Below are 144179 nucleotides of genomic sequence, written 5' to 3' on the forward strand. Positions count from 1 at the left end.
TAGATCACTGAAATAGTGGTCACTGAATAAAAACAGGTTTTGCCTCTTGCTCGCATATGCAAATATAACACCTTTGATGTGTAGCATCATATACAACTCAGAGAGACCAATAGTATTTCACAAAGAACATGAAAAAATGGATTTAAGCAAAATGAGACCTTAAATACTGAAAGCTAAACTAAACAGTTTTCAGTTTAGACTTAAAGATTCCCAAACATTTTCAGAAGGTTATTCCAGAGTTGAGTGCTTTATAAGAGAAAGTTTAGCCTCGTGCTGAATTACTAGGAAACCAGCACTCATTGATAATCCCTGAATAATCGTGATGTTCATAAAAGAAGATAAGGTCTTGCAAGTACTCAGGGGTAGGGATGAAACGATTACGAGTAATTCGAGTTACTGGATTAAAAAAATGATCGATTGATTTTCTGTTCCTCGAGTAATGGTTTAATTAATTTTAAAACGCAGAGCATGGAATTCAGAGACTTTTAATGTGCAATAGCGCACTTAGCGTTACGTCACCCGCGCACAGGAAGCAGGTGGAGGTTTTTAGATCGGTGAGCAGTTTTTTTTTTATTTTAAATAAATCAATGAGATTAACATTAATGTACCTTAATAACATAATGACAGCGCTGTGGAGTCCGATTTATTAGGAATCCTGTCTAATGTGTCTGTGGTTAGTTTATTACAACGGAGACACGTTCTAGACTTAAGACAGGCTTTATGTAATCAGTAAACTCAGCGCTGTGGAGTTTATAAACATATACATGTTTAGCTGAGCTAAAGTTACTCTGGCCGGAATACACGGCCATGAACTTACTGTATCATTTAGCTAAGATGCACAACATAAAACCAATGTTTATGCCTTTATTATTAATTAATTTCCTATATTAAATACTTACAAGAAATCCTAAATTGAAGTAATTTAACTTAATTTATTTAATTATTAAATTATTAATTGTGATATTTATGTCTATTTTATTTATTTCTGTTTGTGTTTGCAATGTCGAAATGTTGTGAATTTAAAAAGTAAACCAATTGGTAATTCATTATTAAGTAAAATATTTTATTTAATCTTTTATCTGAGTACTCGATTACTAAAATAATCAATAGCTGCAGCCCTACTCAGGAGCGACCTTTTTAAGGCAATATACATTCACAGAAGAAAGTTATAGTCAATATAACGTTTAACTGGGAGGCAGTGCACTGCTGTTAGGACTGGGTTCAAGTGGACAAATTTTCTAGCTTTAGTAAGGACCCAAAACCCCAAAGAAAACAATAGTAATAAAGTGATGTAAGTCAAATGTTTGTCCTCCACAAACAGGCCAGAATAGCATTTCATTATTTCATTATTAGCATTAAGTTGTTATAATCTTCTCCATTTACCACTGTACTGCTTTTCACCTCCTCTTCCTTTTCTTCATTTTTAATGCATCCCTTATAACCGAAGTGAGTGGAGTCAGGTAAGGCCCCCTTAGGGAGGTTAGGTCTCTCCTACTGTCTTTGCAGATGTGCACACTGTCACTGGCCTGAGGCCCCAAGCAGTTGCCTGCCTTACCTGATGGCAGGCGGTACCTCTGACCACCACTAACAGAGGAAAATTCATGGCTTCCAGTAGCAGATACACATTGCGCACAGAAGATATAAATTACAGAGCAATAAAAAAGTTATATATAAAATAAAATAAGTAGAGAACTTTTTAAATGTCTGTGTTCAAATGGAAAAAGACGACTGATACGTAGTAACGTAGTTATATAAATGCAAAAATTTAGTGGACAATAAATGAAAAAACAGCAGTGCAAATAAAAATGGGGCATTTCAGAAGGGTGATGTCTGCAGAGATGGGGATATGTCTATTCAAGTGTGTCGCAGTGGCAGATTCATTTTACTGTACTGGGAATAGTTGAACAGTATATCATCTGAACATCATACTTAGCAAACACTATTAACAGCACAAAAGAAGATAGTGTGACCTAAAATGATATATGATAATACCTAGATTATGGCCACATATTTAAAGTGTAAATACTCTGGTCAGTGAAGTGCAGTTCACTGTTTCTTTCCATTTTTTGATTTTCTGATCTGTGACAGAATGTTGACTTTGATTTAAAAATATATATATATATATATATATATATATATATATATATATATATATATATTACAAAATGTATTTGTATACAATATAATTTATATTACAGTTCCAATGCTTGAATATAGGTAATTTTCAAAAAGAATGATATACTTTATGGGGTATAATTGTATTATTATACTGTAATATTGTCATTACATCTGTGACATGGAAATTAATTGAAAAGCCATTAATATTGTTCATCTCAATCATTTCTACATTAGCCAAAAAGAAATGTAAGAAGGCCTCTCTCTTTTCTCTTTGTGCCTCTGTGAACGCTGTAAGGTCTGGTCTCTCTGTGGACACTGGATGGCAGTCAGTGTTGAACCTGTTTTTATTCTGAACTTCAGAAATACTGAGCACAGTGCCTCATTTCCTGTTGCTTCAGGCCATAAAGACCGGATAGAGGAAGAGGAAGTAACCCCCAGAAACACATAATAGAACACATGCTTAGCTGTTCCTTATTCACAGTGTTTATAATTACCTGACTGTGTAAAATAATACCTTACAAGCAGCTTTACACAGTAAAACACTGCTTAAATATTAAAACAAAATGAGCAAAAATGGTGGTAAACCAAACTGGAAGCATTTCTCTCTCCCAGGAAAAATGATAGTTCCAAATGTTGATCATAGTGTATTCTCTAATTAAAGCCCATATCATTTAAATATTTATAAGACCTTAGAAAAAGCCCAACAATTTTGTTTATATTTAAGCTCCTACAACTGCAAATCAACCAAGATATGTTTTTCCCCTTAAACTGGCCCAGACAAGGAGAGCACTAATTAAAGTAGCAGCCAAGAAGCCCATGGTCACTATGGAGGAGTTGTTGAGATCCACAGTTTAGGTGGGAGAATAATCTGTTCACAAGACAAATATTAACTATCTGGAGTTTATGGAAGAGTGGCAAGAAAAAAAAATTGGGGGTGCAGTTAAATTGATTTAACACAGTTTTTAATAACCCATAGTGTTAAAAGACAGTTAAATATTCTGTAACTAAAAATTTTGATGATAATCCGAATTCTTTCTAGATTTAGTGGGGAAAATGGCACTACCAGTGTCAGCCACTGGGTGGAGCTCCTGTCTAACTTGGCTTAGCAAAACTGTAGTTTAGCAAAAGTAGGAATAAACTCTGAAAAGGCAAAACATTACTATTTTATGTTTGGGTCTTTAGGGTTTTAAAAGTGCCTTTTTCTGCTCTGTCCTTCTCTACATACAATCACACCATCCCACCTCCTCAGCACATAATTTCTCCACATTTTCTCTATGCCCCATGGCTCATCTCCTCAATAGCCTATTATTTCACCCTATCTGCTTGATGTCCCATTGCTCCCTCACATCTCCTCACTGATCCATTACTCCACTCCATCCCTCTTAACAACTCCATCTCCTTAACCTACTGTCTACTGTATTACTCTAGATCTCCTCAACACAGACTTGCTCCACCCTATCTCCTCAATCAATCAATCAATCAATCAATCAACCTTTATTTTAACTCGGATGTACATTGAGGGCAGCCCTCATTTTCAATGTAGCCGAGCATTTACAGAAACAGGGATTGACATAACAGAGAAAATAATAGGTCAATTTAATTATTGTAAAATATCAGTACATAAAATATAAAAATAGATTAAAAAAATAAATAATAATAATAATAAAAATATATAAAAAATAAAATTAATGATTATAATTAAGTATGGTTTAATTGACCAAAATTAAAATCTAATGAAAGGAAGACTAATACAACAAAAATGGGTTAAAATGAGCTAAAACTAACTTGTAAATAAATGAACGAACAAAAATAAAAGCAATAATAATAAAAATAGTAATAACAATAAAAGAAAATCAAAATAAGATAAAAAGCAAAAATACAAAACTATTAAAATCATAAAAATAATAATAAATAAAAATAAAAAAAGGAAATAAAACTACCTACTATCTGCCCATCTCCTCAACACAGCATTACTCCACCCATCTTCTCATTGTTTCATTAATTCACCCATCTCCCCAACACAGCCTTACTCCACCCTATCTCCTCAATGTTTCATTAATCTACCCATCTCCTCAACACAGCATTCCTTCACCCTATCTCCTCAATGTTTCATTAATCAGCCCATCTTCCCAACACAGCATTACTCCACCCATCTCCTCAATGTTTCATTAACTTACCCATCTCCTCAACACAGCATTCCTTCACCCTATCTCCTCAATGTTTCATTAATCAGCCCATCTTCCCAACACAGCATTACTCCACCCATCTCCTCAATGTTTCATTAATCCACCCATCTCCTCAACACAGCATTGCTCCAACCATCTCCTCAATGTTTCATTAATCTACCCATCTCCTCAACACAGCATTACTCCACCCATCTCCTCAATGTTTCATTAATCCACCCATCTCCTCAACACAGCATTACTCCACCCATCTCCTCAATGTTTCATTAATCCACCCATCTCCTCAACACAGCATTACTCCACCCTATCTCCTCAATGTTTCATTAATCCACCCATCTCCTCAACACAGCATTACTCCACCCCATCTCCTCAATGTTTCATTAACTTACCCATCTCCTTAACACAGCATTACTCCACCCATCTCCTTAATGTTTCATTAATCTACCCGTCTCCTCAACACAGCATTACTCCACCCCATTTTCTCAATGTTTCATTAATTTACCCATCTCCTCAACATAGCATTACTCCACCCATCTCAATGTTTCATTTATCCACCCATCTCCTCAACACAGCATTACTCCACCCCATCTCCTCAACATAGCATTACTAAACCCCATCTCCTCAACATTTCATTAATCCACCCATCTCCTCAACACAGCATTACTCCACCCCATCTCCTCAATGTTTCATTAACTTACCCATCTCCTCAACACAGCATTACTCCACCCATCTCAATGTTTCATTTATCCACCCATCTCCTCAACACAGCATTACTCCACCCCATCTCCTCATTGTTTCATTAATCTACCCATCTCCTTAATGTTTTATTAACCTACTCATCTACTCAACACAGCATTACTCCACCCAACCTCCTCAATGTTTCATTAACCTACTCATCTACTTAACACAGCATTACTCCACCCCATTTTTCAATGTTTCGTTAACCTACTCATCTACTTAACACAGCATTACTCCACCCAACCTTCTCAATTTTTCATTAACCTACTCATCTACTTAACACAGCATTACTCCACCCCATTTTCTCAATGTTTCATTAATCTACCCATCTCCTCAACACAGCATTACTAAACCCCATCTCCTCAACATTTAATTAATCTACCCATCTCCTTAATGTTTCATTAACCTACTCATCTACTCAACACAGCATTACTCCACCCATCACCTCAATGTTTCATTAATCTACCCGTCTCCTCAATGTTTCATTACTCCACCCTATCTCCTTAAAATCTCTTTACTCTACCCATCTCCTTAATGTTTTATTACTCCACCCCGTATTCTTAACACAAAATTACCCACCCCATTTTCTTAATGTCTCATTACCCTACCCCATCTCTTCAAAAGTTTATCATTCCACCCCACATCAACACAACATTATTCTACCTCATCTCCTCAATGGCTCTTATGCCATCATCTCCTTAATGGCTCTACTTTATCTCCTCAACATTTCATTGTTTCATGTGTCAACCAGATTTATGAAATTGGGGCTATTCAAATCATAAATAGTGGTCATTAGTGATTGTGATCACTGTCGTTTCGTGATCGTTTTCTTAATTAACCTCACTTTTTAAATATTATCATGAAACTGCTTGTTCTTTTTTTGTTATTGTTGAGTCAGTATTGAGCATCACTTTACCAAAGTCCTAACCCTCTTTGAGATAAACCTAAAGGAATTCTCTGAAATTTTCTGGAAACCTGAAACACCACCACCCCCACCACACCCCCATGTGTGTCCATTTTTGTGATATCCTGTTCCATACTACATTCTAGTCTGATCTACTCTGGCCTGCTTCTCTTCTGTATGGTAAAGTTGGTAGAGAAATTCCTCCAGTCTGGGTAAGTGCTCATATTTGGGCTGGTGGAGAAGAGCTGGTTGATGAATGGCATTTCTAGCTTTCTATTAATAAAAGCACAGATGGGGGATATTGTTAGATAAGCATCCTTTAAAGGAGAAGTACAGACCAGTGACAAAAGATCCCTTATTGATCACCTTCGTGTTGCTTTAGAATCTAAATCTTTTGACTGCAAAATCTGAGTAAAAAGGGTTTGATTTTTAACAATAGTGGAAGGTTTCTTTGTGCATTATTCCAATTTAATGTGCTCAACAAAAAAAAAAGACTTGGGTACCACATTTCCCAAAATGTATTGTATTGACTTTTTGCTCAATCAAATTGTGATGAAAACTTTGATTTTACAGTGTTTTCTAATGTAAAAGTCTGTGTAAAAGCTTTTAAGCAACCTAATGGTTGTTTGAGTTGTTAGGGTTAAATATTTTAGTACAACAAGTCTTAAAAAGATTGCAGGTATAAATGTAAACATTTATGTTACTGGGAATTGCAGGACAAAATGATTGGAAGGCTTCAAGTGATCAAATTCTGTCCCATGATTGTTGATATTCTCCTACTGCTTTAGTCCAGAAATAACCGCACAAACCTTCTGGCGCAGTAAATCTTATGTAATAAAAATATGTGATCAAAACGTTAAAGTGAAATACAGAAGCAACAGTGTGTGTGTATGTATGTATGTAAGTGGTGTGTATGGGCTTGGCTGCTGCCTGGCTGAGTGTGGCTGAATCACTAATGCAATTTTACAGTGAGGTGTGTGTGTTAGCGGCTGTTGGGTAAGTCGGTATGTGTGTGCATGTGTTAAGTCACACATTGGGATAGCACACACCCTGCAGTGGGCCCAGTATAGGGAGGGATCCTAGAAACACTCTGTGAGTAATATTGCACCATCTGTCCTACTACACACCCACACACACACACTCAGTAACTTTATTTGCATGCAGTACAATAATTCCTAACCCCTCAAACATCAGCTTATTACTCTATTAGGTCTTATTTATAAGATTTTATTCTATGTCTACTATAAATAATATGTAATTTAGTATCCACTATTAATTTTTCACCATAAACTATAAATTATTTAGTAACTAATAGCAATTATTGAATTCTGAATTACAAATCAACTACTATGAATTATCCAGTAACTGCAGTTAGAGCACCGGGCCATTGATGACAAGGTTGTGAGTTTAATACCCAAATTTGGCAAGCTGCCACTCGAGTCCTTGAGCAAAGCCTTTAACCTTCACTGGGAGCCACAGTGATGGCTTCTCACCACTCTCAACCAACATCATGGTTTAGGGGAAGAATACAAAAAGATATCTCAGAGATTTCAGCTGTCAGTTTCCACTGTGAAGAACATAGTGAGTAAATGGAAAAGAAAAGGCACAGTTTTAGTTAAGACCCGAAGTGGCAAGAAAAATCTCAGATAAGTAGAGGAGAAAGATGGTGAGAACAGACGTAGTGAACCCACAGACCAGCTCCAAAAACCTACATCATCTTGCTGCAGATGGTGTCACTGTGCATGGTTCAGCACACTTCGCACAAAAAATTGGTCATGGTTACATTATGCTGTGGGGCTGTGTGGCCAGTGCAGGTACTGGGAATCGTGTTAAAGTTGAGAGTTGCATGGATTCCAGTCAATATCAGCAGATTCTTGAGAACAATGTTTAAGAATCAGTGACAAAGTTGAACCAGGGCTGGATACTTTAACAAGACAATGACCGTAAACACTGCTCAAAATCTACTAAAAGTATTCATGCAGAGGAACAAGTACAATGTTCTAGAATGATCATCTCCAGTCCACAGACCTGAATATTATTGAAAATCTTTGGTGTGATTTAAAGTGGGCTGTTCATGCTCAGAAACTATCAAACCTGACTGAACTGCAGTTTTGTAAAGAAGAATGGTCCAAAATACCAGAGGTCTTTATTAAAAGCTATAGGAAGCATTTAGAGGCTGTTGTTTATGTTAAAGGAGGACCTACTAAATATTGATGTTATTTTTCTGTTGGGCTGCCCAAATTTATGCACCTGCCTAATTTTGTTTTTAAGAATTATTTTGTACTATATTTACTTTCTGTAAATCCTATCAACTTAATTTCACTTCTCAAATATCACTGTGTTCATCTGCTATATGATATATTTAACTGAAAATGCAGATCCTAACCACAGAGGATTTATAAAGGAAAATAATGACAATTATCACGGTGCCCAAACTTTTTATACCACTGTATATAGTATGGTCATGTCTTTCTAATATAATTAATTATACTGTATCCACTATTAATTTACAGTATCTACGATGAATTTCACAGTATGTTGCATAGTGGAGTAAGTGTTTCTTATTGGTCCCACCACGTCCATCAGTCACTGCATTCTTTCCCTTCAGCTGCTTCTGTCTGTCCATCCCTCCATCCCTTTGCTCTAAAATAACCTGGAAACCCCCCCCCCCACCCCCACCCCTAGACCTTGGTCCTAAAATACACCCAGCAGTCTGAGTCTGAGAGAATCAGATCACCAGTGCAGAGGAACATTCAGAGGACTGATATCTGATCTAATTCAGTGTTTAATGTTAAACAAACATGTTCCACAGAAACAACTCAATAATAACAGCTCCCAGAAACCCTGCATTAATTACTGTTTAACAATAAACATCAAAGAGATAAAACATTATGGCATAGAAAACATTTGTTTGCATACTGACCTGTGTTAAATTATAAAGCATTTCCACTAAGCTTTTAAACAAGCACCTAATACTTTCAACTAATACATATTAAACTAAATATGTAAAACGTATATGTAAAACAAGTGATATATTTATCTGTAAAACTGGTGTAGTTATAGAGTAAAATGCCCATCTTTTAACAGATAGTCACACTTGTGCCAGTGAGGTTAGACATAACAACAAGTAATTGTAATAAATATATTTTCTGATCAAACTTTTTAGGCCACTTCTGTAGCTGTGGAATAAAATATTGTTGGTTTAGAGTTACATTTGAGCAAATAAAATCAATTACAATTAATCACAACTAACTGTAAAACTTTGCTTAACGTCAAATCTGAACATATCAGAAAAATCTGGCAAAGTTCAGTCTTATGTTATTTGGGTTAATTTAGGTAAAATCAGGCTTACATGTTGTGCACATGCTCTGCTTCCTCCCAATACTTGTTCTTACTTTACATTTAATTACCAATAAATGCATTGTGCTGGTTATGTATTGGAAAAGAGTGCAGACTACACACACACACACACACACACACACACACACACACACACACACACACACACACACACACACACACACACACACACACACTCCTCCCTGATGGCTACGAAATGCTCTTTCACCTTTATTTTCAGAAGGTGATCCTCCTTCTTTACTGCACAGCTTTGCTGTGGGGATTTCCTCTTTCTGCATTAGCGATTAGCTCTAGTTCTTCAGCAGCTGGATGGAGGAGAGCAGAAGCATGCTGGCCGGGGATCAGCTTTATTACAGACGGGAAAGAGACTGTAGACCGCAGCCCTGAACATCCATCCATTCGCTTCATCTCTACCCATTCCTCCATCCCTCCCCATGCCCCGTTAGCGGATTAGCAGCACCTCTTCTCTCCCAGCATGACTTCGGTGTGGAAGAGACTGCAGCGGGTGGGCAAAAAAGCCACCAAATTTCAGTTCGTGGCTTCATATCAGGAGCTTGTTCTGGAATGTACGAAGAAATGGTGAGTTGGTTTGTATTGTTTTGAGTTCGGGCTGTTTTGGGGAGGTTTCCTGTAGTCGTTTCGCCAGGAAGGGCGTTTTAACTGCCTGAAACTTGGTCTTTAGGTTCGAACTGTCCGTTCCACCTTAAATGGTGAGGCAATAACTGCCTTACCAATAAGGAAAAACGGAAAATAACATACCCCGTGTTTTAGTATCTAGCGTTCCTTTTTATAATTATGAAGTAAATTAAGTAAATGAAGACATGTTAAGGAAGTTAAACATATTTTTAAAATACACAAAGAAACAAACGACGCTTCCGTGTCAATATCAATGACACCAACTCACAATCAGACATGATATTAACGTGAACATCGACTGTATGTGTGTGTTACTGAAAGTCTGAGAATTATAAAAAGAATGCTAAACATTTACTTAAGGTTTACTTGTGAATACTTTCGCCTGACATTAATTGACTGTAAAACAAGGATGCCATATAGTTATTTTGGCTTTTGTTCAATAGCAGTTATTCCAAAATTGTCTGTCATGGTCACATTTGTGGCCAGAGCAACTTAGGAACTAGTAAATATACAGTGAAGAGATTAATAAAAAGCATTAGTCTGTAAATTCCACAGGATACTGTAGCAGACTCTGTGTTTCGGTGGTGTGTGTGTGGAAGGAGGGGGGAGTGCAGATAGTGTGACCAGTGTTTAGGTTAGTAGTATAATCTGTTGCATCACTGCAGGTCTGAGAAGAGCTAAGAACAGAGTGTGTGAGGAAAGTGTTTATCAGTGCCTTTATCTCTCTAATTAAGGATCAAAGTCTGTGTGGATAGGCTCTGTGTGAAGCTGATACAGTCAATTTTTATCTACACTTGGAGTAAATGGCTGCTGTAGTTGCGAGTTAGCTGGTCAAGGTATACACATTCTAAATCTGGACGATTTGTAGTTGTAATTCTGACCAGGAGGACATACTTAGCCATATAACACTATAGCCCTATACCGACAATGTGCTTTATTGTGATTTTATATACAGCTCTGGAAAAAAAATAAGAGTCCACTTGAAATGGACTAATCATATGTTATAATAATCATTTTGTTATGTTACAGCCTTATTCCAAATTGTATTAAATTAATCTCTTTCCTAAAATTCTACACAAAATACCCCATTATGACCATGTGAAAAAAGTTTTCTTGAGAGTTCTGAAAATTTATTAAAATTAAAAAACAAAGAAATCATATTTACATAAGTATTCACAGCCTTTGCTTAATACTTTGTAGAACGACCCCTGGGCAGCAACTACAGCCTCAAGTCTTTTTGAATATGATGCCACAAGCTTGGCACACCCCTCTTTAGGCAGTTTTGCCCATTCTTCTTTGCAGTACCTCTGAAGCTCCATCAGGTTGGATGGGAGACGTCTGTGCACAGCCATTTTCAGATCTCTCCAGAGATGTTCAATCGGACAAAGTCTGGGCTCTGGCTGGGCCACTCCAGGACATTCACAGAGTGGTCCTGAAGCCACTCCTTTGAGATCTTGGCTGTGTGCTTCGGATCGTTGTCCTGCTGAAAAATGAACCCCAGTCTGAGGTCAAGAGCGCTCTGGAGCAGGTTTTCATCCAGGATGTCTCTGTACATTGCTGCATTCATCTGTTCCTCTATCCTGACTAGTCTGCCAGTTCCTGCTGCTGAAAAACATTCCCATAGCATGATGCTGCCACTTCCATGCTTGACTGTAGGGATAGTATTGGCCTCGTGATGAGCAGTGCCTGGTTTTCTCCAAACAAGATGCCTGGCATTCACACCAAAGAGTTCAATCTTTGTCTCATCAGAGCAGAGAATTTTGTTTCTTATGGTCTGAGAGTCCTTCAGGTGCCTTTTGACAAATTCCAGACGGGCTGCCTTGTGCGTTTTACTAAGGAGTGGCTTTCACCTGGCCACTCTGCCATACAGGCCTGATTAGTGGATTGCTGCAAATATGGTTGTCCTTCTGCAAGGTTCTCCTCTCTTCACGGAGGAACGCTGAAGCTCAGACAGAGTGACCATCGGGTTCTTGATCACCTCCCTGACCAAGGCCCTTCTCCCCCGATCGCTCAATTTAGACGACCGGCCAGCTCTAGGAAGAGTCCTGGTGGTTCCAAACTTCTTCCATTTACGAGTGATGGAGGCCACTGTGCTCAATGGGACCTTCAAAGCAGCAGAAAATTTTCTGTATCCTTCCCCAGATTTGTGCCTCGAGACAATTTTACTGTGGGTAGCAAGTGTTTATCTTAGAATGCTGCGTTCTTTTTCCGCCATACATACCGCCCACACAGCACCTTCTTCCAAGATATAGCTCGCTTGTTCAAATGTGCTTTAGCATAGCAGATATTTACTGTAAAGAACAGTAATAATCTGACTCGCTCTAGTGATTTGATCAGCTGCCAGTTTCGGAGAGTTTTGAGTGAACTGGAAAAATCAGCTTTTATCTACAGTGGAGCAGCGAGCTGGAATTCCCTACAGGTATCACTAAAACTCAACTCACTGGTGTTACTAAATAATTTTAAACATTTATTATCTAACCACTTTCAGACAGCCTGTACCTGTTTTACTTTATCTTATTTATTCTTAACTTTTAATTTTTATTTTAGGTCTTCTCTTAGTTCTTTATTTCCTTTTTATTTATTTTATTATATTTTTTAATAGTTTTATATTTTAGTTTATTTTGATTAGTTTCTTCTTCTTCTTCTTCTTCTTCTTCTTCTTCTTCTTATTATTATTATTATTATTAATTTTTATTATTTTTTTATTCTTTTATTTATTTGTATTTTTATTGTATCATGCAAAAAATTAGTTTTAGCTTAATTGTACATTATTAATCTAAACATCTTTTGATCTTAATTTCTTAATTAAACCAAGTTTTAGTATTATTTTTATTATAATTAATGTTTTATTATTATTATATTTTTATCTATTTTTTATATTTTATTTAGTGTTATTTTTTAATTATTAAATGTTATTATTATTTTTCTTGTCATGTCAATCCCTGTATTTGTAAATGCTTGGCTACATTAAAAATGAGGGTTGCCCTCAATTTAATTCCGATTTAAAATAAAGGTTGATTGATTAATTGATACTTTAAGCGACTCTGTTTGTGGCATGTGAGCAGAAAAGGCTTCTTCTGCATTACTCTCCCATACAGTCTCTCCTTGTGAAAATAAATAGTTGAACAATGCACAGTGACTCCATCTGCAGCATGGTGATGATGTAGGTGTTTGGAGCTGATCTGTGAATGGTGAGACTGTTCTCACCATTCTTCTCCTCTGCTTATCTTAGATTTTTCTTGGTCTTTTCTTCAGTCTTAACTAGAACTGTGTCTGTGGTTCTTTCATTTCCTCACTGTGTTCCTCACAGTGAAAACTGGCTGCTGAAATCTCTGAGGTAGCTTATTATATCCTTCACCTAAACTATGGTGTTAAAAAAATCCTTGTTTTCAGGTTATTTGAGAGTTTGGTTTAAGGCTCCCATGTTGCCACTATTCAGAGAAGATGCAAAGAGGAGCAAATAAATTGTTGCAATTGGTCACCTTAACCCTTTTTCATTTTAATTTACCTCAGTGTGTATGTCAAAGGTCAATAAACTTACCAATCTAATTATGCACACCGTTATTACACACTTTCTGTAAATCCTATAAACTTAATTTCACTTCTCAAATATCACTGTGTTCATCTGCTATATGATGTATTTAACTGAAATTTCTGATCCAAACAACCAATGATTTATCAAGGAAAATATTGAAAATATCAGGGTTACCCAAACTTTTTTATACTATATGTATCAGATGCAATAATCATGTTAACGATAATATTTCAGATAATCTGTTTTTTAGGACAGCATTGATAAATACTGGGTCACACCATGCTGGCAGTTATTTTTAATTCTCTCTCCTTTAAAGTCGTCAGCTTTGCTAAGTTTAGCTATTTAGTGTTACTCAATGTAACCTGAGTTTGTGCTTACTGATAGGAGCAGCATCACACATTTTACTAACACACGTTCACTCATATGTACCCTAATCAGAAATGTGTCTCTGAAACAGCTGCATGTTTCTGTACACCAAGCCTCGCGTTAAAAACAAACCTGGTCACAAGACCAGGCCCAGTTTCCTCCAATTCTTACTCTATACACCAGTTTCACAACCACAGCCGGCAGCACATTTACTCACACACAATCACACACGCTAAAAACAAGGAGCATTAAAATCCAACAGAACCCTGGAACAACTCCTATTTGTTTTAATAGGAAAAAAGCTGATATTTGTCTGTGATCTGCAGCTCCTTCCTGTGTATGAGAAGAGTATCTGTGAGTAAAGCACAATGTTAAGAAGACATTTTTTCCATTGTCTGTGGCTTTTTTTTTTTTTTATAATTTTATTTCTAATTTTAACAATTTTTCCCCCAATGTACACGGCCAATTACCCAACCCACTCATTAGGACTCCCCCTATTACTAATGATGCCATTACACACCAGGAGGGTGAAGACTAGCACATGCTTCCTCTGATACATGTGAAGTCAGCCACCGCTTCTTTTCGAGCTGCTGCTGATGCAGCTTGGTTGCAAAGCTGCATGAGCGGGGGTTCAAACATTGTCTGTGGCTTGACGTATTATTAAATAACATTATTTTTGAGTTATGTTTTTATTAAGGATGTCATAAGAATTTATGGTAAAAAATTAGAAGTGATGAAAGTCAGAAAAATAAAACTGGTGGGAAATTAACAGTGATTACAGTTTTTTACAGTCGCTAACATGTTTTGTCCAATCTGAAGTCACATTTTCAAAACTAAATACGCTTAAAACAACATCTGTCTGTTGTGGACCATACTGTTCATACAATTCATGCTGCTATCACACAATATACATTCAATTAACATGTTTTAAACATGCTTCCAATTTATTAACAAACAAGATTCCCCACTTACACAATTCTGGAGCTTTCTTATCTAATTTACAATTGTTTGAATACAGCATGCCAAAATTAACTACCTCATGTTCCAAACCTTAAATACAGTATATAACTACTGCTTCTGCAACAATAGCAGGTGTAAAGCTATTATAACTAATACAATTTAGAATTTACGGATTATTATTAATAAATAAGAAACTGTTAAGAAAACCACAGCTGGTTCTGGATCTTAGCATTAGACTTAACCAGGTGCTCTCAGTGACATAAAAAAGAGATCTGTTTGGACAGAGTGTTGCCAGTGTAGCACCTAGAGAGAGAGGAAAAAAATATATATGTCTGGTTGGGGGTAAAGTAATAGTTAGTCCAGGAAAAGGTTTAGTTAAACAAGGACAAGAGAAAGGAAGAGTTGGGTCAGGATAAAGAAGAGGAACAAAAGTGTGAAAAGTATCTCTATTTGTTACTCTGTAGGTAGAAGTTTAGATACTAGGGTTTTAAATAGTATTAACTGAAGTATCAACTTTTACTCAAGCAAAATTTTAAAACTACTGGTTTTAAAACTACAAAGTATAAAAGTAAAAGTAATAGAAAGGAAAAGCTTAGGCTGCACTACACGGTCCTATAGTGCATAGGTAACCAACATTTCTACTTCTAAGTAACATATTTGTTTTTTGTTATTTGACACCTCTGAAAAGAAAGGTTTTTCCATGATAAGAGAGAGGGAGAGGAGTCAGAATGTTTGATATTTAAATAAAAGTAAGGATTATTTTTGTATTTGTGCACATATGGAACTAAGGCTAATGACATTTAAAATAACATTTTTGTAGAGTTTGGCAACAATTTCATGAGTGACTTCCACAGACTATTTTTGTGTACACTATAGTGCGATATGATAAATATTACTTGTAGACAAAATGTTGCACATATTTGAAACTCACATACATTTTTTTTAAAGAAAAATGTATAAAAAAAAATGTGATGCTGTTTCTGTAATGTCAATGTTTCTGTAATGGAGCTTTTATTATTTTGACAGTGGTTGCACAGTGATTGATTATATGTAGCTCTGGAACTGAGAACATGCGTTAGTGTTTTGAAAGAATTAGTTGATGTGGATCCAGGTTTTTGTGTTGTGAAAACAAAATGTGCTTTCACGCAGGAAATCAACTATTCAGTTTATTGTATGAGGTGAGTGTGCTGCTGTGTTTAGAGTTAGAAAAAGTGTCTGAAGTATTGGTAAACACTTCTTAGCAGTTGTAAAAAATTGGAATATCAACAACAGATTGAAACAACAACAAAGATAAATTAATATGTCCGAGTAACATTACAATAGTTTCTTTAGAGCAATTGGTTTGTATATAGACTAAATTTGAATAATGATACGTTTTCTAATGTTTTACAGGCAGCCAGACAAACTGAGGGTTGTGTGGACAAGAAGAAACAGACGCATCTGTTCAAAGGTAAAGTGTAACCCATTGCAATGGTTCTGACTAATTTTAATGATCTTAATGGTCTTAATTTCAGATCCACTGTTTTATTTATTTACATTACATCTATAAAGACATGTAACCCAAATTCCAACATTTTTTTTAATACAGTGATGCTTGACATTTTGTGAACCCTTTAAATTGTTCAATATTTCTGAACAAATATGACCCAAAACAACATCAGATTTATTCACATTTTCAAAACTCTAAATACCAACATCTGTCTGTTGGGGACAATACTATTGATGCAGTTCATGTTGCTATTATGCAATATGCATTCGCTTAGCAAATGAAATGAATCTTCTATTATAATTGTAGTAAAAAATATTTTTGTAAAGTATAGTTAACCAATATTTCTACTTAAGGAAATAGTTTGTTCTTTGTTACTTCAGTTCTCTGGAAAAGACTAGTTGCGCCAGGATAAGAGAGAGAGAGGAGTAACAACTAGTGATGGTGTTTAAAGAAGAGGAAGGGTTGTTTTTGTATTTGTGTATTTTAATTTGTAGACAACATATTACACACATTTGACACTTAAGTACATTTTTTATAAAAAGTTTTAAAGAAAACAAGTGATGCCCTTTCTGTAAAGTCACTAGTTTTTAGTATTTGGAAAGTGGTTGCACTGTATGTAAAAAGTATCTAAAGTACTGGTAAATACATCTTAGCAGTTGAAAAAAGCATGATTCTGGTATGACCTTTTCAGTAATAACAGCAATTAAACATTTTTTTTGTACTTTTTTGTATAGCACTTTTTACAACTGGTGTTGGCACAAAGCAGCTTTACAGAAACGTGATCACAGGACAAAGAGTCAGGCAAAAGATTAAACAGAAAATACAGAAAACAGAACCCCCAGTGAGCGCGGAGGCAAGAAAAACTCCCTCAGAGCTGCAGGAGGAGGAAGAAACCTTGGGAGGACCAAGGCTCACATTTAAGGGGGGACCATCCTACCACTGGTCAAACGGCTTTTAAATTAATTTAAAAAAGTATTTATACATCCACATATATATTCAGGAGTATAGCAGCGCCACTACTGGAAGAAGTTAGAGTTCATGTAAGCTTGGATGTAATCAGTAGTGGAGAATAAGATGGACGATGAGCAGCTGATCTGTGGTGGGTGATGGAGAAGAGCTGACTTCAGAAACTTCCATTAGTCTGGCCGGACAGGAGCCACGAGAGCCTGAGGGTCCAACATCCATCAGTATCGGGTCAGACAGGTGGGCAGTCAGTAACTCAGAGGAAGGCAGAGAGATGGAATTAGTTTTAACTGGATTTATGTAAAACGGAGAATATAAAACATTATCAGAGTGTGGCTAATGACTCCAGAATAAAATCAGAATAAAACAGCCTAACTAATAGGGGGAGAGCCAGAAGGTAACATAGTCACAGAGGCTCCCTGAAACACAGGCATCCATCGACCATGATCAGTCCTGCAGCTTTAACTCTGGGATGTTGGTGGGTTTCCTCACATTAACTGCTTGCTTCAGGTCCTGCCACAACATTTTCACTGGATCAAGGACAGGACTTTCAAAAACATTAACTTTATTCTTCTTGAACCACTCTTTGGTAGAATGACTTGTGTGCTTAGGGTTGTTGTCTGCTATATAACTGACCTTATCAGATATTCTTTAGAATTTCTCTGATATAATTCAGAATTTATTGTTCCATAAATGAAGGCAAGCCGTCCTGGCCCAGATGCAGCAAACAGGCCCAAACCATGATACTACCACCACCATGCTCCACAAATGAAACAATGGTCTTATGCTAAAATGCAGCCTTTTCCTTTTTCCAAAACAGAAATGTTCTTTTTGAAGAGCAGTGTCTCCTTGCAACCCTGCCATGCACACCATTGTTGTTCACTGTTCTCCTAATGGGCTTATGAACATTAATACTAGCTTATGTGAGAAAGGCCATCAGTTGCTAAGAAGTTACCCTGGGTTCATTTGTGACCTCTGTGAAAGTGGTTAATTACTCAGCAAAGACTAAGGGAAACACAGCAGTATTTATACAAGGGAAACCAGTAAAGAATAATTACGTTTTATAATGTATTTATTTATGCCATTAAGTAATCTAAAATATCTGTAACAATCTGTATTTATTTACAGTAAATATGCTGTAATTGTTCTCCACAGCAATTCTTTTGCCTTTAATGCTTAACTATTGCATTTATTGAGGGAAAAAATATCCAAACCAATTTTGCTGGCTCATTTCAGCCAACCTCAAGTGCATAAACAGCTATAGAGCATTTTCCCTGCTTAAGGTTAAGCAGTAACTCTTCGCTGGATAGACCATAGCGGGTATGAACAAAAAACCTCACGAAAAATATTTAAAAAATCAGGGAAGGTTTTACCGTAGAGTAAAAGCAGAGAGTAAAAAAAGCATTTTTTAAATAATTATTATTGCATTTATTGAGGGAAAAATAAATATGTGATGCAATGTTGATTTTCCCACCTATAAAGAATGGAGAGGTCTATAAATTTTATTGAACACACATGTTAACTGTAAGAGACACAATCTAAAAAAAAATAACATTGTAAAATTGTGTAATGCATTATATATAGGGCCATGAAAAACAATTGCCCCCCACATGTTTCTTTTTTTTAAGTTTTTAAGTGGCCTGTTTAATATCATGCCACATCATCTAAATCAAATGTTGACTTGGCCACTCCAAAAGCTTCAGATCATTTTTTTTTTACCTGTCTCTAGTCGATGACAACTTATTGCACAACTTAAGAGGTTCTGGCATGTAGAGTGGGACCTAATAAAGTATGATGTTGTGAGAAGGTAAATTCTTTAATGTGTAACTCTTATGGAGCGTGTTGCAGACTTGAAATGCAAAAAAGGTACACTACTACTGCCAACATTAAAGTTCATGCTTAATATTGAAACGTTAGAATATGTATTTTTACACAAATAACTCATTTTACCAAGTTGGCTGAACTACTCCTGTAATGCACTCTTTTTACAGAGCCTTGTTACATCTTTTCATTTTATTTAGCGATGTAAACACACAGCATCACTACTACAAGATACTATATCAAAAGTGAGATATTACAATAACATGAGTTTTGCCATTTGTTTGTGTTGTCTCCCTCCTAGAATTCTAAAGATGTCCTATGATTTGAACTTGTGATGTTTCATGATAAATCACATAATGCTTGTTGTGATTAATATTTTCAGTTGGGATGCCCTATGAATACTGCTGCCACCCGTAACTCACCAACAGTGTGGACTTTTGCAAAACAGATCTACTTTTCCTTTGGGTATTTAGTTATGTTTTATATAATGGTTGATGGCCTGGTCACAGTGTTGTAGGCTATAAGAGCAAGTTGCTATTTCCTTTATGTCACGCAGGCAGTGTTGGGAAGTAACGGATTACATGTAACGGCGTTACGTAATCAGATTACAAATTATAAGTAACTGTAATCCGTTACAGTTACTGCTGCAGTAAGTGGTAATCAGATTACAGTTACTCTGCTAAAATAAAAGGGTTACATTGCGGTACTTTCCTATTTTTGCTCTTCCAATCCAACACTGACAAAACGCAAATAACATTTTGCGGTGAATACGCTCTGATATGACAGGGAACTCTCTGTCCCTCCTCCCGTCTCGCTGCACACACACACAGGGAGGAGGGGCAGCGGCTCACAGCGGCTCCGCACACACAACGAGACGAAATTAACTGACATTTTGGTCAACGAATAAAAACGAGACGAAAATGTTTGGCAGGGACGAAATCCAATCAGAACTGATTTAGGTCTGTGAAAGGTAGGGACCAGTTAGGAAGAGATCCAATCACTGGTACTTTAGCGAAGGTGGAGTACCCGCCTCTCCTGCAGCAGCGCCGCGCGGAATTAAACTGTCGATACGGAGCTCGACTGGAAGTTAACTCGACAGAGTTCAGCAGGGAGAGAGAGAGAGGGGAGAGGCGATATATTTCTCTTTTGACGTCGCGAAAAACAAGATAACGTGTAAACCGCGTGGAGCGACTCCATTACCGGTAAAAACACCACTAATCTTTCAGCTTCTGCAGACCAGAGTCACACAGATCTCCATGCAGAGATCAGCGTTTTAATACTGATGTTATTTCATGAGCTGATGTGTTTAACTCAGCAGTGCACTAAAACACAGAACTGATACAGAACCCTAACTCATTAAGATCAGATCATCTGTTTAGTCTCACAGTGGGAAAGATATAGCTAGTGTTAAATCAGCAGCAGGTCAGAAAGGAACTCAATAATATAACGAAAATAAAACAATAAAATAAGTGAATCTATGAACCCAAAAGTCTGTGTAAAGTTCCTTACAGCACTTTCTCATAAGTTTCTCACTTTAACTCATGAAGTCTCTCAGTACATCCTGAGAGCATCTCTACAGCACAGTGTGTGAATGTGTGTTCATTTATAGACTGTAGCTCCAGTAGGTGTGCTGGGTTAGTGCTGGAGATAAAACTAGATCCTTTAAAAGTTTTTGCATCTACAGCTCTGTTCAAACTATAATTTAACTATTCAGATGTTTTATGACCTGATTTCTAGAGCAAAATTTTAAATGTAAAATATGTATAGTCACACACCTACAATAATAATAATATACATTAAATCATATATAAATATATTTCACTTTCAAACATTAACAATATTACTCAAGTGGTTATTAAACGTTTCATTTTGTATACATGTAGAGTTAATAATTCAAGGGAACTGATGAAAAAGCATTTACATTTACACCCTTTACATTTTAGTCAACTAAATTTACTGTAATTTTAGTCGACTATATTCTTATGACATTAAGTCGACTAAAACTAAAAACATTTCAGATGACTAAATTGTGACTAAAACTAAATACTATTTTCGTCACAAGACTATGACTAAGACTAAATCACAATTTGTTGTCAAAATTACACTGGAGGCAAACCTGCAAATAGATAGCTTACGGTTGTTGTTACATTGTTTGGTTTTAAATGGTTTTATCATCAATTTATAGAAGTGTGTGACAAATGCACAGTAAACATAACATCACATTATAAGTTATTTTTTTTATGTTTTAAATGTTTTTTTTTTATGTGGAAGTGCTGAGTTTACCTCTAATTCCTAATTTAGGTAGTATTTTACAGTACAATATAATATTCCTTATCCAGCGAACTTTCATCCTTATGACCTCACTCACGACGTCACGGGACTATTCGGCCAACCAGGTGCTGTAACCAGGAAAAACAAGGAACTTGGGACATGAATGGGGGGAGAGACGGGACGAGCCGGCATGGTTCGAGCGTTTGGGATTTAACCACTTAAGAAACGTTTTTTGGAGTTTTCTAGGCGTGCACGCTGTATTTTTAATCTTTTTGGTCAGTTTTTTGCCCCAAGGCGGTAGGATTTAATCTTCAGTGCTGCAGAACTTCTTTTGGGACTTTCTTCCCTGCGCGTTCAACTTTGCTTGCGGATCTGGTGAGCTAAGGGTAACAAGAGACCGCCGCGTCTCTCTCGCGCTGTAAACCCAGGACTTCTCTCTCGCTCTCTCTCTCTCTCTCGTCCGGAATAAGGGATTATGGACATTTGTGACTGTGGGACAATTTAGTAGCTTAGTCCAGTCACTCCCTCTACCTCTCTCTCTCTTGCCTCTCTCGTCCACGCGCACACACACACACTTTTTGTATGGATATATAATGTTTGATGCTGAGATCGCCGTATCTCGGGTTTATTTGGTGGAGTGGGTGGGGGGGGGTTGTGATTAGGCCTGTGCTATGGGGGGTTTTGGTTGTGTAAATAGGGTGTAGTCTTTTTGTGGATAACTCAGTCCAACATTTATTAAATCTTGCTGCACTGCACTCTGATTGTGGTTGGCTCAGTGTAATATTTATTAGACCTCCTCGACCTTAGAAGGTGAGATGTGGCGGTGGGTAGTGAGTTTCTTTTTATTTAAGGTTCATACCTAAAGAAATTCTATAATTAATATTAATATACCCATACTGTTCGTTACAAGTGTTTTATAAAATTGTTTGATGAAATGGTTTCATAAGTATTTTTATAGAGTGATTGAAAAGGCTGTTTTATTTGTTTATCTATTTGTTACATTCATTCAGGCTTAAAAAAATGACAATATTTAAAGTAATCCAAAGTAATCGGATTACGTTACTCACTTGAAGTAATGTAACTGATTACGTTACAAATTACATTTTGAGTGATGTAATCAGTAATCTGTAAGGGATTACATTTTAAAAGTAACCTTCCCAACACTGCACGCAGGCCAGACGAGAAGTAGACATACGCAGATACTTAACATGTTTATTTACAAAGTGGTTAAATTTTCAGGAGTTACGTAGGACAGGCTTGGTGAACACAATAAGGGCAGAAAGAATATAAAAACATACATGAGTGAACAGGCAAGGAGTTAAAAAACAGAATATCTAATAATAAGTTAGAAGGGCAAGGCAAAAGGAGAAGTCAAAAATACAAAATAAGGTTGGTAACAAAAAAAACACAAACAATACAGTGCTAGGCAAAAACAGTGGTTAAAATGCAAAACTGGTCTGTAACAAAGAAGCAAAATCACTAAATAAATGCAGGTTTAAAGAGCTAGGCATTTAGGTTCATTACTCATCAAAGACTAAGGGAAACACAGCAGTATTTATACAAGGTAAACCAGTAAAGAATAATTACGTATTATAATGTATTTATTTATGCCATTAAGTAATCTAAAATATCTGTACCAATCTGTATTTATTTACAGTAAATATGCTGTAATTGTTCTCCACAGTGAATTACTGTAATTTCACAATCATTGGGATATTTTCTGCATTTAACTCTTAACTATTGCATTTATTGAGGGGAAAAATATCCAAACCAATTTTGCTGGCTCATTTCAGCCACTGCTAGCTGCTATAGTGTGGACCTCAAGTGCATAAACAGCTACAGAGTATTTTCCCTGCCTAAGGTTAAGCAGTAACTCTTCGCTGGATAGACCATAGCAGGTATGATCAAAAACCTAATTTATTGAGGAAAAAAAGTTATCCAAACCAATTTAGCTTTTTGTAAAAAAAATGATTTTGGAGTGGCCTAGTCAAAATCAGTTTGAAATGCTATTGATCTTACAGGCCATTCATGCCTGAAAACTCTCCAATGTGTCTGAATTAAATCAATTTTGCAAAGAAGAGTGGACCAAAATTCCTTAATAGAGATGTGAAAGACTTATTGCCAGTTATCAGTAAAGCTTGATTGCAGTTGTTTCCACCAAGGGTGTCACAACCAAGTTATTATGTTTAGGGGGCAAACTCTTTTTCACACAGGGCTAGATTGGTTTAGATATTTTTTTTCTTTAATAAATAAACTTATTGTTTAAAGCAGATGAACACATTGATATTAGACAAGTGAAATTAAGTTTATAGGATTTACAGAAAGTATGCATTACCCGTTATCAACATTAAGCAGATGTGTAAATTTGGGCACCCTTGTAGTTTTATTAATTTGAATACTTTTAGCACTAATTATTGGAACACAAAATTTGTTTGGTGAGCTTACTGAGCCTTGACCTACACACTATGGTGAATCCAATTATGAGAATGTTTTAAAGTGGCCAATTGCAAGTTTTTTTTCCTTTTTGGTATCTCAGAGATTTCAGCTGTCAGTTCCCACTGTGAGGGAAATAGTAAGGCTGGATTTATCTCCCCTCAAACATACAAGTATATACTTAAATAAGTACTTTAATTGACATCACTAATATAAATATAATTGCATTTTACATTTATTACATTAATCCTTATTTGTATTAAAATAAAAAATCCTGAACTGAAGTCAACAACATGATGTTTTTGAGTGGAGAAGAGTGAGACTGCACCATCGGTTGAACGATATGCAAACTGGTCCAGGGAGGGGGGGGGGGAGACCTGATGTGGTGCATAACTAACCATGGAAGCACTTCTTGAGGACGGTTGTGTGCACAACTGGACGGTAGTCATTAAAAAAGGATTGCAACGCCTTTTTTGGGGCAGGGATTATGTCGTTGGCTTTGAAATATGTGGGAACCACAGCCTGACTCAGAGAGGTGTTATAAATATCTGTATAAACCTCTGCGAGTTCCCAGACACAGTCCTTCAGAATACGATCAAGAATCAGGAATGTTTAAAGGTGAATGTGCCAAATAATGCTGTGCAGAATGTAATAATATCATAATAAATATCATCATTAAAGTGTTGAATATCCAGTTAAAAGCTGTGTGTGTAAAGATTGTTTTGCTCTAGAACAGGGATTTTTGCACCAAACCCGCCTTGTTCACATATTAACCAGAATATTACCTGGAGGTATGTACTGGAGCAATATGTACTGTATTGGATTTTTTGAATGATGTGTGTGTGTTTGTGTGCCCTAGCTGCATGGTTGGCAGCCGGGGATTAAAAACCCATACAGAGGGATGGTTGTGTGGCCGGTGCCCGAAAATGTGGACATCACAGTTACAATCTTTAAGGTAGGGCAGCTTCACTGTGAACACATGCACAAGAGAAACAAACACAGCTCATCTATGCAATGTTTACATTTGCACATCATTTTGCTGCAGTGCTCAAGAAAGTATGATATGTTTATTATGAAATGTGAATATTTTTTGTTAGTTTTTCATAATTCTTCTGTTTATAATGTGTCTCATATACTGTCTGAAGTATAAGTCTTTCATTAAATTAAAGTAATTCAATTAATGTGATGTTTGTTTGTAAGGATCCTCATGCAGATGAATTTGAAGACAAGGACTGGACTTTTATTATTGAAAATGTGAGTAGAATTTTTTCAGTTGTATGTTTAGTTATAACACCTCTCAAAGCAACTACTAATTATGTTTAAATAAAGACCAAATGTCTATATGTGAAAAAGATACAGGTGTTGGATTGTCCAAATCTTTTCACTTAACTATTCATCAGCTGTTAAGCTGTAGATTAAACCGAACAAGCTTCATGTTTTGTGGTTGTGTGTCTGTAGGAGACAGCAAAGGGTCACCGGAAGGTTCTAGCATCAGTGGATGTGAACCTGAAGAAGTTTGTGAGTGCGACAGTGACACAGACAGACCTGAGCCTGAGGATGAAGCCTCTGTCGGTTAAAGTGGTAGAGGCCACGCTCAAACTCTCACTGTCCTGCGTCTTCCTCAAAGAGGGAAAAGCTACGTGAGTGTCTTACTACGACTACACCAGAACCAGCCAGAACATATGCCACACTAACTCTCTGAACAGCGTGGTCTAGGTCTAGGGGGCATTGTGCAGTCTGCAAAAACCTAAACCGCATTCTAGAACATACAAAACTCACAGTTCAACCAAAAACCCCCAGTACAACCTAAGTACAACCCCCCAACCCCCCACCCCCCAGTACAATCAGTATTTGTCCTAGTACAAACAAAAGCCCTCAGTCTTATCCCGAAGCCCCCCCAATAGGACCTAATAAAACCTCTCCTACTACAACCTAAACCATTCCCAGTACAGCCAAAACTTCTCCCAGTACAAAGGAGAGCTATTGGTCACAACCCAAAGGCTTGTCAATACAACCAAAACTTCTCCCAGTACAAACAAAAGCCCTCCCACTACATCCAAAACCACTCCCAATACAACCAAACCTTCTCCCAGTACAAACAAAAGCCCTCCCACTACATCCAAAACCACTCCCAATACAACCAAACCTTCTCCCAGTACAAACAAAAGCCCTCCCACTACATCCAAAACCACTCCCAATACAACCAAAACTTTTCCCAGTACAAGCAAAAGCCCTCCCACTACATCCAAAACCACTCCCAATACAACCAAAACTTCTCCCAGTACAAACAAAAGCCCTCCCACTACATCCAAAACCACTCCCAATACAACCAAAACTTCTCCCAGTACAAGCAAAAGCCCTCCCACTACATCCGAAACCACTCCCAATACAACCAAAACTTCTCCCAGTACAAACAAAAGCCCTCCCACTACATCCGAAACCACTCCCAATACAACCAAAACTTCTCCCAGTACAAACAAAAGCCCTCCCACTACATCCAAAACCACTCCCAATACAACCAAAACTTTTCCCAGTACAAACAAAAGCCCTCCCACTACATCCGAAACCACTCCCAATACAACCAGTACAAGCAAAAGCCTCTGTTTACGACCCGAATACTTCTCCCCCTACAACCTAAACCATTCCCAGTACAACCAAGATCTTTACCAGTACAACCTTACCCTCCCAGTACAATCAGAACTGTTGCTTGTATAATGGAACTCCTGTCTTTTCTGCATAATGGGAAGCTGATCTTCATATTTAAAAGACTTAGGACCCCAACAACCAAACATACTAGCAGTGTCTATAAACAGATGTTTGCATGTGGAAAAAAATAGCAACCATTTGGAAAAGTCAGGTAAAAATACACAGTGGAGCACAATTACAGTTCTCCTGGTTCAACACTGAACAATCAATACAATACAGACTACATAAAATGCATACCTGCAAACATTAATAGGCAAAATAAAAACTACAAAGAAACCGATAAATAGAATTGAAATTAGAGTAACCAGATAAGACAGTGCAATTCAACATAGCACCCATGAGCTGATGAGGATAAGGTGACGAGGTGTCTGGTATTCATCACATATTGATATATGCTGTCAAGAGTGTCTGTGTGTGAGTGCAGGATATGTGTGTATGACAGGTTTTAGTTCAGTCTTGGTGTGTCGTGCATGGGGTTGTCCACAATGCAGGTAGCAGCATGTGAACAGCACAGTACAATACTGACATATTACATTCAAAATGTTCAAGGTAAAAATAAGGTGCAGAGATGTGGAACATGCTATGTCAGCTTATAACATAAATGAACAAAGCAGTTACTGAGGTAGAGAAAATACAGTACTTTGGCTGAATACAGTGTTATAAAAGCAAATGGGTACACTGGACTGGAAGCTTCAATAGAGTAGAGTTGCACGGTGTACCGAAGGTTCGATTCTTTTTCGATACTACGTCATCACAAACGATTCGGTTCTTTAGCGTTCGATGCTTTCGATACTATATAGCCCAGTCACTAGCTTCAAATGAGTCAAAATAGTAGGCGCGATTTGATTCAGTTCATAAGAAAACTGATTCACACCGCAGCAGTCGGTGTGGCAGGATTCAGATAAACTTAGTGTTCTGAACAAATGAATCGATTCACGTGTGAATCGATTCATTTGACTCGCTTGAGCGACACACGCACGCGCAAGCCAGCAGAGCAGCAGCGAGAGAGAGCAGCTGCGAGTGTAGAATGGCGACGTCTAAAATAACAGATGTCTCTCGTCCGCGACTTGTGGACAAAACGGGCGCGAGGAGTGAAGTGTGGGCAAATTTTGCTTACATCGCTGATGAAGAAGGGAATCCGACCAACACCACAAACCCAGTTTATAAACGGTGTTATAAGTCTATCCAGTGCAGAGGAGGGAACACCAGCAACCTGGCTACGCATTTAGCAGACAAGCACCCTGATCTCTACAAAGAGCTGAGAAGTCGACAGGTTAGTGGAGTTAGTCAAGATACACTCTGTCTGTAGCGTTACTAAGATTTACTAGCCCTGGCCCGCCGGCGGGCCAGAAATTTATAATATTTAATATCTGGCTGTGTTTATGAATAGTTATAGGTTCAATATAGACACCCAATATGCCATTTTAAAGCTTAGAATCTCGGCTTTTTCAGCCCATTTAGCTGGATCTCCTTTCAGAAAATAAACATTTAGGGCGAAATATGCCTTGCTTCTGAAAATATGAAATCATAATTTTCATATTTCCGTTTCTCGTACGTCCATATTTGATCGAATGCGGACATGTTATACACCATTCGAACCGTCTGTCTCTCCGGATTCGCTCCGTTTTACTGTAGGGTGTACGGTTCCTGAATTAGAGCTGAAAGAGCGCGTCACAGCGCGTGTTCAGAGTTAAAAGCTGCTTGTTTTTCGCTGCAGGGTTACCTCAGGTCACTCCCTCCACCCCCTCAACCCCCACCAGCGGCTCCCCCACGCTCTTACCTTCAAAACCAGACTTAAGAGAATCCATCAATCCAGTCTCCTGCAATCCCCAATTATATACAAACAGCGCATGAAATAAACTGAGGCAGAAAAAAAAATAATATCCACTTTATCTCCTTATTAAAAGCGTAATTTTCGAGGCTGCATGTGATAACGCACGTGTGGTTAATCTGCAGTCCAAGGAGAACAAGGTTGACAGAAGACCATGTGGACACACTTGTTTTCCTGGCTAAGAACCTTAAACAGGCAAAGAAACTTCCCACAGTGTAGTTTCAGAAAAGAAGAGGTTTTAGTTTTTAGGAAGTGTTTAGATAATTATGTTATAGTTAAGGTCATAATAACGAAACTTGTTTTTTGTTCAAATGTTTCATTTTAGAATAAAAACGTTTGCACCGATTGTTCAGTGTTCAATACAGTCCAATCAAAAATAAACATTTTATGTTCAGATATTTTTATTGTTTTTTTTTCTTCCAAGTATCGTTTTGGTATCGAGAATCGTGATACTACAGTTGGTATCGGTATCGAAGTCAAAATTTTGGTATCGTGACAACCCTACAATAGAGTGAGTGTGACTGTGTCTGTGTGTGAGTGCATACACTCAGTTGCTGTGCTTCTGCTTCTGAATCATCACTTTTGATGTCGCCTAGCAACCATTTAGCAACAACATAGCAAACACAAGTATTTTATTATTGTGTGTTTGTGTTTCTGTAGTGATGAAGACATGCAGAGTGTGGCCAGTCTGATGAGCGTGAAGCCACTGGATATTGGAAACTTGGATGATTTTAATGAAAGTGATGAGGATGAGGATAAACAATCCAGTACAGCAGCCATCACAGGTGTACACACACGCACACACACACGCACAAATATATCAGTGTTTCTCAATCCGGGTCCTGCCATTTTTTTCTCTGCTAATCTTCTCACCTTTCATGCTGCTCTCTCAGTAAACTACATTACACTTATGTGTGACTGCATCTTATCACAGTGCTTTTCCATATTAACCTATAGACCATCTTGTTTATTTTATTCATTCATTCAACATTTATTTTATCCTTTTCTCTTGTGATCGTCCTGGTCAGCTTCCTCTGGTTCTGACCAGTCAGCATGTAGCATGGAGAAAAGGCCCTCAATAAAGAGTTCATCAGCTACAGGTACTCACATACATGGGCGTGGTAGTGGGGGGAAAAGTGGACCTGACTACCCAGGGCCCGAGTAAAAAGAGGGGCCCATGAAAATCCACGTTCATTGTGTACTGGCATGGACAGGGGCCCACTGACATTGAGAGTGTACAGGGCCCAGAATTTGCTGCTACGCCCCTGCTCACATATCTCTCACTCATACACTCTCTATGTCTCTCTCTCTTTCTCTCTCTCTCTCGCTAAGAGATGATCAGACTTCGTTTTTTTTTTTTTATTGTTCTCTGTTATTACAGTCATGTATCCAGTTAAACTGGACTTGGGTCAGATACAAACTGGCAGAAACCACCCACATGCTTTTGCTTTTATCAGTATCTGTCTTCTCTTTTTTCCTTTTCTTTTCTGTATTTTTGTCTCATCTATCATTTACTCTCTGACCCTCTGTCATTCTTCCTTTTTTTTTCACCAGGCAATGTTGTCTCTATGTTGGGTATTTCTAAAGGGTCCCTTCAGATCCGTCCTCCTTTACCCCCTGCACCCAGTACATCCCTCTGTCCAGCACCCTCCCCAACCACCCATGCCAAACCTCCTCGAGCCCCAACCCTGCAAGGGGTGACATTGCCCTCCAGCTGCACACCCCCCAACCCTCCGACTCCAAAGGGATTGCCTTCACCCTCATGCATCATTCTTACCAACCCTCCAACTGCACAGGAATTGCCCTCACCCTCCTGTAGAACACCTACCAACCTTCCTGCTCTGAAGCAGGTGCCTTTCTCACCCCCACCAGCCTTGCAGGGGTCATACTCAACCTTCTGCCGCACACCTCTTAATCTGACAACTCTAATGGGGGCAACCTCCTCATACCCTCCACCCCTAAAGGCGCCTTTGTCCTCTCCCTTACCCACTCCAGCACCACAAGGGGTACCATTAAGCCCCCAAATGCCCAGCCCACCCCCAGCACTGCCCAGAATATTCCAGCCCCCACCTGGCTCAGGTATTACAGCTCAGAGCTCACCTCACTGTTAAGTTCCTAGGTGATATTCTAGTTCCAGACCAGGTTGTTATCTGTGCAACACCATCTTAAGTCAAATTAAGTCAAATCAAGAGGCTTTTATTGTTATTGCATATAAAAGTGTTCCATATTGGAGCAATATGGAACACACAGTACAATACGGACAACATAGTGTGCAAATATTCAAACAAAAGAGTGCAACATAAAATTACAACAGTATAGTAGTTATGAATAATACAGCAGACATTAGACAATCAACAGATGGGACAGCGCAGCAACACTTTTGCAATTGAGTGGTGAGGATAAAGTGCAGAGTAATGTAACATACCATGGCAAATACAGTGCTGTGAAAAATGATTTGCCCACTTACAGATTTATCAAACAAATTTTAATATCTGAAAAAATAACCTGGGTAAATACTAGGGCTGGACCCGAATATTCGGGTATTCGGATATTCGTTCGTTGAGTAGGTATTCGGTTTTTAATTTTGGTATTCGGATATTCGTTTTTTTTCTCCTTTCCAGAGTTCCACCTCACTCTAACCACTTCTGTTCTCGCGGGTCCCGTCAGAATATCTTGCGCGCGGGACAGAACTGGGGTGCGTTTCCCAAAACGTTCTTAACGCTAAGTACTTCGTAACTTCGTACTTACGAACAATCTTAAAATTACGAGCGTTTCCCGAAAGCCTTCGTAACTAACGTAGTACTTAAACTCGTTCGTAACTTTACGAGTGGTCTGACCCACTCGTAAATAACTAAGTTCTTCTTAACGTGGAATCCACGTGCAGTTCTGACTCAAAAACAAAAGAGGCCGCTTTTGATCCTTAAAAAAATGCATTTAAAGATGCATTCAGCATACGTATTTATAAAAAAATAAACAATAAAAAAAAGACTAAATTCCAGACTATTTAAATTAATTTATTAACCTGCGCATATTTATTCATAGTATTTGGGTTTATTATATGGTTGAAATAATCGTATTCACGTGAAGAAAAAGTTACAATTACCTACAAATATAATTTTTATTCACACATATCACACACATATGGATTAAATTAACGGTTTTCCCCAGTCTGACAGTCGTAGTAGTAAACAAATAAGTAAATATATTTTATTTGGCTTTTTATATCATACAAAATTATACCTTTGTGGCTTAATAATGAAGAACTGTATATAAATCGGTGGTCTAGTTTTCATCTGGCTTTGCCTTAAACCTCACAGACACGGGGGCGGAGCCACCAAAGTGCTACTTAAAGGTCCTTCGTAAGTATGGAGACTTAAGAGTGGCTTCTGGAAACAGTCGGAAAAATGGCGTTCTTAAAGTTAAGTCGTTCTTAAAGTTGTTCTTAAATCCCTAAGAACAATCGCTATCGGGAAACGCACCCCTGAACTGTTATTGGCTGGAGCGGGAGTTTAATCCAGACGATGCGGGAGCAAATTAATAAATAGTTAAGAAAACTGTAATAATTGTAAAAAAAAAAAAAAACCTAAAGAAAACTCTCAACGCGCAGGATGGACCGACACACACACGCACACACCGATGGTGTTTGGACTGGGGTAAGGAACGGGACCACACTATTCAGCGCTGCTGTTTTAATAAATATATAAGTAAATTTGAAGCATTAAATGTAGTTTATTTAATTTATATTAGGAACGTGGGGCGGGAGCGGCAGAAATGTGTATGTGGCGGGCGGGCGCGGGATTAAAAGAAGCTATTTTTTTGCGGCGCGGTAACGAGACAGAAACGCGGGAGCGTGGAAGAGTGGGTTTAAAAATCAGTCTCGCGCAGACATGATAAAAAAAATGCAGGCTCTTCGAAACTGATTTATATAATAAAACGTAAGGGGTAATGTGGCAACAGTAGGGGCTAAATCGGTTACAAAAGCCTGGCCTACAAAAATGATGTCTGAACGAATTTCCTCTTATCTAATATAATTTAAAATGGTTTAAAAATACAAAATAATTTCTAAGCAAACGAAATATTTAATATTGAGCTTATAGCCCAAGTGCAAAAATACAAAATCAGTAATACGGCTATGCCCTGCACAATGCTTAAACCGAAATAGACCAAGTACAATAACGTCATTAACAATGACTTTCCTCTACTCTAATATAATTTAACATGGTTTAAAAATATAAAATAATTTCTAAACAAACGAAATATTTAATATTGAGCTTATAGCCCAAGTGCAAAAATACAAAATCAGTAATATGCCCTGCACGATCCTTTAACCGAAATAGACCAAGTACAGTTTACAATGACTGTCCTCTAATATAATCAACAATGTTTAAGAATATAAAATACTTCCTGAACAAACGTTTTTTTTGTTTGTTTTTTTAAGCAAATAACCTAAGTGTGAAAACACAAACAGCAATTTACTGGGCTGGCTTGCGCAGCGGAGAAACCGTGCAGCAGCAGCCTCCTAGCCTGCTTACGCAGCGGATAAGCCGCGGTGTAGGGCAGCAGAAATTCCGGGATGAAAACACAAAGAAATCTGGGCTAAAAACACAGAAAAAATATGAGGTGAAAACACAAAAATCCGGGATAAAAACACCAAAAATCCGGGGTGAATATGTCTCGTCGGTCAGAGCAAATTGAACATTTTTCAGTGGATTAAAGGGGCCGTGATTTGCTTTTTTTTTTTTTTTTTTACCTCTTTTAAAAAAAAACGAATATTCGAATATTCGCTTCGAATCAGTGCCGAATATCCGGAGCTCAAAAAACGCTATTCGGGCCAGCCCTAGTAAATACCTAAATTAGTTTTTTAAATGATGATTTAATTTGTTAAGAAAAAAACTATCCAAACAAACCTGCCACTATGGAAAAAAGTAAATGCTTTCCCTTTGAATTATTTATCTCAAAAAGCAACACATTATGCCCCAATCTGAATCACAACAGATGAGAAAAGTCACTGTCCGTCTGGAAAAGGTTACAAAGTCATTTCTAAAAACCGAACAATATCCACAAAAGGCCACACCCTCCTCAATTAAGGCCAGTGTTCTTGATTCAATAATGATAAAGAAACTGGTCAAAAATCTCCATGCATTGACGTAGGAACCGGGGGGGATGGGTGGGACGTGTCCTCCCAATATCAGAAATAGGTGGATTTGTGTCCCCAAAAAAACATATTGTTCGGCTCAGTTCAGCTGTTATATTAATGAGGAGACAGTGACCGCTGTGTGAATGGGAAATCTTTTAACGGCAATCATGGAGCCGGTTCAGGGAGAAAGTTCCGCCTTTCAGGAGAAACAGCCAATTAGCTTGCTGGTTTTACGGCGCGGAGGAGAGTCAGTGTGCTGGTGGGGGAAGCCCCTCCCTCGCTGTGAAATTTAGCAGCAGGGTCCAGCAGCATCTGATTTTAAAGTAAATCTGAATATCTGGTGATTTTTAGAAAAGGCCAGTAAGCTCTGTCTAAAGTGGAGCTGGTGTGTTGGAGATTAGTAGCAGCAGTATACAGTAATCTTAGCGTCTGTAGCATGAATGTAGCATTATTTAAAAAAAAAAAAAAACGGATCAGCTTTATGTACTTTTAAAACATTGTGAACACCTTTACACCATTTACACTTTTAGTTCATATCTACTATAAATAAACTGTCCTCTCTGAGATATTTATCTTTGCTCTCTTTAGCACCTGTCAGTTTCCAGAGGAGGCTCTCTGGTTCTGAAGCTCAGGATGCCTCTGAGCCTACTCCTTTCAAACCCCCTGCATCCCCTTCTCCACCCACACCCACCGACAGTCTCCAAGGTGCTTTTGGTTAGCAGTAGTTTAGGCAAAAGAATCCCATGTATAAATCAGATGTTATTAATCAGCTTGGACACTGGAGTGGCAAGGTTAAATGCGTCTAATGAAAATGGAACCATCAATTAACATGGTGCTGACTGTTTACATTTTGGTTGTGCTTTTTTCCATTTTTTTTTTGGAGTATGAGCTTCTATTACCAGTCTTAAAAAAATGTTTCAGCCCAATAACTTAATGAGGTAACAAGCAGTTGAGCTACATCTGACTAGTTTAGTTGCTTGTTACCACTAAAAATAATTTAGGTTTAAAAGGGAAAACCCCTTTTTATGCTGTAGCTACAGTAAATAAAAACACTAAACATTTTAGAAGAAATCTGATACATTAATGTTTTTGTTTAAACTTTAATTTTAAAGATTATTTGTGCATGTTTTGAAGCTAAATTTATCAGCTAGTAAGACCTTTCTCTCCAACCTACTATATACTTTCTATTGATTTCTAACTGTCTTTCTTTCTCTAATATTTCAGATCTCTTTGCCCCTGCTCCTTTTTATGTTTTTAAACCGAAGATCATTCAGGAATACATATCTCCCTCTCCTGTTCCTTTTTATGAGCCTTGCTCTCTGTCTCTTTCTGACACATCAAATCATCCATCTGACATGGTTTCAGGTACATAGCGGAATGAACAATCAGGAATTTAAAAATTAATTTTGCCCATTTAGCCTACAGCAGTTTTCAGGAAACAGCTGTAGGGTCATTTATTTCAGTGGCTCTGTTGCCCCTGCAATTCATTTAGTTTTCTCTGTATTATATGCACTGATTCTCTCCTTAAAAATGTGTACAAAACAGATGCACACCCCTTTCCAGGTTCTACTCAATCATGTGTCATTTCATAGTAATTGTTATGAAGTTTGATCATTTTTATAGAGTGCTGTTAAATAGGACATACAGTGAAAAACAGAACCAAGCTAATCAGCAGCCAATGCTTAACACTGACAGAGGAGGAAAGAAGTAATCTCTAGGGTGAATCACACTTATGGTGAGATTATAGATTTTTTTCTCTCTGCTGAAGCTCTGTAATTTACAGTGTAGGTTTTCCCTGTTTTGGTGTTTGTCTCTCAGATTTAAATTCGCCCGAGGCTCTGCCTAATGTTAAGAGCACTGAGGCCTGTCCACCTTTGACCCTGAGCCAGGCCGGGAATCACCAGCGCCTCCCTCGGACTGCCGGCAGCATCAGTATCGCAGAGTCTTCACCAAAGACTAGCAGAGAAGATTTTCCAGGAAAACATAGTGCTGTTAAAGACCCATGGTGAGTGCCAGCAGTGTGTTCTGCCAGTGCTGTGTGAAATAAAGGTGCAGGGGTTTCTGACTGGTGTGCGGTTCTGCATCCCTGTAAAGAGCCCAGCTTAGCTTCAGCTGTTGATTGAGGGGGAAAACTCACAGTTCTTTTCCAGATTCCATAATCAGAAGTAGCTTTACCTTTTTGTAAGGAGTTGGTTGGTCTAAAGAATATGTTTTACACCTGTGTTACACCGTGTGTGGTAATCTGCAAAAAGTTGTAAATGCATTAGAAGTGTTACAGAGAAACGTACTGATGTGGTGGTAGCTCACAAACTGGTTTTGCCGTGTTGCTGGTTCGATGTGCTTATTTATGATGGAACTTTACTAGTCTACTGGTGGCCCATCCGCATGTTTCCAGAAGAGCTGCTCTTTGAATGCTCTCTCTCACCACTTTCTCTGCCCTTCAGTCTGAAGCTGAACAGCAACCCAGGTGCTGTTTCTCCTGGATGGAATGTTACAGAGGTTTCTGGATCAAATACAGAGTCTCCAGCCCATCCTCCTCCTCCGTGGCCTCTCTCTGTCTCAGCTTCCAAGCAGAAACCCATGGCCTCCACTGCGGTGCTAATTGCGAAGCAACAGGTGGCCAAGAAGCTGCCACTGACTGATGAAGACACAGATTTTAAGGAGTGGATTTCCACAGTGACTCCGAAGCATGAACCTAAAGACCTCCAACCTATTCCAGAAAAACCTGTGACCTGTATATCTGCACTGAAGGCCATTGATGAAGAACTATCCCTAAACACTACTGTTGTTTCAGATATAGCTTCGTTGGCAGAGGTCATTGCTGCTCCTGTGCTGTTTAGAACTCAGACTAACCATCAGGAAAAAAAACAAGCAGAACTTACTCTCTCCAGCTGGGCTAAGGTTCCGCTCTTCATAGAGGAGAACCAAAATGATCAGACTCAGAAGCAAATATCAGAACCACCCACAATTCTGAGTGAGGAGGCACATGTTTGGAGCACAGAGTCAATCAGTGCTGCAGGTGTTAACAGGTTAGATGAGGGGAAAGCTCTGATTAGAAACATGCAGACAGAAAGCGGCCCCTTAGTATTGCCCACTGTAACGAGCCCAGGAACTGAAAACCGTCCGAGGACAGAGAAGAAAACACCTCCACAGGCTTCACAGACCTGTCCGGATGAGGGTCAGGGTGGGCAAGCTGATTGGTCTATAGTAGGTCATTTGGACAAGACTGCTGTACCTGAATCCAGGTAAGAAGCAGAGTGGACAGTAAATAAAATTGTATTACATCATCCGTTCCTGCAATACACAGTTCTCCTTTCTCAGCCTGACTGTGTGTTATTAGTGTGTGCTGAGCTAATTTGAATGCTGGGATGTTTGCTGAAGTCATTTGCATACATATAAAACATATCGAGACAGTTTATAAACACCAGGGAACTCAAGGCGATCTTCGTTTGAGTTTGAGTTTGAGTTTCAGAATTTAACTACACAATATTTAGTATTGCCATCAATTAAATACTGTCCAGAATAAAAAAATTGATCTGATTTAACCTATTAGTCTGAACTACCAAGTAAATGGTACATCCCAGCTACAGTGCCCATGTGGGGTCTGTATGGGTAACCTAATTGGCAACCAGAAAGTTTTGTTCCTGAGTTTTATGTTGGCCCCACATATGAATGTCAGAGATGGATCCAGGGGGCGCCTTATCTGGGTTGTACGCTACACGTGGGCCTAAATGGGAGCCACATGGGACTTTGGAGCCCAACTTAGTGGAGCCCAACTTAGTCTCAGTGAAAACACTCGTGCCCACTTAAAACTCACCTAGCCCATGTTCCTCCTATGTGAGCCCTACATGAGCATGAAGGCTGGTAGGTATGAATAGTATTCTTGGCTTTAAACCTCAGGATTAGAATAACTTATAGACATGCACTGTCATTAATTATCAGCAAGTCATCAGATATCAGTAAGTAATCCATTTCACTACAATTCCTAATATCAGCACTTTTCTGATATAAGAGAGATAACCTTGCATTAAATAATTCTATCTCAGGTCACTCTGTCTCAGACTAACTGCAATAGTGGAATTATTACTGTTACTGTTTTCTACAGTAGTAAATTTATTACTGTGTTTTTAGAGTAGTGAATTTATTATTGTTTTCTACAGTAGTGAAATTATTATGTCTTCTACAGTCGTGGAATTATTAATGTTTTTTACAGTAGTGAATTTTTACTGTGTTCTACAGTAGTGGAATTATTAATGTTTTTTACAGTAGTGATTTTTTACTGTGTTCTACAGTAGTGGAATTATTACAGTTTTCTTTATAATTTGATTCACAGAAGTACTGCTCTATATTGTCAGAGAAGATGCTACCATCACTCTGTACCATTGGCTTTCGTGCACATTTGTTGCAAGTTGCAAGAATTGGTGTGTTTACAAGTATTGGTGTATTTATTTTTGGAAATTATTCTCATGTCGATTAAAATATAAATTTTTAAATGAGGTGTACTCATATATGCTGAGTACATTATTAAATACATTATTAAATACATAAATAATGAATCAGTTTTTTTTATATTGTAAAGAACCTAATAAATAATACAAAAAAATATTGTGTATAATTAATACACATTCAAACAAAAAACTTAATTATTTTTGTTATTATATTTTCAGCTTAAATACTCAACATTTTATACATTTCTAATGATATATCGGAACTGTAAACTATTTTAAAGTCATTGCAAACATATTTTAAGTCAAAATATGGTCAAATCCGAAAAAAATATATAAATCATGTTACACAGACTGTCTGTTTATTGGAAGTTTTTTCATTTGCTCTCCACTCCTTTTCTTTCTTTATTTCTTTCTCAGTTCAAATGAAACTCATCTGGGTTTGGAGCCTCTGCCTAGACAAGCCAAGCCCAACACTGACCATCATACAGACACTTCCCTTGAGCAGTTTACCCCCACCTTTGTTCCCCAGCCCCTGGCATCCAGACCCCAAATCAACTCTTTAGCACAAGCTGTACAGAACTGCCCCCAGCCGTGCAGCGCTCTGGAGGACTCAGATCTTCCTGTAAAGAGAGAGGACCCATGGGTGACTGGAGAAATGATTAACGATGACAAAACCATGAAATGTGACAACAGTAAGGCTGAAGCTCTGATTGGACAAACGGTACCAGATGGAGGGTAAGTTTGTTGGGGTAGAGGCATTTTGGTGACTGATTGGCTAATAAGAATCAGACTCACTTTTTTGACAGATTTTTTTACTGGGGTTTTTTGCATGGGTTCATGTGCATTTCAGAATATAAAATGTACAAAAATATGAGAAACAAAGCTGTGTTTTAAGTCTATTTCAAGGACCAGTTTGTATAAGTTCATTACGTTTCACAATCTATGGGTTCATATCCTTAAAAAAATACTAAATGGCCATTCTAAATAATGTGATTGGTCCACAGTATCAGTAGATAGGTGTTTCCTCTATAAAGAAACATTGTTCACTCTGTTTCTTACCTCATAACAGAGGAAAAAACATTGACCAGGTAGAAGACATAAAGAAGAATGAACCACCTGATGAGAGAGCAGCCTTTGCTTTTGTAAAAGCACAACTGAAAAGCAACATTGCAGATCAGGAGCTGAAGGAGGAAGATGATAAAAGTGATTTTTCTTGTTGGGTACAATCTGTATCTCATGGTCCAGGTAGTCCATCTATCTCATTGCCCTTAGAGAACCTTTCATTTGCTTTAAGCACAACATTAAGCAACACATTTTTTAAAACAGATCCAAAAGTTCAGGTCACACCTGAACCCGACAGTCCAATATGGACTAGTTTAGAAAAAAATGTCAAGAAGAACGAAGACCAGGAGATGAGTTCAGGCAAACTGAAAGCTCCTCAGGCTAATCTGGATGAAGGGTAAGTCTGAGAAGTTCTCCTGGATGTGTGCTGTTTTTTTTTGTTTTGTTTTTTGCATGCATCCATGCATGAGTTTTCTACCCCATTAACTGTTCTGGTTTCCATTTAAGATGGTGGAACCATTTTTAAATGCACTCCAGTTGGGAAAGATCTTAGACACAACACATCTCTTCATTATCATTCATTCTCACTCGTGTTCACCATAGCTGCTCTGAAGAGGGATTAGGGGATGAAACCCAACCAAAGGCGCCTCAAGACTACCCTGTAAACCAGCAAAGTGAAGATATTAGCAATTGCTCTTTAAGATCCAGTGAGAAGACTACAAATGGAGTTGCTGTTCAAACATTCAAGATGGAAGGTCCTGCATTAAAAAACAGCTTTCCTGACTCTGGGGTCGGTCCGATTGAGAACACAGAACAGAACCAGAACCTTCCACATACTTCTCATAAAGATGAAAACAGTATTTCAGAAAGAGAGGAGCTTTTACTTGAGCCGGAATTGACCACTATGAAGCAGAACCTTCAGCCTGAAGAGGAGTTTTCTCCTGGTTTGGTGAGGGGGATATTTGGAGTTTTGTACAAAGGGTAAGTGCAGGAACTGGAGGCATAGAAAGTTTGACTCATCTCGGCTCATGCATGGCTCTGCCTGTTCTGGCTTGTAAGTCTTCTGTGCAGAACAGCTATCATTGCAATAACAGTTGCATGCATGTTTGAAATGAAACCTGGTTTGGATGGATTTTTGCGCACTAACCTGTTGTCATGGACTTAACTTTTATAGGAGGGGTGTTTTCACCTCTTTCAGTAGCTTTCTACTCTAACATTACATCAGAGAGTGTTGCTCTGGGTGCACTCCAGATAAAGGAATGGATTCAGTTTGGCCCTTGCCACACTCTAGTGTAAAAAGAAAGCTGCCCTGACCTAAATGTTGCATGGCTAGTCAGCCAAACTTGGGAGAATTGTAATTAGTTTTAACATCGTAATGAAACAAATAGCACGAAATTGTGCATAAACAAAAATAAGTGGCATTTGTATTGTGGCTGTTAACATAAAACAGTGTATGTTGAAAATCTTTACAGGCAAATCATGTGCCATTTCTGTTATATGATCATAATGAGATCTAAATTAAACACTAAATTAAAAAAGTTAACAAAAAAGAAGATACAAAGATTTTTGTGCTACAGTGACAATATATAGGTTGACTGGATAGGCCAATGAAGTACGGGTGGAATTAAAATGGTGGTGGGAGATAAGGAAATCACTACAACTGCACAAACACCTGTGCTAGATACTGACCCGTGGCTTACGTTTTCTGTATGCATCTGTATGTGGTGCTAGATCAAGACCAGATGTAGAATAAACAGTAGTTTTTGTTTGTATTACTAAATAATGCATCAGAAAGTGACATGAATGCTGACTCAATCAACATATAGGTCAGTCCCACCCAGGCAGTTCTGCAATATTACACATGATAACTGTCTCAAAGAATCTGTTTAAAAGGAGTTTGATCTAACATTCAAAAAGATGTGAGAAGCTTTATATTGAAGCTTTGGCATGCACTGAAGTGATGCAATTTGTTTTTTTTGTTCTGGAAGTTTTATAAGTAGTGTAGAGAGCCTTAGCGCATTGTATGCATCTTTCCACTTGCCATTTCAGGTTTACCCACTTAAGGCAATTTTTACTGATGTGCCTGTGGTGAATTCTGAATTTTGTTCTTGTTCAAACCTCCTTGTTCTCCAGTTATGAGACAGTGGCTTCCATACTGATGCAGCCATTCCCTGCCGAAACCAACAAACTCTATGATTCCGAAGCTGGGGAGGAGGAAAACATTGAAATTGAAATATGTCCACCTGAACCTTTCTGTGATGCTGCAATTACAAGCCCTGCAATGGACACTGCACAACCTGTTTATCATGTTGAAGGCAGTATGAAGCCTTCAGGGGGGAGCCTGGTGGAGTGTTTGAGGCTGGCAGCCTCAGAGGTTGAGAGAGAAGCAGGATTTTTTGAGACAGGACCTGAAACAAGCACTAATAAAATAGCAGTTTCTGAAGAAAAGGAGATTGAGTGTTCACCAACAATAAAAACCCAATCCAGGAAGGATAAATCACAGCCTGAAGAAACGTTAAGTGTTGAGATCACTAAGTGTTCTCTTGTTCCAGAAACTGATGAGAGAATGAGTAATAAGGATGTGTTTGGGCTTTCCTCAACTAAAGACTTCGCTCCATTGAAAGAGGTTGATTTTGATATGATTGCAAGTGAAGAATGCTTAGGTAAAGCTAATGAAGATGAACTTCATGAAAACAAAGATGAAGATTGGATGAAATCAGGCTTTCAGAGAAAAGAAGTTTTTCTAAGGCCATTAAGCATGCCTGAAGCTTTGGCAGACGAGTTAGAGTTTGAGACGGGTGAGGAGGATGCAGGCACAGTCTGGCTGGCTGAGCTCTATATGAGCAATGGGTAAGTTCATAAAATCAGCATGCGTGTGCTGTCCTAGGTTGTCATTGATACAACACTGCGTGACCTTTTTTCATGTGTGATTCAAAAACAGAATGAACTTCTTCTGCTGAAACGCTGGAAAACTGCTGGGGAGTGGCTTCCTGAGTCTAGTACTTTCTGCTTTCAGATGTACTGGTTTTGAAACTTAAGCTGTAAACTGGAAATGTGTTGCGCAATGCATCATGATAGTACAGTATGGCCAAAGCAGTCCAAGCAAGTGACTTACCACAGGACTTAGCTGAACTTAAAGAGAGGATTACAGGTTCTGAGAGGAACATGTGCAATGAAAATGTACCCGTGCCCAGAATGATGGAATGAAGTGTGGATAAATGATGTGTCAGCTCACAATACAAAAACATGATTTTTGGGCCCACATTGGACTTCTTACAGTTAGAGAAATTCAGAAAACATGCATTAATAGGTAGATGGGACTTTATCTTACGGCTACAAAGTGTGATATTACTGGCTACCTAGGTCAGTCACCTGATTTGATTCTCATGCAAAATATGCATATTCAAGTGAAAAAACCCTGAACCAAACTGGAAGTGAAAATAGTTGCATTAACAGACGCGATTCAGCATCAGTAGAGACAATGTGTGAGAGCCTGTGTCTGAAGGTGTATTTTATGTCACTAATTACAAATTATTTTTCTTATTGTGTATTTGACATTAGTTTGGTCCCCTGAAACTGAAAGGTTGTGGCTCCTCCTAATGTAGTAATGTAGTTGTTTTTTCAATTCTTCTAATTGGGTATCGAAATGTGTAGTACATAACGTTCTTGTCAACTTTGTTTGCAGCATTGGTATGTTTATTGCTGTTTGCAGTGTGCACTGTATTTTTCTCAGTAAATACTATTGCGGCTGTTCCTTACCAGTGTCCTGTTTCTCACAGCCCCAAGGAATCTCTGCCAGTTGACCCGAGTCCAGTCCAGCTAGCAGCAATGACTAGTAAACAGCTTGCAACAGATGTTGAGTCACTAGCAGAGATTCTACAAGCTACAGATGTTCCATTTTTTCAAAACGAGAAGAAAGAGACAACCCCGCCGGTGCCTTTACAGGAAGTTGGCCCTGATGCTGGCAACGAAAGCCACAAGCCTGTCTCTGCTGCCAAAGCTCCAGATTCTCTACAGGGCAACAAATTTTTTTTTTTTACTGCATCAGCTCCCAAGGAGGAGAGTGCTAGGCTGGGTAAAGAAGGCATGATAGAAACTGGTTTCTTCTTAGTAACTGAAACCACTCCTGAGGCCAGCAGGGGTGTTAATGTATCTGACATAGTAAATGACACAGATTTGGTCGAGGCCACATCTACAATATTTGAAGAACAGCCAGATGAAGTGAAAGTTGAGAAGGAGGGTGGCTCAAGAAAGGACATTTCTCCAAGAAGCTCAGTGGTGCCATGGCCTCTGCCACCCTCAAATTTGGAGAAACCTCCTGAGTCTTCAAAGAAAACTGCCAAAGAGGACCCCAATGTTTTAGAAGAGAAACTCCTGCTGGCCAAGATTTGTCAAATGGCAGAGGACATTGAAGATAATGAGGGAAGAAATGATCCACTCCTTGCTCCTGTTCCTCATCCCAGAAAACGTCTCACTCCTTCTAAGTCTGACTTTGAACTCCCCTCAACTCCTCCTCTCCCATGCAGGACAGATGACACCAAACTGTCTGATCTTTCGGAGGACCAAAATAATTTGACTTTGGCTCAGGCTACTGACCTTTCAGCATCAGTGACCTCTAGTGAAGCTGGCAAAGGTGTTGCAAAGCTAAACACTAACAAAAAGAAGCCATTTAAGACTTTTACAGCTACCACTGAGACAGCAGAAAAAAATAAATCATGGGTCATTGCATCAACGGGTGACCAAGGCATGTCCCTGGAATCAGCAGCTAATGACAAGACCAGTGACATTTCAAAACAGACAAAAGAAAATGTCCCCTTTACAACTCATTTAGTAGCACATGAACATACCCCAGCAGAGCTCTCTGTTCAAACAATCCAGACAGAGGAACCAGCCATCCGAGCTCAAACTGTGGAGCTTGATCTGAAGGTGACAAAAGAAGAGATTCAGACACAGAAGTTAAAACTGTCTGCAGCCCAGGGTGATTTGTAAGTTTAAGCACAATATCATCCTAACTTTACCCTGTAATTTAGAAATGTAGAAATAGTTTTTGTAATTTTTACATAAAAGAAGTGAATGAATTAATAAACATCACAATTAATTTGTTCCTGTTAGCTAATTTCAATTAAACCTAATATGTAGCAGAAAAACACAGTGATATTCGAAGTGAAATGAAGTTTATAGGATTTACAGAAAGTGTGCAATAATTCTTTAAACAAAATTAAGCAGGTGCAAATTGGGCACCCTTGACATTTTATTGATTTGAATACCTTTAGCTCTAGTAATTGGAGGTCAAAATTAGTTTGGTAAGCTCATCAACCCGTGACCTACATACACAGGTGATTCCAATTATGAGAAAGGGTTAAGGTGGCCAGTGGCGAGTTTTTCTCATCTTTGCATCTTCTCTGAAGAGCGGCAAAACACCTCTCAACTCTCAAAAACCTGAAAACAAGGATTGTTCGACATCATGGTTTAGAGCAGGCATGTCAAACTCAGTTTGGCTCTGGGGCCGGATCCAGACTTTCTGTTCTCAGGTGGGCCGGATCAGTAAAAGAATGTCAACTCCAAATATTTAGCTTTGTTTTTCAGTACTATGCTTTATTATTCAGCCTACATTTTTAGCCTACCCTACATATTATAATCATGGATGAAAAGGGATCTTTTCTAAGCACAACACATTTATTCATAAAACAATGGAAAAAAATGATTTTCATGTTTGGCGGTGAATGTGTTAACAACTGGTTTATTTTAACAGTTGAGTGAATGCAGTTTTACACCTGAACCAACTCACCACATCAACAAACTCAAGTGGGAGCTATGAAAAAAATATTTTCACCTCAATTGTCATACTGCTTTGAAATAAATAAAAAAAAGAAATACAAAAAAGTTATAGCAGTGCATGGGCAATAAGATTAGACTACATCAGATCAAACTACTAGGCTGGGCCTACTGAAGCTGAGAACATACTGCACAATATTAACTGTCTTTAATATGAAACCAGATGAATCTTATTTTTAATGACCTGTATTCATGAGTGCAAACAAATTTCGTGTCATCTCTCTCTCTCTCTCTCTCTCTCTCTCTCTCTCTCTCTCTCTCTCTCTCTCTCTCTCTCTCTCTTTCTCTCTCTCTCTCTCTCTCTCACTGCATTCCTGCAGTCTACTTGCTGCTGTGGTGAAGCAAGATTGCCGTGTCTGTGCTGCATGCGGGACATTTACTGCCCTCTAGCGACCGGAGAGAGCATTTAATTTGTATTCATTTAAAAAAAATCACAACTTTTGATAGAAATGAGCTAGAAACTCGCTTCTTTTTTTGACATACTCAGAAATTTATGTCGGGCCGGATTAAATCATCCAACGGGCCTGGTCCGGCCCGCGGGCCGTATGTTTGACATGCCTGGTTTAGAGGAAGGATACAAAAAAACTCTGTATCAGAGATTTCAGCTGTCAGTTTCCACTGTGAGGAACATAGTGAGGAAATGGAAGAACCACAGGCACAGTTCTAGTTAAGACCTGAAATGGCAGAACAAGAAAAATCTCAGATACGCAGAGGAGAAGGATGCTGAGAACAGTTATAGTCAATCCACAGACCAGCTCCAAACACCTACAACATCATCTTGCTGCAGATGGAGTCACTGTGCATTGTTCAACTATTTAGCGCACTTTACACAAGGAGAGGCTGTATGGGAGAGTAATGCAGAAGAAGCCTTTTCTGAGCACACGCCACAAACAGAGTCGCTTGAGGTATGCTAAAGCGCATTTGGACAAGCCAGCTTAATTTTAGAATAAGGTACTGATGAAACTGATAACTCCAAATTGAGCTATTTGGAGGGTGGTATGCATGGTAAAAAATAACACAGCATTCCAAGGCAAACACTTGCTACCCACAGTAAAATTTGGTGGTGGTTCCATCATGCTGTGGGGCTGTGTGATCAGTGCAGGTACTGGGAATCTTGTTAAAGTTGTCATGGTTGCATGGATTCCAGTCAATATCAGCAGATTCTTGAGAACAATGTTTAAGAATCAGTGAGAAAGTTGAAGTTGAAACAGGGCTGCATACTTCAACAAGACAACGACCCTAAACACTAAACACTGCTCGAAATCTACTAAAGCATTCATGCAGAGGAACAAGTACAATGTTCTGGAATGATCATCTCCAGTCCCCAGACCTGAATATTATTGAATCTGTGGTGTGATTTAAAGTGGGATGATCATGCTCAGAAACGATCAAATCTGACTGAACTGGAGATGTTTTGTAAAGAAGAATGGTCCAAATACCTTCAGCCAGAAGCCAGATTCTCATTGGAAGCTTTAGGAAGCCTTAACAGGCTGTTATTTCTGTAAAAAGGAGGATCTACTAAATATTGATGTAATTTTTCTGTTGGAGTGCAAACATTTATGCACCTGTCGAATTTAGTTCAAAGAATTATTGCACACTTTCTGTAAATCTTGTACACTTAATGTCACTTCTCAAATATCATTGTGTTTGTCTGCTATATGATATATTTTACTGAAATTGCTGATCCGAACAACCAATGATTTATGAAGGAAAATCATAAAAATTATAAGGAGTGCCACAAACACTGTATGTGGAACAGATTGTTGTTAATAAGCTTTTGCATTTGCTGTAAAAATGTTTCATCCAGTTTTCACTAAACGCTCCAGAAATGTTCTATCACTCCAGAAGGTTCCATTTCATTGGTCATATAGAGAGATTTGAATAAAGACATACCTAAATTCATCAATGCTTGGGCACAAATAAAGACCCAAATTTGTTTAAGTCTGAGCTATTAAGTGATCTGTTCTATACAGAGTGTGTCACCTCACTCTCAGTCTCTCTCTCTTGCTTTTTTTCCATCTCTGTCTCCGTCAGGTCCAGTTTGCTGTCAAAATCTTTTGGATCAACTGTCTCAGGAGCCTCTGAACATGGATCTGCACAACACCCCTGGAGTCAGTCTCCCACCGAGAATACCAACCAGGCTGCTGATGATCAAGAGTTATCTCCAGCTGTGGTCCCACCTAAACGCAGTAAAAAGATCATTCCACCACCAGTGAGCCTGCAGGATATAAAACCTGGTGAACCAGAGAGAGAATCACCAGCGTTGGATCAGGAGGTGAATCTTACATAAATCTCACCCTTACTGTATGAAATGAGACAAGTTACAAAGTCCTCATAAGAAATCTGAGAAATCTCTCTCTCTCTCTCTTCAGGTTTTGTTTGCTCTGCCTAGTCCTGGTCTGGTGACCTCAAGCCAGTCCCTGTTGGAGTGGTGCCAGGAGGTTACTAAAGATTATAAAGGAGTGAAGGTCACTAACTTTAGCACATCCTGGAGAAATGGCCTGGCATTCTGCGCCATCCTGCACCATTTTCACCCAGAGAAGATGTGAGTGATCTTACACTGAACACACTGACACCAAGTGGGGTGAAGGTAGTCACACAGGTTCGGTCCCCGGTGATGCTACAGCCATCGGACAAAGACAGGGATTTCTAAGGCAAACCTGTCTTCAGTCTCTGCGTGGATAAAATGGTCCTTCCTGTCCCCATGACTCACCATCACCATTAGCCAGCAAGGGCATCCGTTAACTGACATAGCAAAATTAGCAATTAGCTTATAGCTTTGGTGTGTACAGCTAAAGGGTTGTTAGCAAAGTGCAGTGAAGTATAGAAGATGTATTCATACAGTTCTTTGTATGAATAATTAGTTTGACTAAACTTTGGCCAACTCACTGTACCATATTTATGTGAAGGCTGATTTACTGATTCATTGATGGATTAATTGATTGATTGATTGATTGATTGATTGAATGGTGTCCATCATTACTATCCACTACTGCTTATATAACAGATTTTTTCTGTTATCTGATTATGTCTTCCAGTGATTTTGATGTGCTCCAACCTCATGACATAAAGTTCAATAACAAAAAAGTGAGTGATCTTTTAATGTTTATTGTACTAATTATTAATGTACCAATTATTATTGTGCCAATTATTAAAGTTCTCATCTGGTTAAAGGCTTGGAGTAACAGAGTTGTGTCTGTAGGCGTTTGATGAGTTCGCCGCTCTGGGTATCTCTCGCCTTTTGGAACCATCAGACATGGTCCTGCTGTCTGTTCCTGACCGGCTGATTGTGATGACCTATCTGAGCCAGATCCGCACCCACTTCACTGGACAGGAGCTTAGTGTCCTACAGATCGAGCACAACAGCAGCCAGTCCAGTTATGGTGTAGCAATGCCCCCCACCAGTCCAGACGTAGATGCTGCTGCCAGGTTCTGCGCTGTGAGACTCCAGGTTGGAGCTCTATCAGTGGAGACCAACAGAACCCACACACAAGGGGAAAAAGGGAAACCCAATGGTAGCCTTGTGGCCCCTCCCAGACTCAGAAGGGTGGGCAGAGTGGAAGAGAAGACACCGGAGGCAGGGCAGACGCCAGTGGCTCCGCCAAGGCAGAATGCATCCAGGTCGGCCCTTAGCCAAACACATCCAGACCACGCACAAGTAAAAGGAGACTCGATGAGGGAACCTGAATGTCAGGAGCAGCAAAGTGATGTAAGACACACATTCCACCTTAATCCTTTTTTTTTTTTTTATACACTTTTCAGGGGGTACATATAATTCTAATAGAATTAGAGTTTCATTAGATTCTGTTTGTGTTTTTGCTGCAGGAGGGTAAGTCCAGTGAGAGAGGCCCAGCTGACCAGTCAGGTGAACATAACACTGTCTGAATTAATGAGGAATTAATATTAAATGTATACTTGTTACAGTGATTAATAGATAAATTTACATAATCGAGTTGACTGATTTATTGTAGTTTGTATGAACCTGATCTGATTCGATTCATGAGTTTAATGTGAACTGTGTGTTCCAGAGCGCTGTGAAGTGGACAGTCAGTCCAGGCCGCTAGAAGATGTCAGTAAAACTTCTCTCTCTTTGAACCTCTGTACCTTTTTAATTTATTATCTTCTGGCTTCTAAAGGGAGATTGTGTTTCCTTCTTCCATATGTCCTGTTCGGTTATGTGTCTTCTTTATGTCTGTCTGCTTCGCTTTCTCATTGTCTCACTTTCAATCTCTCTTTCTCTCTCTCCTGCTCTTACAATCCACCCCCTCTCTCTGTCTCTCTCTTTCTACTTCTGGGTTGTGTGTATGTATTTCATATTTTGTGTGTCTGTATGTGTTTGTGTGTTTGTGGTTAGTTTCTGCAGGACACCAGTCAGTATGTGCTGAGCGAGCTGCAGGCCTTGGAATCAGAGCAAAAACACATTGACAGCAGAGCGGCTCTGGTGGAATGCAGACTGAGGCGAATAATGGAGTCAGGTAAGTGAGAGAGAGAAAGTGTCCTACTGATAAGCTCTTATCCCTCACAGTGAATGATGGGTGTACCCACTTTATGTTCCACATGATTTTGTGCTTTTGTAAACCTGTGGTGTAGTGGTAAATGTGTGTGCTGTGCTGTGTTCTGCAGGAAGTGATAAGGACGAGGAGGAGAAGCTGATTCAGGAGTGGTTTATGTTGGTCAATAAGAAGAATGCATTGATCCGGAGGCAGGACCACCTGGAGTCACTGTACGAGTGTGACGTGTAAACTGTCTGATTAGTGACTTCTACCCTCACTGTGTAGTATTCACTGTGTGTGTGTGTGTGTGTGTGTGTGTCCACAGGCAGGAGGAGCAGGACCTGGAGAGGAGGTTTGAGCTGCTGACGCGAGAGCTGAGGGCCATGATGGCTGTAGAAGGTATCATTCAGATGACACTGCCTACCAAAAGCTCACACCTTGAGCACCTAGAACCTTGAAAATGAGGTTTCTTCATTAGGGCAATCGGGCAATGCCCCATCGCATTCAACCAGTGTTAAACTAGCTGTCACTGTTCTGGACAGTGTATCCTGCCTCTTAAGTATCATAGACCAATCAGTGCTTAGAGGTGTTCCCCAAAGTGCCCCTTTTTTGTGTGCTTTCACCTGCCCCAGATTGCTCTCATTGACTCCAATGTGAACTGCCTTTTTCAAAATTTCAGGCCTCACAATTTAATAAGAGTGGGTTTTAAGAGGGCTAGTGGGTTTTTTCCACTGAGATCGGTTGCAGTGCAGCGGTGTCGCCATTTTTAAGCCCATATATGGAGTTCCATGTCTAAGCTGGATTCTGTATTGGTGGAATGAAAATATCACCTCTAAAAAATAAAAAATATGTTCAGAAACCTATGTTTTATTCTGTGTACATTTTTCAGCAGAACATCCCTTTATCCTAAATCCTCTGAATTATGATTATGCTTCCTGTAAGCTAATGCTACTGCACACTGAACTGACAGGCTAGCTGGTAAACTAGCTGTAGAGCTCTGGTCGGATCACGTTTTGGATTATTCTTCTTTTCTTCATAGAGTATTCAAAGTAAAGATGTGAAAACCTCATTCAGTCTGATTATGTTGAGCAGTGTAGCCTGTGTTACTGTTAGAGGTTGTGAAAAGCAGATAATAAGATAAAAGTGAGCTTTAGCTGCTTTGTGGTTCTCAGTGCTGAGTCTGGAGCAGCACTTTCCTGCAAGTTTATATTTAATTACGATCATTGGTTTATACCATTGGTCAGCAATAGGCGGCCCATGGGCCCGCGGCCCGCAACCGTGAAACATCTGGCCCACGAGGTTGTTTGAACTATAATGAACGATAATGAAAAAATAAATAAATAAAACCCTTCTCTAGCAAACTTCAGTTTACACTCCTCCCCTGTCTCTCTGTCGCGCTCATGCTTTAATTTCTGCCTGTTCTTGTTTTTCCTCTGGTTCTCGGGCTCCCTTTCTCATTATAAGGTGATTTTTTCCCATCTGTAGCTCAGTTCACTAGCCAGGGCAGTGGTAGTATATTGGACCGCCACCCTAACGACTCGGGTTCGATCCCCGCATGAGGAGCGGTGTGTTTATTTTGGTTTATACTAATCAACTAACTTATTGCCCTCGCTGAGGCGAGCCGGGTGTGTTACTGCAGGGAACACAAAAACAAGCTGCAAAGTGTTACCCCAGAACCAAGCTTGAAAACCACAAATCTTGCAACATTAAGAATGCATCAGAAAAGAGTCTAAAACACCTAATGTAAAAAAAGGCTTAACTTCTTCCCATTGAAACCTATTATAAGGAAAAGGCTCAACGTGGTGTAATGGACTAAAACTTAAACTACAAATGTCTCTCATGTATTGCACTTCATAAGAAACTTCATTTTGAGATAAAAGTTCCTTGCTGGAATTTTTTTTAGCTATTTTTGATACGTAAGGTGGTCCATGATGGTCAGAGTGGTTGGGAATCTGCAAATTCAGATATCTTGGTAAACGGAGTAGTTTAGCTCTTGGCACAGCATAACATATGACATAATTTGAGGTTAATGATGTAGCTGGTCTTTCACTATGTCCAGGGTGGTTGGACAGTATGATTAGTGCTAATACCGATATAATGTGTAGAACAGCCATGTTCTTTTTAATTAAACACGGTAACAGCACCCGTCTTAGCTACACTGGTAAAGCATGGTTCTGAAGTACAACTGTGCTGCTTGTTTTACTGTTTTCCTACTGTAATACTCCCAGCACATCTCAACAAAGGCTTTATTAAACAATAATAAAACCAATAAAGTTTAATATCACCCCCAATGACATCAGTTCAGTGCGCTGTAGAATTAGCTAAAAGCTAGCATTATTCTTATTACGACTATTAAGGGATCTTGTAATTCAGAGGATCCAGTGATGTTAACGAGAAAAATGTACAAAGAAATAACCATACAGAGTTCTGAACATATTTTTTTACCACATAATGTTGGTCATTTAAAGATGACGTAACGGTGAGGTATGTTTTGTGTTAAGCACCATGCAGGTATACTGCGGTCAGACTTTCTGCAGTCAAACGTATTTTTGTTCTCTTTCCTTCATAACTGTAGACCAATGTTGTGCATTTGTCAGATTTTCCATCTTCAAAAGTAGCTAATGCTAGCATCACATCTACACCTTGTTTTATTCAGTCTTGCACACAGATACCCAGGCAGAGCAGCAGCAACTGGTTAATCAGCTCTCATTAAAACAGCAGAACACCCTGTAGTCCACTTTCTGCTGTATATCAGGACTATATCAGATGTTTTATTATCATCACACTGATTATTCATTTATTCAATATATCTGTTTTATTGTGGAATAGTCTCTATAATCATTGTTTTTACAACCGAAATGTGTAATATATTTGTAAAATCTGGGTTTATTGTGTGTGTGTGCTCGTTGTGTGTTGTCAGAGTGGAAAAAGAGTCAGGCTCAGCAGCTCCGTGAGCAGCTACTCTTGCAGGAGTTGGTCAGTCTGGTTAACCAGAGGGATGAACTAGTCAGGGATATGGATGCTAAAGAGAGAGGGTGAGTCTTAAAATTATGTGCTACACACAAACACACACACACACACACACACACACACACACACGTACAGTGGTGTGAAAAAGGGCAAACACAAGATCATGATTTCTTATTTTTCTGCATGTTTGTCATTCTTACATGTTTCAGATCATCTAAAGACAACACAAGTAAACTCAAAATGGAGTTTTTAAATAAGGGTTTTAATTATTGGGGGAGACTGAAAATTCAAACCTTAGGGGCCCTGTATGAAAAAGTCTTTGTTTCTACTTATAATATAATATAATATTATAACTTATAATATGAATTCAAGCCCCACTAGGTAGGATTTCCTTGATTTTTTTTATCTTTTTAAAGAAGTAAAATTACAGCTTGAAACTCACTGCAGCGCTGCATTGAGGTGTAATAGGAGGAATAGCGGTGCTCTCGTGTCTGTGCCGGAGCTTCTCTGAGCTCAAACTAGACTCTAAGTAAGTTTTCCGAGGCGGCCGCGACCAACGCTCGCGAGAACTGCGACCTGCTTTCCGACCTTTAGTTCTAACAGTTGTACAAGGACTACTGGTTCATTCTTTACAAACTAACATACAGACACTCTGGCAGAAGCTGGAAAGAGACCGAATATGTCTGTGAAAGCCAGAAAACGAGAAAGAAAAACTAATCTGCCTAAAACATTTATTACACTCTGCAACTGTAGGGGGAGCCCACGAGCACGAAATCTCAATCCTACCTAGTGGAGCTTTTAACCATGTAGAAGTGAAAAACATGCAAAAAAATGTTTCACACCACTGTATATACTGTTTCTCTCATTCCTTTCACTTCACTCCCTGTGTCTATTTATACACACTCTCACTAATCTAATTGTGTGTGTGTGTGTGTGTGTGTGTGTGTGTGTGTGTGTGTGTGTGTGTGTGTTTCAGGGCATTGGAGGAGGACGCTCGACTGGAGCGTGGTTTGGAGCTCCGGCGTCGGAAGTACAGCAACAAAGAAAAGTGTGTGCTGCAATAATCAGCCGACCTACAGCAGTACATCTGAAATACATGCTGAAGGACCCGGTCACCAAGTTAATAGAGCACTGGACACCAAAGAGCCTTCTGACCTCTCTCAGAAACCAGAGAATAGCCTGATCATCTGGACAATCAACATTACACTCAGTTTTACAAGAGAACCCGCTTTAGATAGGAACGTATCCGTAAAATAACCTTTTCCGTTTTAATTTTATCTGCTGCCAAAAAGACCTTGCACGAGGAGAGCATCTCTGTTCTCTCTCTTCTACTCAATTGTTCTACTGTATTTAAGTGAGACTGTGTCATATGTGCTGTTTTACACTTATCCACATAGTACCTACTGTGTTGGGATGTCCAGATCCAGACACAGTTTTATTAAAAAAGGTGTTGCCTTTAATAAGTAGAATGTGGTGTGATGTTCCAAGCTTTTTTACCACTGTGTTCTATAACCTTCTGGTGCCATCTAGTGGCCATTGAGATACATTATTTCCAGCCTTAAGCAGTGTCCTTATTCTGTACACATTAAAGAATGATTAGAGATACAGCAAACATGCAAAAAGTGTTAATATGAATGAGTTCTAGCAAACCACTCTGAGACCCTCTAAAGATTAGATTAGATCAGTATGAGAAATAAGAAATTCACTTTGATCAGATTTGAATGAATCTGAATTAGGACATCTCTAGTGTGAACGCTGTCCGAGAGAGGGATTGCTTAGGTATTCCTCTGTCCTGCACTGATGTTCATCTTCTTATAGGAATGTTATTTTATGATGAAAAAAAAAAAATAAAACAAAAAAGCTGCTAAATGAAGAACATTAGAGAGGCTTTTTTAGACAGTCTGTTCAGATTAATGTATTTGTATTACTTGCTGCCGTGCCTTACACGTTTGATACAATTTTTTTGTTTTCTTCTTTTTCATTTATAAACTTATTTATAAGAATGTTTTATAGATATATTCAAAGTACCTTTGTTACCCTTTTCCCCGTTTATCTATATTCACTGATTTAAAGCTTGAGTTAAGAACTGCCAGAACCGTGGGTTTCATTGTTCTGGTGGGTTTTAATATTGCGGTACTATTTCTACTGTGCAAACTAAAATCATTTGCACCTTACAGAATGTTGTGTTCAATAAAACTGAATATTGTTTGATCAGCTGCCTGTTTGAGTCAGCCTTTTATACTTTAATCCGTTTGCAGGTACATAATTGCTTTTTCTAAAAGCATTAAATGGCCAAGAGTCTTTCAGAGTGGGTTTGGTGTAAAAGTCTTCACTCTAAATAGTCTAAATAGTTCACAATGGTGCTAAATGGAATCAGCAGTCTGAACCTTTTAAAACTCTGTCTCAAAAATAGAAAGAGATGGAGAAAGAACAAAACAAAGACCAAGGTGAGGGAGTGAAAGTACCTATGTATGTATCCTTTACACATACACTTGGTTTAATCAAACATACCATTTTTGCTAATTATATCTCTGCTGAAAATAACAGATCAGGCCCAGCTTGTCTCTTTATTATATTTGCCATCATTATATGATATGATTTAGTTTGAGTTTGATGGCTTGGCTGCTGTAAAAGTATAGCTTTACCATGCAGATAAACCAGCACAACCTAGATCAACAAGCAGATCAATAAGCAAGACCATTCAGGATCAAATGTAACACTATGCTGGTCAATAACTGGTTAACCAACTGGACAACCAGCATAACGTATTGTTGTGAAGATTGGATGAATAAATGTGTGAAGATTATAGGAACAGTGCCCCCTAGAGGCCAATAAGTGGACTACATGTGAGAGTCTGGAAATTTCCATTGCACATGCTCTGTTTAGAAGGTGCATAGCAGAACCATGAGGAGCCAGTTCAGCAGCTCCTGAGGTCATTGAGGGATATTTGTTATTTTGTGGATTTTGTGACTGTGTGCGTCTATAGAGCCGTAAGTAGAGGTGTTCTGTGTATATTACAGTGATGGTGGTTAAAAATGTTGCACACTTGAATGTTTATTGGTAAATGTTTATTACTTAGTTAAGGCCAATGCATTGGCTAGACATGGGGTGCACAGTGACAACTAAAAGTGTTGCCTAAGACATGCAGGGGTAAACATCTTGAGGACCCTTCATGAGGTTAATAACAGAACTGGTACCAAAGAGAAAGCTGAGGCTCCCACTGAAGTTCTGTACTTGGATCGGCGTGCTGGTTGCAATCGGGTCCTTCTCAAGATCAGCAAGGTGCTTCTACGAAATGGTGAAAACACCCTAGAGACTTATGCCATCCTTGAAGATGGCTGGGAGAGGACAGTCCTACTCCAGGATGCTGCCCAAAGGCTAAAGCTCCATAGCAATTCAGAGAAGCTGACATTGAGGACAGCACGACATGTTGTAAGAACACTGCAGGGTTCATCAGTGACATTCACTATTTCTCCTGTTGATCAACCAGCAAGAACATTCACAGTGGAAAGGGCATTCACTGCTGCACAGCTGGGACTGGCTGCACATACTTACCCAGTGGAACATCTGAATAGAAAGGTCAAGCACCTTAAGTCACTTCTTCTGGAGTGCTTTAACAATTTGAAACCACTCCTCCTCATAGGATCTGACTATTCATACCTGATAACCCCTGTCAGGCCAGTGCATCTTGGACCTCCTGGTGGTCCTGCAGCTGTGAAAACACAGCTCGGCTGGATGCTGCAAGGGCCAGTGAAGCACATGCAACAGCAGAACATGTCCCAGCAGTGCCTGTTCCTGTCTACTTGCTCTGCTGTTTCTGATCACTACAGTCAGGTAGAGAAACTTTGGCAGGTTGACAACCACCCTTTTCAGAGTGAGAAACTTGTGACTCGATCACAGAGGGACCAAGAGGCTATTAACCTGCTGTAAGACAAAACACAGCGAGTCGAAGTTGATGGGATACACCGTTATGCTACACCCTTGCTGCGAGTTAGAAACATGTGTAGCGCCCCCTAACTAGGGGTTACCAGACTACGCCACCCCTTAAATTACTTATTTTATTTAGAGTAAGGGGAACTCTCAATTAAGACACACAAGAACTTGACTGTAGTAGAAAATACAATGATTTATTTAAAACTGTATCAAAGTCACATCCACTGTCAGTTTTATTTATTAGGTGAGAGGAAAATATATATATATATATATATATAAATAAAAGAAATTAAGAAAATCACAAATTACCCAACTATGACCACTAGGTCCAGGGTATGGGGCAATATGAGGTCAATCCAATAGGACTAAAATAACACACGTGAATAAAGTTTAACTAATCACTGCACAGCAAACTTAAACAAAAAAAAAGCAAAGCACTAAAAATCACACTTCTAGTGAACAGGACTTGATATAGCCAAATATGGTTGACTCCAAACCCCCAGTCCCAGTAACAATTATAGCCACAGCTAAAATAAACTAATTGTACCACGTAGTTACAAATAGGCTAGAGTCTATACAGAGCAAATAATTAAAACCACATTACCTAAAATACCTGAGCAGTTAATACACTTAGTGCTACAAAATTTGTTATGGTAGAATAAACAAAATAAAAAAAAGAAATGCAACAAAAACAGAAAACAGCAACTGGCAACCACTGGAACTGTGGCTCTCTATGCAAATACACAAAAAACACATTAATACATTCATCACATGAAAACAGTGCAAATTGCATTCAAGTACAAGAGGAGACATACCACTTAATTCAAGGTGGAATGCTAACTTCGCCCATGGACAGGGTAGCAGCTTTAAACCTCTATTAAAAATAGATTACACACAAAATTAGTTAAAAACACGATATAAAGCCCATTTTGCATCCTGTTCAGAACATATTGAGACATATCTTACCTAAAGTCCCCAGGTGACCATTCTAAAACGGTACTAGTGTTAAATATAGTAGTAGCAGTTAAATAAAGTAGTAGCAACCAAAGCTAAAACACTTAAACTATTACAGACACAGCATATGGAGCTAAAGCAGCCCAAAAGCATAGAGTGTCTAATAGTGTACAATTAAAATGCAACAGGCATTTGCCTACTATTACAGAACTTTAAAAAGTGCAATAGTTTAAGCCTACCTGATCAAAATACCTTCAAAGTTAGTCAGGATAAGTAGAAATTAACAAGCAGCTTAGCCAAGAGCTAACAAACAAAGAGTGTAAATTACCTCAGCATATCATATAATTAGCCAGCCTACCTCTTATATCACTAGTGATGGGTCTGACGACCCTGAAACCTCAACACATGCGCCGAGCTGTCAAGGCGAAACCCCGTGTCGGTGCGTGTATCAAGTTGAGGAAAACCACGTGACCGATACACTTCCTGTGTCCTTTGGTAGCGATGGGTCTGACGACACTGAAACTTCAGCGCATGCACCGAGCAAACAAGGCGAACCCCTGTGTCGGGCCGCGTATCATTTTAAGGAAAACCACGTGACCGATGCATTTCCTCGCGCAGTTGCTTGCAATGACTTTCTTAGTCCAGCAGATGTCGCCATTAAGTGATACAGCAACACAGTTTCAACACAGTGTCGATACAGTTTGGGAAATGTGCCATACACACAATGAGGCTTCATCTGCCCATCACTATATATCACGTCGCCAGGCACAAACACAGACTGTTGCTATTTATAGCCACTCACAGCTGTTCTACCCCAACTGCGTGCAACAGAGAAGCGACTCCTCAATGATTCAGTGAAGGCAGAAGTCTATAAAGCAGAGCTAAAGAAGTCCTGGTTCACCCCCATCACTTAGTGACACACAATGCTTTCTGGCCCAAACCTGGGGCCTTCTCTTCTTAATGTCCTGCTGCGGTTGAGGGAACATTCTATTGCCATCAGCAGTGGCATAAAGGGCATGTTTTCTCAGGTTAGGCAGCTTCCTGAAGATTGTTCCCTTATTTGCTTCCTCTGATGTGATTTATGAAGAAACTCCCAACCCGATATCTTTGAGTGGCAAGTCCTTCCATTTGGGACAACATGCTCACCATGTTGCACCATTTATGCTCTTCAGCGGCATGTTTGTGACAACAGTTCTGATGGGGATGATGTCTGTCATTCAGTGCACAAGCACTTCTATGTTGACAATTGGCTCCAGAGTTTCCTTACAGTAGAAGATGCTCGGACTGTGGTGGACAACATGAGAAGGCTGTTGTGTGAAGAAGGCTTTGAATTGCGTCAGTGCTACAACACCTAGACAACATCAGCTTACTTTGTTGCTATGTGAGTGCCAAATTGGACCACATTCATAGCAAGCATGAGGTGCACATCGTCTGTGATGCATCAGAAGACACGCATGGGCAAGTAGAGGTGGACTTTCTAACAGCTTGTTTCAGAGTAGCCCCCAAACGGCAACTCTCCATACCTCGTTTGGAGTTGTGTGCAGCCCTTACTGGGGCACAATTAGCTAAGCTGCTGCAGAATGAGCTTACTTTGATCATCTTTAAAGTCATCATGTGTACTGATTCCACAACTGTTCTTTCATGGATTAGATCAGACTCCTGTTGTCACAAAGTGTTTGTGGGCACCCGCATTACAGAGATACAGTAGCTGACTGACACTCAATCCTGGCAGTATGGGACATCTGCTGAGAACCCAGCTGATGACCTTACACGGGGGAAGTCACTGGCAGATATAGTAGGAAAGAGTCAGTGAGCTAGTGGTCCCCTGTTTCTAGCTTTACTACCTGACCAATGGCCATCTAATGTCATCAAGCCCTAGCATTGAAGACTGTAGTGATCTATGTGGAGATGCAATCTGTCTGCTGACAACAATAACCTCTGCCCATGCCATCCCTGGTGCTCAGCAATTTGACAACTGATTGTCAAATACAGTGACTTAGTTGCTGAGACAGATCGATGTATTCATGGGGCGGCTGTAGAAGTAGAGGGAAATCCAAAAGAAGAGCCCTTCAAAGAAGCAGAACTCAGCCTTTTAAGATCTGCACAACTGGATAGTTTCCCTGAGGAGGTGCAGTGTCTTGCTGCAAGAAAACCACTACCCTACTCTGTTGACCTTGATGCCGGAGTTTGATCATGATCTGCGACTTATTCGTGTGGGGGGTCGGCTGATGCAACTTGAGACTGACATGTTTCATCCCGTTGTGCTGGATCCAAGGCACCCTGTAACCAAACTGATCATTCAAAAGACAGACAGAGACTTAAGGCATCCAGGTGCAGAGCATCTGTTTGCTAAGAGCACTCCGATCAGGGCACTAACTTCAAGGGAGGAGAAAGGGAGTTGCAAGAAGCATTCAAAGCCCTACACCCCTTCCTTTAATCTTCCCTGTGCTCCTCACTTTGGAGGAGCTTGGGAGCAGGAGATAAGGTCTATCAAGACTGCACTTAAAGCCAGCTTGGGTTCCCAGCTGGTTACCCCAGAAGTTCTGAGTACCACGCTGATAGAAATAGAAGGAATCTTGAAATATAAGCCATTGGGATACGTGTCCTCTGATGTCAGTGACCCTGATCCTGTAACTCCCAACCGTACTTACATCAGACACCTGTCAGTCGGCTCATCGGACTGAAGACGACCATCCATAGAGCACTTCAAATTTGGGGGTGGCTGTTGTGAAGATTGGATGAATAAATGTGTGAAGATTATGGGAACAGTGCCCCCTAGAGGCCAATTAGTGGACTGCACATGAGAGTCTGGAAAATTCCATTGCACATGCTCTGTTTAGAAGGTGCATAGCAGAACCATGAGGAGCCAGTTCAGCAGCTCCTGAGTTCATTAAGGAAATGTGTTATCAAGTGGATTTTGTGACTGTGTGCGTCTATAGAGCCGTAAGTAGAGGTGTTCTGTGTATATTACAGCGATGATTGTTAAAAATGTAGCACTCTTGAATGTTTATCGTTAAATGTTAAGGCTAATGCAGTAGCTAGCATTGGCTAGACTTGTAGGGGAGTATAGAGAGTGCTAGCTTATTTAGCTAAATATGGTGTTTCAGTTGTGTTTAGCAAGACATTGTTATAATTATGTTTCATATATTGTTAACTAGTTATGTTTTATATATTGCTAATTCATACATTTATTTCTGCCCACTCAGCAATCAGACATTTGATTAATTAGCTTACTAAATCATCCCACTTCCAATACATGTATATTTTTACCAGCAGCATTGCAAGAGTGTCAACCCTGACCCAGCAAACATGAGATGTCCGAAAGATGTCACATCATAATTCAAATCATGTCATGTGTGATGGACATACGAAACAAAATAATATCTGATTAATATCTTACCTTTTGGCCAGGATGGGATGGAAATGGGTTCACTATCTAAACATCTAACTTGTACCTCTGTTGGACGTATGTTTACATTTACAATGAGTTCACAATCTTCCCTGTGAACAAAGGACATTCACAGATGTTCAGACCTTAGCGCATATCAGACTGGTTCCTTACACAAAGCTAGCAGTGCTCCCAACACTAAGAGGTGCCTGCTCTAATACATGTGACGTCAGTATTAGTTGGTATGATGCAGTATTAGTTGTTATCCAGCATGCACAGAGGAAAGCACAACTACCCAGCTCCAATACATCAGCTAAAGGACACCTGTGCTGACCAAGACACACCAGAAGTGTTGGAATAGAAAAGTTTTTATTATTTTGCCCAAAAACTCATTAAAGATAATGCACTCAAATGTAAGGAAACTCTAGTCTAGGCACATATGTCCTAAATAAGGGTAGAGATGAAGGTCTGTAAACATAGGAAGATGTCATAGACACAACTGTCAAGAAGTCAGTTTGACATCCATAATGAATGTTTTTAATTTTAAAAATACGTCTGTGTCGAAGTTCAAAATATATAATTTCCATCTAGTACTTCACTAGTACTTCTCAATACACAAGTACACATGTCTGGACTCCCGTACTTGGCAAGTACAGACTTGGGAAGTTCGGATCGCGAGTGCGGACTCATGAGAACGGGAGGAAGCGGGACAGTTGTTCTGTAATTGGAACAGCTGTGAACTTGATGATGTCATCCTCTTAGAGGATCAGAAAGCGCTGTTCCGAAAACGTAGGAGCACATTTTCACCTAGCCGTGTTCTTGCTCCTCCCACTTTATCGAGGATGCATGGATGGTATGCATGGATGCATGGACCTCGCAGCAGTATCAGCTAGAGTTGCACGGTGTACCGAAGGTTCGATTCTTTTTCGATACTACGTCATCACAAACGATTCGGTTATTTAGCGTTCGATGCTTTCGATACTATATAGCCCAGTCACTAGCTTCAAATGAGTCAAATTAGTAGGCGCGATTTGATTCAGTTCATAAGAAAACTGATTCACACCGCAGCAGTCGGTGTGGCAGGATTCAGATAAACTTAGTGTTCTGAACAAATGAATCGATTCACGTGTGAATCGATTCATTTGACTCGCTTGAGCGACACACGCACGCGCAAGCCAGCAGAGCAGCAGCGAGAGAGAGCAGCGGCGAGTGTAGAATGGCGACGTCTAAAATAACAGATGTCTCTCGTCCGCGACTTGTGGACAAAACGGGCGCGAGGAGTGAAGTGTGGGCAAATTTTGCTTACATCGCTGATGAAGAAGGGAATCCGACCAACACCACAAACCCAGTTTATAAACGGTGTTATAAGTCTATCCAGTGCAGAGGAGGGAACACCAGCAACCTGGCTACGCATTTAGCAGACAAGCACCCTGATCTCTACAAAGAGCTGAGAAGTCGACAGGTTAGTGGAGTTAGTCAAGATACACTCTGTCTGTAGCGTTATTAAGATTTACTAGCCCTGGCCCGCCGGCGGGCCAGAAATTTATAATATTTAATATCTGGCTGTGTTTATGAATAGTTATAGGTTCAATATAGACACCCAATATGCCATTTTAAAGCTTAGAATCTCGGCTTTTCAGTTATCTAGCCCATACCTGTCAAGTTTTAGATTTAAAAATAAGGGATATTTTCCTCTGTACGCTTAATGCCGTCCCACCAGCCCAACGAAGGTTCAGTATCCCTTACATTTTAAGACAGGTTTACAAAAAATCTAAAATTACCACAAGTGAACCACTTACACACTACAATTAGATTATTAGAATCTGAAATGTTGTGGACATTCCTACATTTGTCATTCTTTTAATACAGCCAAATTAAAAACCCTTTTCTATATATTTTTAAAAAAATTAAGATTTCATGTCTTTTTTGTAATAAATGCACTCTTTTATATGATATATTTTTTATTTATTTAATGGATTTAAAATTGAACAAAGGGTGCACAAATTCTGCAAAATTACTGTTGGTGACCTAAAAATAGTATCATGAGCTTTTACTAAAAGGACATGGACCAGATATGTTTCATCAGTAAAAATTAGTCCTAAGTGGCCTACACAATAAATTTTAATTAATACTTCTTCCTTTTGATCACTCCACCCCTGATTAGTTCAGTTAATTTCGGTCCTCTCCACATTTCTGCTTAAACTGAGTCACAAGCTGTATTTTTTTATTTTAAAAGGTTTAATCTGTGTGTTTTATTTTGGAGAGGAGTATTTTTAAGCAGCTATCAGAAAAATATCATCACAGTTTACATGATTAGCCTACCGTTACCTTTCTTTTAGAAAAATCCCTGAATATCCAGATATGTTTTAACATCAGCAGCTCCGACTAGCTGCCTGAACTCACAGCGACGGGGGGGGGGGGGCTTCCCCACACTGACCCTCCTTTGCAAGCTGATTGGCTGTTTCTCCTGAAAGGCGGGACTTTCTCCTTGAATCGGCTACACGATTGGTTAAGAGACACAGAGCGGTCAGTGCCCTGTCTCCTCAATAATATATATTTTTTTATTTTAATATAATACGGGAAATTTACGGGAAAATACTAATACGGGAGGACGGCGGGAAAGAGGAGTAAAATACGGTAGTTTCCCGGCCAAAACGGGAGACTTGACAGGTATGATCTAGCCTATTTAGCTGGATCTCCTTTCAGAAAATAAACATTTAGGGCGAAATATGCCTTGCTTCTGAAAATATGAAATCATAATTTTCATATTTCCGTTTCTCGTACGTCCATATTTGATCGAATGCGGACATGTTATACACCATTCGAACCGTCTGTCTCTCCGGATTCGCTCCGTTTTACTGTAGGATGTACGGTTCCTGAATTAGAGCTGAAAGAGCGCGTCACAGCGCGTGTTCAGAGTTAAACGCTGCTTGTTTTTCGCTGCAGGGTTACCTCAGGTCACTCCCTCCACCCCCTCAACCCCCACCAGCGGCTCCCCCACGCTCTTACCTTCAAAACCAGACTTAAGAGAATCCATCAATCCAGTCTCCTGCAATCCCCAATTATATACAAACAGCGCATGAAATAAACTGAGGCAGAAAAAAAAATAATATCCACTTTATCTCCTTATTAAAAGCGTAATTTTCGAGGCTGCATGTGATAACGCACGTGTGGTTAATCTGCAGTCCAAGGAGAACAAGGTTGACAGAAGACCATGTGGACACACTTGTTTTCCTGGCTAAGAACCTTAAACAGGCAAAGAAACTTCCCACAGTGTAGTTTCAGAAAAGAAGAGGTTTTAGTTTTTAGGAAGTGTTTAGATAATTATGTTATAGTTAAGGTTATAATAACGAAACTTGTTTTTTGTTCAAATGTTTCATTTTAGAATAAAAACGTTTGCACCGATTGTTCAGTGTTCAATACAGTCCAATCAAAAATAAACATTTTATGTTCAGATATTTTTATTGTTTTTTTTTCTTCCAAGTATCGTTTTGGTATCGAGAATCGTGATACTACAGTTGGTATCGGTATCGAAGTCAAAATTTTGGTATCGTGACAACCCTAGTATCAGCGTAATGCAGGAGGAGAAGGTACATACCTATGAGCACCTGTACGTTTTCAAAACAGTACTGCTGTGTGCTTAAACAGTGTTTTAAGTTATTTTTAGGCGAGAATGTAGTGGTTTAGACTTCAGATATGTGGTTTATTTGTTAAGAAAGCGGCTAGGTGAAAATGTGCTCCTACGTTTTCGGAACAACGCTTTCTGCTCCTCTAAGAGGGTAACGTCATCAAGTACACAGCTGTTCCTATTACACAACAACCGTCCTGAGTCCTCCTGTCCTCGGGAGTACACACTTGTGCAGACTTGTGTACTTGTGTATTGAGATACGGCCTGAGGGAGGAGCAAGAACACATCCGGGTATTAGTTGTGTATTAAGCTAACTGTGATCTTCTGAATTGGAACAGTACTTGGGCTACTCCTCCTCTCCTACTCTTCCTTTTCTACTCCTTCTCTCCTACCCCGTAAGAAGGTGGAGGAATCGAGGAGAGGAGAGGAGGTGGAGAAATGGAGGGAAGGAGCTGTAATTGGGGAAATGGAACAGCTGATCCCTTTTAGATAGGATGCTGACTACCGATGAACTGATGAACATTACTACCACACACAGCTAAAAATTCAGATATTCCAATAAAATCCTGCTTACTCCCAGGCATTTTTGGTCAGTGAATCTGGTAGCCTTGTCTGATAAGTAAATAAATAAATTAATTAAAATTATATATATATATTATAAATAATATATGTATTATATGTTACACATAGGGTCATTAATATAGTTTTACTGAACATACAGTTTATCTAAACTATAAATTATAATAGTGCTTTACTGGCTGTTTAATTAAATAAGGAACCTAGTTAATTAATATGTTTATGACGTATATTTGTGCGTTGCCTTCCCCATTTTCGCGTGCTCTGTGGGCGTGGATGCAGTGATGTCATTGGAAAATCCTTAAAGTCTTCCATAGGATGCACTGATGTATCCTCCATTGGAAACCTCTTCGGGGAGGATTTTAAGCGGCTTCTTTCATCTCCTAGGCTGCATCTAGAAACTTTTGCTACTCCTCCTTTCCTACTCCTCTTTTCCTACTCCTCCTCTCCTCCACCACGGAAGAAGGGGGAGGAATCGAGGAGAGGAGAGGAGGAGGAGGAATGGAGGGAAGGAGCTGTAATTGGGGAAATGGGACAGCTGATCCCTTTTAGTTAGGATGTTGACTACCGTTGAACTGAGCCAATCACAACGCTCACTTTAAGCACGCTTCAGAACATTACTATCACACACAGCTAAAAATTCAGATATTCCAATAAAATCCTGTTTACTCCCAGCCGCATTTTAGGCCGCATCTCTGACTTTGGCAACCCTGTCTGACCTCAGCCTTATGAGGGATTCAGTTTCCTCATCAGACCCAAGTTAAAATAAATAAGTAAATAAATGAATATATATATATATTATAAATAATATATGTTTTTATATGTATAACATGATACACATAGGGTCATAAATATAGTTTTACTGAGCATACAGTTTATCTAAACTATAAATTATATTACTGCTTTACTGGCTGTTTAATTAGATAAGGAACCTAGTTAATTAATATGTTTATGATGTATATTTGGGTGTTGCCTTCCCCATTTTCACGTGCTCTGTGGGCGTGGATGCAGTGATGTCATTGGAAAATCCTTAAAAGTCTTCCGGAGTAGGATACACTGATGTAACCTACGTTGGAAGCCTACTACAGGTGGATTTTAAGCGGCTTCTTTCGTCTCCTACGGTATTCGGACAGGCGGCAAGATGGCGTCACGAAATCAGTTTCCGGGTCACGGAGGAGAGGAGGAGGATCGGTAGGAAAAAGGAGACACTTTTGGGGTTTCTGGACGCAGCCCAGGTGAGGCCAATCGTGTCACTTCCTGATCGGCTTCTCGTGGGGCGTTAACCGGGAAAGTGAGAGATTGCGCAGGCGCCAGCATGACGCAAATCTTTCGCGTGCCGTGCAAACAACTGTACTATGGCAAGCCAAAGTAGTCACATCCACGCGTTGTCCTCGCGCGTAGTATAAGCCAAGACCACGCGTGCTATTGTTTTGCGATGCGTTCGATAAGGATACTCGTCAAAAGCGGACCTTACAGCACGCGTCGTATTGTTTTACACGACGCGTTGTGTTAGTACAGCACGCGTCGTATTCTTTACACTACGTGTGATGTAACTGGGTCAAAAAACGCCCGTTGTTCGTATGGTAATGATCTCCTCCTACTGATTTTCCCAGTCAATGAATTTAAAGTGCTGTCAGCCAACCACTGGCCAGCACAAAAAGTCCAGAATAGGCCAGCACCTATCTCCCTCAGCACCGATCTGCTCCTCTGCGAGCAAAGCGCAACAGTAGCCTGCCGTGGGCTTATGAGATTCTGATATCTGTCAGCTTGAGCACGAATAAAAACTCGCTCACTCCCTGAACTTTCAGCACGCCAATCGTGTCACTCTTCTTCCAACGCCGCTTCCATTTCTCTCCAATCAGCTCACGGCACAGCGTCCATTTCTTACCAATGAAATCTACTCCTTGTTTATCCCGTCCATTTCTTACCAATCAAAACCCCTGGCATGTCTCCATTTCTTGCCAATCAAATCGCAGCACTTGCCCGACGCTCTTTCCATTTTTAACCAATTAAATGTTTCTCCACCGCGGGCCTTCCATTTCTGACCAATCAAATACCTCGCCACCTTAAAGCGTGGCTTAAAGAGATACACTCTAAAAAATTACACTCTTTGATTTTGAGTGTGAATTCAAACGAATTCCTTTGAAATTCAATTCATAATGTAAGTCTGGTTAGTAAAAAAAAATACATATTATAAAAACCACCTTCAAGTATGTTAAATATTGTGGCATCTGTTATACTATATAAAATATTGTGGTACACGTGTTATACTATGTAAAATAAATGCTGGTATACCTGTTATAATATATAAAATATTGAGATATACCTTTAATACTATATAAAATATAGTGGTACACCTGTTACACTATATAAAATATTATGGTTTCTGTTATACTATATAAAATATAGTGGTACACCTGTTACACTATATAAAATATTATGTTATCTGTTATACTATATAAAATATAGTGGTACACCTGTTACACTATATAAAATATTATGTTATCTGTTATACTATATAAAATATAGTGGTACACCTGTTACACTATATAAAATATTGTGGCGTCTGTTATACTATATAAAATATTGTGGTATACATGTTATACTATGTAAAATATTGTGGCATCTTTTTTACTATATAAATATTGTGGCATCTGTTATAGTATATAAAATATAGTGGTACACGTGTTATACTATGTAAAATATTGTGGTATAACTGTTTTACTATGTAAAATAAATGCTGGTATACCTGTCATACTATATAAAATATTGCGATATACCTTTAATACTATATAAAATTGTGTGGTATACTTTTAATACTATATAAAATATTGTGGCATCTGTTATACTATATAAAATATTGTGGCATCTGTTTTACTATATAAAATATAGTGGTACACGTGTTATACTATGTAAAATAAATGCTGGTATACCTGTTATAATATATAAAATATTGAGATATACCTTTAATACTATATAAAATATTGTGGCATCTGTTATACTATATAAAATATAGTGGTACACCTGTTACACTATATGAAATATAGTGGTAAACCTGTTATACTATATAAAATATAGTGGCCTCTGTTATACTGTATAAAATCTGGTGGTAAACCTGTTATAATATATAAAATATGGTGGTACACCTGTTACACTATATAAAATATTATGTTATCTGTTATACTATATAAAATATAGTGGCCTCTGTTATACTGTATAAAATATAGTGGTACACCTGTTATAATATATAAAATCTGGTGGTACACCTGTTATACTATATAAAATATTGTGGCGTCTGTTATACTATATAAAATATAGTGGTACACCTGTTACACTATATGAAATATAGTGGTAAACCTGTTATACTATATAAAATATTGTGGCCTCTGTTATACTGTATAAAATCTGGTGGTACACCTGTTACACTATATAAAATATTGTGGCGTCTGTTATACTATATAAAATCTGGTGGTACACCTGTTACACTATATAAAATATTGTGGCGTCTGTTATACTATATAAAATATAGTGGTACACCTGTTACACTATATGAAATATAGTGGTAAACCTGTTATACTATATAAAATATTGTGGCCTCTGTTATACTGTATAAAATCTGGTGGTACACCTGTTATAATATATAAAATATTGTGGTATACATGTTATACTATGTAAAATATTGTGGCATCTTTTTTACTATATAAATATTGTGGCATCTGTTATAGTATATAAAATATAGTGGTACACGTGTTATACTATGTAAAATATTGTGGTATAACTGTTTTACTATGTAAAATAAATGCTGGTATACCTGTCATACTATATAAAATATTGAGATATACCTTTAATACTATATAAAATTGTGTGGTATACCTTTAATACTATATAAAATATTGTGGCATCTGTTATACTATATAAAATATTGTGGTACACTTGTTATACTATGTAAAATAAATGCTGGTATACCTGTTATACCATATAAAATATTGTGATATAACTTTAATACTGTATAAAATATTGTGGTATACCTTTAATAGTATATAAAATAATCTGGTATCTACAATATTGTGGTATACATTTTATACTATGTAAAATATTGTGGTATACCGGTTATAATATATAGAACACTGTGTTATACATGTTATACTATGTAACAATTTGTGATAAGCCTTTTATAGTACATAAAATGTATTTTTTTTTCACATAATTTAGAGATTAACAGTAAATTAAGATTAGTGTATAGAAAAACGTGTTTAAATGCCTCTAAATTTCAGTAGATTCTAGTTACATTTAAAATCTAAGCTGCTGTTCTTTGATAGCACACCGGGATTTGAACTCGCGACCTTTGTATCTGCCCCGATCTTCCCTTTAGCTCAGAAAATGACAATAATAATATAAAAAGAAACATATTCAACGAAATAAACACTGCAGTTCTTTAAAAGAGGCAGAACCATTTCATTTTTCAGTTTTTGCTCGATGGTTAACTTTTCTTTTTCTCGCTTTCTTTCCTTTTCCCTTCTTCCCCCTTCTTCCCTCCATTTTTTCTTCTTCCCACGGTAAAGCAGACTATTGTTCCCCAGCTTATATGATGAACATCAGCTGTTCGGGCGGTTTTCTCAGTATTTTGGCGGATTTGAAACACATTTTATCCAGTGAATTGGTTTTATCTGAATCCCACTGTGACCTGTAATTTGGCAACCCTGATGGCTCGCCGTCCGCTCCGTTTGTTCGGCTGTCTGTTGCTTAGTAGCGAGTAGTGATGGGTCTGACGACCCTGAAACCTCAACACATGCGCCGAGCTGTCAAGGCGAAACCCCGTGTCGGTGCGTGTATCAAGTTAAGGAAAACCACGTGACCGATACACTTCCTGTGTCCTTTGGTAGCGATGGGTCTGACGACACTGAAACTTCAGCGCATGCACCGAGCAAACAAGGCGAACCCCTGTGTCGGGCCGCGTATCATTTTAAGGAAAACCACGTGACCGATGCATTTCCTCGCGCAGTTGCTTGCAATGACTTTCTTAGTCCAGCAGATGTCGCCATTAAGTGATACAGCAACACAGTTTCAACACAGTGTCGATACAGTTTGGGAAATGTGCCATACACACAATGAGGCTTCATCTGCCCATCACTAGTAGCGAGACCCGCAAGGCATTTTGTTTTTTTGTGATTAACTGTAATTCCGCATATGTTGTTGTATATCACTATAGTGATTTGATTCATTTTAGCAAATTTGTCCCGCCAATGTCAAACAAACTCCTACACCTTTGGCTGGATCAATCTGTTAACTGGTTTAGTGTGGTCTGTGAAGGGAAATCACATGTTTGTTTGTTTTTCATCTCTGTGGAACAAGAGATGTATTGTTTTCAATTGGTTGTAGTTACAATTTTCTCCTGCTCAGTGGTTTGCAGAGTAATTAGAGACAAAAAAAAAAAAAAAAACATCGAAAAATGTAAATGCAGTAAACAAATGCATTGCTTTTCCACACTAACATGCAGAATACGGGCCATTTTGCGTATTAACGAGTAAATTAACATTTTTGTTTTTTCTATAAACAATGAACAACATTTCTCCCAAATTCCAAATAAAAATATTGTCATTTAGAGCATTTATTTGCAGAAGATGAGAAATGGCTAAAATAGCAAACAAATAGCACATCAAATAATGTGAAGGAAACCAGTTCAAGTTTTAAGAGTCCAGAAATCAATATTTGGTGGAATAACCCCGGTTTTTAATCACAGTTTTAATGCATTTTGGAATTTGCAATTCTATAGGCTTTCAGTTTGGTAAACTTAAAGAAACTCATAATTTTAAGTGGTCTCTTATTTTTTCCAAAACTGTATACTAGCTTGTTTGGTGCAATAAGTTTTCATAAATTTAGTAAATCTGAATTTAGTAAACACGTTGTTACACTTATTTGACTGCAGTGTTTCAGGGTTGTCACTCTGGCTGGAGCTTCAAACAAACTGAACACACGCCGCTTTTGTCTGAAACAGACAATAAAAACTTTTCCAATAATTCGATTTAAAATTTCTGCTTGTTGGAAGCACAATAGTGTCTGTACGACCTCGTTCTGCCGACAGACGGCGCTAAAGCCTGTGGGCGCGGTGCTGCATTATATCTCTGGCAGCTAGTGAGCGCTATGCTTAGAGCAGCATTCACTGCGCTGCTGTTGTTAAAGCTAACAGCACTTGTGAAATCAGTGATATTGAATGTATTTGTGATAAATAATAATACCCAGGAGTGACAGCTTTAACGGATTAGTGACCGAGGAGCGCCGACAACAGATCGATTAGGGTAAGTCTGAAACATTTCACACAGTTTGGATAAAGTAACGTTACTACAGCTAACTGATGTTAGCTAGCTAACTGGCTAGCATTTGATATATTTATAATAATTCAGAACGTTTTTAAAGTGGTCATTTTAGGGTTTTGGTAAAGTATTAATGCTTATACTTTAAATATGCGGTATTGGAACTTGTTCTTTAAAAAATGAAGGTGATCCAGGTCGCGGAGCGTGCCTACGCTTGTATACAAGCTTACGTTTGCTGCTTTTTGGAATGGCCCGTTCCACCTTAAATGCACCCGTTACTGTCACAGATAGCTGCTGCACCATTTAAGGTGGAACGGACAGTTCTAAGTGGAATCTGTCGAACTGAAGCGAATGAGGAATGACGTTTTATTGATTTTATATAAGTGTAGTAGTTAGGGCTGAGCTATGTTGTTAATAATAATAATAATAATATCGATATTCTTTATATGTCAGTAAATATGTTCGTCCACTTCAGCCTCTGCAGCTTTTATATTAAACACGGTGCAAACATAACTAATTTGAATTTCGCTTGTAAATCATTGCCACATTATTGTTTAAAGATTTCTGACAAGGCATATGTCTATCTACTTAGATTCCCTCTGGCAGCTTCTATTTAAAAAATATTATGTTATTGATCATGTTATTTTGAAAATCGCATTGAGACAGTAATTTGATTAATCAAATGCATTCGGTTACACCCCAGCCCTAGTAGTAGTAGTAGTAGTAGTAGTAGTAGAATTATAGTTAAATTAACATTCACATTTAGTTTGATTTTGTATATGTTGTAATCATGTCATGTTCAAACTGGTTTCATCTAGGTTGGTAATCCAGGTTTTTAGTCTAGTTAGGCCACTGTTGTTATTTTCCAGATGGTTAATTTTTTTATTGAATCCACTTGTTTAGTTACTTACTCCAGATGGCTATATGTTAGCTGCTGTGTTGTGTTTTGTTGCAGATGGATGGGGATGAGTGCGAGTTTTCGGATCCTGAGCTGTCTCGCTCACACCGGGGCAGTGTCGCTTCCTCTGTTTCCCGCAGTCCGTACTACCGCAAATGACACTCCAAACACTGGCTTATATTTGGCTTATATTTCCTGGTAATGGGGATACTGGGGTGGATACTTATTGCCTGTATATCTCCCCCACCCCTTCTCTCTCTTTAAATTTCCCCCTCTAGCTCAAGACGTGTTGGTGTACCTGGTAGGTGACAGCGCGGTGCACCTGTGTGTGGAGGGTGTTGTGAGTGTGTGTGTGCAGGAGTTGGGCCGCTTGGTCCGGCAGCCTCTCAACATTACAGACTGTGATCAGGATGCGTTCGCTTTCTGGCTCTGCTCACCGTTACTCGGTAAAGTATAGATAATATTGCTCTCTTTGTAAGTATAACGTGTTAAGCCATAACATGGGACCAAAAATGGAAGCTCTCGCAAGTTACACATCACCTAAACATTTTGGTAATATGATCCAATTGAAATTTATAATTACTCAACGTGAAGGAACTTGACTTAGATCATCCAGGTGATTGGACCGACTGATACTTAACACTACGATATTTAAACTAAGGTGATTGAAACAGTTTAAGCCTATGTTCAGCTTAAAGGCTTTTAAACTGGTGATCAGTCAATACTCGGCATCAGAGAGTGTGGGAGAGGAGAGTAGTGTATATTTGCATATTTAAAACCTGTAGTGAACCTGAAACAGAGTGTGTGTAGAGGGTAATTGTAACTGTAGCTGCTGTTTATGAGAGTATATTGGTGTTTTTCTTTCAGTTCCTCTCTCATTTCCTGTCATGTTCCTGTTTTAGAGCTACAGCTGAAACCAAAGCACCAGCCATATAAGCTGTGTCGACAGTGGCAGGACTTGCTGTACCGCTTCACTGATGCCTCCACAGAAGACATCTCAGTAGGTGTGTTACAAATTGGAGGTGTACATCATGGACAGAAACATGCAATGTGCAGTAACACTGTTGGATATCCCAATATTGATGTGAAACCCAATCAATTAAGATTCTAAATTAGTTTCAGCTCCTGCAAAGTTTTTTGCACCTAGCTTGGCTGCACTAAATTAATTTTTTGTCACTTGAGTGCAGTCTGTAGCATGAAGAGCTTCTGGTGTTGCTGCACATAATGTACTAATTAGAAATAAAAAAATATATAAATGTTCTGTTATGTTAGTTGTTGGAAAACACGTTCACATTGTGTTGTTCGTCCACAGATGAGCCGTGTCTTCAGTACAAAAGGAATGTTTTTTATCCCAAAGCAAAAGAACTTCAGGTAACTCCTGTTTTCACAAGAAGTCTGATTTCTCCAGACAGTCTGTTCTCTTTTGTTGGATGTACAGATGTGCGTTGCAATCCTGCTGTTGTTTGTGTCACATTCTGCAGGTGGAGGATGAGGGAGTGTTAAAGCTTCTGTATGAAGAAGCCCGGCTAAATATCCTGGAGAATCGTTATCCGTGTGATCCGGAGCACTGGATCCGACTCGGGGCTCTGAGTTGTGCCATAGAGTTTGGCTCCGGGCTGGATGACTATAAACTGATTGTAGCTGTTCGGTACGCGGAGATGATTGAATGTTTTCTTATCTCCTCACGCTTACTTGTCACTGTATCGTATAATCTAGGTCTGTTGTGTGTTAATTAGAGCATCTGGCCCAAAAAATGCCCGTTCTGCCCGAGCCCGACCCATACACTGTCCTTTTGAGACAGAGCTCAAATTGAACACGTCATTTTTTAAGTAAGCGGAGCTTGCTGAGCTTTTTCAATCATTTTTGGGCTGTTTAAATGAGCGAAATTTATTCAGAATGATGTTAATTAACACTGAAAACTGAAGAAGCATATACCTATTATTTAAGAACAATGTTTGTTTACAAACAACCGATCTCCTCGTCTACTCTTATATAATTGTCGTCTAAGAAAATAAATACTTTCAGAACAAACAAACTTTGTAAAACATATAGCTTATAGCAAAACACAAAAAAACAATAAAGCTATGCACTGCCCACTCATTAAACCGAAATAGACCAAGAACAATAAACACAATTTACAATTACTTTCGTCTACTCTAATATAATTAACAATGTTTTAGAATATAAAACACTTTCTGAAATAATTGTTTTTTATTTTAATCATACAGCCTAAGTGCAAAATACAAAAACAGCAATAAAGTTTTTCGCCGTCTTTTTAATTTTTCTTCACTTCAAAAGGCTCCGGTTTGTTGGTCTAGCTACACAGCGCTGCGAGTCAAGTGTGTAATGTGGACAAATGGAGGAGCTGACGTGTGCGCAGTGCTTACTGCACAGTTCCAATACTAACTGTTATTCTAACTGGTGCAGCATTTTTTAAACAGTTTGATTTGTTTCTGTTACTGTACTGTGCCATAGCTTGATTTAAAATATAAACAGCATTCAAAAACAGCCCAACCCGACCATCAGGACAAAAGTGGTGGGAAATTTGGGTTGGGCCTCAGGTTGGGTTCGGACAGAGAATATAAGCTCTAGTGTTAATTGGTTTGTTGATTGATGTAAATCTAAATCTTTTTGTCTGCCTGTTGTAGAGAGAAGAAGCTGACCTCCTTTTTGCCAGCCCATGTGGTTTTGGGCCCTGGGGGCTTTTTCTCAAGTCTGCGCGCAAGGGGAAGTCGGCAGGGAGAGTTAGAGCAGAGACTCCTGAAAGAATATCGCACGCTGAGCAGCACCCAGGGATCAGCAGCGCTTTTCCGACAGTACCTTAGTACCTGCCACAAACTACCTTATTACGGGTCTGTATCCAACTCAAACACGCTGTTTTCAAAGACCTTTTATTTCATTGTTTGAAAAAAAAGTGTTCCATTACTCCTTTGATGCAGTCAGAGGAGCAGGCTAGGTGTCCTCCTTATCTAAGCTCTCGCCCCTGCAAAGGGTTGTTTAATTTAGGCACACAGAGACAGACACAGATATTGCGTGAACTTAAAAGATACCTGTATTTATGTTCAACTGCCCTCCACCAACACAACTGAAGAAATAAATACGCTGGCCCAGTGGGGCTCTAGTCGCTTGACTTGTGACTTTCAGTCTTTTAAAAGTCCGTTCTGCCTCAGTCTTCCTCTCTCCTGTAGCATCTCTCTGAGTGGGGGCAGAGGCTTTATGCTGGTCGAAGCAGGCTGCTTAATCAGTCCTGATTCAGACCAGCTGGGACAGGCAGGGGCTGGGTGTCACGGCGAGGGGCGGACCCACTGCTCCCCCGCCTCTGCCGTTACAGTTAGAAAATCACGATTACTCCATTTTAAAATCCCATTAAAACGGTCCTTTTGAGCCCCAGCCTGAATTAAACACGACATTTTTTAAAACATTTTTTGAGCTGTTTGAATAAGCAAAATCAGATTTATGTTAACACTGAAGAAACATAGACCTGTTATTTAAGATGTTTATAAACAACCAATCTCACCATCTACTCTAATATAATTAACAAGTTTAAGAAAATAAAACGCTTTCGGAACAAACAATTTTTTTTATTTTAAACAAATAGCCTTAGTACTAAACACATAAAACAGCAATAAGGCTATGCACTGCACACTCAGTAAACTGAAATAGACCAAGAACAAAAAATATATATATAATTTACAATGACTTTCCTCTGCTCTAATATAAAAAACAATGTTTAAAAATATAAAAAACTTTTTGAAAAAAAAATCTAAGCTTAATTCGGATTGAATCTAAGCTCTAAACAGCAGGTTATAAATGGCTAACTAATTGTAATGACAGCAGCCCTGTTATTCAGAGCATTTGCACGGCATTGTGCTTTAATTGCGACTGGTCCTGGTCCTGGCCGTTAAAAATGTAAAAAGCAAAATACTAGCCCTTATTTGTTTTTTGGAATTTTTCGACTGTAGTTTAAACTGTAAAGCAATTCTATAAAACGCACTGTAATCACCATCTTCCTGAAATGGTTTAATGTTGTTTGGCCAAAATGTACGATGCCTCATCTCTTTCACAGACAGAGATAACCATATAACACTCAGTTCAGTGAAATAAACTTAAGATGAGTAAAGTTAATTAATATTGTCAAAGAGAGGTTGAGGTTTTAGTGTGCTGTTTTCATGATTTGAAAGTGAAAGCAATGTGGTTGTATGCTGCTACTTCAGTGTAAACGTGTGTAGGAACATCTGAAGCATTGTCCACATTGTTCGCTATATTTATTCAGTTACTTGGATTTTGTCTGCTGGTTAATTAAATATCCAGTATTAGTATGTAACGGTCTCTGCACTTTACAATACTGATTTTTCTCTATATGTAGATGAATGATATGAATAAAATATCAAATAAATTTGGTTCAGTCATGTTGTCTGTTATGTTACTGGCAGACTGTGAGTGAGCATGAAGGAGACCCGGACTCAGATTAGCAGTTCAGTAACTCACGGGTGGTTTATTTACATCCTGAACAGGAAGTGTGTTACACATAACATAGTCCGTGCTACAACTCTCTGCTGTGCTTTACACTATTCCGCTTTACAGAACACCTCCCCCTTTTAGTAAGACACCCCATCATTCTTCACAGTAACTCAACTTAGAACTCTGCTGAACTTTAACAGCTTAAAGGCACTCTAACCTTTCAATTACTCTTATTTACAGATAACAATTTCTTTTCTTTTATTTGCTGTTACAAGTCCAGCCTATCTGGAGGACGTGACACGCGTCCTACTCTTGTCACGTATGGCACATCAGTCCCACATGTATGCGATGCGAACATGCGAACATGTGTGCGGTTTCTTCTAACCTGACCTTCATCAGTGTCAATAATGTAAGATCTAGGTGTTATTGCCTGTTGCACTACAGTCCCTGATTTCTTCTCCTTTGCCAGCCACACGTTTTGGCCAGCCTGAAGTGGTGGTAGATTTCGTGCCCTGTGTCTCAGGTTGTAGTTGCGCTGCTGATTCTCCTTAGCTCGAGTATCAGTCTTTCAGAGTCCTCGGATGTTTGGCCAGCGTGGACGAAGATTTGCAGGCAACTGTGGTATGGTGGTGCGCAGCTGTCTCCCCATGAGGAGTTGTGCAGGGGAGTAACCACACTCCAGAGGTGTTGCTCTGGCCACGCTGTTTGACCGTACTGGATTAGCTTTGCACAGATGGGGTCTGTTTTCTGCTTCTCTTGGATTACCTTCAGTCTTGCTTCTGTAGCAGGAAGGCTCTGGACAACTGCATCCACGAACACTTTGACATCTGCCTCATTGTCTTTCTCCTCTTGTGTGAGAGTGTGCTTCACAGGAGCTCTCGACAGTGCATCTGCTGTTATCAAACACTTTCCCGGCACATGGACAATGTCATAAGTGAATTTTAACAGTCTCAGCCGAAATCTCAGCACTCTGGGTGGGAGCTTATCTAGTGCCTTGGAGCTCAGTAGCGGCTTATGATCAGTCTCTATCTTGAACTGTAGACCCAGCAGGTAAGGTGACAGACGTTCACATGCCCACGTCACTGCCAAAGCCTCCTTTTCAATTTGGGCATAGTGTTTCTCAGCCTCGGTGAGACCCCTAGAGATGAACACAGTCGGTCTCCACGTTCCATCTTCCTGCTGCTGACTCAAGACAAAGGAAGATGCATCTGCTGATACACACGTTTCTGCCGTTGTTGAGTACTGAGCCAGCACACGTGGTGAACTCAGTTCATTTTTCAACCTCTGGAATGCCTCTTTCTGTGGCTTTTCCCAGCTCCACTCATTCTTCTCGCTGAGTAGCTCTTTAATTGGGCGTGTGTAGGATGCCAAGTGAGGTAAAAACTTCCCCAGGTAGTTGGCCATACCCATCACTCGCCTCACCCCTTCTACGCTTTGTGGTTCTGGCATCTCCATGATGGCTCTGATTTTGTCAGGATCTGGTGTCACCCCGTCTGCTGTGACTCTGTGGCCCACAAACATAATGCTGTTTTTGGCAAACTCGCATTTTTCGTTCAGAGTGAGTCCCTCTTCTCGCAGTCGCTGTAGGACCTTGTGCGGTCTTGCGTTGTGTTGCTGCATGTCCTCGCCATACACGACAATGTCATCTGCATGACATACGGCACCTTCACAACCCTCCAACATCTGTGACATCCGACGCTGGAAGTGCTCTGGGGCTGAGGAAATCCCGAAAGGAAGACGATTAAATGAATATCTTCCGAAGGGTGTAATAAATGTTGTGAGAAGTGAGCTCTCCTCAGACAATGGGATTTGCCAGAAACCTGATGTGGCATCCAGCTTCGTGAAAACTTTTGCCCCCGCCAACATGGCCAATGTATGGTCAACTGCAGGAAGAATGTGTCTCTCACGCCGCACCCACTTGTTCAGGTGTGTGAGGTCAACACAGAGTCTTATCTTTCCTAGCTGTGCTTTTGGTGCAACAACTAGTCCTGTGCACCATGGTGTAGGTTTTGTCACCTTCGAAATCACCCCCATGCCCTCTATGCAATTCAGTTCAGCTCTCACTTTGTCTCGCAAGGGCAGTGGTACTCGGCGTGGTGTTGACAGAGTGTATGGAACCGCCCCTGGCTCCAACTCCTATTTTGTAGGGCTCCTTTAATTTCCCCAAGCCAGAAAACACTGTGCGGTACAGTGCTTTAAAATCTTCTTGCTGGCCCTGCACTGCATGGACCCGCTTTATCAAGGCTAGAACTTTTAATGCTGGTAGGCCCAGTAATGGTTTGGCTAGACCTCCAACAACATAAATGTCTGACTTCTAGCTTCAACTTTTTCACTGTTTATTTGCACAATTTCGCACCACTCCTCCTCCTCGTCAGAGCACATTTCTCCCAGGAAAGCAAAATCCTCCTCACTGCTCTCTTGTGCTGCCTCTGTGATATTATGGACACGCCCACTTGACCTACATTTCTTGGCGAAGTGTCCTATTCTATAGCGCTCATAGCGTTTTAGCCACCTCGGCCATTCATTAGCATTGGTAAAGTCGAACTTGCCCGGTGGTGCTAACTGCGGTAGCGTTGCTCCTCTGTCTCTGTTTGCATCCATTTTCCACCGTTTATTTGCCTTTAGTTCCTCTTTACTTCTTCTTTGTTTCTTCTTTTTACTTCTGACACCATGTTATGTTACTGGCAGACTGTGAGTGAGCATGAAGGAGACCCGGACTCAGATTAGCAGTTCAGTAACTCACGGGTGGTTTATTTACATCCTGAACAGGAAGTGTGTTACACATAACATAGTCCGTGCTAGAACTCTCTGCTGTGCTTTACACTATTCCGCTTTACAGAACAGTCTACAATCAAATAATAGTCAATTAATAATAATTTCCTTAGCCTTTAAGAAAAATAAAGCTCCCTGTTATACTATAGTTTTAGGCATCTGTGAAAACACAAAAGATAACACAACAATGAAAATATTTTAAACAGTGTAAAGGCATATGTTTTATTTTTAAACAAATGTCAAATTAAATACAAATCTGAGGTAATTCATCCTAGTGAATGGATCAGTGTTTGCTCTGTGGTTGTGAACATGCTGTCTGACCTACAGTGTGTGTCTCTTGCAGCTGTGCTTTCTTTGCGGGTGAGATTGATAAGCCAGCACAGGGCATCCTGCATCGTGGAGGGAGGAAGAGCGTTAGTGTGGGGATCAGTCTGGAGGGAGTGTACGTCATGGACATGAAAGAAAAGGTAACTCCTACATTTTGTAAATAGTTAATTGATTTCAGTTTGTTTCAGGCATTCTTTGGTTATCTACTATTGGAGTTATGCGTTTAGCACTGCTATTCAACCGTTATTTTTTCCCTATATAGATTATATAACAAATAAAAAAATCAATTTACATGGGGGAAAATGGCGGATGGCATAGAGTAGACGTGCTTTAGTCCAGCTCCCGCTCCACTCTCCAAAAACTAAGTTTTAGGAATCATCTGCTTATTTTTTTTTGTACAAATTTTGTAGATTTTTGAATAGACTTTTCTTCTAAACGACTAAATAGCGTGCAAATGACCTCTAAAGCCACCAAAACGAGTAGGAAGGACCACGCAGCTAATACGGATCTGCCTGAGGAAGCACGCAGCGACTTGAACATGGCGACGCTAATTCGTGTTCTCGATGAGCACAGGCAATCTCTCTCAGCAGAGTTTAGACTGTCATTCTGTCAAAAGGAGAAGATTATCCGGGAAGCGCGTGCAAAAAGGGGCAGCCTGGTATACCGCGGACACCCCATAGCCATCTACGAGGACTACGCGCCGGAGGTGCTGGATCAGCAGCTCAAATACAGCGAGGTCCTGGCTGGCTTCTACAACCTAGGTTTCAAACCGGCACTGCTCTTTCCCACAAGGCTCGTTATCTCAACCAAGGAGGGTGGTAAGAAGAGATTTTCCTCAGTCGAAGAAGCTAAAATCTACCTGTCCAATGTGCAGACAGCGTCTTCTTAATTATAACAGTTCGCTGCCGTCACACTATAATATTATCTGTTGGTGCGGCTAACCAGCCAGGGACAGTGATTGGCGAGTTACTAACCTAATTTATCCCAGTGACCTGTTTCTGTAGTACGCTTTGCGGCACGGTGTGCATTTTGTTTTCTGTTCTCTTGGGGCTGTCCAGCCCGCTGCCTTGAACATTAACGCTGGGAAACCCATTCCCTGCACCAGAGTTTGCTAACACAAGCCGGCCATGCAAACGTGGTTACGGCTCAGTTTGCCAGCGCGGGAGAAATTACATCTTCCAAATCCCGCATAAGCACTGTGCATGCCTTAATCTCTCTCCAATGCTGGAACTGTTTACATGGGAGAAATCCTCGGCGGACGGCTTTCATGCCCCTATATGTTCTATGACTGCTAACAATATGTACATTTTACTGCTCGTGTTTGAGTATGTGCTATTTGCTTTTTTTATTTCGTTCCTGGGACAATTGCACTGTTTATGTTCAGCTGCTGTTTTACAATTATTTTGTACCATTTACAAGTCTGGTTATAGCACTGCGGTTAAGTTTAGGCTTCATCCTATTATTAGCCTGTGAGTTAATAATAAGGACAGAGGGTCCCTAGTTGTTCAATTTTGTTATTGTGGGAGCTGGGACTATAGATGATAGGAATATCGAAAATCAGAGCGAGGGAGCTCAGATATAATGGTACTCAGGGTGCAGTAAAAAGGGCAGGGCGTGTGTTTTTTGTTTTCGTTTTTTTGATTACCCCTCTTTGGCTCCGGGAAACATCACTAGTTTGTCATTGTAAATATATACAGTAAATATAATCATGGGACATGGTCTACAGCTGGTCTCTTGGAATGTTAAAGGGCTAAATAACGTCACAAAAACTAGCAAAATATTAACCCACCTACAACATTTACATGCTGATATTATGTTTCTACAAGAAACACACCTAAGAACCACAGATATCTCACGTATTAAACGGACGTGGATGGGTCACTTATTTCATTCAAAATTCTCAGCTAAAGCAAGAGGGGCAGCTATTATTATCCGTAAGAGCATAATGTTTGAGCCTTCTAGCTCTGTCTCAGACCCTGCTGGTCGCTATATCTGCGTCTCAGGCATGCTTCAAAATATGCCAGTTACTTTAGTGTGCCTTTACGCACCAAACTGGGATGATGATGGTTTCTTCACCAAACTTTTTACTAATCTCTCAAATGCTGACACTCACCACCTAATCATAGGAGGTGACTTAATCTGGTTCAGGATGTATTTTTAGATAGATCGTCATCTAAACCAATCTCCCTTTCCAAATCAGCCAGTGTATTACAGGGGCTTGCTGCCCAGTTCGGCCTCACAGACCCTTGGAGATCCAAATACCCAAAGAGCAGGGCCTTTTCTTTTTTCTCACACGCTCACCATTCTTTCTCCAGAATAGATTTTTTCCTGTTAGACAATAGAATTATGCATTTAGTTGGTTCCTGCGATTACCAGGCTATTTCTCTGTCAGACCATGCTCTGGTAACAACTCTTATTAGCTTCCCTCTTAATAAAAGTTCACCAAAACAGTGGAGATTTACCTCTCATATGCTGGCAGACAGTGATTTTAAAAAAATAATTTCAAGCCTGATTAGTTTCTATTTTTCAGTTAATGACACCCCTGACACTGGCAGTGGCTCATTGTGGGAAGCTTTTAAAGCCTTTATGCGTGGGCAAATCATCTCACAAGTCTCCTTTACTAGAAAAATGGACAGGGCTAAGGTGGACAGATTACTGGAAGAACTTAAACAGCTTGATTTAGCCTATGCATCCTCTCCCTCCTCCGCCCTGTATACGAAACGATGCCAACTACATCTAGAATACGAACTCCTAATGACTGATCGCATAGTAAGGCAGTTGAGACAGACTAAACAACGTTTTTTTTGAGCAAGGTGACAAAGCTGGTAGACTATTGGCCCAACCAGCCCGTGCCACCTGCGCCTCTAGATTTATACCCAGGATCAAATTGCCCTCTGGCGACCTTACCCTAGACCCCTTTAAAATTAATAAAACATTTTTAGATTATTATTCAGAGCTCTATACTTCAGAACACTCCTCTGACACTCCATCCTATCTGCATATGCCTGAATCATTGACCTACCCCAAGATCAGCACAGATATTGCCAAGGACTTAGGTCAACCTATTTCTCCTTCTGAGGTCCACAATGCTATTGATTCCCTAAAAAATGGTAAATCCCCGGGACCAGACGGCTTTACAGCCGAATTCTACAAAACATTTGCAACCCAGCTGGTTCCATTCCTGACCAGGGTTTACAATGACGCTTTTAAGTCAGGTAAACTGCCCCAGTCTCTGATCAGTGCCTCTATCTCTCTGCTTTTAAAGAAAGATAAAGATGCAGATACTCTATGCAGTAGCTACAGACCAATCTCCCTGCTAAATGTGGACTCCAAAAAGTTATGCCAATTTTAATAACCACAGACCAAACTGGCTTTATCTCTGGTAGACATTTCTTATTTAATACCAGAAGGTTGTTTAATATACTCTACTCACCTCCCTCTAATACACCTGAAATTGTTGTTTCTCTTGATGCTGAAAAAGCGTTCGACAAGGTGGAATGGGATGACCTTTTTGCCACTCTAGAGAGATTTGGATTTGATACAGACTTTATCAAATGGGTGCGACTTTTGTACACTGAGCCTACAGCATCAGTTCAAACCAACGGGATCAACTCGTCACCATTCCTCCTTAATAGAGGTACCCGCCAGGGATGCCCCCTCTCTCCCCTACTTTTTAACTTAGCTATAGAACCATTGGCGATCTGGCTCCGCAGCCTCTCACAATTCAAAGGTATTATACGTTACGGCCTAGAACATAAACTCTCTCTGTATGCAGACAACTTTCTTTTGTACATCTCAGATCCCTCTACTTCCTTGCCCCCTGTTTTGGAGACCTTGGCAAAATTTGGTCGGATTTCAGGATACAAACTGAATCTGCAAAAAAAGTGAAGTCATACTTGTCAACCCTTTAGCTAAATCTCTGCCGCATTCTCTGTTTCCTTTCAAGGTATCGGAGAGATTTAGATACCTAGGAGTTTTTTTCACCAGTTCCATAGGTAGCCTTTTTGCGCACAATTTCTCACCTCTACTAGAAAAATGTAAAGCGGACATGGCAAGATGGGCTACCGTACCCCTGTCAGCAGTAGGCCGGATCAACTTAATCAAAATGGTTACCCTACCTAGGTTTTTATATTTATTCCAACATATTCCGGTTTTCATAATTTTTTTTTACCAATTTTGTAGGGCTGGACCCGAATATTCGGGTATTCGGATATTCGTTCGTTGAGTAGGTATTCGGTTTTTAATTTTGGTATTCGGATATTCGTTTTTTTTCTCCTTTCCAGAGTTCCACCTCACTCTAACCACTTCTGTTCTCGCGGGTCCCGTCAGAATATCTTGCGCGCGGGACAGAACTGAACTGTTATTGGCTGGAGCGGGAGTTTAATCCAGACGATGCGGGAGCAAATTAATAAATAGTTAAGAAAACTGTAATAATTGTAAAAAAAAAAAAACCTAAAGAAAACTCTCAACGCGCAGGATGGACCGACACACACACGCACACACCGATGGTGTTTGGACTGGGGTAAGGAACGGGACCACACTATTCAGCGCTGCTGTTTTAAAGGGGACATGAAACACTTCAAGTATTTAGTATAATTCACAAGATGTATTTTCACTCTAACAAATTTTATAAGTTTAACAGTTGTCAGTGAAGCGGAATTAAAATAATAAGCAATCTAAATGTCATTTTTTTAAGTAAGGGCAGCGCCATCTTGTCCCAGCGCTGAAAGTGACGTCACGAGGTTGGTTCTCGCACGCCTCACTACTATAATCTATGAGAATACTGTAATTTAGCTCCTCAATAAATAATAAAATCCAAACCAAAACTCAATGCAGAGCGGGGGGGCACTTTTGTATTGCCCCTGTGTGTAGTAATACTGGGAGTAGTGAAATTTAATAGGGTGAGGAATGAGAAATATTTACTTTCACTTTCATACCTTCAGTGGGGCTCGCAGCGCTGAAGCGTGAGAATCCTCCGGTTAGCTGCTAGGGGTTAGTGGCGAGCACTTTCTAGACCAGGACTATGTGAAGGAGAGGGGTTTGAGTCAGGAGCATTAGCGCCGGATAAATAAGCTGAAGTCCGAGGCTTTTTTCCTCCGTTTTTTATTTTTCCTCTGATCAGCTGGAATGTACAGACCGTCCGACTGATGGTAACGTTACTATGAGAGCAGCAGCTGTGAGCCGCACCAGCCAAACAACACGCCCACCCAGCAGAGCAGCGAGAGGTACCGTTACCGAAAGTCTAGATAAAATGACAATTTAAAGATAACATAGCTAGCGTTAGCTACTTAGCTAGCTATCTTATTCTAGCTAGCCAACGCTAGCTAACTAGCTAACACTAACTAGATGAAGCTAAGTACCCAGTAAGCTTTCTAACTTCTAAACTGAACGGTTTATCAACCAAACAGCGCCTGGATGTTTCAATATCCACTTAAATCATGTTCGTTTCATTCAGTCTTAATGAACTCTGGACTTTGCATGTTAAATAGCTAAATGTATATAAAATAGCTGGTTAACTGGATGGTAGTACCTGCTGTGGACGCGCTGCAGGGTTCTGCACGGCTCCACGTAGAGAGAGAATAAACACTCCCAAAACGTCTCGCTCTCAGAAAAGCATCTCAAAAGTTCTGCTCAGGTTTATACAGGAAAGATCTCTGAGCAAATGCTCCATGTTAGCCTAGTTTAGCTTCGTCTTCATCCATAATCTCGACAAACAATAAGCTCTTTTCCTCTAGCTATATGCCTGGGATCTTAAACCAACCAACCTCGTGACGTCACCAGTGCTGCACGGGCAACATGGCGGCGCCCTAGCTCAAACGTAACAAACATAAATATATTATAATTTAGTGTGTAAACATTTTATATAAAAAAATCCCCCCCAAATAAATTCCATTATATTTAATACCTTAGAAAACTTGTACAAACTGAAATGTTTCATGTCCCCTTTAATAAATATATAAGTAAATTTGAAGCATTAAATGTAGTTTATTTAATTTATATTAGGAACGTGGGGCGGGAGCGGCAGAAATGTGTATGTGGCGGGCGGGCGCGGGATTAAAAGAAGCAATTTTTTTGCGGCGCGGTAACGAGACAGAAACGCGGGAGCGTGGAAGAGTGGGTTTAAAAATCAGTCTCGCGCAGACATGATAAAAAAAATGCAGGCTCTTCGAAACTGATTTATATAATAAAACGTAAGGGGTAATGTGGCAACAGTAGGGGCTAAATCGGTTACAAAAGCCTGGCCTACAAAAATGATGTCTGAACGAATTTCCTCTTATCTAATATAATTTAAAATGGTTTAAAAATACAAAATAATTTCTAAGCAAACAAAATATTTAATATTGAGCTTATAGCCCAAGTGCAAAAATACAAAATCAGTAATACGGCTATGCCCTGCACAATGCTTAAACCGAAATAGACCAAGTACAATAACGTCATTAACAATGACTTTCCTCTACTCTAATATAATTTAACATGGTTTAAAAATATAAAATAATTTCTAAACAAACGAAATATTTAATATTGAGCTTATAGCCCAAGTGCAAAAATACAAAATCAGTAATATGCCCTGCACGATCCTTTAACCGAAATAGACCAAGTACAGTTTACAATGACTGTCCTCTAATATAATCAACAATGTTTAAGAATATAAAATACTTCCTGAACAAACGTTTTTTTTGTTTGTTTTTTTTAAGCAAATAACCTAAGTGTGAAAACACAAACAGCAATTTACTGGGCTGGCTTGCGCAGCGGAGAAACCGTGCAGCAGCAGCCTCCTAGCCTGCTTACGCAGCGGATAAGCCGCGGTGTAGGGCAGCAGAAATTCCGGGATGAAAACACAAAGAAATCTGGGCTAAAAACACAGAAAAAATATGAGGTGAAAACACAAAAATCCGGGATAAAAACACCAAAAATCCGGGGTGAATATGTCTCGTCGGTCAGAGCAAATTGAACATTTTTCAGTGGATTAAAGGGGCCGTGATTTGCTTTTTTTTTTTTTTTTTTTTTTACCTCTTTTTTAAAAAAACGAATATTCGAATATTCGCTTCGAATCAGTGCCGAATATCCGGAGCTCAAAAAACGCTATTCGGGCCAGCCCTACAATTTTGACAGCCAACTAAATTCCTTTATCTGGAACAACAAACCCCCACGTATAAAAAGGTCTATTTTGCAGCTACCTAAGTCAGAAGGGGGTCTGGCACTTCCCAATTTTCGTCATTACTACTGGGCCAGCAATCTACTTAAAATCTTATACTGGATTAATCCTGGACCTCTTGAATCCCGCCCACCTTGGGTTCATACTAAAACAGCTTCCTCGCAATTCTCATTACATGCTGTACTCTGTTCCCAGCTTCCAATTTTTCCATACAAAATATCTCAAAGCCCAGCCGTCACTGCCAGTGTCAGGATTTGGTCACAGTTTAGAAGACAATTCGGCCTTCAGAGAGCCTCGATTCATATGCCTATTTTGAACAATTATTTATTTATACCCGCATGTTCTGACCCTACATTTCGCAAATGGGTGGATAATGGTTTATCCACAATCAAGGATCTCTACACGCAAGATGTCTTTTCTTCCTTCTCTGATTTAGCAGCTAAATACAATTTACCCAGTAACTTACCCAGTACCCAGCACTTTGTCCAAACTCTGTTTCCTCATTTTCCAAATCGACCCCCCGAATCTTTTATTGATAAAATCCTCTCGAGAAATCCCACAGACAAACATCTCATATCAGACATTTATGATTTAATCAACTCTCTTTGTGACGATCCGAATTTAAACTCTAAACAATCCTGGGAGAGAGACCTCGAATCACTATTTCAGAGGACGAATGGACAGCTGTTCTTGGTCAAGTTCACTCCTCATATATCTGTGCTCGACATGGCCTAATGCAGTGCAAAGTCCTTCATAAAGCCCACTACACCAATGCCAGACTGGCTAAGGTTTTCCCAGACAGGAGTGATGTATGTGAGGAATGCGGACAATCTCCTGCAGACCACATTCATATGTTTCGGTCATGCCCACGCCTTGCAAACTTTTGGAACCAAATTAATAATACTCTTGAAGCAGCCTGGGACTGTAATTTTGATCCAGGCCCTTTGACATCTCTGTTCGGAATAGCTCCTCAGTCACTCATGCAAAAGAAAATGCAAGATGTTATAGCTTTTATTACTTTGCTGGTGAGACGGGCCATTTTGCTCAAATGGAAATGTAGCTCCCCTCCATCCTATAATATGTGGGTTAAGGAACTCCTTGCATGTCTTAAACTTGAGAAAATACGACATTCCCTTAAGGGAACCTCAAAGCTCTTTAACAAGATATGGGACCCTGTCCCTGAATACATCAGAATTAATGTGACATTGACTGAACATGATAGTGATGTTTCCCAAACTTGAAAATACTTTTACAAGGGGCTTTCCCTCCCTTTTTTTTTTCCCCTGAGGGTGGGGTTGGGTGGGGGGTGACTGGTTGAGGGGAGGTGTGGGGGGTAAAGTTGGTGCTTCTTCGGGTTTATCACATAATGTGTATGTTTTACCCCATGCCATTACTGTTAAAACCAATAAAAAATTTGAAAACTAACAAAATTAACTTACATAAGAATTATCTATGTTTTCATACGAGATATAAGATGCCAAGCTTTACCTTGTGCTGCATCTCTACCTCACTGAACACCCTCCCACCCCACCCCACCCCCTGCTGGATGAGCAGCAGAATAAGGTATTCTGTAGAGTGGGAGGTTGGGGTCGGAGCTCATTAATAGGCGGACTACAGTCAGAGTGCGGGGGAAAAAAAAAGAGAAATCTGTTGTTTATAATTAGTGTAATTTGAATTGCCTTTCAGTTGTGGTGATATAAAATGCTAGAACTACTAATAAAGAACCCTGCATAATGCTAGATCATGTAGCTTTGTCTCTTTTTATTGCCTTTTGGAATGAAAAATATCAAGATAAACATTTACCTTCTAAATGAATCTCATAAACACACACACAAACACAAATCCTCCTGAGTAACCTGTACGCCAGTCCTAGGGGGGTTCCCTGCTTTACAACCAACAAAGGCTTTACTCAGTCAGTCAAATTCTTCTCTACTATTAAGGATTAAACTGTAATGGAAACATATTAATTTAAACGAATACAAAATCCACTTTTCTACCAAACACACTTGCAGATCAGGGGCAATACCTGGACTTCCTCTTGTTTGTTGCATACTCAAATACCGGTTTAGAGTGAACGTCCATGAACACTCCTGTCCTGATCACAGTTTTTCTCTTTCAGCATGTGCTGTTGGGTCTGCGCTTCAGCGAGCTCTCCTGGGACCACTCATACCCTGAGACTGAAGGGGACTCCCACATCCTGTGGCTGGAGTTTGATGGGGAAGAAGATGGAACACCTGTCAACAAATTACTAAAGATTTACTCCAAACAGGTCAGGCCAACTAAGCATGAGCAGAGGCCAATCAGGATGCTCAAGATTTGTTACTCTCTCACTTTGTGTGTGTCTTCCTCTTTCTGCCCCCCCCCCCCTCCCCGTTGTTCTCTCTTTCTCGCTCCCTCGATCACACATTCACAGTGAAATTCTGTGTCAATAATTTTTTCTAGTCAACATTGTTCATGGCAAAAGTACTAATACCCCTTTAATGTTTTCATACGTTGTTACCTTACAACCACAAACTTAAAAAGTAGCACATAATTGTGTCAAACAAAAATGATTTTCAAAATTTTGAACTAATAAAAATCCATCTTTCTATCAACTCTGACCAGCTTCATTGTCCTCCTAAAGATAAGCATCTCTACAGCATGTTTCACAGTGGGGATAGTGTGTTTTCTCCTTGCTCGATCTTTCAGTTTGTGTGGACGGCCATGTATTGGTAGGTTTGCAGTTGTAGAATACTTTTTCCATTTTTGGATGATGGATTGAGATATGATTTTATACCCTGACCCTGCTTTAAACTTTTCCACAACTTTATCTCTGACCTGTGAAGCCTTCACAGAACAGTTTTATTTATACTGAGATTAAATTACACACAGCTGGAATTATTAAGTGACTTCTGTTTGAGTTTGTGTTTGTAAGGTGACAAAATGTGACAAAGTTCAAGGGGTGTGAATCCTTTTTCAAGCTACTGTAAATGAAAGATTTTGACAAATGGAAAGCATGTGTCTCTTGGTCTGCCATTTTGATAGTGCTTAGTGCTTCGGTGATGATGCACTGCCCCTACGGATTCTGGATGTACTGAGCATGCATAAGGATACAGGATACGTTAGGCAGTCATGTGTACACAAACATAGCTAACAGTAAGTTTATTTTAGCCCAGAGGAGACAGTTTATAACTGTTTATTGATTGTGTGTAAATGTGTTTTTATTGTGTCCAGGCAGAGCTAATGAACGGTTTGATCGAGTTCTGTGTAGAGCTGCGATCAGTAGGGAATGCTGCAGTGGCAGCAGATATGGATGGAGACGCCACTGCTTCCCAAGAACCTGCGGAGCACACACCTTCCAGCCAGACGCAGGAGAGGCGGAGTCGGCTGCGCAGGCAGAGCAGTGTGATGTGTAGCCGTATACACACACTCAACACTATTAGCTATGTGGATGATGGTGAGCAAAAACACTCCATTTATTTTATTTTAAATCATGATTAGATATTTTAAGTAGTAGTAGTATTTATAAACATGGAGTATTCTACTTTGTGGCTCACATCGGAACTTTTATACCTGTAGTTCATTTCTCTGGTCCAAATCAGTTAATTAGTTTGTTTACTAGCATTTTTTCCCCTCGATATGGTTTGTTTTCACACAGGCACAAACCTTTAACAAACCATGATTGGTCAGAGCTGGCACGGGAGCAAGAAAGTAAATATAGTTCTGTTTTCCAGACCAGCGCATATACAGTGATGTGAGGAAGTGTTTGTCCCCTTTATGATTTTGTATTTTTCTGCATGTTTGTCACTGTTCAATGTTTCAGATCACCAAATCATTAATCACAGTATTCAAATGAGGGTATCTATTATTAAGGGAGAAAGAAAAGTGATTTACCCCCCAGTTAAAACTTCAATTTTATAAGTTTTCTTCTAAAATTCTAAAGAGTTCAATTTCTCTAGCCACACCAAGGTCTAATTACTACCATACCTGTTCTAAATAAAGAAATCACTCAAATAGGACCTGCCTGACAAAGTGAAAGTACAACCCCTGGCAAAAATTATGGAATTATGGAGTTCATTTAGTTGTTTAATTTTTCACAGACATGACACAAAAGTAAAGTCATTTCAAACGGCAACTTTCTGGCTTTAATAATCGTTATAAGAAATCAAGAAAAAGAAAATGTGGCAGTCAGTAACGGTTAATTATTTAGACCAAGCTGAGGGAAAAAATGAGTTTTTGCTCTATGGCAAGATGCATTATCATCTTGAAAAATGATTTCATCATCTCGAAACATCCTTTCAAATGATGGGATAAGAAAGGTGTCCAAAATATCAGTGTAAACTTGTGCATTTATTGAAGGTGTAATGACAGCCATCTCACCAGTGCCACCAGTGCAGATCTAATTTGATGCAGGTGTTAGTTTTGGGAGTTAAAATGTATGGGGTGATTCCTTAATTTCTTAAAGAATTGAGTGTTTCCATAATTTCTTCCCTCAGCTTGGTCTATATAATTAACTGTTGCTGATGCCACAGTTTTTTTTCTTGATTTCTTATAGTATTTCTTAAAGCCAGAAAGTTGACATTTGAAATTGTCATGTTTGTGATCTGCTTTTTTTTCTACAAAATTAAAACAACTGAATGAACATCCTCCGAGGCCAGTGATTCCATAATTGCCAGGGGTTGTAGATCAAAAGATACTCAAAAGCTAGACATCATGCCAACATCCAAATAAATTCAGGAACAAATGAAGAAAAGAAAGTAATTGAGATAAAGTCTGGAAAAGTTTATAAAGCCGTTTCTGACTCCAGCAAACCACAGAGAGAGCCATTATCCACTAATTGCGGAAACGTGGAAGTGGAGGACCTTCGCAGGAGTGACTGGCTGCGTAAAATTACACCAAGAGCACAGCAAAGACTCATCCAAGAGGTCACACAAGACCCCACAACAACAGCCAAAGAACCGCATTTCATAAAAAGAACATCATACCTTCAGTAAAATATGGTGGTCGTAATAAAATGGTCTGGGATTGTTTCGCTGCTTCAGGACCTGGAAAACTTTGCTCTGATAAAAGGATCAATTTTGCTGTTTACCGAAAAAGTCCTTAAAAGGGAATGTCTGGTCATTTGTTTGTGACCTCAAGTTGAAACAAAATTGGGCTCTGGACAATGACTCAAAACACACCATCAAGACCTCTCCTGAATGGCTGAAGAAAACAAAGTGAAGACTTTGGGGTGAGCTGGTAAAGTCCTGACCTGCATTCTATACTGTGGTCAACTTTAAAAAGGCAATTCCGCAATGATTAGTGGACCAAAAATCCTCCACAGAGCTGTGAAAGGCTCATTGCAAGTTACTGCAAAAGCTTGATGTTTTTTTTGTCCTTAATTATAAAAACCTTAATTCAAAAACTGCATTTTGTGTTTACTTGTGTTGTCTAATACTTAAATTTGTTTAATGATCTGAAACATTTAAGATTGACAAACATGCAAAAAAAGAGAAATCATGAAGTGGTGTGAAAAAGTGAACACTTGTTTGTGCAGTGTGAAGCTGCTTTACACAGAATGCAGAAAATGTACTGCTGAGCTTTCAAACTGTGTTTCAACGGGATGTCCGTTTAGTAATCGGCCACGAGCATAGAGCAACAGCAGATACTGCATTTGTTCATAGCTTTGGTAATTATCTGGTTAATATATCAGATGAAACTGCCCCAGAACAGCCATTTAACTCAAATAAAATTAGTATATTTGATCGCTGTTTTCACTACAAACAAAGATTTCAGAAACTACCCTTCGTTTAATTGTTTCTTTAATCAAGTCACTGTTTCACTGTAGAAAGTAACATACTACAGACAGAACTGAAGGAAGATTTCAGAGCTAAAGGGAGCAGAGTGAGCGGGACCATGGTTTGGATCTGTTCAAGTCCTGCTCAGTACAGAAAGCTAATTTTCTTCTGCTTACTTCTTCAGGTAAAGAGATTAAGCGCTTGAAGCCAAAGAGAGCCACTTCTTTTTTCACCCGACAGGCTCCACCCACTTACTCTACTGTTCAGGTGACAGACAGTTTGGAGCAGGGCTGAAATCCAACACCACCCTAGCCCAGAGACCAAAACTACTCCTAACCACTCTGACTCGGAAGCTGAGAGGACAGAAACGGACCAAGATCATAATGTTGAACTACTGTGTATGGAGAACAGTGAACTTCTAATGTTGATGATGTTGCAAGCTTAAGTTATATCTCTCTTTGTTGTGTGATTTTACCTCAGAAATGTTAGAGAGGCGATGTAGGACTGAATCAGGTGAAAGATAGGAGGCAAAATCTCAGCTATGCAAAACCAACTTTCCAACCCACAAACCAAACTTTCCAAACGTTAAGAGTGCACACTGTGATGCTGCACTAACTAACCAGTGCCTCTACCTTGTCCTGCTGCTGCTCTATGTACTCCAGGGCTTCATACACTTCATCTGGGACATGTGAAGGTGGGGTGCAAAACGGTGCATCATCACTGTTGTAACATAACTTCTGATTTCTAAGAATGGAATGAAACTTTTTTTTATAGGAAGAGCAAAAATGTATCTAAGTTCAGGTCTGTTTCAGATAAAGCCAGACCATTCTGTATGGCACTTTGCAAAAGTTTAACACACCTAAACACTTTTATTATTCTCATAATAATTATCCTTGTTTTTAGGGGAAAAATATAGTTTTCATTAAAATATATTTAACATTACATAGAATAAGAAGTACTTTTTTTAATGCATACATGTTCAGATATTTTTTTTAATATATATATATATATATATATATATATATATATATATATATATATATATATATATATATATATACAGTTGTGGTCAAAAGTTTACATACACTTGTAAAAAAACATAATGTTATGGCTGTCTTGAGTTTTCAATAAGTTCTACAACTCTTATTTTTCTGTGATAGAGTGATCGGAACACATACATGTTTGTCACAAAAAACAGTCATAAAATTTGGTTCTTTCATAAATTTATTATGGGTCTGCTGAAAATGTCACCAAATCTGCTGGGTCAAAAATATACATACAGCAACATTAGTATTTGGTTACATGTCCCTTGGCCATTTTCACGGCAACTAGGCGCTTTTGGTAGCCATCCACAAGCTCCTGGCAAGCTTCAGGTCGAATGTTTGACCACTCTTCTTGACAGAATTGGTGCAGTTCAGCTAAATGTGATGGTTTTCTTGCATGAACCCGTTTCTTTAGCACTGTCCACATGTTCTCAATGGGGTTTAAGTCAGGACTTTGGGAAGGCCATTCTAAAACCTTAATTCTAGCCTGGTTTAGCCATTCCTTTACCACTTTTGATGTGTGTTTTGGGTCATTGTCTTGTTGGAACACCCAACTGCGCCCAAGACCCAACCTTCGGGCTGATGGTTTTAAGTTTTCCTGCAGAATTTGGAGGTAATCCTCCTTCTTCATTATCCCATTTACTTTCTGCAAAGAACCAGTTCCACTGGCAGCAAAACATCCCCAGAGCATAATACTACCACCACCATGCTTGACAGTAGGCATGGTGTTCCTGGGATTAAAGGCCTCACCTTTTCTCCTCCAAACATATTGCTGGGTGTTGTGGCCAAACAGCTCAATTTTTGTTTCGTCTGACCAGAGAACTTTCCTCCAGAAGGTTTTATCTTTGTCCATGTGATCAGCAGCAAACTTCAGCCGAGTCTTAAGGTGCCTTTTCTGGAGCAAGGGCTTCTTTCTTGCACGGCAGCCTCTCAGTCCATGGCGATGTAAAACACGCTTGACTGTGGAGACTGACACCTGTGTTCCATCAGCTTCCAAATCCTTGCAGACCTGCTTCTTGGTGATTCTTGGTTGACTCTTGACCATCCTGACCAATCTCCTCTCGGCAGCATGTGATAGCTTGCGTTTTCTTCCTGATCGTGGCAGTGACACAACTGTTCCATGCACTTTATACTTGCGTATAATTGTCTGCACAGTTGCTCTTGGGACCTGTAGCTGCTTTGAAATGGCTCCAAGTGACTTCCCTGACTTGTTCAAGTCAATAATTCGCTTTTTCAGATCCACACTGAGTTCCTTTGACTTTCCCATTGTAGCTTTTGTAGCTGAGTCTAATCACTGGGTCAAATGAGCCCTATTTAAATGGGCTCATGAGAAGTCAACAGCTGTAGTCAATCAGAATCACTTACAAGAAGTGAAGAGGCCATGACATGAAGCTAATTTGATTGACACAACTCGCTACATCACCAAAATTGACAAATTTTGTTGCTGTATGTATATTTTTGACCCAGCAGATTTGGTGACATTTTCAGCAGACCCATAATAAATTTATGAAAGAACCAAATTTTATGACTGTTTTTTGTGACAAACATGTATGTGTTCCGATCACTCTATCACAGAAAAATAAGAGTTGTAGAACTTATTGAAAACTCAAGACAGCCATAACATTATGTTTTTTTACAAGTGTATGTAAACTTTTGACCACAACTGTATATATATATATATACACTAGAAATGTGTTTGGTGCCACATCAAACCATATAAATCCTTTAACCAGGCAAAAACAAAATCAAATGGTTCTTGAAAGCATCATTATTTTGGTTGTGTTTATAGGATTTATGTATTCTAGTAAAGTGTTGTATTTATTCAATATTTTTGTTTCACTGAGCAAAGTCTTACTGCCGCCAAAAAGAAACAACATTTAAAGGGGACTTTTGCATAGTGCTTATTGGCTGACAGTTTTGATTAATATGTAACAATAATATGTGGCAATTGTGATTTCTTTTTTCTTTGTTTTGATTTAACAACAGTGGTTTTCCACCCAGATTTTCTTGTCTGATCAAAATCACTGTTGTACATTTAGTTTATAGCCTCTGAAATTTTCCCGATTCAGAGCAGAGCCAGTCTATATAAAATATAGAGCGCTTTCATTTTTATGATGATCCATACATAGGGCCAGTTTCCCAGCCAGGGATTAAGCTTAGTCGTAGACCATATTTTTCTTTCAATTGGAAGTCTCCATTCAAAATGCTGTGTTGTGTAGTCCAACACTAGGCTGAATCCCTGTCTGGGGAGCTGCCTTTGAATGTCCAACAGGATTGCATTTTCCATCTTTATTTTAACAACTGACACTGTACAGCATTATCACTGCGTCCCTAGAATTTTTTACACTGAATGTTTACAGAAATTAACATTGGGGATAGAACAAGGTTGAAGCTAACTTTGTGCTTCATGACTTCTTCACACATGAATTTAAGTCTAGTAGTGGGCTAATCTGCTGTGCCATTAGTGATTTACTGTTATATACCATTTGTAGTCTAGGTTTAGTCCTAAAATCAGTCTAGAAAACAGACCTTACATTATCTAATGTTTAATTGAGTACCTGTGGGATATACACATTTATATAAATTAAATATCAGTTAAAACCCTGTACACTCACTCAACATGTACACTTATATATTTGTACTGTACTGACTAACAATACAGGTTCAGCCCTGCTGCACCACACACACAAAAAAGTGCTGCTCACTTTACCAATTAACCTGCTTCTAAACAAAACACACTATGACCAATATAAAGTGCCTTTAGTTTTCGCACTGAGCCTTTTACCTGTAGATCACTCATGTGTGTTGTGTATGAGCTTTTTGGACACCTGCATCTGTTTTCCACAGTTTACCAGTTTATACTTTAATTTAAACCTTTTAAAATGGAATATTTTTTTCTTATTCTTTTTTGTTGTTGTTTGGGGCAATGTTTATACTGTACTGTGCTTTAAATAAGATGCCTGCCTTCAAAATTTCCAAATATGATCCAAATGTGTGAAGTGATTTATGGATAAAAATTCAATGGAAAATACTTTGAGACACGGTGACCTGTACTGAGTATTTATAGTTTTGACTGCTGATTGAAAGAGATAACCCAATCCAATTGTGTTATGTTTAACACTTTGTTCAATAGCATATGGTGACACAAAATAGACTGTACCAAACAATTGTGCAGGATATTGAGATATTTATGGGTATAAAAGTATTTTTTTTGTATTTGTTTGCTTTTAAATTTCTTTTAATCATTTTAAAATGATTAAAATGTCAGTCATTATTGTGTTTATCTCCTTTGCTTTTATCTACATGAAGAACTTTGTGACCTTGAATAATGTGCACTACCAAATATTAGTGACTGCTATATTAACTATACTATATACTATAATATTCATCGCATTGCATACATTTTTCATATTTTTTTCTAAACGTCTAGTGTTCCTGTCAGGAAGTAATGTTTTATTGAATTGCTTATCAATATGTAAATAACATATCTGACAATAAATATATTAATGTTTACATTGAGTTCTGTTGTTTTTTTAGATTAACATATAACTTCTTTTGTAGCAGAGTTGATTAAATTTCATACAAACATTGTGTAATAATACATTTTACTAGCCTAACAGCCCATCATATTTGGTGGATCTCCCAGATACGAACAAAGTGCAAAAACACAGGCTGGTGAAGTTTGTACACAAAACAGCTGCGGAAAAACAAACACAAAGAGTCAGGACTAGTTGCACACAGGGGGTCAAGAAGAGTGCAGGGGGGTATTCCAGAAAGCGGGTTCAACAAACTCCAAACCTAACCCTGAACTCCGAGTTGACTTACCTCACCGCGTCATACTCAGAGTTTTCAGTTCCACAGCAGCTGATCAGAGTTAGGTTACTCAACTCTGATTAGGTTAAACCCAGCTGAAGCGCGCTCACGGCTACCTACAAACAGGCATTCTCAATGGAGCGCTGAAACAGGGATTGACCATGAAAATTAATGAGGGAAAGCACAAGGCATCATATTTCCCCCCTATTGAACAGGAAATATTAATGTCTGCGTATGCAGAGTATAAAATCATATTCAGACATAAAAGCAATTCAGCAGCAGCAGCAAAGCAAATGAGTCAGCTTGGGCAAAAATAGCTAACAGAGCCAATGCGTGAGTTAAACTAAAAATTAAAAACTCACAACAATACACTTAGTGAAAAGACATGGAAAATATTTTAATTGTTATTTACTTTAATTGTTAAGTTGTTATTATTATTTAAACATTTTTATTTGTCTTGATTTGTACCCTTTTCTTTTTTTTAATTAACCTAGGTGTAGTCCAAGTGGGATTAAACGCACATGGCAGCAAGTGAAGATGAAATATAAAAACATAGTCCAAAGTGGTATGACTTGTACACAACTACCTAATGTTTTTACTTTTATCAAGCTTAGTTTGCCCTACAGTTGATTATGGTTTTGTTGCTAATAGGAAAAAGGCTGAGGTAAGAAAAACAGGAGGGGGGGCACCACCGCCACCTTTTACCTGGGCAGAGGAACTGGCACTTTCACAGAACAGTAGGAGGCCCATCACTCATGGAATCACTGGAGGGAGCTCATCTGAGCCATCAACCCCCCAGGACACACCTCATTATGTTAAAGGCATGTTCATTACATTTATTAGTTTATAGTTCATAAACTGTGAACTGCATTGATATTCTTAACATGTTTAATGCTACTAAAATGATGCAACTAAATGAGCCTTCTGCAGTGGTAAGTTATCTTAATGTTCCCAAATCTTACTTGATGTGAATAAATATCAGTATTTAACAAAACAATCTAAATTCAGGATGATGATGAAACAGTCTCTTCTGCCTCAGAATGGGATGATCCTGGGAGGCCTATGGAGGTCCTATAACGGAATGTGACTGATTATCAGGAATCTGATGAGGAACTATCAAATCAAATCAAATCAAATTTATTTGTATAGCGCTTTTTACAACTGGTGTTGGCACAAAGCAGCTTTACAGAAACATGATTACAGGACAAAGAATCAGGCAAAACATTAAACATAGAATATACATAATACAGAACCCTCAGTGAGCGCGGAGGCAAGGAAAAAAACTCCCTCAGAGCTGCAGGAGGAGGAAGAAACCTTGGGAGGACCAAGACTCACATTAAAGGGGGGACCATCCTACCACTGGTCAAATGGCTTTTAAATTAATTTTAAAAAGTCTTTCATACATCCACATAGGTTTTATATATTCAGGTGTATAGCAGCTCCACTAATGGCTTATAGAGTAAGATGGATGATGAGCAGCTGATCTGTGGTGGTGGATGGAGAAGAGCTGACTTCAGAAACTTCCAGTCTGGCCAGACAGAGGACATGAGAGCCTGAGGGTCGAACATCCCTCGGTATCGGGTCAGACAGGTGGGCAGTCAGTAACTCGGAGGAAGGCAGAGAGATGGAATTAGTTTTGACTGGATTTATGTAAAACGGAGAATATAAAACATTATCAGAGTGTGGCAAATGACTCCGGCAGATCTAAATAAAACAGCCTAACTAAAGGCAGAGAGCCAGAAGGTAACATAGACATGGAGGCTCCCTGAAACACTGGCATCCACCCACTCCACCGTCCACAAACCTGAGTGACCGTGTGCAGTGGGAGAACAACAGCACCAGCATCTCAGTTTACCACAATTTCCTCTGTCCATGAACCCCTGAATCTGCAGCCTTCTCTAAAGGGAAAAACATTAATTACCAAAAGCTAAACTAAACAAGTAAGTTTTCAGTCTAGACTTAAAGATTGAGACTGTGTCTGAGTCCCGAACATATTCGGGGAGATTATTCCAGAGTTGAGGCGCTTTATAAGAGAAAGCTCTTCCTCCTGCAGAGCTCCTCTGAATTTTAGGAACTACTAATAAACCAGCACCCTGAGATCTAAGTAATCGCGGTGGTTCATAACAGGAGATGAGGTCTTGTAAATACTCAGGAGCGAGCCCGTGTAGGGCTTTATACGTTAACAGGAGAATTTTATAGTCTATGTGGAATTTGACTGGCAGCCAGTGCAGTGCTGACAGGACTGGACTAATATGGTCAAATTTTCTCGTTTTTAGTAAGGACCCTGGCTGCAGCATTTTGAACTAGCTGAAGTTTATTTAAGTTACTGCCGGAACATCCAGACAGTAGCGCATTACAATAATCTAGCCTTGAGGTAATAAAGGCATGTACTAATTTTTCTGCGTCATGCAGTGATAGGGCATTTCTTAGCTTGGCAATATTACGGAGGTGTAGAAAAGCTGTTCTAGTAACATTAGATATGTGTTTATCGAATGCTAGATCTGAATCTATAATAACTCCAAGGTTTTTAGCTGCTGAACCAGGGGTGGCTGAGAAGTCGGCCAGATTTAGCATTAAGTCTGATAATTTATTTCTAGCAGCTTTGGGGCCTAATAGGAGAACTTCTGTTTTATCACTATTTAATAGGAGGAAGTTGTGCGACATCCATGATTTTACATCTTCTACACAATCCTCGATTTTCTTTAATCTCACTCTGTCATCAGGTTTGGCTGATATGAAGAGCTGCGTGTCATCCGCATAACAATGAAAATTCACATCATGTTTTCTAATAACTTTGCCCAGTGGGAGCATATATAATGTAAATAATAACGGTCCTAATATAGAGCCTTGTGGAATTCCATATCTTACCTTGGTATAACTGGAAGACATATCATTTATCCTCACAAACTGATAGCGATCGGTTAAGTACGATTTAAACCATGCTAAGGCAGTTCCAGTTACACCAACCATGTTCTCTAGTCTTTCTAAAAGGATAGTATGATCTATTGTATCAAAGGCTGCGCTCAGATCGAGAAGTACGAGTAGGGAAACACAGCCTTGGTCGGCGGCTATAAGTAGATCGTTTGTTATTCTAACTAAAGCTGTCTCAGTGCTATGATAAGGCATAAATCCAGATTGATATTTTTCATAGATTTGGTTTCTTTGCAGGTAAGAGCAAAGTTGTTGGGCTACAGCTTTTTCTAAAATCTTAGAAATAAAGGGTAAGTTTGAAATAGGTCTATAGTTAGACAGTAAAGTAGGTTTCTTGATCAGAGGTTTAATTACAGCTGTTTTAAAGGCTTTGGGTACATGGCCCAGGGTGAGCGATGAGTTTACTATCATTAACAGAGGTTTAATTATATCTGGTAGTACCTGTTTTAGTAATTTTGTGGGAACAGCATCAAGTGTGCAGGTTGTGCTGTTTGAAGAGGAGATAATTTTCTCTAGTTCTAGCTGTGGAAGTGGGTTAAAGACTTGCAACCTAACTTCGGTGACAGGGTTTTGTTCTAGATCAGCCAGACCAGATGACAGAGAGGATGTAATATTTATCTGTTTAATTTTATCCCGAATGTTTTAAATTTTACTATTGAAGAAGTCCATAAAATCGTTGCTGGTGTGAATGGCTGGAATCTGAGGTTCAGTACCTGCCTGGCTTTTAGTTAATTTGGAAATAACACTAAAGAGAACTCTAGGATTATTTTTATTTATCTCGATCTGTGAGGCCAGATATGCTGAGTGGGCTTTATAAAGTTCTTTTCTATATTTAACAAGACTGTCTTTCCACGCAGAGTGAAACACTTCCAGTTTAGTTGAACAATATTTACGCTCTAAATTTCGTACTAACTGCTTTAAGGTACGAGTTTGATCATTGTACCACGGTGCGAGCTTTTTCTGTCTCTCTATTTTGTGTTTAAGGGGTGCTACAACATCTAAGGTAGAGCGAAAGGTATTTTCTAAACCTTTGGTTAGTTTGTCTAGTTCTACTGGGTCTATAGGAGAATATATTAGAGTTGATAAGTCTGGAAGCTTATCTGTAAATTGTTGGGCTGTAAACTATCCACCTCCAAAGCTCAGCTTGGAACAGTGAGAATGCTTATGTCAACAAATATCAAAACTATTCTGAACACAAAGCTATTTATTTGAGCATAACATGGTATTTTTGTCTCTTTCGTTCAAGATGGCTGTTAAAGATTTATACTAGGTTCACCTAAAAAAACAAATTGAGAAGTGTGATCTACAAAAGGAACACATAAAATGGCAAATAAAACAGACAAGACTGGAAATGTGAGAGTAGTTGCTGTGAGTGTATATATCTGTTTTTACCAAGAATAAGGACAAGAAAATTCACTTGTTGGCTTTTTTTTTTCTTTAGGAAATAAATAAATCAAAAACATAGGCCTGATCAAATTTACGGTATAGTGCAGACTCTCGAAAAATCTTTGCATCATGTACAGAGCATGGCTATTTGGCTTCAGCATTAGTAATGTTGGTAGCATCACATATAATCTTAATAGTGGAGAAAATATGTTTTTGTAATGTATTAAGTATTAGTCCTTATACAATACTTGTATATTAATGCTGTGGAAGTATTTGCTGTTTACATAATCCCCTTCATTTTTGCCAGGTGCTTTAATTGGAATGTGGATTCACACATAACCAATCTGACCACTGTGTATATTCCCAAGAGTCAAAAGAAGGGAAAGTGATGATAATTGTATGGGTTGATGACTTAATTATCGCTGCAAGCGATGAAGAGAAACTGAAAAATGTGAAAGGGATGCTTGCAGAGCAATTCAAGATGAAGGATTTGGGTAAACTCAAACATTTTCTTGATATTGATGTCACAAGAGAAGTACATCAACAAAATTCTACAGCGTTTCAACATGTCAGAGTGTAGGGTGAGAGAAACCCATTGTGAGTAAAAGCTCGAATACAGTGGTGATGCAGTTAAATGACAGACATCAGGATGTAGAGAGAGGCCGTGGGCAGTCTGATATACCTAACAACCTGCACTAGGGCTGATCTGAGTTTTGTGGTGAGAAGGCCGTCACAATACCTAGCTGAGCCTACAGAGAAGCAATGGGTAACTGTGAAGCATGTCCTGTGATACGTTAAAGGTACAGCAGACAAAGGTTTAACCTTTAGGAGAAACAACACTGAGAATCTTGGTATACAAGCCTACAGTGATGCAGACTGGGCGGCTGATACTAGTGATCGCCGCAGTACCTTCTGTTGCACTTTCCATATGCGAAGCACAGTATATGGCACTTGCTTCTACTGTTCAAGAGTGTCTTTACCTAGAAAAATTACTGGGGAATATGGATAGTTAAAAATACACTCAAACGGTAATACATGAAGACAATCAGGGAACAATTGCTCTTGCCAGAAACCCTGTAAACAGAAAGCGTTGAAAACACAGACATTAAGTATCTCTTTATTAGGTCTACTGTGAATGAGGGTGAAGTAAAATTTAATGTATTGTGTTACTGATAAAATGGTCGCTGATGTGATGACGAAACCTGTAAGCAAGTTTAAACTGAGAAATTTTGCAGGTTTTCCTTTTGGTGTTTAATATGTGTAAGCCAAGGGTACACATTCGTTGAATTTTTGTTTTGTTGTTACCAACCTGAGTACAGTGGGGGTGTTAAAATGTATGAAAAAAAATATGTCCTCAGGTTACATGACTTGTAAATACTGTTATGTTCTCTTAGTGTTGTACCCCTGACAATGGGAAGGAATAAAGAGAGACTAGATTGTGATGTTTCCTCTTGTGCTGTATTGTAGAGAATCTTTTTCATAAAGTACAAAACAACTCAAAAGCAAAATTGTCTTTCAGTAGGTATCTTTCAGCATTAACAATTGCTTTATACTACAGAGAAACATTAACTAAACTTCCTTGCACAGTATACAACATTGTTGAACATTGTTTACAGAGAGATAGAATATAGATAAAATAAAAAACATATTTATGCATATAATTACTGGAACAGGCCAATATTCAATCCCTGTAGCAATATTTGTTCTCATAAATCCCTGCTTAAACATGCACCCCATGCTATTGTATAAACAATTAAGCAGGCCTAAGAACAATAAGCTACTGCTAACCACATGCTCAGTCTGCTACACACAGTAGTGTTTTTAGCATATTTATCTCACTCAAAACTTTCAGAAAAACAAAACAACATGTTCTCTAAACAGAGCACTTTTATGTTCATGGGTGAATCTACCTTTTTTTATACATATTTACCTGACAATGGGAAGGAATAAAGAGAGACTAGACTGTGATGTTTTCTCTTGTGCTGTATTGCAGAGAATGAGAAAACACATCAGAGCGCCCCCTTAAGTTCCTCTTAGAAATAACTTCCCCACTGAAAGGACTGACAAGAGCTCCCCCTATTGTCCACTTATACACAAACCATCTTTTTCATAGTAGCTAAATCCTTTTAGGACTCTGATAAGAATAAAATCACCATTTTTCACTCAAATAACTTTTATCTAAATTAATCTCTGCTGTATAAACTCATTTGAGTCTTCTATTCTTCCTGTGCAATGCATGACTTTTTAGCCTTTTTACTAAAGTTAACATGAATAAACTAAACAAGGAAACAACATTAACATAATTAACCTAATTTAATCTTTTTTAACCCACACTGTCTTTGTATATTTAACTCTTTTTAACCATTTTTACCCACACCGTGTATTTTTAGATTATTTACCTCTTTTAACTCATGAATGTTATTATATATACCACATTAGCGACACTAGAGGGCGCAAGAACACAAAAAAAGAGTAATGTGTGAACGTTCATGTTGTATTTTGGCACAATGTCGGACACTTTTCACATGTATAAGTCAGTCTTATGTTTGCTTATGTTTCTATGCTCACGTGGCTGTAAATATAAATTTAATTTGCAGAATATATTAACCTTAAAATAGCCTACAATGTCACTGTAGGCTCAAGTGCACACAAGTAATATATTAACCAATAAAGCGTTTTTTTCTTCTTCTGGTAATTATATTTTTCTGGCAGTGCAGTGCAGTACTGTGCTTAAAAGCTATTGTCAATGCCCTCTGACATTGAGAGTGTGCAGGGCCCAGAATTTGCTGCTACACCCCTGTAGCTGAGGGTACACCAGAGTATCCTAACCAGGAAGTCTTTTAAGGAATTTGGAGTGACATAGCTGTGGACACGCCCACAGAGCACACTTATTTCATGAAATAATTATTTATTTACTGATATATATTTGAATTGTGTATATGTAGAAATCATATAACGTTATAAAACGTGATTATAGAAAAATATATTTACTTATTATGAAAAAAAAGATAAATATAACATTAAATAACACACAAGGCACCCACTTTTATCTAATTGGCAAATATGTAATAACATTTTAGAAATCCAGTGTTTTTTTTTTTTTGCAATGAGCAGGAGTTTAAATATCCAATTAATACAAATTAAGGGTGACCGTATATTTGCTGACTGTTTGCAGCAGCTGTGTATGACTGGACATTCAGTATTAGAGCTGAAAGCGAGTGTTGTGATTGGCTCAGTTTATTAGCAGTCAAAATAATATCTGAAAGGAATCAGCTGTCCCATTTTTTGCTGAAGTTATGTGGGCCGTCATGTGTGAGGGCTGCATGTGCATGTGGGTTTCCTCCGGGTACTCCGGGTTCCTCCCTCCCACAGACCAAACTGCTTCTGCTGTTTTTTCTTAGTTTTGCATGATAGTGCTGTTTAGGTACTAAATTTGATTAATTTTTCTTTTGCATGATTTGCAGTTTTCCATAGTTTGCAGTTCATAATTCAATCGCATGTTCAGATTTCAGTATTTATTTATTTATGTTTATTCATGAAACAAAAAAAAACAAGCCGTGTAAATATTTAATTACTAACTCCATTACTAATTATTCTATCAATATTTAGTGAAATGGTGTTTCTTACCTCTAACAGGTTGGTTCGATTCGGATAATTCATTCGTTTTTCACAAAAAACAAAAACAAATACAAACTTTTTTTTATGTTAATGTTTTTAAAGACCAACATATAAAACATAATATTTTTACATAACATTAAAACATAACACTGCATGTTGTTTTAGGGAAATATGGTGAAAAGTGAGTATTTTCCTTTTTATTAGAGATTCTCCTCTTTAAGAATGTTCTCTCTATTAGAGATATCCTCTCTATCTAAAATTCTTCTCTCTATTAGAGAATATGCTCTCTATTAGAGATTATTTTCTTTATTTAAGATTCTTCTCTCTATTAGAGATTCTCCTCTCTATCTAAGATTCTTCTCTCACAACTTTGTAATACAAAACTAATTTGTATTTTGTACTAAGTTTTTTTTTCTTGTGGACTTTTATTTTGACAGTTAAGGATCGCCATTTCCCCGCTGCTAGATTCTGTGACGTTCTGCTGGGAATCCGGTAACCCCGCATTACTGCGGTAGGTGTTCCGAAAACTGGAGAGTTCATTGCGTTATTTTTGCTCCGGTTTTGGGTTTATTAGTGTGTGTTTATCGTGGGATGGAGGTCGACTCGGGCAGCTCCTCTCCGGGCCGGAAGCGGCGGCTCCTCCGACTGTACTACAGTTCAGGCCCGGAGCCGCCGCCGCAGCAGCAGGAGCCGGAGCCCTGCGACATCAATGGGGCTCACTTTGACCCAGAGATTTACCTCAATAAGGTACAGCTAACACACCGACTTCCATATATAATAATCAGTCATATTTACAGCAGCTACTACAGTCCATTCACAAATTAACCCCCGTATTTGAAATAAGTACCGGTATACCATTTCAGTAATTACAATTTTACTGTAGGAATTTTATTAAATTCACATATTTACTCCAGTAGTTACTTAAACATACGTTTTTACCTCACTATTACCAGCAAAAAACATAATCACCGCAGCAATTATAGTCTAAAAAATACATTTTATTTATCTATGTGTAATAATTTTGTTGGCTTTTTAACAAATAATGAATAAGTGTGCATGTTGTCTAGCTGAGGAAAGAGTGTTCTCTGGCAGAGCTGATGGATCAGGAGAGCTGTATGGTAAAACAGATAAGATCCCTCGACAGCGACATGCAGACACTTGTTTATGAAAACTACAATAAATTCATTTCTGCAACAGGTTAGTAAATTGAGCATAGTTTTATTTACCTGACATTAAGTTTCAGTCTGAAAGCTTGTCTACTGCTCTATTTTAAATGTAAACAATATTATAACAATATTTACTGTCCTCAGACACAATCAGGAAGATGAAGAATGACTTTAAAAAAATGGAGGATGAGATGGACTGCCTGTCTACCAATATGTCTGCCATAACTGAGTTCAGTGCGAGGATCAGTGGAACGCTGCAGGACCAGCACACCCAGATCACAAAACTGTCAGGCACGGAAGACATTCCTTCATAGACCCACCTGTCCATCAGATATTGACACCTGTTTCTCTAGATGAACTGTTGTTCTTATTCTTATTTGTCTTCTCTCGTCTCCCATTTTCCCTCTGTCTCAGCGCAGGTGTTCACACTCTCCTGCGGAAGCTGCAGTTTCTGTTTGAACTGCCGGCGAGGCTGAATAAGTGTTTGGAGCTGCAGGCGTATGCTCAGGCGGTGAGCTCTCACCGGCGGGCACGCTGTGTGCTTCAACAGTACAGCCACATGCCCTCTTTCAGGGGCATCCAGGATGACTGCCACGCCATCATGGAGCGACTTGCACACCAACTACGGCAGAAATTCAGGTTTGATGGGGCAACAAATACTGTGTAACTGTGATGGAGATTGAACATTATCTCTGTTATGTCAGTTTACATTTTTATATTGACCTGTTATTTACCTGCCTTTTAATAACTCGATATCTAATGGCTTATTTTTAGAGAACAATCATAACTTAACATCTTACAGCTTTTTCAAAATCAGTACCAGAAGAGACTATATTTTACTGCATTCTGTACCACCGTATTTACACACAACTGCATGTTCAGAATGTATAAAAATACCCATAAGAAAGCAGATAAAGCATTATAGCGCTTAAAAGAGAAATTAAAGAAAAATTACAGAGATAAAACCAGATTGTGGTGTGTACAGTTTTCTACACCGCCACTGAAAAAATAGAGAGTCCGAAAAGTTCAGACTGAATTGTCTCATTCATCACATTATTAACATCAGCATTCTAAGACTTATTTATCCAACTTACTGAATATTTGAAACTTTTTTCAGAAATAAAAACAGAAAAGTGGGGCGTGCAATATTATTCAGCCCTCTTGCATTAATACTTTATAGTGCCATCTTTTGCTGCGATTACAGCTGTAGATTGTCAATTTTGCTTTATGTTTTGGATCATTGTCTTGTTCGAAGATAAATCTCTGACCCAGACTCCAGACGTTTGCAGACTCCAGCAGGTTTTCTTTTAGAATGCTCCTGTATTTAGCTCCATCCATCAATTTTAACCATCTTCCCTGTCCCTGCTGAAGGAAAGCAGGACCAATCCAGGATGCTGCCACCACCATGTTTCACTTTGGGGATGGTGTGTTCAGGGTGAGCAGTGTTACTTTTCAGCCACACTTTGTATTTAGGCCAAAAAGTTCAACTTTGAATTGTTTGATCACAGCACCTTCTACCACATGTTTGCTGTACAAACAGCACTTCTTATGTCTTTCTTTCAGCAGTGGCTTCCTTATTGCCACTGCTTCACAAAGGCCATATTTGTGGAGTGCACAACTTATTGTTGTCCTGTCAACAGATTCTTCCTCCTTAGCTGTAGATCTCTGCAGTTCATCCAGAGTGATCATGGGCCTCGTGGCTGCATCTCTGCTCTTCTCCTTGTTTGAGCTGAAAGTTTAGAGGGACGGCTGGGTCTTGGTAGATTTGCAGTGGTCTGATACTCCTTCAATTTCAATATGATCGCTTGCACAGTGCTTATTGAGATGTTTAACACTTGGAAAATCTTTTTTTAATCAAAATCCGGCTTTAAACTTTTCCACAACAGTATCTCGGACCTGCCTACTGTTTTTTGGTCTTCATGATTCTCTCTGTGCTTTAAACAGAGCTCTGAGACTATCACAGAGCAGGTGCATTTATACAGAGACTTGATTACACACAGGTGGATTCTATTTATCATCATCACTCATTTAGGTCAACATTGGATCATTCAGAGATCCTCACCGAACGTCTGGAGTGAGTTTGATGCACTAAAAGTAAAGGGGCTAAATAATATTGCACGCCCCACCTTTCAGTTTTTTATTTCTAAAAAAAGTTTAAAATATCCAATAAATGTTGTTCCACTTCAAGATTGTGTCACACTTGTTACAATACAATTTCATATATTTATGTTTGAAGCCTGAAATGTGGCAAAAGGTTGAAAAGTTCAAGGGGGCCGAAAAACGTTTGCAAGGCACTGTACGTAACTTTATACAACTGCTACTAACTACTACTTATATTTTTATTTTGTATTTGTGTTTGTAATGAGGATGTTGAATGGTTATTGTGCATTGATGCATCTTAAAGATTTCCACAATCACAGAAAATTGAGGTTGTGTCCTAAAGCCCATGCTACCACACTAAATAGTAGGGCTGGACCCGAATATTCGGGTATTCGGATATTCGTTCGTTGAGTAGGTATTCGGTTTTTAATTTTGGTATTCGGATATTCGTTTTTTTTCTCCTTTCCAGAGTTCCACCTCACTCTAACCACTTCTGTTCTCTCGGGTCCCGTCAGAATATCTTGCGCGCGGGACAGAACTGAACTGTTATTGGCTGGAGCGGGAGTTTAATCCAGACGATGCGGGAGCAAATTAATAAATAGTTAAGAAAACTGTAATAATTGTAAAAAAAAAAAAAACCTAAAGAAAACTCTCAACGCGCAGGATGGACCGACACACACACGCACACACCGATGGTGTTTGGACTGGGGTAAGGAACGGGACCACACTATTCAGCGCTGCTGTTTTAATAAATATATAAGTAAATTTGAAGCATTAAATGTAGTTTATTTAATTTATATTAGGAACGTGGGGCGGGAGCGGCAGAAATGTGTATGTGGCGGGCGGGCGCGGGATTAAAAGAAGCAATTTTTTTGCGGCGCGGTAACGAGACAGAAACGCGGGAGCGTGGAAGAGTGGGTTTAAAAATCAGTCTCGCGCAGACATGATAAAAAAAATGCAGGCTCTTCGAAACTGATTTATATAATAAAACGTAAGGGGTAATGTGGCAACAGTAGGGGCTAAATCGGTTACAAAAGCCTGGCCTACAAAAATGATGTCTGAACGAATTTCCTCTTATCTAATATAATTTAAAATGGTTTAAAAATACAAAATAATTTCTAAGCAAACGAAATATTTAATATTGAGCTTATAGCCCAAGTGCAAAAATACAAAATCAGTAATACGGCTATGCCCTGCACAATGCTTAAACCGAAATAGACCAAGTACAATAACGTCATTAACAATGACTTTCCTCTACTCTAATATAATTTAACATGGTTTAAAAATATAAAATAATTTTTAAACAAACGAAATATTTAATATTGAGCTTATAGCCCAAGTGCAAAAATACAAAATCAGTAATATGCCCTGCACGATCCTTTAACCGAAATAGACCAAGTACAGTTTACAATGACCGTCCTCTAATATAATCAACAATGTTTAAGAATATAAAATACTTCCTGAACAAACGTTTTTTTTGTTTGTTTTTTTAAGCAAATAACCTAAGTGTGAAAACACAAACAGCAATTTACTGGGCTGGCTTGCGCAGCGGAGAAACCGTGCAGCAGCAGCCTCCTAGCCTGCTTACGCAGCGGATAAGCCGCGGTGTAGGGCAGCAGAAATTCCGGGATGAAAACACAAAGAAATCTGGGCTAAAAACACAGAAAAAATATGAGGTGAAAACACAAAAATCCGGGATAAAAACACCAAAAATCCGGGGTGAATATGTCTCGTCGGTCAGAGCAAATTGAACATTTTTCAGTGGATTAAAGGGGCCGTGATTTGCTTTTTTTTTTTTTTTTTTTACCTCTTTTAAAAAAAAACGAATATTCGAATATTCGCTTCGAATCAGTGCCGAATATCCGGAGCTCAAAAAACGCTATTCGGGCCAGCCCTAATAGAAAGTAGTGCTTGGTTTTAATCGCCCCATGTTTCTGCTGCAGCCTGTAAATTGTTTATTTACCTTGAAATACATAGATGCAACAGAATTTTTTCCAGAACAAAAGTTCATTCAGGTTTTAGCTTTTTAATCGAAGCCTGCTCAATTTCATATGTAAACAAATATCTACATTCTATTGTTAATGTAGATTGTGCTGCTGGGAGCATGTTAGTCAGGATGTTATGTAAATAGAAATCTCCAAGGAACACTTGGAGGCTATGTATGGGAAGAGGATAAGCAGACTCTATTGTGTGATAAAGCTCAGGTCCTTTAATGAATGTAGCAAAATAAAAAAAAAATGAAAAATTGCTTTGGAAGGCTGGTTCAGTTATGCTGGATAGCATATCTGCATGTTTCTTTTTATTCATTTTCGGCCTTCAGTTGCATTCCTAGGTATTAGTCTAGTTTTATTCTTTTGCATGTATGAGTGTTTAATGTTGGCTGTGTGTGGGTTTTGTGTTTTTAGGGATGGCGGAACAAGTGCTAAAGAGCTGTCAGAGTGTGTGGAGCTGCTGCTGCAGCTGGAAGAACCGGCAGAGGAACTCTGCGATAAATTCTTAAGTCATGCTCAAACCAGGCTAGAGGAAGACCTCCGGAGCCTGGAGGCTGAGCTTAAAGATTCAACAGTCACTAATGTCTCTGGAGACTCTGCCCGGAATCCCTCATCTCCATCAGAAACCTTGATGTCCATTCATTTAATCTCCCCAGCTTCCCGAGCAGATATTTTAGAGTTTATTGATCGGGGATGTAACGAGTTTGTGAGTAATCTGTGCCTGGTCATTGCTTCCTATCAGGAGCTATTTATTAACCGTCCACAAGAGGGCAATCTGGCATTCAAAAATATCCCTCAGATGGCCAACAGCAAACTGCACCTATTCGTAGACTCTCTAGCATCCAAATATTTCTCCCTGGTGGAGCGAAGAATTCAGGAAGAGAAGGGTGTTGGAGATAACTCCTTGTTGGTCAGGGCACTGGACCGATTCCACCGCAGGCTACAGGCTGTGTCTAAGCTCCTGCCTGGATCAGCTGTGCCAAGCCAAGGTACTGAGATTGTCATCCAGGCAGCGAGAGAGAGAATCAAACAGTACTTGTCTGCTTTACAGAGCTTCTACCTGGAAAGTCTTACAGATATTAGGCAGGCCCTGGCAGCCCCACGGCTTTCTGTGGGTGGGACAAACACGGCAGGAGGCGGAGTGCACACAGGGGCCTGTACTCCTGGTAAAGAAGCTCCACCCAGTCTCCCAGAGCTACTGAGCTCGCTGTCCAACTCAATCCTGAACCAAATCAAATCTGTATTAGCCTCTGTGCATCTCTTCACTACAAAGGACATCACCTTCTCCAACAAACCGTATTTCAGGGTAACCTTCATACTCAATGACAGTTCTGTCACAAAAAAAATTATTTTGCAAAAAGGTGAAAATTTTTTTTCCCCATGTTTATTTATTTTTTCTAACAAAACTGTATACATGTGTGGGTGTATGTGTGCTTTAGGGTGAGTTCTGCAGTCATGGAGTGAGAGAAGGACTGGTGGTAAGTTTTATTAAGTTTATCTGTCAGTCGTCTCGTAATTTCTGTGAAAGTGCCGGAGACAGAGGTGGATCCACACCTCCAGTACTTCTGCTGCTGTTGTCTCGACTCTGCCTGGATTATGAAACTTCCACTATCTCCTACATCCTCACACTGACCGATGAGCAGTTCCTCGTTATGGTACATAGTCACTTTTTATATTTGTTTTATGAGACTGTTCAGATATGTCAGACGAATGTTTTTAATGTTTGTGATGTTCTTAATGTTTTTGTCTTTATCCTGTTTTTTCCTCACTTTTCTGTCCTTAAAGCACCAATCTCCAGTGACTGCAGTGACAGCCCTGTGTGAAGAGGCTCGAGAGGCAGCACAAAAACTGCTTAACCACTACGTAAAGGTAGTGCTACCTGAACACTTACGTAAATGTTGAGTGTGTGTATGTGTGTTTCATGAGTCTTTGTGTTTGTGTGTAGGTGCAAGGATTAATAATCTCTCAGATGTTGAGAAAAAGTGTGGAAACCAGAGACTGGGTGAACACTATTGAGCCTCGGAATGTGCGAGCAGTAATGAAAAGAGTGGTGGAGGATACCACCTCTATTGATGTTCAGGTAATATCATTAAAGAAGTCCATACTTTATTCTCGTAGGTTACCATGCTGTACATGGAAAACATCTCCGTAAATACAATAAATATGTGTCTTTTCAGCAGTAATTTTTATGTTCCCTAAAAGACACTGCACGTGTGTGTGTGTGTGTTGTAGGTTGGGTTACTGTATGAAGAGGGTGTGAGGAAAGCCCACAGCAGTGATTCTAGCAAAAGAACGTTCTCGGTCTACAGCAGCTCCAGACAGCAGATTCGCTATGCACCAAGTTACACACCAAGGTACAACACACAAGGACAAAGTATGACTCTAAATAAAAGATTATTATTGGATGGTTTGGTGAATAGTTGTATTCATTGGGTTTTTGTATTCAGATGTGTGGATGAAGGTGTGGGTGACTGGCTAATTGTACTTTGTGTGCAGTGCTCCGATGGACACAAACCTTCTTAGCAACATCCACAAGCTTTTCTCAGAGAGGATCGACATCTTCAGTCCAGTGGAGTTTAATAAGGTAACACATGCACAGAGTTTGTTTATGGTTAGGGAACAGTTTGATTATTAAAGTCATGCTTCAGTAGTTATTGATCAACTATTAGACCCTTTTCTTGTTTTTTTTTGTGAAAACATGCTGTCTGTCATTGTGCATAACTTCTAAAAACTTTTAAAAAAAGCTAAGCTTTATAACCACAGCGCATTCTTAAAACATCAGACCATGTCAAAGTTCTGGTCTCTTTGTCCAGACTGTTGCAAGTGGGCCATGTGTAGACATGCAGTGTTTACACATCCGCAAATTCTCTGTTTTTCTACATCCTCCCTCAGGTGTCCGTCCTCACCGGGATTATCAAGATCAGTCTGAAGACGTTTCTAGAGTGCGTGCGCTTGCGGACATTTGGACGCTATGGCCTGCAGCAGATCCAGGTGGATTGCCATTACCTGCAAATGTACCTGTGGCGATTTGTTTCTGATGAGAACCTGGTGCACTTCCTACTGGATGAGATTGTGGGCAGTGCAGCCCACCGTTGTCTTGACCCCAGCCCGATGGAGCAGAGTGTCATTGAGGTCATCTGTGAACGAGGCTAAACACAAGCGCATACTTAGGACACGTACAGTTGAAAGATAAACTCCACCAATGTTTTGAAATTCTCTGCGTAATTAAACAGAGCTTTTTTAAATAATATAATTCAGAGTGCATTTGGTGTGCAAGCACAACATTAATAATCATAATTGTTCACAGTGGTCTTGATGTCCTAAAAGCTCCCCCACAGAAATGTATTACTCTGACACTGTTTTACATTATTTTTGAGATTTTGGGTTGTGCTTTTAAAACTGTGAGTGGTGGAGAGACAAAAAATAGGCATCCCAAAAATAATGAATACATCTTTCACCTGTACGTGTCTGTATTTGTGGTGCCTGTTTTTTTTCACCATATCTGAGTTGACAAGTTTCTCTACAGTACCTGTTTTACACCAAACCCCACTCTGAACGTGTTTAACACTCAAGTTACAGAAAAGCAAGGGAAATGCCATTTTGCCACTTGTGTAGAAGTGTAACTAAGGAAAGAATTGTATGCCGTTTTAATTTAGCTAAATTTTACATTTGGTTTAAAAGAAAACAATGTGTTTATCTTCAAATATGTTTGTCTGGTGGTGACGAGTTAAAGTCATTATATTGTTGCTGTCAAGATTGTGCTTTTAAAAAGGATCTGTGTACATGAGCTCTGTTTTGATGGGTGACCCCCTAAATTGTGCCTTTGTTACTAAGAAGTTCAAACTAAAACAGTCCAATAAGCTTACAAGTGAATTGGGTGTATGCAGAGTGAACAGATGGATATACTCGATGTATCTATGATATATACACATTTGTACTGATAAAAAAACATGCAAATGCAAAAAAAAGAAAGTACATCTGGGAATGAAATGCTATATAGCCGTATTAAGTTAACAAAAAATTAACCTTTTTTAAGTAGTACACGCTTGCAGATAAAAGAAGTAAAAGAAATCATTTAAAGTTATAAAACAAGTGTCTGTTATCATGCACTACCTGACTCATCCGAATCAGTAAATCAAACAGTTCAATAATCAATTATTCTTTTCATTAATTGCAACATTAATACTGGAAAATAAGGTGTTTAATGTTGCTCTGTAACATGCTGTATGTGTATTTATAGCCGAGTTGAATAAATTGGATTAAACACTGTAGCATTTACGAATCAAGTAAATTCATTTGTTTTTTTTTTTTATCCGCGCGAGCAGATGAGTTGTAAAATGCAGAGTCCAATAGGATCGCAGAAAGGTGGTTTACAAAGCCATCGCGTGCCCAAGACTGTGCTCCTATTGGCTGGCTAGATGGTAAACTGCAGATCCATTCAAGTTCCTTCGCGTCCCACTCCTAATGATTGGCTGGCTCGTTCCCTGTCCATGCTCTTATGATGCCTGTTCTGAGCGCTGATTGGTCGGCTGTGATGATGCAGTGGGTGGTGGTAAAGTGCACAGCGCCGGAATCTGGCAGAGACACGCAGAGCAGGACGAACTAATAAACTGGAATATTAATGCAGTACTGGATTTCAGAGACACGATTATGTTAAGAATAATTCTGGACCAGTAATAATCAGCATAATACACCATAATTACTGCAGTGCTGAGTGTCAAGCAGGTGAGATTCTTTTTTAATTTGTAGATTTAGAAACATTGTAATTAATAACAGTTCAGAATGAATTGCGCATTGGGTTTAATAATATACTATATTGCATACCCTGCTGAAAATCACAGCTTATGATCAGCTTTTGGTAGCGCGATTGTTGGTGAAGGTGGGGTTAAAATGCTGTTTATCTAGAACACAACCTTCCAATGCTGTAAGGCAGTCTTCTCACCAGCTCTTGACCAGCATAGCGTGTACAGAGTTTGGTTTCAGCCAGGATTTGTTATGCTGGTCGACCTGCATGACCAAAATGAAATGGTCAGGCTGATCGTGCTAGTCATTCTGGTCTACCAGGGTTTCACAATAGCGCTGAATTACACTAACACTTTTTAACTTATGGGTATCAGTATTTAGGGGTGGGCCATATGGCCCAAAAAATATCTGTTTCAGGGTATTTTTGTGATAATATGTTCTTGACAATATGACAGAACAGTTTAAGAATATACTAATTAAACAAAGGTTTATGTAGTATAAATATAACAGTTTCATACATTCTATAGAAACAAAAAAAATCTATAACTGTAAATTTTGTAAAATAAAAGTGCAACAAAATATAAATGAAACAAAAAAAGAAAGCAACAAAAATCTACCACATATCTATACTGCAGTATAATTTGTTTTTGCATATAAACAGCAAACAAATAAAAGTAAATACAGTAAATAGCAAAAAAACCAAAACACACATATATATATATATATATATATATATATATATATATATATATATATATATATATATATATACATATAGGCAGTTTCCAAAAATATTATCATAATTATATGGTGTTTTTTTGCTGTTTTTTCGCATGCACACCCTAGCCTGTGTATAATCTGTATTTACATGTAAACATCTGTATTTGCCCATGTGAAGAAGTTATGTGAAGAAGTTTTTGTAAATTAGATCTAATTTTGCAGTGGGATGAAGCTGAACAAACACAAACCAGCTCAACTCACAGAGATGGAGTTTGGGGGTATTTTGGGTAAGTATACACAGTGTGTCTGTTTGTGTGATATACAAATCATATTTCTTATTTACACATTTTAATTACATTCTTACACTGATTTAAACTGCAGGTGCAACCTGTATCCCCGTGTTCCTCCCTCTGACGGTTCTGTATCTGCTGAGTGTGTGTCGGACTCCAAGTGGTGCTCTGCTGCAATGGCCCCCGCCTCTGCCCCACCCTGCTTTCTTGTGGGACCCTTTAGCTGCTGTTATCATCACTGGCTGGATCGGCCTACAGAGTGCCCTATACCAGTTTCCTGTGGGGAGGGTGAGCTCATCTGACATATTGTTGTTGTAAAGTGCCAATCCAATATTTAACATTTCACCTTTTATATGTTCTCAGGTATCAGAAGGACTGGCATTGAGAGATGGAACCAGACTGAAATATCAGATCAATGGTAACAATAACTAATATTATTATAACTATTAAGAAGTTAAGACAATCCCTGATCGCTTTGTTAAACTGATTATTAAAGTTGTTACTGCTGTACTGGTGCCCTCACGTTTTTGTGTCCCACCTGTTGTGGAATTTAACTCAGTGGTGTTACACTCAGGTACTCTGACAATAGTCTATTCTGAATACAATTGTATATATGTATTTTTTCTTTAGATTAAGAGACTTTAAAATAAACAGGGTCTTATTTAGTTTTATTTGCTTTTTTAATTAATCAACTTCTCAATGATTGGCTGATGTTAAACACTAGTTTCTAGTTTTACTGTAATTTAACTACAATTTATTCATATTGCAGTATGCTTTGGGCATTGTACTAATAAACATTTCGTTATTTATAAGCCATTGAAAATAAAAAGAAATTAAAAATAAAGATACACCCATGTTTGTGATGCATATTGCTCTCAGCGACGTTCTACCACAGAATCAATGAAGCTTTCCTAAATTATGAATTTATTCTTGTAGTGCCAAACTGTGTTTATTATAGGGTGAAACACACTCACACAGCATCTTTGTTTCTGATGCTTAGGCTTCCACGCCCTCTGTATGACGGCCATGCTGCTGGGTCTGTGTGTGAGTTTGGGTATGCCACTGGGTTACCTGTTCGATCTGATTTTGCCGTTGGCAGTGTGTGCGATCTGTGTTTCATACCTACTTGCCCTCTACTTGTACATCGGCTCCTTCTGGGCACCTGCACATGCTCTCGCACTTGGAGGAAACACAGGTCAGATTAACGGAAACACAGATTAAAGAACAGCTCCAGACTTATCAATTTATTCAGAATGGGGTTTGGTGTTACTGACTCATATTTCTTTACAGTGTATGGTGAATGGAACCAACCATTGGTCATTAATGGCTGCATCACAAATATAGCCATTTATTTTGTTATCCAAAACCACCTGTGAACCTACACAGTTTTTTATGGAATGCTGAGGATGGTAAAAGCTGAATAAATGCATTTCCTTTAGGGACAGCTTTTTGTGACACAAAACCTCGTGTATGTATTCCTCCACCAGATTAATGAAAAGTATTTTTTAACAACATGTTTTGGACCTAAAATCTCAGGCATCTGGTAGTGTATTTATACTAGTGGTGTCAATCAGTAAAAAAATGGATTAATTACAACAATATTCTGGGATTAACTGCGATTAATCGCACTTGTTCTTATTAAAACAAGTTTTTGTAGTGGATATTTCAATGTAAATAAAATAATTATTTGTAAGAAATGTAATATACAATTTTATATATATATATATATATATATATATATATATATATATATATATATATATATATATATATATATATATATATATATATATATATATATATATAATGAATCAATCTTTATTTCCACTTAGAATACATTAAGGGTACCCCTAACTTTTAATGCAGCTGAGCCTTTACAAAATTAAAGCGACTGAAAAATAAGTTGAAATTATAAAAACAAGCAACCAATATAAGATTTAATTAAGAAGAAAGTGGCGCAGTGGGTAGCACTTCCCCCTCACAGCAAGACGGCCTGGGTTCGATTCCCGGCTGGGGCGACCCGGGTCTTTCTGTGTGGAGTTTGCACGTTCTCCCTGTGTCTGCGTGGGTTTCCTCCGGGTTCCTCCCACAGTCCAAAGACTTCAGGCTAATTGGAACTTGATTGAAATTGCCCCTTAGGTGTGAGTGTGTGAGTGAATGTGTCTGTGTGTCTGTCTGTCTCTGTCTGCCCTGCGATGGATTGGCGGCCTGTCCAGGGTGTATCCTGCCTTCCGCCCGATGCCTGCTGGGATAGGCTCCAGCCCCCCCATACCCCCCACCCCCACCCCTCGCGACCCTTCACGGATTAAGCGGTTGACAATGAGATGAGATGAGATGAAAGTAATTCAGAATAAAAGTATATGCAGACAGGCTAAAATATAAAGCAATAAAACAAAGAGATAAATAATTAGAATAATAAAATACAAACACAATAAAAAAAAATAAAGGGGGAGGGCTAAAATAACATCAAAATGATAAAAAAGGTAATTGATGAAACTAAAATAAATACATAATAATAAAAATAACAAGTTAAAAAGGATAAAAAATAAAAGGACAAAATAAATTAAATAAAAAGGTAAAAGGCCAAAAGTAAAACCAGTAATAAAAATAAAAGGAAATTAAATGAATAAAATATCTTACACCAAAATGTGCAGCAATAAACCACGCAAGCACATTGTCTCCTCTGATTGGTCAGATCTGTCTGTTGCAGGAGCAAGAAAGTAAATATAGCGAGAAAATTCTGTGTTTCAGCACGTATATCTGTGCAGTGTGAAGCTGCTTTAACACAGAATGCTAAAAATGTGCTGCAGCATTTTTAAACACAGTGTTTTTAATGAGTCGTGCGGCTGCAAGCAGTCACCGCAGAAAATACAACGCTCCTAGAGTGTAAACAGCATGAAGCAGCAGAGACACAGTGTTTTTTCATAGCAGTTTATCTGGATAATATTTCAGATTAACTTGTGCCTTAACAGCAGTTTAGTGCAATTAAAAATGTATATTTGATAGCTGTGTCAGATCGAAACCAGATCACATTTTCACCACAAGTGAACTGCTCCAGGAAAAATAATCAGCGTGTTTGGCAGGGACAGGACAGGTTACAGCAGGTGTTGGGGTCATACTTGATAAAGCAATTATTTGCGTAAAAAAAAATAATGTGTTACTAATTCCAAATGAATTGTGTGTAAACGCTTTAATGTTGAGAGCCCTAATTTATACCCTTCATTTCTTTGAGGGAGCTTTTAGAGTTTCTGGTTTCAGTCTTCGCCACTGTGAATAATTTTGAGTAAGTAACTATAGAATGGTGCTTCCCACACCAAACCTACTCTGAATGACTTTATTTACATCTCAGTTGTGTGTTAATAATGTACATAATTTACATAATTTAGGAAAGTGGGTGGAATTATAAATATAAGATGTTGTGTTTTTATTTCCGTTCTTTAGGGAACCCTCTGTATGATTTCTTCATTGGCCGGGAGCTGAACCCTCGAATTGGCTCTTTTGACCTGAAATTCTTCTGTGAGCTGCGGCCTGGATTAATAGGCTGGGTGAGGTATTTGTATACAGTTATTGAACATTTACGATTGTATGGAAAGTAAAAGCAGCAGTTTGGATGCTTCAGCTGGACAGTTGCTCTAAATCGTTTTCAGTAAATGCACACTTCCAGTTGTGTTAATTATGATGTGTGTTGTATGTTATAAGTATCATTGAGTGTGTGTAATTTGTGTGGGGTGTTCAGGTGGTGCTCAACATGGCAATGATGATGAAGGAGGTGGAGCTCAGAGATTCTCCATCTCTGGCTATGTTGCTGGTCAATGGGTTCCAGCTGCTTTATGTGATGGATGCTCTGTGGAATGAGGTGAGAGCCACACATCAGTCACACACTCCAGCTCAGCTCACTCCAGCTTCAGTTGCTCTTTTAGCCTTAAGGAATATGATGATATAACATGGAATGTGTGCATGTCTTGGTGATGTGAAACTATTCTGGTTCTTCAGGAGGCTGTGCTGACCACCATGGACATCGTGCATGATGGGTTTGGGTTCATGCTGGCATTTGGGGATTTAGCATGGGTTCCGTTTACATATGGCCTTCAGGCCATGTTTCTGGTTGTGCATCCCCGGTCTCTCAGTCCGCCCACTGTGATCGGGATCATACTGCTGAACGGTGACACACACCTCTCACACCAACAGCGTTACCACACTATTAATGTACTAACACTAATGTAGGTATTGTGAAATACACTGAGGTGGAGCAACAGTCTCTCATTAGAGTGAATATATATTAATACCACTGTAAATGTAGGTATTGTGATATACACTGAGGAGGTGGAGCTGCAGGCTCTTATTAGGATGAATATATATATATATATATATATATATATATATATATATATATATATATATATATATATATATTAATAACACTCTAAATGTAGGTATTGTAATATACACTAAGAGGGTGGAGCTGCAGGCTCTCATTAGAATGAATATCCATTTATAACACTCTAAATGTAGGAATTGTAATATACATTGAGGAGGGGTGAATTATAATTAATAATAAAGAATAAATATTAGAACTCTGATTTAATGCTGGACAATATGGCCAAAAAATATATTGATATATTTTCTTTAATTTCGGTCGATGCAATATAATTTTGATATCGATATAAATATTCTGAAGGCCTCAGAAAAATTGCTAAGAATATCTGCAATGGAAATCTGTACCTACTACTGTCTGTAAATTTAATTTAAGTCTTTGAAGCCTCCTCTCACAAAAACTACATAATACTTTAGAAATAAAAATGCTCAAAATAAATCAATGCTCCCTTTTATTTGCATATAGCAAAATAAAAAACATGACATCCCTGTCAAACATAAACCCATAACCTATATAGGTTACCTATTACCAATATAAATAACTTTAAATTACAACAGAGGTAGAGCTTCTTATTCTTTTGTAATCAAATTTAACAGATCAAAACAAAAGTGCTTCAACCAGGATAAAGAATACAAGCTGCCTTCATATACATAAAAACATGACAGCTCAAGTCTGAAGTTTGTCAGACCTTTGAAAGCCAAACCAAATCCTCACCACCTCTTTCCCTCAACTACCTCTAAGCTTTAAGGGTACTCAATAGAAATGTCCCGGCTTTGCACGGCTCCAGCGCGGGACATTTTAGATGCAGAACGCAGCGGAGCCTAGCCTAGCCTGGCTACGTGCCTATGTGCTTACTAGGGTTGTCACGATACCAAAATTTTGACTTCGATACCGATACCAACTGTAGTATCACGATTCTCGATACCAAAACGATACTTGGAAGAAAAAAAAAACAATAAAAATATCTGAACATAAAATGTTTATTTTTGACTGAACTGGATTGAACACTGAACAATAGGTGCAAACGTTTTTATTCTAAAATGAAACATTTGAACAAAAAACAAGTTTCGTTATTATAACCTTAACTATAACATAATTATCTAAACACTTCCTAAAAACTAAAACTAAAACCAGAGGTAATGGTAGCCTGACTATGTGAACCTGACGGGCGGGCAGAAGTTAAGTTCTGAATAAGGAAAATAAAGAGACAGAAGAACATTACAATGTTATGTTCATTTTAACACTCACTGCTCCGTTTTATTAATCAACCGTTTACCGTTTTTAAAAAGCAGTCGCTAGTAAATCTTAGTAAAGCTACAGACAGAGTGTATCTTGACTAACTCCACTAACCTGTCGACTTCTCAGCTCTTTGTAGAGATCAGGGTGCTTGTCTGCTATTATGTTAAATAACACTGTAACATAGAAGCATAGAACTATTATTTAATTAAAATTATTTTTAAGAACAGCTAAACACACTGCTGCAGGTCAAACGCGGAGGTGTTCACGTGCGAGAGAGAGAGAAACAGAGAAAGAGACACAGCGAGAGTGAGAGACCACAGAGAGAGACACAGAGAGAGACACAGAGAAAGAGACACAGCGAGAGTGAGAGAGAGAGAGATTTGCGTGTTCTGATGTGAGCTACTCACAGGTAAAGGTTCTCTTTTATCTCCTCGTGCTCATATTCTAGTCCCACACATAAGTCTGCAGCTCCCTCATTGTTTTCTGTCGTATTTTGCGGCTAGCGCGAGCGCTTACAACTAACACCGCGGACCGCGAGGTGCCGCCGCGCTTGTGCCGAATCCGCTACTGAATCCGACTCCCGATTCGCGGACAGAATCGGCACAACACCCCCCGCTGTACAACTGCGAGAGTGAAAACAGCGCTAATAAATAAAGTAGTTTAGTTTCACTTTCAGTTTTCGTTATTTTATTTAAAAATAAAAATATAAATAAAAAACAGATGCCTACATCTCAGACTATTTTCCCACACTTCACTCCTCGCGCCCGTTTTGTCCACAAGTCGCGGACGAGAGACATCTGTTATTTTAGCCGTCGCCATTCTACACTCGCTGATGCTCTGCTGGCTTGCGCGTGAATCGATTCATTTGTTCAGAACACTAAGTTTATCTGAATCCTGCCACACCGACTGCTGCGGTGTGAATCAGTTTTCTTATGAACTGAATCAAATCGCGCCTACTAATTTGACTCATTTGAAGCTAGTGACTGGGCTATATACAGTATCGAAAGCATTGTACGCTAAAGAACCGAATCGTTTGTGATGACGTAGTATCGAAAAAGAATCGAACCTTCGGTACACCGTGCAACTCTAGTGCTTACATCATCACACGCTGACGAAGCCCAGAGGCTGATTGTATTCGGCTCTGCAGCGAGCTGACAGCAGTAAAATGCCCGTTCGTGACAGATTCTCTAAATAATATATTTTGATATAACACAAAAATGTTATCACCGTTATTAAAACATTTCTTATTGCGATAAATACTGATATTGAATTATTGTCCAGGCCTACTCTAAATGCAGGTATTGTAATATACACTAAGGTTGAGCTACAGTCTCTCATTGGGGTAGATATATATTAATAACACACCAAATGTAGGTATTGTGTTATCCGTAACATATTTCCATGTTTTGGTGTACATTTGAAATAAAACTTTCATTCATTATATTTAGGACTTCAAAAAGTTAAATGTTCACAAGCTTTCAGGCATCACTGTACACTGAAATGGAGCTAGTCTCTTGAGTATCAATATTAATTATTATTAACTATATAACTATTGTAACTTTTGTTTACCTTTACCTTTATACATCTGATAACCATTAAGAGACACTAGATATAGTTAGGTCCATAAATATTTTGGCAGTGACTAAATCTTCATAATCTGGCCTCTGCATGTCATTACACTGGATTTAAAATAAAACAAATGAGATGCAGTTAAAGTGTAAACCTTTAAAATATCCTACGTAGCGTTTAGAAATAACAACAATTTTTCTACAAAACTTTCTCATTTCAGGGGCTTAAAAGTAATTAGACAAATTACAGTGTATCACAAAAGTGAGTACACCCCTCACATTTCTGCAGATATTTAAGTACCGTATATCTTTTCATTTAACAGTGTAAATTTATTCTCCCCTCAAAAAGCAAAAAAAAAAACACAAAATTACTGGATCTCAGAAAGCTGTAGGAGAGTGTAGGAGTTCTCCTTTAAGGCAGTTCTGAAAAATAATGGTGGCTACTCAAAATATTGACACTTTAGGAACTTTCACTAAGGGGTGTACTCACTTTTGTTGCCGGTGGTTTAGACATTAATGGCTGTATATTGTGTTATTTTTAGGGAAGAATAAATTTATACTGTTATATAAGCTGCACACAGACTACTTTTCATTGTATATATATACTTATCTCTGGGGAAAAAGAGTGCAGTTGTGAGTTTGGGAAATCAAAAGGTCCTGGATGTCCACAGGGGACAACAGCGGGGGATGAATGCAAAGTCATTTCCATATACAAGAAAACCCCTTTACAACATCCACCCAAGTAAAGAACATTCTCTAGGAAGTAGGTGTATCAGTCTCAGTCTACCATAAAGAGAACACTTCATGAGAGCAAATGCAGAGGGTTACCACAAGGTGCACCTTTCACTTCTTGTAGAAGTTACAAAATGTAATCCTTCTGTTTCTCGGTATACCTTATTATCCTCCTTTCACCTTATTCTTCAGTGGTCAGGACCCCACAGGATAGACCACCACAGAGCTGCTATTTTTTGGTCATTCTCAGCACTGCAGTGACACTGATAAGCATGGTGGTGGTATATGAGGTGTTAGTGTGTGTTGTGCAGGTACAAGTGGATCAAACACAGCAGTGCTGCTGGAGTTTTAAATACCTCAATGTCACTGCTGGACTGAGAATAGACCACCAACAAGCAGCTATAGTCTCTCATCATGGTGAATATAACTAATATTAATGTCAATAACAACTCATTATTGTTAATTATAATACCATATTGTGAAATACACTAGGGTGGAGCTACAGTCTCTCAATAGGATTTTTTGGCATAATCATTAGATGGAACTACAGTGTGCCAGCCTGACAAATGTGTTCTGTTTCAGGACTTGGATATTATATCTTCCGTAAATCCAATTCGCAGAAAAACCAGTTTAGGAGAGACCCAAATCACAGAAGTGTTGCACGTGAGTACAGTGTTACCCTTACATTGTGTTATTTCTATGTTAAATGACCTCTTATATATTTATGTATTTAAATTTATATACAGTGGTGTGAAAAAGTATTTGCCCACTACAGATTTCTTTTTATGTTTTAGTTATTCTGATATTTTTCTGATGATGAACTTTAATATCAGACAAGGATAACCTAAGTAAATAAAAAAATCACTTTTTATTTTATAATTAGAAAAACTATCCAAACCACTGTGTGAAAAAGTGTTTGCCCCCAAAATCTAATAACTTGGTTTTGCCACTCTTGGCGGAAAAAAACTATAATCAAGCTTTACCGATAAATGGAAGTGAGTATTTCACATCTCTTTGGAGTAATTTGGGACCACTTTTCTTTATAGAATTGTTTTAATTCAGCCACATTAAAAGGGTTTTTGGAGCATGAATGTCCTGCTTAAGATCATAAACAGCATCTCAATCAGACTGTAACTAGGCCACTCCAAAACCTTCATTTAGTTTGATGAGCCATTCAGAGGTGAACTTGTTTTTGTGCTTTGAATCACTGTCCTGCTGCAGAACCCAAGTACTCCTGAACTTGAGGTCACAAACAGATGGCTGGACAATTTCCTTTAGGATTGTATAGTAAACAGGAGAATTATTACTGTTAATTTATTTATGTATGCTTGATTTATTTAAAAGAAAACATAACATTTTTTAAAGTATAAAAAAGAGAAACTACCAAAAAGGCAGTGCATTCGTGGTTTTGGTAATAAACTGGGATTTTGTAAATATATGCCTTGTCTTTTTCTGCTCTTGTGTTTAAGATCTAGAGACTATTGCCACTGCCACAGGAAAGCGTCTGTTAGTGTCCGGTTGGTGGGGTTTCGTAAGACACCCGAACTATCTTGGGGACATCCTCATGGCATTGGCCTGGTCCCTGCCCTGTGGTGAGGAGAAAAACATTACAGCAAATATTACCACCCATTACCACCCATATTACTTTAACTTTAAACACAAAGTTAAAGGGTTTTAGACAAGTTATTGTATTGATCCCCTTTTTCTACCAGTGTGTAGAACCCTGGAAGAATATAAATAGTGATTTGAACAGACGGGTTCTATATATGAATCTATAGAGATAGTACCAAGCCAGGGTGGTGTTACCTGTTAACCAACTAATCACACTGATAAAGTTAGCATCTGATTTTTTTGCCTTTTACTCAGATGATGTTTACTGCTAGCTGCTACACTGGTTTTATCATAAGGTTCTGTGGTTTCTTTTGTAGGTTTTTCCCACATTCTTCCATATTTCTACGTAATTTATTTCTCCATCCTGCTGGTCCATCGGGAAGCGCGAGATGAACGACAATGCAGAGCCAAATATGGCATAGCCTGGGACAACTACTGTAGACGGGTTCCTTACAGAATCATACCCTACATCTACTGACTTCTACCAGAAAGTCCACAAACAACTGCTACTGACTAGCCCTTACAAGCCCTTATGAGGTAAACTGTAACTGTAAAGTTGGAACAGGAAACACTTAGACAGGGCCATGCTACTTTAGAACCAGGATCAAAAATCGCTGGTTCTCAGGCCAAGATCTTTTTCATATTACAGACTGGCTTGGAGAACCACATCTGAACATACAAAACATTTTAGAAGCTGAACTCAAATTATACAATCTTAATCTAAATATAAATTATAGAATATAAATCATCCTTATGTGCAGGATTGTAACATTGTATTGTATATTTTTCCTGTATTATTTGAAAAATAATTTATAAAATGTGATTAATAAAACACACTCTGCCACAGTGTACTGATGTGTTCCTACTCAGCAAAAGTTCAGTGCCTTAATAAAGTATTCATAATCATTAAACTTCAACACATTTTTTAGTGTTACACCCACAAACTTTCATTTATTTTATTGCTATTTTTAGACCGTCAGAAAGTAGCAAGTATTTGTGAAGTGAAGGGAAATAATGCACAGTTTTCAAAATATGTATTACATAAAAATCTAATAACAGTTGCTGGAGCTGCAGAGATCCACCAGCACCCACACTGCATTCATCACAATCCAGGATAGCAACAGGGATAGAATATCCAGGCTACAAACCAGGACTAACCCCCATACATGCATATCTGTACATCTCTACACTGCTTTGTGTTCACACTAGTTGGCATTACACTGTGTTTAAATAATTTTTATAAACTTGAAACTAAGTTGAAAATGAATAGTAACATACTGCAAACCATAATTTATAGCCACTTGGAACAGAACAGGAAGAACAGGTATCTCATTACATGGGAAAGAGAGAAACCAGAAAGGGACGAAGGAAAAAAGCTTCAAGCAAACAGCTTAAACCAGGGGGGATAGAAGAAAGGAATTATGTGTAGTGAATAACTTGCAAGAGAAATAGCTAAAGTAGTAATTAGAAAAGTGGTAATGTCTAAGCAGGATACAACAGAGAAAAAAGTAGACCGAAAAGATAAATTACTAATAGGAGGGTTGTTCCAAAATTGGGGAGCTTTAATCAGAAATCTCTTTCTAATGCAAAAAACTGCTCCTCTTCCTTTGGTAGCAGGATGGAGAATCAGACATCAAACATGAAACAGAAAATTTAACTCCACCAAAAGGTTTTAAGCTGCAGTTAGCACAGTAGTCCTAGGAGATCAGACGTCATTATGTATACCACAGGTGTCCAAGGTCTGGCCTTGTGGCCGAATGTGATCCGCAGACAGAATTTAATCAGCCCTCTTCATAACCCTTAAAACGGCATTATTAGTGGCCCACTGGTATGTTTCAATATTTCATTTCGATCCTACGTTGACAGTAGTACATAAATGGATAGGATGTTCCATCACAAGGCCAGACACTGTTATTATACAAGTTATTAGAGCCATTAATTTCTCTGACTGGACAACAAATGAATTTACAGAACAGCATTTAGTGATGCTCTCGTGTAATGTTCATGTTGAAGATGCAGTATTATGCACAAAAGAAAATACTCAGTCTACTTAATCAGCCGTAAGCTGTGGTATTTTTCACTTTTTTGATATATTGTGTTAAAATTGAACATTAAAACATTAAAATTATACATTTATTCATATATACATTGATCTGTATGTATGTTTTTTTATTTATGAATTATATTTTTGGAAAGAGAAACCAACCCTTACATATATTTTATATGGTCAAATCTATACTCACTGTATACAGTTAATTGTGGTGTAAATGCTTAGAACATGTCTCTAACCAAATGGAACCCTATCTACATTTTAGATCACTGTTTAGTATGGCGGCGAGTTGCCCCATAGTTGCAGAGATCGGTGCAGTAGCCATAACAAGGTTAAATATCATTTTTTAAAGATTTTATCAGTGATGTAAGATATGTTTGTGAAACCTGACCTTCTTTTTCCAGCATTTTAGTCTCTGGTCTTAAATGACTGAAAATAACTGCCTAGCTACATAGCAAAGATGGCTGCAAAGTGAAGTGACTTTCCTATAAGGACCACTGCAGGAGCTGAATGTGGACCAGAATGCATTCTGTGTTTTGTTACTAAGCAACAAATTGGAGCCTTTGAATTTTATATTGGTCCCCATGTAGTTTGTTAATAGAAAGCTAAATAACATACTGGTTAAAGATTTGTCCATGCTGTCCATTAGTCCACAAACTGCTTTTACAAAAAACATTGTGTCTGTTGTAAAGGTAGATTTTATACTATTATTATTATTATTATTATTATTACTACTATAATAAAGTACTATTATTAAATATAATAAAACACCAAGTAAAAGCATCACAATAGATTTTGCGTTTTTGTAATTTAGTCCTTGCCAGATCATTTGTCAAGAACATTATTTCTAATTTCCGATTATTGTTTTTTTTTTTTTTTTTTACTAAGACACACCCAAAGTCTTACAACCAGCCAGATGCAATATGTATCTGCTTTTATATTTCTGTTGACAACATGGATTTCAGCTCACTATTTAATATGACAGTCTATGAAAGTGTGATGTCAGGGCCCAGAGTACATCACCATCTACCAAGAACCCCTTATGTACATTGTAGTAAAGACATTAAAGAGACATTAACACAGTACTTACCTGGCTCCTGTAGAAATGGCAGTGCGTGAGCCACCCAGCCACTTAAGGTCTACGTAGAGACCAAGAGTGGTCCTGAAGCAGGGGGGCCTGGGTACCTGTGAAGAAAAGAAAAATATTAAGACATTATGTAAATAGTTTATTATTGTACCTATGTATATACTTACCTGGATATCCTTCATCGCATGTGTAGTGGATTAAACAGAGGATTCCTGCATCGCTTGGACACACACACACACACACATACACACACACACACACTACCCCCACTTTATGGTCTATAAGGAACTTCAACCCCCAGAACACTCTAAAAGCCTTGGAGTTATCTTTTTCAAACAGCCTTAAATTTCAAAATGACATTTCCTGACTATTTCTTCACTCAGCCTCGCTCGAGAACCCTAAATGCAAGTCAGGGTAAACATTTTTAAATTCTTTTTTGACATTCCTTCAGACGCTGTCAGTCGTAAATCTGGATTTAGGACCGTTAATGTTTAAACATCTGGAACTGTGCACAATTGTGGTTTTGCCAACAGCACAATCACCAGGACAAGGACGGGACTACGGGACTTGAGAGAGGGTTCAAAACTTAATGAATGCCTTGGAAATTGTAAATTCACCAAATATATTATACCAATTTAGGGGTTTGTGCTTTCTGCAACCACTTAGAAATAAGATTCATGAAGTTAAAATGAATGCTCTTAGCTTGGAAATTACATTCCCAACACCAACTTCACCAACTTCCCCCACGGTCGTAAATTCCGACGACAGCCGCTTATCTGAACACTCAGCAGAGAAGAGGAATTTCTCACTGAGAAGATTTTGCTTAAAATACATCTATATTGACTATATAAAAAAGGTGTTTTATAGAATGTTTACTAGATAATGGTATATGTGTCTGGTATATGGTATATGTGTTTGGATGTGTCCTGATTCAATTTTTCTACACATTCAAGTCTGAATCAACAAGGTTTAACTAGCATTTGATAATTTAGCTTTATTTGGTTATCAGTGGTTTAACCAGGTATTATCTTTTAAGTGATTTAATTGGGTTTAAATAATAACATGACTCTTGATCTCTTTCTGACAGAGTACCATCCATCATTGTATTTCTAAGATTATCTAGTATTACAAAACTGTTTGTGGGCAAAATATATATAGTACATTTATTGTGATTCAATTGTAAGATTGTTTGTTTCCTGAATTTATCCTCACAAACTGATATGCTGAAAAATGTATTTTTAATCCACTGCTTAATTGAGTTTTCTTTTGGTTTGGTCTATTAGAAAAATAGACCATTAGCTGAAGCATGTTGACCATGTGAGGAGGGGGGGGTTTATGGCCCTTTGTGAATCCCCACCAAAGTTTGAAATTGCTCCTAGACCAATCAAAACACAGACATTTGGGCCACAGGGCCAATCATAGCTCAGGGGCCAAACAGGCCACAGAGACTGATAGTTAAACTGGGCAGACACAGTTCAGTTTCCAGTTTAGAGTTCAGTTGGAGGAGTTTGCAGTTCAGTTCAGTTTGGAGTTGAGGAGAGGAGAAGAAGATGTAGTTGAGATGGAAAAAGGATAGACTGTTAGTGTAGTCATCTTAAGTTAGTTTTCTTAGACTAGTGCATTTAATCTTCAAGTATATTAATATTAGCTATCCTAGGTTAAATAACTAGGCTATTTTATGATCTACGGAGTTCTCCTGCTTGCCAAGATAGTTAATATAGTTCAGTAAACCAACTAGACCAACCGACGGATCACCGAGAGAGTACGCCAGCCGATCCAGCTCCAGGGAAGGCCTTCCCTGTGCAGAGACTAGAAGCGGGTGTCGTCCAGGTGCGCCGCTGGCCCACAAGAGCACCATCTTTACCCTGCGGATGGGTCCACACCGGACCTTCTAGGGGTGCAGGATGTCAGCCGAACAAGAGGTTTAAACAGCGGACCGAACCGATGGGGACCCCCCTTTGTAGACGTCTCAGAGTAAGGCAGTTTGGGTATTTCTCTCAGTAATTGGTGTTTTGGTTGGTCAAGTCTAGTTTGGTTATTGTTCTTAACTCTCTTCTTAGTATAGATTAATTTTTAGTTATTTGGCGAAAGGGATGATCTTTGTAGGCCGTAAAATATCTTACTTATCTACTTATTTTAGTGTTCTCATTTGATTAGTTTGACCTCATTACATTTAGATCCTTATTTAGAAATATTCACTTAATAGTTCTATTAATCTCTATTCCTTTCATGTCAGCATTATAACGTGTTTGTTCTTTTATTTCTCATTTATTATTCTACACTATGATTTGATATATAATGGCTACATTATGACTTTTTAATGAATTATTTACTCATATCTGTGTGATTTAATAAATACTTTTATTTTACAAAACCTGTCATTTCAGTGTGTTTTTCTGGATAACTTGGTTATGAAAATTTCTGTCACCTGTAGAAACCACACCCTGAGATGTCTTGTGTTATTAATTAATTTGATTAATTAATTAATTAATTAATTAATCTAATTAAATTAATTTAATAACTGGCGCCCAATTAAAAATATTTCAACATCTCAATTAGCACCAGGTATTAAACCACTGAGCCGCTACATAATTGGCTCGCCAACGTGGGGCAGGATTATATTCTTATTGGTTCTCCGCCGCGAGACCAGAATATATACACATTTCATAACCAGTTCCAGAAAATAGCGCTGTAAGTTGCAGAATAAAGTGTATTTTGTTGTTATTATTAAATGCGTTAGCTGCTGGCTAGCTGGCCTAGTTGGAGTTAACTGCATAAACCCAGCGTGTTAGAAACACACGCACATGTTCTACACGTGTTTTTGTTTACAATTCAGGACTGGCCAGTCCCCCGCTGTGTGTGCGCGTCGCGCGCACGGTCCCCTGTGTGTCTGTATAACGTGTACAGTTGTGTGTGTGGTATGCGAGCGCTCTTGAAAACATTACGCTTATTTGTAAAATAAGCTTGGTTGACACACCGCCGTGTGTGGGTAACCTTAAACCCGGGTGTATATACGTGTATATACGTGTGTACTTACATAAAGTTCGAACTGTTTCCGGTAAAATAGACATATTTTGCCAGTGTTGATCTAAGGCCTTCGCGCAGCCCTGAGTCGCAGATCTCCGGCTCATCGACTCCGCGCTCCAGTTAAAACTGCCGGTTTTTGCGCGAAATCCGTAAAATCCTGCAGTACTGGACACTTCCACGTGCGTAAAAGAGTAGCTAACTTTTACGTAACACCACCCTGAGTGGCAGGAAGTTTATTGTGTGCGTGATTAAACTAACCACGCCAGGATGTAAATCCTCTTTGCTCATCTTGTGAAGTGTGTTGCTGCTGTGTTAAACTTTCGGACAGCCGAGTCCTTCTCCTCTGCTATTCACAGGCGACTGAGTCAGTCAAATCTGCTGACCAGGTCCCAGACCCAAGGGGCGGTCCTTAACGTGGCATCATCAGTGGGCGTGACCACTCCCACCAGTCGGCCTCTGCCACCATCTGGTGGACAGCCTGACTATTTACACTCAAACTCAAAGGGTGTTTTACTACCCCTCACCACTAGGGGGGGTACACTGCCACATCGCCATCTGGTGTTTGATTTGGTTAACTGCATACAGTGCAGAAAGGTGCATTTCATTTGTTTGACCACCAGAGGGAGCCACTTAGCCATATAGCTGTGTCGCCACCTGGTGTTGTATTTGTGTAATTGCTATCATCCTGTAGAGTGCATTTAGAGTTTCTGTCGCCAGAGGGTGCCAATTTCAAACAAACTTTTTGTTAAGTTAATAAAGGGAATTTGCATTGTGGTGGGGTTAAATGGTTTGTAAATAAGTAAACAAATAACTGCATTCATTTAATCGGTTAATATTAAATAGTTAAATTTAAGTTTCAGGTCTGCTCTCTCAAACATTACTCTTTATGTTACATTGAACCAAGCTAAATAGCTATCTCCATTGAGTAACTAATCACAACATAAAATAATTAACTGGTCATTTTAATCAATTTGATTAAGTAAAGTTAATTAAATTTTTGTTAATTAATTATTTTCAATTTAATTCAACCATCTTCAAATAAATTAAGCTTAATTATTGATCGATTAAGATCAATTATTAATAACTGATTGAAATTAATTAATTAATTAACCATTAAAAAAAAAAAAAAAAAAAAAAAAAAAAAACCTATCCAGTTATCAGTTACTCAACCATATACCCAGCACACCTGTGCTTAATACATAGTTAAATTCTCCCATCCTGTACATAGTTAATAACTATACCCATATTTAGATTTAGACATTGTGTATAGTGCCCTACAGTTATTAAACTGTTCACTAGCATCACTGACAACAAATCTAACTATTCTTTTAAAATTAATCTACTAATTGTAACCTTAGGTCGCCCACTTTTAACAGATTTTCTTCTTAGAAAAGGCACAATGCTAATTGACTCGAACATAAAATAAACTTGTTTGTCATCAAAATTGTTTGATTCCACGTGCTTTACGTAAATCAAAATGTGTGCCACCGAAAAAGCTCTTTTAGAGCTTACAGCTGGTTTACCCCCAGGACTTACCGTCCCAGTCCAACAAACGGACAGTGGGGGTCTCCATGCACTAATTGCCAAAAGCCTCAATGAGTGTGTATCTAAAATCCTTGAGGGCAAGCAACAAGTGGATCCGATTTCCCTAATACTGTGGAAACAACTGCTGTTGTCACAGGATCAACTTGCTGCTTCCTCCAAAACCATTCAAAATCTCCAAGCAGAGATTGTGACTTTAAATGATAGAGTTGCAGACCTAGAGAACAAAACTGTACAGTCTGAAATGAACCAAAGAGACCTCAAAACCGAAGTGCAGCTGCTTCAAAAGGAAGCCAACATAGCTACCCAACTTGCAGCTCAGTCACAGGAAAAACTAAAACATGCTATTGCAAGACAGGTTGAGCTACAAACTGAATTAGCACATGCTAACAATGCAGTCAAATTAACTCGAGACCAAACAGAGTTAACATTTGAGCTGATGATGGAGGGAGACTCCCCCATCAATCCAGCTGGTAAATCAGGAACCCCTGGGGTTCCGGATCCTAAGCAACAACCATCCACAAATACATTCCCTCTAGTCTCCCTTAAAGGTGCTGAAGCGCCAGTAGAACCAAGGTTCACTCAGCGTTCCCAGCCACATGGGACCTCTGTGCAACCTCAAGCACCCTCTGATAGAGATTTGGACAAAATTGCGCGTAACATCCCACGCTTTGAACCAGAACCGGACGGTTCTAATGATGTCCACCAGTATCTTCGCGACATTGACTTCTTCTTACGCCGTTTCCCCAAGGCCACGGTAGATGATAAAATCTACCTCATTAAGGTGTCCTCTAGTCGGGAAGTTGGACGTTTCATTGAGCGCCAACCACCCCAGGTTAAGAGAGATTATCCTGCTCTTTGCAAGGCTTTGGAGAATGAGTTCTCCAACCACCTTGTTCAAACCGGCCTTGCTGCAGCTCTTGCAATTAAGCAGAGCCGCCAGGAAACACCCCTACAGTACTATCACCGCCTCAGGCTAGCTTATTTCGGCTATAGAAATGAGCCTGGAATGGAGGAAGAGGAAGTTTTCAAAACATTGTTCGTGAGAAACCTCCATCCCTCCACCAGTCACTCTTTTGGAGTCGCAGCCTGCCCTCGTACGCTAACAAGCCGGCAGCTGCGTGATTTGGCTCTCAGAGGATTTGCTAAGTTCCAACAAAACATTAATAAAAAATCAGAGTCAAATGACGTCCTGATAATTAATGAGCAGTCCTCCCACGTCAAGCAAAAAGGGGCACACAAGGCTCCAATGCCACCTAAGACCCAGTTAAACCACAAGAACCAGAGAGTGTTCCACTCTTGGCGTCGCTCGTCCCTACATTGGGCCAAGCAAAGTGACCAAAAGCCCTCCTATCGAAGGAAAGGTAGGATAAAACGCAGTTGGAATGGCAAACACTCACAGCACCATGCTCGAGCACAGAGCTCCAGCAAACTTCAATCTCCGCTCAGGAGAAAGAGCCCAAAGCACCACAAACATTGGTGTCCACCTAAAGGGCACAAGCATGAGACATATCCAACTAACCTGAGCACTAAAGACGGCAGTCTGCTCAGACAATTTCGTGACGAAATACGCAAGCAGGACAATGCTGAATCTGAATTCTTGCCAATTGTCCATGCTCCAGATCAACCTGCTTGGGGGGGTGCGAAATCCATCCACTCCAATGCAGCCTTGGTTGTACAGCCAGACGCTGAAGACAACCACACTGAGGAAGCTCCTTCCCTCAGCCTGGAGGATCCACCACCTAAACAATTCTTGGGTTTCTTAACCAAGAAAGGTCCAACACCAAAATTCTACCTAGCCACCTGGCTGGAAGATGTGTTCGGGTATGATGCTCTTTTGGACACGGGGTCAGACATTTCTTTAATGTCAAATTCACTTTTTGACCAGGTGAGGGCGACAGCCCGCCGAAACAACAAAGAGATACCTCTGAAAAAGTGTGCTCTTCACCTTCAACCATATTCGCACACTGGTATCACTCTGCATTCTGTAGCCCTGGTGCACGTTACCATCGGTCCAATGAGCCTCACCCATCCAATTCACATTTCTCCGTTGGAGAACGTCCCATTGCTCTTTGGCAAAGACCTCCTTGACCGGGTCAAACCATTGATTGACTTTCAGCATCGTAGAATCTGGGCACAGGTTTGCGAACCCCTGCCCTGTCCTAAGGCACAGGATAGAGTTCAATGCTATCATGTTGCTAGCAACATTGAGCCACACAAGCTCATTGAGCCTTCAAATTCCACGGAAATCAATGAGACATTCACTGTCAGGGTTCTGAAACCACCATCCTCAGAATCCCCTACCATGATTCTAAAACAAAACACCTGTTCATGGGCATTGACTCCCTCTACGGCTGTAGATGAGTACAACCCAAAAGCTGGAAAGTCATTCACTCTTAACACAACGGTCAACGGTGAAATCTTTGTTCCATGGGCTGACAAGTCAGCTGTTCACAGAACACCTGCAGGTTCCTTGCCACGGACTAACTGTGATCCTCTGTTCGTGCACCAAAAGGATTGTTCTCTTCTTGTTCCTGCACCAGTGGTTCCAGACAAACACAGTCCTTTGGATTCTTATGAATGTAAAAACATTCCCACCATCTACACAGATGGATGTGCTTTTCGGAATGCTCAGATCAAATGGAAAGTTAACATGACAATTGGTGCATGTGACAACACTTCTTTCAGAACACTGGCATTTCACCTTGATCCACTTGCCACTTACTGTGCGTCTTTCAGGATGCTCAAGGGCCTGTTTGTTTATGCCCCAGATACACACGCTTCATCTTCATTCGTGGTGCCTCAGAGCCATGGGGGGGAGAGCCTAGCCCAGGCCCTCGATCACCCATGGGTGGACCACAAAATGATGGGGAAAACACACCAAGCATTCCCACAATTGACATATCTGCCACTTGTTGGAAAAAGGCTAGTGTGTTTTCAGCCCCAATCTTCAGAAGATCTGTGTGGTGTATGGCCAATTCCACAAATGGATTGGGTTGAAAGACTCATGAAATTTGTTCGAAGGAACAAACATCTCATCACTGTGGCAGGTGCATTTGCCAGATGGGGGGGACGTCCCCCAGACCCTATTGAAATGGCTCAGGCCACAACTTTTTTGCTGAACCACACTTTCTCAGGTGTTGGTATATCTCACCGTTCTAGCGGTGAACTGCGGAAACACCCAAAACTGGGAAAAAGCACGCTTGGATACCAACCATTGTGCTACACTGCTGACAAGCTACTGGTGAGGTCCCAGCACAGCACTGGCAAAACAATTCGCGAGCTCAGGTCTCATTGGTTTGGTCCTCATGCAGGGGCAGACAAACTGCCTCGCATCTGGAACCAGATCCCGCATCGTCAGTGTTTTATTAAAACGATTCTCAAACAAGTTCACTGTAACCCAATCAAACTATGCAAAAGCCCCAAGGGACAAGTCGGGACCAATAATGCCCTAGGTTAAATCATAATACTGGGCCAAATACTTAGACACACTGAGTGTTCATTGTCCACCATTTTCTGGCCTGACGCAATTGTTAAATTGAGAACGTACCACACATTCATTGTCTGGAACTCACCTATCCGAGTAGCATAACCCACAACAAATTGGATATTTTGTTAAACCTAGAGTTTGAATCACCATTTCAAACCATTAGCATAGCAGTATAATAAATACGTGGAGAAAGGGGGGTGCCAATTTTTTTTTTCTCTCTCTTCTCCTCTCTTCAGGTGCCCAAAACATATTTTGTTTCCCTTCTGACTACGTTTGCTCCGCTATATTGTTCTCAATTGTTGACTAAGTAGTGGCTAATTATTGAAGCATACCTTATGGGTAGGTTGTCTTGATAAAGTTATAAAGGAACAAATAGCTAGCAAACTATTTGTGACCCTTTCCTATGCTTGTTGCCACACTATCACATTAAATTAACTATTTTATTCAGAACCAAAAGCCAATAGCTACAACAACAAAAAAAAAACTGATCATCAGAGAAATTGTATATCCATTAGACCAAAAACTCTGTCAGCGACCTTGTAGTAGATTGTCTTAAGAAAGCATGACCAACAAGACACCAATTGCATGAAAGATGTACCCTAACGTGCTCTGTCTACAGAAATCCACGTTGACATCGACCGATGACCCAACGTCCAGTGGCCCATCGATCGATGGGGGGGGAATGTAGTGGATTAAACAGAGGATTCCTGCATCGCTTGGACACACACACACACACACACACATACACACACACACACACTACCCCCACTTTATGGTCTATAAGGAACTTCAACCCCCAGAACACTCTAAAAGCCTTGGAGTTATCTTTTTCAAACAGCCTTAAATTTCAAAATGACATTTCCTGACTATTTCTTCACTCAGCCTCGCTCGAGAACCCTAAATGCAAGTCAGGGTAAACATTTTTAAATTCTTTTTTGACATTCCTTCAGACGCTGTCAGTCGTAAATCTGGATTTAGGACCGTTAATGTTTAAACATCTGGAACTGTGCACAATTGTGGTTTTGCCAACAGCACAATCACCAGGACAAGGACGGGACTACGGGACTTGAGAGAGGGTTCAAAACTTAATGAATGCCTTGGAAATTGTAAATTCACCAAATATATTATACCAATTTAGGGGTTTGTGCTTTCTGCAACCACTTAGAAATAAGATTCATGAAGTTAAAATGAATGCTCTTAGCTTGGAAATTACATTCCCAACACCAACTTCACCAACTTCCCCCATGGTCGTAAATTCCGACGACAGCCGCTTATCTGAACACTCAGCAGAGAAGAGGAATTTCTCACTGAGAAGATTTTGCTTAAAATACATCTATATTGACTATATAAAAAAGGTGTTTTATAGAATGTTTACTAGATAATGGTATATGTGTTTGGATGTGTCCTGATTAAATTCTCCTACACATTCAAGTCTGAATCAACAAGGTTTAACTAGCATTTGATAATTTAGCTTTATTTGGTTATCAGTGGTTTAACCATGTATTATCTTTTAAGTGATTTAATTGGGTTTAAATAATAACATGACTCTTGATCTCTTTCTGACAGAGTATCATCCATCGTTGTATTTCTAAGATTATCTAGTATTACAAAACTGTTTGTGGGCAAAATATATATAGTACATTTATTGTGATTCAATTGTAAGATTGTTTGTTTCCTGAATTTATCCTCACAAACTGATATGCTGAAAAATGTATTTTTAATCCACTGCTTAATTGAGTTTTCTTTTGGTTTGGTCTATTAGAAAAATAGACCATTAGCTGAAGCATGTTGACCATGTGAGGAGGGGGGGGTTTATGGCCCTTTGTGAATCCCCACCAAAGTTTGAAATTGCTCCTAGACCAATCAAAACACAGACATTTGGGCCACAGGGCCAATCATAGCTCAGGGGCCAAACAGGCCACAGAGACTGATAGTTAAACTGGGCAGACACAGTTCAGTTTCCAGTTTAGAGTTCAGTTGGAGGAGTTTGCAGTTCAGTTCAGTTTGGAGTTGAGGAGAGGAGAAGAAGATGTAGTTGAGATGGAAAAAGGATAGACTGTTAGTGTAGTCATCTTAAGTTAGTTTTCTTAGACTAGTGCATTTAATCTTCAAGTATATTAATATTAGCTATCCTAGGTTAAATAACTAGGCTATTTTATGATCTACGGAGTTCTCCTGCTTGCCAAGATAGTTAATATAGTTCAGTAAACCAACTAGACCAACCGACGGATCACCGAGAGAGTACGCCAGCCGATCCAGCTCCAGGGAAGGCCTTCCCTGTGCAGAGACTAGAAGCGGGTGTCGTCCAGGTGCGCCGCTGGCCCACAAGAGCACCATCTTTACCCTGCGGATGGGTCCACACCGGACCTTCTAGGGGTGCAGGATGTCAGCCGAACAAGAGGTTTAAACAGCGGACCGAACCGATGGGGACCCCCCTTTGTAGACGTCTCAGAGTAAGGCAGTTTGGGTATTTCTCTCAGTAATTGGTGTTTTGGTTGGTCAAGTCTAGTTTGGTTATTGTTCTTAACTCTCTTCTTAGTATAGATTAATTTTTAGTTATTTGGCGAAAGGGATGATCTTTGTAGGCCGTAAAATATCTTACTTATCTACTTATTTTAGTGTTCTCATTTGATTAGTTTGACCTCATTACATTTAGATCCTTATTTAGAAATATTCACTTAATAGTTCTATTAATCTCTATTCCTTTCATGTCAGCATTATAACGTGTTTGTTCTTTTATTTCTCATTTATTATTCTACACTATGATTTGATATATAATGGCTACATTATGACTTTTTAATGAATTATTTACTCATATCTGTGTGATTTAATAAATACTTTTATTTTACAAAACCTGTCATTTCAGTGTGTTTTTCTGGATAACTTGGTTATGAAAATTTCTGTCACCTGTAGAAACCACACCCTGAGATGTCTTGTGTTATTAATTAATTTGATTAATTAATTAATTAATTAATTAATCTAATTAAATTAATTTAATAACTGGCGCCCAATTAAAAATATTTCAACATCTCAATTAGCACCAGGTATTAAACCACTGAGCCGCTACACATGCATTACCTGTTTGTTTATTAGTCCACCTGCTTGCAATGTAATTTACCTGTTGGTTTATTCCGGGGAGGGCTATAAGGTATTAGGTGAGCAAACTACCTTGGGACACTGGGGTTAACATTGGACGCAGGTCACTAGATTTTTTGGAACCTGAAACGCTTTGCTACCAAGAGTGTTGTACAGAGGTGGAGCAGTCATCCCACCTGTTATTTCCTACCAGTGTAAATAGTGTATAGTTCGATCTTATGTGCTTTTGTTTTGGTTTTTCCACAATAAACACGTTGAAAAGGGATTCTTTCCTGTCTTCTGAGCCTTTTGCCGTCTCGCCGACCCAACCCTCTGGTAACCTTCTGACCTCTTACCCCCACACTACCGCAAAAAGTAGACATTTATATAATCAGCAGACTTCTACCAATTATTTAATAATTGCAGTGTTAAAACATGTTTTGCTTTCATTTTAACTGTAGCCCTCTTTTTCCACAGAGGGGGTGTTTTTTTATACTGAGTTTGTGAGTGTGGTTCTCACCTGTTAAGCTCCAGTTGTTTATAGTTAGCTTAAACTTACTTGTTCTAACTTTATTATCTGTACCAACCATATACCCATAGAGTGGACACAGACACAGTTTTGGAAATTAAGTGTATTCTAAAATTATAAAACTCAATAACAATAAAAAATTAAATATTAAACACAATGTCAAATATCAAAAATAAAATAAAATATAGCCGCAAGCGGCAATTGATGGTCCAAGCACGGCCGCACAGTTAAGCAAGTCTAAAAAAGAATCTTGCGAATAGGCCTTATGATCATGGACGTGGTAGTGTCAAAAATCAGGTTATCTAAAGAAGAAAGAAAGGAAGGAAAAAGAAAAAAGGCAGAAAAAGGGGAGGCAGCTGTTGACGGCTTTCTTTCCCAAAGGTAAACTGAGTTTGCTTGTTATGCATAGTCCAATTAAAGTTAATGTATAGTCCACTCCAGACAGCTGCTGCTGTTTTTTTGCTCACATGAAGTCGTTAGCCTAGCTGGTTGCTGCTTTCTGCTGTAAGTATAAAGACAATTATCTGCCAGCTTGTAGCTGGTCTGTACCTGGTAACTGGTTTCTAGATGGTAACTGGTGTATAGCTGGTCAGAACATCTAAAACCAGCTTGTAGCTGGTTTACACTTGGTAACTGGTTTCTAGCTGGTAACTGGTGTATAGCTGGTCAGAACATCTAAAACCAGCTTGTAGCTGGTTTGCACTTGGTAACTGGTTTCTAGCTGGTAACTGGTTTATAGCTCGTCAGAACATCTAAAACCAGCTTGTAGCTGGTCTGTACCTGGTAACTGGTTCGTAGCTCGTCAGAACATCTAATTTAATATAAGGTTAAGAATAAAGAAATGGTAAAATTGCTCCTTTATCCTGTTTCCTGTAGCCAGTACCTCTTCTATTTCTTTAGAGGTGTCTATGAATGCAATTAAAACACTTAGTTAAAGAGTTTAAAAGTGGGTACTCTTGTAACATTTACAAAACAAATCTACAACTAAATAATTAATAATGAACTACAATTCATAGTAGTTACTGAATTAAAAGTGGGAGTGGACCAGGCTTAAGAATTAATATACTATATATATAGTTTTAATATAATTTAATGTAATTTGTTTTACAAATATACAGTACACTGTTGTGTACTACATAAATAGTGGAAAATCCACCTGCATGAAAGCTACTTTTTCCATCAGAAAGTAAAAAGCACATAAAATAATTACAACCATCATCAATTTGTCTCTTTTAGCATGGAATGTTTACTTTATTGTAATCACGACTGAAACAAGACATTTCTTCTGCGTCCACAACTGATAAAACAGCTTGTTTACAGAGTAGCACTGTTAGCCCTCACCACCAAACAAGCACAGCATGAAATAATATTAAAACAAAAACACAGTATCAGTAAAAGCTTTTACAAGCCCAGACTAAAATGTATATTTCAGTTTGGGGCAATTTACTGTTAGCTAAGCCTACAAACAGCCATATTTTACACTTAACATGAAATATTTACACATTTAACCTGATCGCTAATGCTAATCTCAAATGCTAATCGCTGCTAGCCTACAGCTTTAGCAGTTAAAACAAACACTTTAACTCAACTTATACATCACATATTTACCCTCTGGTTGTTTTAATAACCTTTTAACTCTCTTATTAACATTTTAAGCTTCTTACAAAATATAAATACCCACTGATTTACCTGTAATCTGTCTTTTCCGGTACTATCTAAACTCACTGGAGTTCACTGGAGTTGCTGGAATGAACGAATCTTTTAAACGAATCTTTTTTAGTGAACGGATTCTAAAAGAACTGCTGTGCCCATCACTACTAGTAAGCACAGTGACAGGAGATGGCCAAAAGTGTTATTATTTTAATAATAATTATTTATGTTAATAGTACTATTAGTGATAATAACTGTTCCTTAAAAAAACCCTAACATATACAGTTATTATTACTTATAGTATTAAAATAAAGAATTATTTTTATGAGTAAGTATATGCAGTTTTTTATGTGTCGCTTACAGAAAAACATTAGAGACATTAAACATCTTCCAGCCACTGACCTGCTCTAACTGGCCTACCATCTAACCTAGCTGGTCTTCCACCCACTGACCAGCTGACCTAACTGGTCTACCCACTGATCTAGCTGGTTTTCCAGCCTCGACCAGCTGCTCTAACTGGTCTACCATCTAACCTAGCTGGTCTTCCTGCCTCGACCAGCTGCTCTAACTGGTCTACCATCTAACCTAGCTGGTCTTCCAGCCTCGACCAGCTCCTCTAACTGGTCATCCAGTTGACCTAGCTGGTCTTCCAGCCACTGACCAGCTGACCTAACTGGTCTACCATCTAAACTAGCTGGTCTTCCACCCACTGACCAGCTGACCTAACTGGTCTACCCACTGATCTAGCTGGTTTTCCAGCCTCGACCAGCTGCTCTAACTGGTCTACCATCTAACCTAGCTGGTCTTCCTGCCTCGACCAGCTGCTCTAACTGGTCTACCATCTAACCTAGCTGGTCTTCCTGCCTCGACCAGCTGCTCTAACTGGTCTACCATCAGTGTTGGGAAGTAACGGATTACATGTAACGGCGTTACGTAATCAGATTACAAATTATAAGTAACTGTAATCCGTTACAGTTACTGCTTCAATAAATGGTAATCAGATTACAGTTACTCTGCTAAAATTAAAGGATTACATTGCGGTACTTTCCTATTTTTGCTCTTCCAACACTGACAAAACGCAAATAACATTTTGCGGTGAAATCGCTCTGATATGACAGGGAACTGTCTGCCCCTCCTCCCGTCTCGCTGCACACACACACACACACACACACACACACACACACAGGGAGGAGGGGCAGACAGCGGCTCCGCACACACAACGAGACGAAATTAACTGACATTTTGGTCAACGAATAAAAACAAGACGAAAATGTTTGGCAGGGACGAAATCCAATCAGAACTGATTTAGTTCTGTGAAAGGTAGGGACCAGTTAGGAAGAGATCCAATCACTGCTACTTTAGCGAAGGTGGAGAGGCGGGATAAGCGGGGTACTCATCCAATCAGTACCTGTTTTTCCTGCAGTAGCACCGCGCGCTCAGTTACAAACCCGGGAATTAACCTGTCGTTACGGAGCTCGACTGGAAGTTAACTCGACAGTGTTCAGCAGGGAGAGAGAGAGAGGAGAGAGAGATATATTTCTCCTTTGACGTCGCGAAAAACAAGATAATGTGTAAACCGCGTGGAGCGACTCCATCTCCGGTAAAAACACCACTAATCTTTCAGCTTCTGCAGACCAGAGTCACACAGATCTCCATGCAGAGATCCGCGTATTAATACTGATGTTATTTCATGAGCTGATGGGGTGTTTAACTCAGCAGTGCACTAAAACACAGAACTGATACAGAACCCTAACTCATTAAGATCAGATCATCTGCTTAGTCTCACACTGGGAAAGATATAGCTAGTGTTAAAGCAGGAACAGGTCAGAAAGGAACTCAATAATATATCCAAAATAAAACAGTAAAATAAGTCAATCTATGAACCCAAAAGTCTGTGTAAAGTTCCTTACAGCTGTAGCGGCTCAGTGGTTTAATACCTGGTGCTAATTGAGATGTTGAAATAATTTTTAATTGGGCGCCAGTT

General features: G+C 39.0%; 4 protein-coding genes across 22 annotated transcripts; all 4 read left to right on the forward strand.

The window, feature by feature from the left end:
• Positions 1 to 9466: 9466 nt before the first annotated feature.
• ehbp1l1b (EH domain binding protein 1-like 1b) lies at positions 9467 to 54473 on the forward strand. Of its 15 annotated transcripts, XM_022666756.2 has the most exons (29): positions 9469 to 9882; positions 16193 to 16250; positions 24637 to 24732; positions 24978 to 25031; positions 25236 to 25417; positions 28975 to 29099; positions 29343 to 29414; positions 29869 to 30393; positions 34040 to 34156; positions 34676 to 34816; positions 35270 to 35456; positions 35896 to 36696; positions 38317 to 38634; positions 38969 to 39144; positions 39226 to 39358; positions 39565 to 39942; positions 41095 to 41811; positions 42741 to 43946; positions 46831 to 47071; positions 47169 to 47341; positions 47835 to 47883; positions 47999 to 48505; positions 48622 to 48661; positions 48825 to 48865; positions 49151 to 49271; positions 49420 to 49519; positions 49615 to 49688; positions 52210 to 52324; positions 53236 to 54473. In XM_022666756.2, the coding sequence occupies exons 1-29, from the start codon at positions 9779 to 9781 to the stop codon at positions 53321 to 53323; spliced, it is 6939 nt and encodes a 2312-aa protein (XP_022522477.2). In that variant the 5' UTR covers positions 9469 to 9778; the 3' UTR covers positions 53324 to 54473. The 15 variants fall into 15 exon arrangements, with proteins under 15 accessions (XP_049324505.1, XP_022522477.2, XP_022522473.2 ...); XM_022666752.2 differs by having other exon boundaries at positions 38969 to 39358; XM_022666753.2 differs by having other exon boundaries at positions 38969 to 39358; positions 49160 to 49271.
• Positions 54474 to 55180: 707 nt separating this feature from the next.
• Positions 55181 to 93447, forward strand: frmd8 (FERM domain containing 8). Of its 4 annotated transcripts, none has more exons than XM_022666771.2 (11): positions 55181 to 55249; positions 72005 to 72086; positions 72226 to 72393; positions 72850 to 72951; positions 73260 to 73318; positions 73429 to 73595; positions 74596 to 74799; positions 79524 to 79647; positions 88783 to 88932; positions 89877 to 90099; positions 92604 to 93447. In XM_022666771.2, exons 2-11 carry the CDS (start codon positions 72005 to 72007, stop codon positions 92711 to 92713), a joined length of 1389 nt encoding a protein of 462 aa, XP_022522492.1. In that variant the 5' UTR covers positions 55181 to 55249; the 3' UTR covers positions 92714 to 93447. The 4 variants fall into 4 exon arrangements, with proteins under 4 accessions (XP_022522492.1, XP_022522493.1, XP_022522490.1 ...); XM_022666769.2 differs by lacking the exon at positions 55181 to 55249 and adding an exon at positions 56471 to 60089; XM_022666770.2 differs by lacking the exon at positions 55181 to 55249 and adding an exon at positions 70325 to 71034.
• Positions 93448 to 105649: 12202 nt separating this feature from the next.
• Positions 105650 to 114738, forward strand: vps51 (VPS51 subunit of GARP complex). The gene is made up of 11 exons (XM_007239103.4): positions 105650 to 105957; positions 106278 to 106407; positions 106521 to 106667; positions 106796 to 107015; positions 110882 to 111773; positions 111907 to 112122; positions 112253 to 112336; positions 112413 to 112547; positions 112700 to 112821; positions 112964 to 113051; positions 113360 to 114738. The coding sequence occupies exons 1-11, from the start codon at positions 105802 to 105804 to the stop codon at positions 113618 to 113620; spliced, it is 2451 nt and encodes an 816-aa protein (XP_007239165.1). The 5' UTR covers positions 105650 to 105801; the 3' UTR covers positions 113621 to 114738.
• Positions 114739 to 115013: 275 nt separating this feature from the next.
• Positions 115014 to 126592, forward strand: tm7sf2 (transmembrane 7 superfamily member 2). Of its 2 annotated transcripts, XM_007239102.4 has the most exons (11): positions 115014 to 115192; positions 116153 to 116217; positions 116312 to 116508; positions 116584 to 116638; positions 117221 to 117415; positions 119662 to 119765; positions 119957 to 120076; positions 120214 to 120382; positions 124717 to 124797; positions 125604 to 125726; positions 126063 to 126592. In XM_007239102.4, the coding sequence occupies exons 2-11, from the start codon at positions 116157 to 116159 to the stop codon at positions 126221 to 126223; spliced, it is 1266 nt and encodes a 421-aa protein (XP_007239164.2). In that variant the 5' UTR covers positions 115014 to 115192; positions 116153 to 116156; the 3' UTR covers positions 126224 to 126592. The 2 variants fall into 2 exon arrangements, with proteins under 2 accessions (XP_007239164.2, XP_049324506.1); XM_049468549.1 differs by lacking the exon at positions 117221 to 117415 and having other exon boundaries at positions 115015 to 115192.
• The last annotated feature ends 17587 nt before the right edge of the window (positions 126593 to 144179 follow it).

The sequence above is a fragment of the Astyanax mexicanus genome, chromosome 20 (assembly GCF_023375975.1).
Source record: "Astyanax mexicanus isolate ESR-SI-001 chromosome 20, AstMex3_surface, whole genome shotgun sequence".
Classification (NCBI taxonomy): Eukaryota; Metazoa; Chordata; class Actinopteri; order Characiformes; family Acestrorhamphidae; genus Astyanax; species Astyanax mexicanus.

Bases quoted from the DNA above. Each gene is read 5' to 3' on its own strand.
- ehbp1l1b (XM_022666752.2), top strand. From the start codon at position 9,779: ATGACTTCGGTGTGGAAGAGACTGCAGCGGGTGGGCAAAAAAGCCACC. The intron at 25,032-25,235 runs GTGAGTAGAATT...GTGTGTCTGTAG, and splicing joins GGACTTTTATTATTGAAAAT to GAGACAGCAAAGGGTCACCG. The intron at 34,157-34,675 runs GTGCTTTTGGTT...CTAATATTTCAG, and splicing joins ACCCACCGACAGTCTCCAAG to ATCTCTTTGCCCCTGCTCCT.
- frmd8 (XM_022666769.2), top strand. From the start codon at position 60,045: ATGTGTTATCAAGTGGATTTTGTGACTGTGTGCGTCTATAGAGCC. The intron at 72,087-72,225 runs GTCCGTACTACC...TTCCCCCTCTAG, and splicing joins CGCTTCCTCTGTTTCCCGCA to CTCAAGACGTGTTGGTGTAC. The intron at 90,100-92,603 runs GTGAGCAAAAAC...TTACTTCTTCAG, and splicing joins TATTAGCTATGTGGATGATG to GTAAAGAGATTAAGCGCTTG.
- vps51 (XM_007239103.4), top strand. From the start codon at position 105,802: ATGGAGGTCGACTCGGGCAGCTCCTCTCCGGGCCGGAAGCGGCGGCTC. The intron at 107,016-110,881 runs GTTTGATGGGGC...TTGTGTTTTTAG, and splicing joins CAACTACGGCAGAAATTCAG to GGATGGCGGAACAAGTGCTA. The intron at 112,123-112,252 runs GTACATAGTCAC...CTGTCCTTAAAG, and splicing joins ATGAGCAGTTCCTCGTTATG to CACCAATCTCCAGTGACTGC.
- tm7sf2 (XM_007239102.4), top strand. From the start codon at position 116,157: ATGAAGCTGAACAAACACAAACCAGCTCAACTCACAGAGATGGAGTTT. The intron at 116,218-116,311 runs GTAAGTATACAC...TTTAAACTGCAG, and splicing joins GGAGTTTGGGGGTATTTTGG to GTGCAACCTGTATCCCCGTG. The intron at 116,639-117,220 runs GTAACAATAACT...TCTGATGCTTAG, and splicing joins ACTGAAATATCAGATCAATG to GCTTCCACGCCCTCTGTATG.